At 36.9% G+C, this 144179-nt stretch overlaps 2 protein-coding genes across 2 annotated transcripts; one reads left to right on the top strand and one right to left on the bottom strand.

Moving 5' to 3' along the window:
* The first annotated feature begins 210 nt into the window (after positions 1-210).
* On the top strand, positions 211-1915 carry LOC121320266 (muscarinic acetylcholine receptor M2-like). Its single transcript, XM_041258519.1, has one exon. It carries the CDS (start codon positions 267-269, stop codon positions 1725-1727), a length of 1461 nt encoding a protein of 486 aa, XP_041114453.1. The 5' UTR covers positions 211-266; the 3' UTR covers positions 1728-1915.
* A 50277-nt stretch (positions 1916-52192) lies between these two features.
* On the bottom strand, positions 52193-111979 carry LOC121319554 (pleiotrophin-like). Its single transcript, XM_041257124.1, has 4 exons — positions 111743-111979; positions 66329-66420; positions 63264-63437; positions 52193-52422 (listed from the first exon to the last, which is right to left on the bottom strand). The coding sequence occupies exons 2-4, from the start codon at positions 66417-66419 to the stop codon at positions 52208-52210; spliced, it is 480 nt and encodes a 159-aa protein (XP_041113058.1). The 5' UTR covers position 66420; positions 111743-111979; the 3' UTR covers positions 52193-52207.
* Positions 111980-144179: the final 32200 nt, after the last annotated feature.

The raw sequence follows: 144179 nt of genomic DNA on the forward strand, positions 1-144179 counted from the left end.
AAGAAAGGCAAACACAAATGCCTCTTTCTTTGTGATTTACCGCAAAGATTCTTGTGCCTTCTACGGTTTTAGACTGAAAACATTTCAGATTCATACATCTGCAGTATACCAAGCTCCATCAATGTGTGCTTAATTTGAAAAGAATCACAGCAATACTATACTAAATCATTTGTGAAACTAATCTTTCTCTTTCACTCTCTTTAGGTGTAGGTGGTTCCCGATCTCTGTCACAACAGAATAATAACTGAAAGATAAAATAATCCCAAATGGAGAACTCAACATATTCCAATGCCTCCTATGGCAATGTGACAGACGCCAACCTCCTAGAGAGCCCCTACAAGACAGTGGAGATAGTTTTCATTGTCCTGGTAGCCGGGTCACTTAGTCTGGTCACTGTCATTGGCAACATCTTAGTGATGGTTTCCATCAAGGTCAGCAGGAACCTGCAGACTATCAACAACTATTTCCTGTTCAGTTTGGCATGTGCAGACCTTATCATTGGGATCTGCTCCATGAACCTGTACACAATCTACACTGTAATTGGCTACTGGCCACTGGGTCCTGTGGTCTGTGATCTGTGGCTGGCCCTGGACTATGTGGTCAGCAATGCATCAGTGATGAATCTGCTCATCATCAGTTTTGATCGCTACTTCTGTGTCACCAAGCCACTCAGCTACCCCGTGAAGAGGACCACCAAAATGGCAGGCATGATGATTGCTGCTGCCTGGGTCCTGTCTTTCATCCTCTGGGCCCCAGCCATCCTCTTCTGGCAGTTCATTGTTGGTGGACGAACTGTGCCTGAGAGAGAGTGCTACATCCAGTTTTTCTCCAATGCAGCAGTCACCTTTGGGACGGCCATTGCAGCTTTCTACCTGCCTGTCATGATCATGATGGTTCTCTACTGGCAGATCTCAAGGGCCAGCAAGAGCCGTATCAAGAAGGATCACAGGAAACCCTTGGCCAACCAGGAGACTGTCTCCCCTAGCCTGGTGCGAGGTCAAATCACCAAACCCAACAACAACAACGTAAGTGCAGAGGAAGCAGGCACGGTCTTAAATCAGAACCAGATCCAGCATCTCCTAAACCAGGACCAGGGCAAGCTGCAAAATGGCAAGTCTCCATCCTCTGCTGGGGAAGGTGAAGAAGGAGAGATGGAGAACTGTGGCCAAACAGAAGAGAAGGATAGCTCCAATGACTCCACTTCTGTTAGCGCTGTGGCTTCCAACCTGAAGGAAGAGGAGATGGTGAGTGCCAGCAAAGAAACACCAGCCATCCCCAGTCAACCTCAGGAAAAGGCTGAAGGCTCCAAACTCACTTGCATCGAAATCATCACAAATTCCTCCAAGGATGCCACCTCCAACACTACAGTTGGAATTGTCCCTGGCGCTGAGAATCAGAACACTGTAGCTCGTCAGATCATCAAGATGACTAAGCAGCCTCCCAAGAAAAAGAAGGCACCCCCATCTCGAGAAAAAAAGGTCACGAGGACCATCCTGGCCATCCTCTTGGCTTTTATTGTGACCTGGACGCCCTACAACGTCATGGTGCTCATCAATACCTTCTGCTCCAGCTGTATACCCAACACCGTTTGGACTATTGGCTACTGGCTGTGCTATATCAATAGCACCATAAACCCAGCCTGCTATGCGCTCTGCAATGCCACCTTTAAAAAGACTTTTAAGCACCTCCTCCTCTGCCAGTACAAGAATATTGGGGCTGCCAGATAGGAAGTGAACATGTTCTGAGGAGTGTTAATTTAATTTTTTTTTTTTTTTTGTTAAAAGAACCCTGTCATAGCACTTTATAGGAATACAAGGGCACCAAAGCCAGAAGAACTAAGTTGCAGAGAACTGGTGGACTTGTATTTGGCTTTGCCATTGGACACAAACACACATACACACACACACATACTCACAAACACACACACACACACACACACACACACACACACACACACACACACACACACACAGACAAAGAGGCACAAAAACAGACTCATCCACACACGGAGCACCAAATTGAAGAGTCAAACTCTAAGAAACTAGGCAAACAGTCAGATAAAATGACATTTTCAGTATCTTCATATTGTTCAAACAGTTGTGTAGTGTAATATTCTTATTCTTTTACCTCAAGATTTATGTTTAACGGTATATTTAAATTAAACTATTTTGTCACCAAAATCTAAGGAAGACCTTTAAAGAAACTTGACAATTTGCCTAAATACCTATTTCTTAAAAATAACCATAACCACAGATGGGAAAAATAAGGACATTTTGAGCATGTGTGTGCATGTGTTGTGTGCACTGGAAAACAAAAACAGATGTATACTTAGCAGATATGAAAATGTCTACACACAAGCAGACAAACACATGCAAACACACAAGGACACATTGACAATAGCCGAGTGGAGGTTAGTCACACTCTCACAGAGCACATTCTATTACTGGTGTGTGCCTTTCAAAAGAGAGTGAATAACTTCAATGTTACTTCTACTCAACAAAAAAAAAAAATCTAAAAGGGTCAATAGGGCTGATAAGTACTATGGACTATATAGTTTTAACTCAGTTACAAATATAAAATGTATACATATATAAATAAGTAAAAGTTTGGTACAGGAAGATATGTCTGAAAAGTGAAAATACCAAGTTTATGGGAGTATGCAGGAATCCTGTTTCTCAGTTCTGTTTTTACTTACATACGTAGAAATTAAGGATTTTATTGGTGTCGCTACAATTCCACTGCTCCCCTTCTCATTGTGAAGTACATTTTCTTAACACATCTGTAGGTACAACCTTATGAAACATAAGAAAATCTACCGACAAGACTAGACTGTTTAGCCTATCTATGCTTATCCACATCCTAGTAGCTGGTTGATCTCAGAACTGTGTCAAGTAAATGCTTACAGTGATTCAGCTTCAACAAAATGGTTACGAAACCCTTTCCCTATCCTCCCCATTCTTTGTGTAAAGAAGTGTATCCAACACTGTGCTCTAAGTCCCTACTTAATTTCTAATGGTGTCCTCTCATCGTGGTTTCTGAGTTGCACTTAAATTACTGGTTAGGTGCCCAACATAGAGAAGCTCTTCGTTATCTATTATAGTCCCCTAATTCTTTTTTCAGTTACAACTTTATTGAAACTAGGAGTTGGTGTTGTGGACCATCACAGAGGAGAGTATTATACATTCAGAGAGGATTCAAAGTTTGAAAAACTTCTTAAAAATGAAATATTGAACTAAACAATGACAATGGAGGCAGTGTGAAAGATATTAAAGCTAATTAAAGGTAGCAGTAAAAACCTTACTTGAATACTGTCATGTTGTGGGCACCATTCTCTGCAGCATCTCATCTCTGGTCTTTCTTAGCTTCTGAGATCTGACTTGGCTATAGTCTGACCACACCTAATGGCACTAAATTGAACCAGGGCTGTTAATCTGAGTCACTGGTCTCCTAATCCAGATAAAACACTTTCACACTCACCTACTCATTAATAAGTGGTTAATTGTTAAAATAAGTGCCTGAAAAATAGACAAGGGGGGATTTAAACTATTTCTGTTCACATACTGAAACAACTTGGAATAGTGGCTTTCGTAATATATCTATACATAAATGTATATGAAGAATAATATTCCAACACTATTATTTAATTGGGTTGCATACACCTGGGTTTTTTTAATTGAATGTTGAATGATCTACACACCCTTAAACAAAAATACATTTCAATTTGTTTACAGTTTGCGACATGTACAGTAAGCTGCATGTTAACTATACTGAAAATGCACAAACCACATATGAACTGGATTAACAAAATCTGTATCACATGGGACCCATCTAAGTTTTATTAAAGATTTCAAGAAAATATGAGAGGGTGGGTGTCGGACCAGAATAAAAAGAAAACATATTTATGATATTTCTTTTACCAAAAGGATTACGTCGACATTATTGACAAAATAATTAAAACCAGTAAAGCAGAAACAAACATGAATATCAAGCTGCTCACTCATATTCTAACAAGGAAGAATATGGAGTCTTGGTTCTAAATGTCAGCCTTAAACAAACCAGAAATCAAATTGTATTAATCTCTATTCAATCGTGCAGATTTGTTCCACTCAAGAGATGTACTGTAAGCCGCCTAGGTTTTACAGATACCATTAATCAAACATTGAACATTTTCTCAGATGTGCGAATTAAGGGGAGAGAGAAAGAGCGAGAGAAACTACTTTGACTACTACAGTTTCTGGGTATTCTAAATTACTTATGAGAAATCCACCAATCCCTGTTAAAGATTAATGTGTAAAGAGTCTCTTATTGTAAAAGACATAATTGTACAAACTTTGAACAGTTGCACAAGATGGCTTCACCGTAGGGGTCTAAGTAAATCATAGTAAATGTACGTATTTTTCACTGGTAGGTTATGGAATAAAATTAGGATTTCGCTGACCTGTTTAAACATTACATAAACCTAAGTAGACAATATTTCAGAGCATAATAAAAGCCTAAAAATAGTTGTACTTGCTTAGAGTGCTGTCATTTGTTAAAGGCAAGCATATAACCTCCCCCATCAGTTGCTGCCGACATTCTCTGTCTGGTGTGGACGTGTCCATACATTGAGACGGCACGCCTGCATCCACTGAATTGGTTGGAAGTGTAAGGCAAAGCTTTGCCAAGTTCTACAGATGTGAAAATAGATTAGAAACAGTCCCAAAACTCGTTGCCATGTTATTTGTCCCATCCAATAAATTATTAATAAAGTATGCCTATTAGGGTCTAAAATTCTAACTGTATTTACAAGCAGCAGGTTGTTTGAAGCGAGGTGGCTGTGCTAGATCATACCTGTAGTACTGATTTAACTTGGCTACAACCGACAGGAATACTTTTTGTCTGCACTGACTTTCCAGTTTGTTTTCTGAAAGCTATTTATTTTACGTTCTGTTCAGCAGCCTCTGTAGTAGCCTTTCATTTTAATGTGTGATTCTGAAGCTAAATATCGATGATTATATTTTCTCCAATGAGACATTACAAGATGTGCAAAGTAATTACCTCCATCTGCATGAACATTTGCTTTGGGAAATATCTTGACACGATCATCTGCAGATATACTTTGCTTTTTTTTGCTTTGTTGTCCATTTCTTGTATTTTACCTCCAATGCTAAAAACTAGATTTTAGCAAACTAAATCAAAACAATGCAGAACTGACTTTGTCCCACCCCCTACTGTACAGTACAGGTCACAGAAAAGCCAGTGCAACTTTGTTGTCATTTGAACAGTAAAGAAGAACTTTACCCGCTTTGGAGTATTTTTTTTGTAAATGTTGTTTGTCTAAGGACGGGTTTTTTTTGTTTGTTTTGTTTTGTTTTTGCCTAAGTGCAATACACACAGGACAGTGAAGGAATAAAAAAAAAAGCATATCTAAGGAAGATATGTAGTTTGCATCACTTGCATTGTGCAGTTGCTCATTTTAAAAAAAGGCTTTTTTTTTTCTCTCTGGTATTTGTACTTGTCCATATGCACTTGGCCCCTAAAAGAGGTCAGTTTCGCGGTGTCCCCTCAATTTCCTGATTTCCATGATTTAGATAGACCCCTACTTATACTCTATAACATAATATAATTTATTTATCTAATAGACCATGTTCAGAAAACAATACTACGCCAGTATATCCATTGGGATCAACATGCTCGGAAACAGTCAGGTTTTTAAAAACCTGTTTTCATTAACTATAAAAATGTGTGGTACTCTTGATTGCTTAAAAAGGAGTATATTATTATGTTTCAAAACATTTTCTAATCTTAAAGAACATTTGCGAACACTCTTTATGTTCGAAACAGCTAGCTAAACATTTTGTTAAAAAGGCCCACAGCAATCTGGTTGCACAATAGCCAGAGGTCCAGATTGTGTTATTTATTTATAATATAAAGTAGACCCTAATACAGCCATTTATTACCATCAGATGGAAATGATGTCACATTAGGGTTAGCTATACAGTTTAGTTGTTATTGTTTAATTATATAGTCTAAAAAAAACCCCAAAAAACTAAAAAAAAAACTCAAAACCATTAAATATGACTTTAAAATGTACCATTTAAAGTAAATATGCTTTTTAAAATATCTTAACCAGCCTGACATTGTTGACTCAAGGCACCATTGTTCTTTAGTGTTTCAGATTTTTCTATAGGCATTTCTAGAGCTTGATACGATAAGTCAGAACATGTAAGGACACAGAATTAGATGTAATGAAGACAATAATTGAAGAAATTAGGTTTGTAGATATTGATTGCATATCATTTTTTATAACGAGTAATGTTTTGTTGTTATAATTAAAGTTTAAAAAAATACACTCTTTGTACAGTATAACTTCCCTGAGATAGAAACTGCTTTTATTATGAATAATATTATTATTTTACAAACTCCCATTTTGGTGACTTTTCTCTTTCAGCACCTTGTTTCACAGAGAGCACCCCCCTGCTACGGATCCCCCCCCCCCCCATATATATATATATATATATATATATATATATATATATATATATATATTATATATATGCCCCCCCCATATATATTGCAGTTAAGAAATTAAGTATTTGGGATATTACAAAACTTTAACTGAACAGTTCATTAAAAAAAATTAAAACGGCTCCATCTTCATAATGTTCAACATATTAAAACAAGTCTAAATAACTTATTTGTTAAACCCAAAAGCTTTAATAAAAGCTATATCAAAAATATATTTTGTACAATGTGTGCTTGCAGTATATCAATCAATCAATCTTTATTTTATATAGCGCCTTTCATAGTGGAACACCATCACAAAGCACTTTACAAGATGCAGAAAATAAAAGAAAATCCATAATACTTCAAATACAGAGAAATGCATAATACATGATATACAGTAAAAAAAACAAAAAAACAAACAAAAAAACCAATGCATAATATATTAAATACAGTGAAAAGTGCATTCTACATGATAGTAGTATAATACATAAAATAGTATGTTAAATACAGTGGAAAGTGTATAATACATGATTGTAGGTTTGTGTTCGTATTCATGTTTAAATATTTTCTCTGTTAATTACATTTGCTTTCTTTACACTATACTGTATATACAGCCGTAAATCTTTAAAGGTAGTCTGCCAATTCTTACTCTGGGCAGAAGATATTTTCTGTTCTGCTTGCTATTATATAGCTGGAGTAAATTCTTCAGCTGATGAGCTCAGACTGGACAAAAACTCATCACTGAACCCAGACTCCTCTGCATCACAGACAATGCCCTGAGAACTGGAATGCCGTGCCATGGTATGTCAGTTCCTCTTTAATTCATTTAATTTAGCAAAACTACCTCAGATTATTTCACTAGATGTCAAAACTGCGGCAATTTAGTCCAGTCCCAATTGGGCATGTCGGTGTCCAGCGGACATTTGTAAAGTTTATTTATTTATTTATTATTTTTTTTTCCTGAGGTCAGATGCCATGAAAGCAAATGGAAAGAAAAACAGTTACTTTGTCAATAGTTTGTGGACCTGGGATTACCGTGGCTTGTAGATCAGTAGGTGAAGACATGTACTGGAATCCATATTTCAGAACACCATAATATTATAACTAATAATATTCATCAGATAAATCAAATCTGAATTTTCTGCTTGTGGCTTCAGTAAAATACATGGTTATTGTCCCAGAGTGAGCAGTTACAGGCAGTTGAATTGACAGGGAACTACTCAGCATGCTGGAAGGAGAAGAGAGTTCCCATTTGCAAAGCCTTGCCTTGGTCTGTTGCTTACCTCTCTGGGATTCCAGTTAAAAGGATTAGCTAAATAGGGGAAGAAAAGCAATCAAATTACAACTTACCATTATGACGCATTGAAGGTTGCAGGATCTGTTGGGAATTTGTTTGAATTACATGACAGGGTTTGTTTAAACATAAATGAATAACACACACACACACACACACACACACACACACACACACACACACACACACACACACACACACACACACACACACACACACACACCGTTTTAAACACATTATTATTATGATGGAAATGAAACACTGAGGATATTCAGACTTGACAAAAAATGTAATGCTACATATAAAATATACAAGACAAAACATAATGCAGGATTCTTGAGTGTTAATACATTATTTGAAGGTAAGCTGGACAGCTCAAACAGCTTTCTGCTGTAACTGGATGATGCGAATACCCTCATGTATCCTCTACCAATATTTACTGTTTAATATATCAGTTATCCAACTATAGAACACCATCACTAACTCTTATGTACACAAATAATAATAATAATAATAATAATAATAATAATAATAATAATAATAATAATAATAATAATAATAAAACACAATACTACTTCCAACCTATTTCCAAAATGAGTTACTCAGACATGGCTATTTAAAAAAAAAAAAAAACATTGTGTCCTAAAGGAAACAGGCCATTTATTTTCAACCAATGGCGAATCACTTTACTGATCAATTGGAATATCCCTGGAAACAAGCCTCTAGCAACTTTATCTTCACTTTTTTAAGTACAGTAAGCAGAACAATGTATATGTCTCACATTCCTTCAGTGGGGTGTTTCCTGTGTCATTTCTGAAGGATTTTTTTTTTTTTTATCATCTCTCAACATCGCTATCCCAACAATTTATTTTATACACCACCCACTCTATATATCGTGGGTGTCGGGGTCCAACAGAAATCTGTTATATATAGAGGACCGCGATATAGTGAGAGACCCATAGAAAAACAAATAGGCTAACAAATAAATACTGTACAACCACTCCCTCTTTTTATCAGGGGCGTCAGGGTCCAGTATAAATCCTCTGCGCAACCTGCTTTGTCTCATTGTTCTTATAAAAAGCAGTACACCATTTTAATTCATGCTGCAGAGGGTAATTGCTTCTCATCAACTTTAGTCTCCAATTAATTTCATGAATCTTCCTCTCCTTTCTCAAATACCCAAACCTCTGCATTGAAAGAATCCATTCCCAGCATAGAAGGCTTGTTGCTAGGGAGCTGATGTCACTGCCCTGTGACTTTTGCTAGTTCATTGCTTAAAAAACCGCATCAGCAAGTAGATGTTTAATTTGCTTTGTGTTATTGTGCAATGCATGTGTATATGATAACAGTACGATATTAATGCTTTGTTTTTAATTGTTCTGTATATTTTAGTTTGTGATGTGCAGTACAAAATAAAATGAACAGTAATTCTAAGTGAAATTGTCTGTGTATAGTGCAGCTAAGGCATGCGCAGTTAGACTGTAAAAAAACTACCAACTCCAGGACAGTGATAAATCCAAATCCACAGCATAGCGAGGTGCGATATAACAGGGGGTGGGTGTATAATGTGTTTTTGATTCAATTTGGTTTTGTGAAAGGTGATTCGTTGACAGCACTGAAGACCTAACCCAACACACACCGTTTTAAACACATTATTATTATGATGGAAATGAAACACTGAGGATATTCAGACTTGACAAAAAATGTAATGCTACATATAAAATATACAAGACAAAACATAATGCAGGATTCTTGAGTGTTAATACATTATTTGAAGGTAAGCTGGACAGCTCAAACAGCTTTCTGCTGTAACTGGATGATGCGAATACTGCCAACTCCAGGACAGCGATAAATCCAAATCCACAGCATAGCGAGGTGCGATATAACGAGGGGTGGGTGTATAATGTGTTTTTGATTCAATTTGGGTTTGTGAAAGGTGATTCGTTGACAGCACTGAAGACCTAACCCAACAAGGTGCTACGGTGCCAAGTTTCCCTACAGACACCAAACAACTCTCCCCTTCCCCCACTGTCAATATTTCCCAACTTTGGATGGACTATGAGACAAAGAGGGGGAGGGGGCATCTCCATGCCCACCTACCTTATTTTTTAGCTACAGCGAAAAGCATACTAGTTGATCTTAAATCGGACAGCCATTACAAAAAGAGTTGGTTGGAGAACTTTTTCATTAAAAAGAAATGTAAATAGTGCAGAAAAATAAAGTGAGCATCTCTTATCATGTACATAAGCATTGCTCTCTTAGATTTTCTTTTTGTATGAAATTTTATAAAGCTCTGCATCTATTTTAAATTGTTGGATAATCATGTGAATTGTAGGTATGTATGTATGTATGTATGTATGTATGTATGTATGTATGTTACTATTAACATGAGTGATTTTTGTCTTTGACATTGAAGTTGGTAAAATGATTGAAAAGGTACCTCTGATGCAGACCTTTGATGTGCAAATAATGGCAAAGTGTCCCATTTAGTTACTCTAATCCTGTGACCATCACTGGCACAAGGAACTACATGGCACAGTCTGTAAGAAAAGGTTTAACCTCTTGGGGAAAAAAAAAAAAAAAATCCCTGCTTTGAATTCTCAAGCCACACTGACATTAAAAAATAGTTAACAAGGGACAACATCAGGGACTGCGAGGCAATAAAGTCATGTGATTATAGCTGAGGGACTGGAGTCAGCGTGTAATAGAAGGTAGAGCTCTGGGTTGGAAGGAAGTGTGATCTAGTCGTAAGAGCACAGGACTGGGAGGCTGTGTGGTCTTCAGGGAAGAACAGTGCAACTATTACGCAATGTGTTACACTAGTGAGAACTGGAAGTGTAGCCAAATATAAAAGAGCATTGCTATTTAGTATTAGATTATTAAGTTGTTAGGGGTGTAAAACATAGCACAACCTGGTGGCTTGAGAGAAGCCTGTGGGAGACAGTCCTCACCCTAACTGGAGAATCAGGAAATACTGTCAACATCTTGTCAACAGAACTGAGAATTGGGAGATTGCAGTCTTGTAGAGATAAGGAGTGAGAAGAATTGTTTTGTTTCTGAAGAGGATTTTTCTAAAGATTTAGTGAATGTGTATTAGAGAGGAGGTCCATCAAACAGGAAAACTTGTTTTCCAGTCCCAGCTCATTTACTGGATTACCTGGGAAGTTGCCCTTTTGGTCCTTCTCTCAGTCATCTTGGAGCAAACAGAAATGATATATCTAAATGAGAGTGAGGGACCGCCTAAGCCGAATGTACAGGTTATCCCTCTGAGTTTCTCAAAGTCTGTAGGACAACATTGTGCCCTCATTGACTGTGGTTTGTGATTTTGCTCATATGGTAGACTCTGTCAACAGCACATGTTTAAAATGTACATATATTATATGTAATACTTATAGAGTTCAGTTAAAGTGTACATAAATGTATTTAATAACTATCTGAATGTCCCCCACTACGATATTCTAAATGTAAAGGTAATATTCCTATGACATCCCTTGCCTGCTAAGGTCTTGTACTAGAATATACTTTCAATGTCAATGTTGTGTCATATTCTTTGGAAAAGAGTTAATTCAATTAAAATTCAAATACAAGACTGAAGGCTGTGCATTTTTTTTTATATGTGCTGTTATATTTAAATTGTGCATTTAAAGAATGGATAAAATAATCCCCCTTGACGTCTTGAAAAATCAGTAACACTAATAGTAAAGCTTTGTCCAGCCAACCCACTTTGCTGCTGAATTACAATTCAATTTCAGAGACAGGGAACCTTTTTTTCAATAAAATGAATTATAGTTACATACTTATATACAATTGGTCATGAGCCTCACAGCACACACCTCAAGTTGCCACTGCCACAGGCACATGTATATCCCTGCCATCACTGTAATTACAAAAGTTGTAGACCTTCACAGTATTACAGAAAAGTATAGAATAAGAAATAGCAATGACACGCTTAATCTCAATTTGATAAGCGATTCTCCAGTTATATGCTATGTAAGTGTGACATACAGATGGATGGATGAACGGACAGACAGACACCTCCATATATCTCCAGATACTCTAATAGGGGGGTGTTACCTGTATGGGTCGTCACTAATGATGTTGAGTCAGACACAGAGCAGTGGGTGTTGACATGTGGCACAGGCGCGCAGATTTAATAAAAAACACAGGTGTCGACACTAGGCTACCAACAATAGTAACCCTAGCCCCAAATTTAATAAAGAACAAAACTAAACTAATGGCCCTGGCTGGGCAATGCCTTCATGAGTGCTGTCTTGGAATGCAAGGATTTTGTGCACTAGTCCTTTCCTTGGAATGCAACGGTTTTGTGTACTAGTCCTTTCCAGCGCCCATCTGTGTGGCCACGGGTTTGCAGTCACCTCAAACTGTGACACTGCTGCTTTCTTAAGCAGGCGTAGACTCCCCGGGCTTGCTTCCCAGCCAAGCGGGACCCACTGATCAGCTTAGCCCCAGGCAAGCCTTCCTGCTTACCAAGCTTTCAATAACTTCAACTAAATAATGCTAAAACCAAGTCTCATGAACACTCTGCTATGCAAGAAGAAAAACACAACCCAAGCACTTCAGCCCTGAACATGTAGGAACTAATTTCAACTGAGTGGAATTTTATACAATGTACATACCAATTTCACCATCATTATTCCCTTTTGCTGTTCCTTATATATAACTTTCAAGGAAGAGCAGTTAATACACGTCCCCACATTTCCTGCAAAAGAACTATATAACTTGTTCCATATAAGCTTAGCTTTTTCTTATATGTGTGCAAGGCCACCCTTATCTATGTTAACACGCTGTGCCTGCATGTCTGAATCACCAAGAACATTTAGAAACATCAGCTAACCACAATTTGTGTCAGCATTTAAATGATGTGGCAAAGTCTTAGATGGACGTTTGTGGCAGTGTGCCCCGCCCCTGTGCTTATTTTGTGTTATATGTTGCGTGGGGTCTGTTAATGTTGGTGTATAAGTATTGGTATGTGGGATACAATGGGACTATGTGGAGAATGAGTGATTTAAAATGTATATTTGTAATATGTATTTAGGCACAGGGATTGCACAATCCCTTCACGTGCAGATAAAATATGTAATAGTATGTGAGCACAGGGAATGCACAAATTAGTTCACGTGTTGGGATTCAAGTGAACAATTAATTAGTAATTGAATCCCGGCACAACTGTAAAGATAGGTGTAGGTGCACGTTTCACTCACTCTGGGTTGTGTGTTCAAGAGTGGAGAATGGGAGAGAGAGAAAGTAGGGAGTAAACTTTAAATTAAAAAAAAAAAAACAATTGCCATACATGCTGGCTTTCAACCAGTATGCTACTTGTTTGTCCAATCTGTTTTGCCTATGTTCGTTTGGCCATTGTGGCCTTTATTTTGAGTGTTTTGTTTGTTCAAACCTTTTATTTTATTTGTGTATTATTAAAAAGCACCTCAGCACCTTTGCATTCAACTCAGCTGTATCCTGCCTCGTTTCTGGTCTGATGTCACCCCTCCAGCAAGCCTGTCTACACCTCTATATAAATTATAGGAGGTTAAGGTGCAGAACCCCCAGTCTAGAATAATTTAGATAGTATTGTCTGCAGTATATGGGGATTTTAAGTTGTGTTGCTAATTTGGTCTACCCACCACTAGTAGCAGTTAGTCTTGGAAAGTGGGTTCTAGAAGCTTAACGCTAGTTTGGGGAACAGAAAATTCCACTTCCTAAAGAGTCAAAAGGAAGCTGTCATGACCTAGGAAGAGCGAAGTAACCTGGAAGGATCCTGTGTAGAGAGCATGTGCTGAGAGAGCTGGAGATCAAACAAAACTAAAAGTAATTAGTAACTCAGTTTGTTATTTTTGAAAAGTTTGTGTTTCTTAGCCTTAGATTATTAGTAAAACAACAAGTTTGTCAAGTTGTTTAGATTTTGTGTTTGCAGTTAGTGAGTCTGTCGAGCTAACTAAAAATAACAAAACATAATTAAAAGAAGAGAACCAAAGTGATGGACTACAGGGAACCTAACAAGGACTCCAGCGAGTGTGTCATGCTGGACTGTGTTGGAACCAAAGTACTGCAACGCGCTGCTGCCCAGAAGAGGAAGCACTAGTCTGGGTCATTACCAGGAACATGAATATTGTGAGTATCACTCTGAACCTCACTACTAAGATTGTCATTATTGGTAACCAGCTGTGGTTTGAAGTGTTTTAAGGGCAGAGCGTAAAATTACCTCTCAATACTGTTGAAGTTTTGGGCAAAGAAAGACAAAACACAAGGACAAGTCAGTGACTGTTTTATTCTCACTGGAACCAAGGGATGGTATCTGTGGAAAGAAACAAGAAGACAATTACCAGGGAAACCACAAGGGGCCACTGGACAACAAACATAATTAAATTACTTACCTTTGGTTGTTACTGGGAGCCTTCACTGCCACCTTGTGGCACTCTGGAAAAGCTTCACGAGACCTTCAGGACCCCACTGTTCCAGCACTCGCCTCTAGAGGTCGCTATAAAGTGAACTTTGATAACCAGTGAGACTGAAACAGATAAACATTGGGTGGAGGGATTGTGTGTGTGTGTGATGGAATTTGAACAAGACTCGCCTGTAAATATTAAACACACCTGGTGGCTAACAGTGAAACTGCATACAGTCTGGCTAATTACAGTTGACAAACAAGCATTTTGTCACAGAGTATACATAGAATTAATACAGTAGGTATTATTTCCAATAAAAATTATATCTTTTATATCATGTTTTACTGGCTGAATTGAAAGGCACTCATTGTGTTTGGTTAGTAGCATTCTTCCATCCACATCCCAGATATGATTTTAATCTGTCACCCGGACACATAATTACAGTTAGCCCCATATTACATCCCTCTAAGCTTTCAGCTTCCGTTTTTTGTGTCCCATTTAGTATTATCATGCCGTGTCCACTGTGAACTTCATATAGTATGGAATGTTTCAGAATCTTGAAGTAGCTCCCCCACGCCTCTCCCTGACGCCTGTCTGCAAACTGGCATGTAGACACTTAGGCTGCATCAACACTGGACAGTCCAATCAGAGTCGCTGAATGTCATTCCACACCAGTCGTGACTTGGAAACGATCCAAAAGACTGGAAATAAATACATGACCCCGCCCGTGCACATTTTTTATTTAAATACTGGATATGTAGACTGCATGAATGGTCCAGTTTATTTTTGCTTATTAATAAACCTATTTTTAACATAAGTTGCGTAATCGGAAAGAAAATGTCGTGGTGCTGCTTAAATACACCACCTGCAAGCCACCCAGGCATTGCCTTTCGTCTTGATGTCTTTGCAGTCGTTCAATTTGTAATCGTGTAATAACACTGTGTAACAATTTTATTTATTTTTTTTTGTTCCTGGGTAGTAAGTGTTATTTCCTAATTGCTTATGCCTCAAAAGTATAGAAAATGGCTATTATTCCCCACAAACTTTGCTTTTGTGACCAGGACAGTGATATTTCAAAATATCACTATTTTCAATGGGAAAACGGGCAAATGTGTGTCTTTTCGTTCACATAAAGTCAGTAAAAAACAAGTAAAAAACAAAAATGACCACAAAAGATTTAGAAGTGAGTAGTTTTTCGAGATTTACGATTATACTGTATTTACAGTATAATTGTAAATCTCGAAAAACTACTCACTTCTAAATCTTTTGTAGTAATTTTGTATTACTTTAGTATAAATACATGTTAATTTGGATTCATATGTTGTTTTTTACTGACTTTATGTGAACGAAAAGACACACATTTGCCCGTTTTCCCATTGAAAATAGTGATATTTTGAAATATCACTGTCCTGGTCACAAAAGCAAAGTTTGTGGGGAATAATAGCCATTTTCTATACTTTTGAGGCATAAGCAATTAGGAAATAACACTTACTACCCAGGAACAAAAATTGTTTTACATAGTGTAATGGATGCTGCTGCACCTCATAAATTAACTTTTTGTCATCCATGATTATCTTGTTTTGAGGCGTGACGTGCTTTGAGGAGTGTGTCAACCTTGCTTATCATTGGTCAGTTTCATTCCAGTCACACGGTGGTGTAGGTACTCTCATTTGACTGCAGTGACTTCGAAATATCACGTCAAGTGTGGATATGGCTTTAAACTTTATTGTTGAGTGAAAAAGCTACCAAGCCACTTTTGACCCACACAAGCCTTATGAAACAACAAAGCGAGTTCCACAGTAACAGAATTGATTTTTTTTTGCCAAAAAGATTAGCATATCAAAAAGTTTCTCAACCAGGATCCTACACAAAACCTGGACTCTGACTAAAAAGATACAACATTTAAGATACCTTGTTTAATGAAATGTAAAAAAAAAAAAATTATCAGTGTCAAAAAACATGTATGTAAGTGCATTGTTCAGTATGACATATGCGACCCACTGGGAAATATTCTGTGGAAATTCTGTTAAGTTGAACTGGAGTCAGATACATTTTTTAAATTGATTTATAAATAAGATCCTTGATATTGATGAAGAGGTCATTTTCTCACAGATGCTTGACCAAAGCTAATGAGGATTCTGTTCTATTTGACAGAATTGCATATACTTCTGCATTTTTTTTTTATCCAGTGAGGAAGCAGAGAACAGAAGTTTTTCAATTTCATCCATCTGGAAACAAAATGTGTTTTTCTGAATTAGTGACTTTATAAAGTATCGAATCTGAAGTCTTTATTAGGTATTCCAAATTCTCCATTGATTTCTAAAAAGAGCTTAAGAGTATTTTGATCCATCAAGGAAGAAGTTCTGACTGCCCTTCTCAAACCAACTTTGAAGACCAATATTAAGAATGGAAGATGTGAGATCTGGAATGAGAATGAGGGGAGAGAGAACAGGCACAGCAGGTGGTATTCCAATTAACTTTGTACAGTCATTCCCAGTCAGCAAAATGTTGTAATAGAAAAGCTAGCCCATCTTCTGCTGAATTTGAGCCGACCAATAATATAGCTGTATGTTAAAGGAAAGTATCATCTGCATAAAGTGATATCGGATGTACACAGCCACCTACAAGAATGCCCTCAATAGCATAATTGGATCTCATCGCTTCAACAAGAGGTTCAATTGTTAGGGTAAAGAGAAGTGGGGAAAGGGGACATGCTTGGTGCACTATTCACCATTTACACCATCCAGGGTTATTGCAGGCACATGTTTATATCGGACAAATAGTTAATACCGTGTAAGCACACCGTATATTTCGGGAAAACTCAGCTGTCTGGATCTCGTTGTGTACCATTCACATAGATTTAAATAAAAAAGGCAGCACTTTACTGTAGTAAAAGCTTAACAGATCGATCAATCGACTGTACGTTGTTACTGAGCGATAACCCCTGTACTGTACCTTGGCTATTTAATCTCTGTACGCAGTGTCAGGTTTACAGTTTGAAAAAACAGCACTGACTGCAACAGCTGAGAGAGAAAGAGGAAAGCGATGAGCATCAGCACAAAAATTCAGTGTGTAAATAAAATTTCTGTTGGATGCTGTGTGCTTGTTAAAGCATTCTTGGAACTCTGTCAGTCAGCAGACAATATAACGTTGCTTCAAAAAAGCTGGGTTTTCTGTAGTTGAGGAGACTGCTGATGAAAATACAACTGAAACTCTGACAACACCAGAGGGGATGTTAGAGGAAGAATTCTCAGCTGTGTCACCTTGGCGACCAAGATGCTCTGCCTGAAATGGACGCCGATGGCGTAAGCATGCATGCTACACTTTTAACAATGTGGCATGATATGGAGCAGCATCTGGATATAAAGCCGAATTGGGAGTTTTTAGAAAATGCTGACAGTTTGCCATCCATACTTGCAAAATCAGACCATCCAGATGCGTACCACAGAGTTCTTTGCTGGAAACAATTAGCAGTAATGTAGTCTACCTGTAATGTACATTTCTGCACTTCCATTACTTTTTTTCACTTAATTCTTATTACATTAATATGTTTTAATAAAAGAATTGACTAGTATAATACATGTCTTAATACATATTTTTATCCACAAACACGTGTTTGTTTTGTTTACCGTACTGGTGAATGCGTCTGTTCTAAGCTATAGCGACTGTACCCCTATTAACCCTTTGCGGTTCTAAAAAAAAAGGGCGTATCTGATAGCCCTATGCACCACAGAGATAACACGGACATAAAGGAGGTAGCTGCTTCAGTATCCAGCGCTCAAAGAATATCACAAATTACAGGTGGAACCCTAGTTAGACAAGCTGTTAAAGACGTGATACTGTATTATCGCTTATTTCATTTCATACATCATAAACTATGTTCATTGTTGGTTTGGGGGAAATATCCACACAAATGTAAGCGTAAAACTGTAAGACCAGCAGCACTGTGGAATACAGCCAGATGCTTTGAGAATAGTATTGAAACTTATTTTCAGTACTGTATTCAATTTATAGTTTTTCCTTTTTTAATGTTTAAAAAAAAGTGAAAGCAATGAACTGATATGTATGTGCATACAAATAAAAAAAAAACAGACAGTGTTTCACTTGTTTGAATCACTTTTACATTTAATATACTTGTATATAATTCTTCAGTACTGATGTCAGATGTGCTTTGCAGAATGCTGTTATAGACAGTTTAAAAACAGTGTAAAAATACTCATTTTTAAACTAGAACTGCCAGGCAGTTTAAGGCTCCCAAGCCCCAGTATCAGTACTCGTCTAAGTGTGTTTAGTTCTCAATGTGCCAAATTTAAAATCAGCAACTTTCATAGTTCCACAGAAGATTTTGTGGTTCTAAGGAGCTGGTCACTAGACATTGACCCCAGGCCTCCATAGATGAAAGCTAATGCATTAACACAGTTAACACTAAACTTTGAGCATGGCATTTTTTGTAAGGGTACCTTTGACATTATGCCGCTGTATACTGTTTATAGATCAAGCCACAAGTGTCTAAGCCGCTGTATTTGAGCAGACATTTGCAGCAGTTATGCAGCGAAACCATACATCAAAGTGGCGAGGGTCACAGGTCATTCTCTTTACAAAATGTAGCCTTGCTTTTTTCACAGAAGCATGTCATGTGTTCTGTCCAGAATTTGATTATTTTCTGAAAGTCTCTCCTGATTTTTCACTGTCCATTTAGCAATTCTCCTGCAAGCCAAGGTCCCTTATGATCAGCCTTCAACTTGACCCAAGGGAGTGCTCAGGTCACAGTGCTGCCTAATGTATCACTTTAAGTGCCAGAGTATACTAGTGCTGTTAATAATCTCTTAATCATCTTTCCCTTTTTTTTTGCTTTTTAAAATATTACAATACCTCTCAGTGATTTGCCATGTTTTTACTAAACTTTTCCTAAATGTCCTTGGTTGTAATTTTTTTTTATTTTTTACATTTCAGTAAACTGATAGCTAACAAAATAATTCCATAAATCTTGCCTGCTTTGTGCAAAGGTCGTTAGTATCTCATTATGTACCATGTTTTGCCCTCTTTGAGTCTTTATGTCTGTGCTACCGCCAGGTGTCAGACAAAAAATTGGGACGTGGTCTCAGGTTATTATCCTGAAGAAACCGTTACTAGCCTGAAGAAATCAGCAGAACAAATATTTAGCAGCAATGGCAGTACATTGGATTTGGAAAAAATATTTATCTGTGCTTACGTAAAATAAGAATTCCAAGAATATATAAACAATGGTGAATAGTACTTTAAAAGAAAATCTTACAGAAAAATTTTGCCTTGAAGAAACCCCAGAACTGTTAACAGGTTGTGGTATTATTACAGGCCCTGGTGACATTGCAACACTGACCCAGAGCTCAAAATGGTAGCAGTCCAATCTATATAATGTACTTGTGACAAACTATATTTTTCAATTAATTTTAAATAAAATATGAATTCCTGTCCATGTATTTATTTCTGCAAAAACTTAAATTGGAAGATATGAAAAAAATGTAATATACAGCCCATCATCATACCTTCAGCACTCTGTGTGAAGACCTCTCCTTCCCTCTGTTCTAAGTCTATCTTTACTTAATTTCCAACTGTGTCCTCTTGTCCTGGTTTCTTTACTGTTCTTTTATCAGACTTGAACGTTTGTTCTGATAGACAGTTAAGTTAGTGTGTGTGTGTGTGTGTGTGTGTGTGTGTGTGTGTGTGTAAGTGTGTAATAGCACTGAAAAACAAACTTGTGTTCTTAAATCATGGTACCAAACATTATTATTAAATAATCTGAGCAGTCAGAATATATAACCTTGTTATATCACACTGGATTTGGAACAAAGATTGTATTTAATAGAGTTGCACAATGGTATTGACATAGTACCATAATTCCTCCTGGCATTATCTGAAAATTAGTTTATGTATAAACTTGGTTTATGTATAAACTTACATGAATGAAAAGATGCACAGAGCTTTGCGTCCACTAATATATGCACGGTTCAACAGTGCGAGAGAAGCAACCCAAAGCACAGGCATAGGCTGACACACACCTAGTGCGTCATGCTTTTAAGTACAAGGCTCTCCTGGTATATATACTTTCACATGCATTACCCCACACCACAGGTGCCAGCTTTCTACCAAATACTCATACCCTGTTCTATGTGTACATGTATAATGTCACTCTTGTTCCAAGCCCCACCCTTATAAATCTTATATTTAATACAAGTGTAATGGAGGCGAAAGCAACAGAGCCCAACCCAGGAAAGGAGCATGGGCAGCTATCTCAAGGGCAACTATGCTCAGGCTAAGCCACCACCGTGCCATGCAATAATCCAACTATGCCAGCTCTGTAAAAGAAAGAGCAGCTCAAATTTAGCATTTTCCAATTTTACCCTAGTTTAACACAGGTTCTTTTATTGGGAAAGAGCAATGCATGAACCACAAAATAAGAAGAGAGCAAGCAAATGATGGAGTTAATGTTTTTATTAAGACAATATGCTTTTTGCATTTACAAAAATAGAATATGTCAAATGGATCTTTTTTTCAGAGCATCATAAAAACAGGCATATTAGTTATTAGCTACAGAAATTAAACACCATCATTCACAAATCAGCATCACAGTTTATAAAACACTGAAAGGCACCTAAACAGAATAACACAAGTCAGTTAGTTACATTGGTGAATTGGAGATTTGGTTGACGACTCAGTCAACAAAGTGTATTCAAGTCAAAATAACTTGGTGCTTCAACTAAACAAAACAAAAACTAGTGAGTCCTCAATCTCACCTCTTGTGGAGTTCAAATACCGAGCATGCGGCACTTATTCCGTTGACTAAATAATTTCATTCTCACAGCTATCAAAGAAAGGAAATGGATTTTCATTTTACAAGCTAAACAATCACATAGGATCCATTCTAGATCTCCCCCCTACCCCTCACTACAGGCATAGCCAGTGCCAGGCTAAGAATGTAGCAGAAGTGTCAACACATGAGCTACAATTGCTATATGCTGATACACACCACTGACCCAATATGCTACAGTTTGTAAATTTCACACACAAAGTAGCATTTTCTCGAAAACATCTACAGGCCCGGCATCCATATTCACACAGACTGCTAGTTTACTGAATGTCCTCCCAGCTCTCTACTCATTCTTCTTAATGAGGCTTTGTAAAGTATTCAGCTACAATCAATTACAGTGTGATTTCCTTACACAGATTCACACATGCTTTTAAAAATAAAACATTGATATAAAATCAAAGTGCATTAGAAAAATGACACATCTTAAATTATAAATACAAAATAATGTGCAAAGAAAGCTTAACCATCTTACATTAGTGTACTAAATAAGGCATAGTAAGGACCATTGTAAAGCCCAGAGAGGAATGGGAAAGCATATTAAAAATATAAATGTGTAGTATAACTAGGGGGAAACAAATATAGAGTGGTAAACTTTCATAAGGGCAACTATGACATATTTCCCTGTTTTGAGCCCTGTACAATCATATCACACTAAAATTGCTGAATAAACCTTCTTGCAAAGAGAGGACAATTACCAGAACAGCATGCTCCAGTAAGCGGCTTAGCCAGTGTAAAATTCTTGCCATCCCACTCCCCATCACCTCCTTCCTCGTAGCATTCACGACACGTCTCATTCGAACAAACAAGGCAGCTTGACAGCAGGAGCCTGTCACCTCCTGTCTTCCTATCAGCTCCCATGTAATACCCTGTCAGTCTTTCCAGCATGGTGAGGGATGAGAGTGTAAGAGGAAGGGGAGAGGAGGAACGCTATAGGGAGTATAGGAGAAGGTGAAGGTGAGGAGAGTTGGTGGGAAGAACAGCGAGACAAACAACTGCACTCCGAAAGAAACAACATTGGGAGTATAAAACAATACAGCGCACACACCTCACATTGTTTTCACTAAATCACATGCTGTAGAGACTCTGCAAGACACAAGAAAACAGACACTAGCACCAAATATGGAGCTGTTTTACTGCACCTAACATAAAACATGTTCTTTCTAGGTTGCGATTGTGGCAATAAATTATTAAGTTGTATAGTAAGAGAGAGAGGAGAGGAATATGGATAGATACATTCCAAGGTATTTAGGGGAGATCCCTAATAAAAGCCAACTGTCAAAACAATAACTGTGTGAATATAGTAATTGTTAATGTGGTGTATAATGGTATTTAAGACAGGATTCATTCTTCTGACTTTTTACATGTCCGCCCTTACTTTGGTCCCACCACAGTCATAGTAGCCTTCTTTGTCAGTGCAGCAAAAAGCAAGCACAGCAATGGCAAAGAGACACTTGCAACATTCTCTGGTTGAAAAGGCTCCTGCCAATTCTACAGTGCTAGTGCAGTGTAGATAAATTTAAAAAAAAAAAAAAAAAAAACACTGGCAGCGTCTCTGTAACTTTATTACAGGGAGACAGCCACGTGCGTGCCGGATTTCTGAAATTAAACAAACAAAAAAACAACAACATTATTTCTAATATGAAATTAGAGAAAAAATGAATCTATCAACTTAACTCCATAGTTATGACTTAAAGTCAGAGCTCACTCCTTCCTCAGGTGGAGACGACGTCTGACGCATACAGGCTCTCAAAGGAACAGCTTTAATATAGTTCAGGTAATTCAGGCTGTAAGATATATTTTCAATTCGGTAGTGGTTACATTTTGTATTTGAAAGGGAACACCTTACAATATTAAGGGGAATACAAAAAAGCAATTACTATGACATTTTTTATCTACTTTTTATTGTAAAGTTTGCGCAATGCATCTGTTGAATTTAAAAGGCGTAAAAGAAAAAAAAAGGAAGAGAAGTCACAAGCTTCTTCTTTTCAAGTCCAGATAAGTATAGTTTACTGAAGATAAGTTCTGAGTTGCAAAGTTACAACCAGACATCTTAAAGGTTACATGGTGACAACAGTTTGCAGGTATCCTCTTTCCTAGCACAGATCAGAGCAATACAAAAAACATTTCGGTATTCTCAGTTTAAATGCAGTCTCTCAATGACATCATGACTTTTCCTTAAACCAATCAGAAAGACACAAATCTCTTCTCACTTGGTTAATTGCCCATTTGTCCTAACCCTAGCTTCAAAGCATCTGGTTCAATCCAGTTTATCTTTGAAGTAGCCAGTTTTTATAACCCTCATAAAATCAACTGTAATGTCTTAAGAAAAAATGAAAAACTTCTAGTTTGTAAAGATGTTTAACATAAAAACAACAATCCACCCTAAATGGCAAATGCCTTTGATGTTAGAACAGGACATCAAAGGAGAGGCCAACACCTATTTCAAAATGCCTTGGAGGTCAGCCTTGTCTTAGCAAGGACAAAATGACCAGAAAGATCTTTATCAGATTATTGTCTAAGTAGGAATTTAACCAGAATCTAAATGAACCTTTAATTCTGTGAGTTGTATTCTTTGAAAAAATTCATTTATATCTAAATAAAATGTTCCAACAGCATCCTTTAGTACATCTGATGAATAGTTATCCTTATCCTTGCCCATATCAGATACATCCTTTCTCTTCAGCTCACAGCAGTGCCCATCAGTAATTTAAAAGGTAAATGAATAATTAGCATCCGATACATCTGGTGTTCTTTAAACTTAAATATTAATGCACAGCTAATTGCAGATATTTCCCAGCACAGCTTGGTTTATCTGCCTTCTATCAAATGAATGCCCTTCATTCTGGGTTCTTACTACAGGGAAATTAGAAAACTGAACAGAAGGAATTAAGGTCATCTGGGTTCAGTAAAGCTGAGAATCAACCTCTCAAACATAAAGGGCTTAATGGAATAAAACGTCAACCCTTTGTGCCATAGATTATCTTTGAGTAGAGAACTTTTTTTTCACTTCTGAAGTAAAAGTGCCGTCCACAAAGGCTCTTTAAACTGTGCAAAACACCACATCTTATTATAAATCACAAAAATGTACTGAGGAACATTTAATAAATAAACTTGTTTTAGAATGTTGCTGTATATTCCATGGTTGGGATGACTTTTATAGATCAGTTGAACTGGAATTTTGACAAATCCTGACATGATTAATTGATTTCTCATATGTGATTTTTAACATATCAGGACTACAAATAGTAAACCCATGGATAACAGATCTTGCGAACTTCTCGTATCTGTTACTAGTAATGCCCCTTCTATAAAAGTCTTGATCCCAATAAACAACAATCATCTCACCTTCATGAACAACTGACTCTGCAAAGTATTAATGCATGAATGTTTAGCATTATTTGTTTAAAGGTGGACTTGGTGTGCAAAGGGAAGGACATCTGACAATTGTGTCCAACAGGCATCAATTGTGTAATATATAATGACGGATTGCCCTCTGGTGACACGTTTTCCTTCTTCAAAAAAACACTTTAGACACAGGATGCCAGGAAGTGCCGTAGCGTGTGTTTATTAATTACAGTGAAAAGAAAATAAACAAAACAAAACCTAACCCGATCTCAGGCCCTATCTAAACAAATGATGTTCCTACCGAATATCGAAGCAGGCTAAATCTGTTACCTTGTCACCAAAACCCAAATTGTAATCCAAATACATTTTCCAATAGTTCGTTTTCCAGTTTCACAATAATCAATCCGAGTATAGTTTAGGTTTGTGGGCTAGGTTTTGATGAGTTGGTGCCCTACAATAAAAACCAGATCTCTTTCTCTTCAACCAAACACCTACCATCACCCACACAAAACACACATACTCACACACTTTTAAACATAACTAATGAATCCCCTAATTAGTCATTTGATTTAACCTGGAGTTGGTCCTGACTCCAGTAACCAGTACTGGGTCCTAATACCCCCCATGTATGGTCTCTGCCAAACATAAGTATTTATTCCAAACCAGGCTTAATTACTTTGTTTACCATCCATTCTCTTTTCACATTTTGTTCTTTTCCTAACCAATCCTTCATAATATACACACACATGCACATACATACAGCATAGTCACTTTAATAATAAGTAGCTTCACATGTCATTTGAATAGTTCCATATTATTTAATAAGTGGATCTTCCGTCTTTTGCACTTCAATTACCTACTTTAAATCATTGGAACTCTTTGCATGGCAGGTCTCAGTTGCTAGGGTGAGCAGTTCTTTAACCCTTTCCCGTCCAATGCCGGACCCTGTCCAACATCATCAAAAAGACGTAAAGCACAGGTCTCTAGTTGTTTTTCTCTGGAAAAAGATGAGAAAACCTTTCAATGGCCGAGTGAAACCAAAAAAAGGGTGTATATCATAGCCCCATGTACTATAGAGATAACATGGACATAACAAAGGAGGTAGCTGCTTCTGCATCTAGCTCTCAAAGAATATTACAGACATTTTCAGAGCTTTTTTGAGATGTTATACTAATAAAATAATGACCTGGATCGCATTATTGAGGAGTTTGGTGATAAAATTAATGATCAGGAGAGGATTTATCAGTATGCACGTCTATAAAGAGGTATGTGAAAAATACAGTGAACAAGGAGTGGGGTATAGATATAGATACAGTACTGAGTGTCCTTTTGCAATTCAATGCTTTTTAAACCTTTTCACAGTCAGCTGGCAGACAGGTACGCTCCTCCATACAGTACAATGCAGCCATCATTCTGGAAATAGTGTTATAAATTATTTTTATGTAGTATTAAAAACAATAATTTTGGTTTTAGAATTTTGTATCTACATATACCCGTTTACACCTGTACATGGGTATATGTACATAGCCGTTTCTTTTGAAATATGTATTTCATTATTTTATTTTATTTTTTTTACTGTTTGTAGTCATGTACTCATACTGAAAATAAAGCCTTTTATGTTTATTTTCCCATTTAAATACAATGTTCTGCGATGCAACTGTTAGATAAAACCTTTCAGTTCTATTCAATTGTATGTCTTTCATTTTCATAACGAAGGAGTTTAAAATTGTATGGGTCAAAGTGACCCATGTGACGACGGTTCTAGTGCTAAAATAATGAGTATTAGAAAATGCATATTAATCAACAGTAAAATTGACAAGAGGGTAGGTTGTCTTAAAACCTGCTTCAACTGGATTTTGTATGAACAGAGAAAGAGGTCAGACTTATTTCAGTTACTATAAGACTATTACATTGTAATATGTTAACAATAGCTTGAATTTAGATTAAAAAAATAACTGGACCTTCCACTGCAAGCTTAAATGACTTCATAATAAAGGCCTATGGCAAAACTCCCTACAATTCCTATTAAATATCTTGTTAACACACACCTGTATATGAAAGTAAATTAATCTGAAGAGGTGATATGATATGCTGCTCAGATGGAATATATTGTAGACCCAGGTAAAAATAATCATGCAAAAAGTTGATTTTATATATATAAACCACTGCCAATGAGTGGCATTTCACTTATTTCCTTTAATATATTTGGGGATGAAAATTCACATAATTGGTACGAAACCAGCTTTGAGTGAAGACAGCAGTCCATCTGAAAAAAAATAAAAAATTAAAATAAGTGCACCAGCAAGCACAGACACAACAATTGATGAGGAACATATAAATGAAATAGAAGAAAAAAAGCTTGAAAAAACACACACAAAAAAACACTACAGCATGGGCTGGTTAATGTACTTAAAGAAAACGACGAAAACACGCTGCTGTATTGCTTCATTAACATTGTTATTATTTATTATTATTTAAACATTAAATCACCATTGCCCCTGGATTATCGTTGTCTGTCTGATTTATTGATCACCTGGTCCTGCACACAGTTAACCACTTTGTCACATATACAAATAAGTACAACACAGGAGGCAGTAACATTTAGTTTTGTGGGGGGGGGGGGGTTTCATAATATTATAGCCTGTCTGGTAATTATTTACTGTAAAGTAAATTGCTGAACTCCTGATATCTTGCCACTACAACTGTTTTGTCAGTTATCCATCTTTCTTTTAGGACTTCTTTGTGTCCTGTGTCCTTAGTCCCGCCTCTTCTCACTCCCTATTGGCTTCTATCCTCCCCAGTTCTTCGTAAAGCCTTGTATGATTACGACATACAGTTATACAAATTTGCCAATTAGACATTCTATAATTGGTACATTTCTGTCATACTTTCCAACAATCAAGACTTTTATTGACAAGCGTTTTGTCAAGCTTCATTATCGTAACATTATTATGATTATACTATTTGAAAATGAAACTTGCAGAACCTCTGGAGTCTCCAGATAAAAAGAAACACAAATCTGGAAGTCAGAAACAGAAGGAAAAGAATACAAAAAAGAAAATCTAAAACAACTGCAAAATGTTGATTAAACATTTTTTGCAGCCATATAACAGTCAGACGGAGATGACTGAAGCACACCTACAGCAACTAAGGGTCAGATGTGTACATGAGACTTTCCATTGACTGAATACCCCGACGATTCTCTTCTGCTCACTACTATCAGAAAGTAGGCAACGGATCAAAAGTCAAAAGAAAGGCTAGTGTACGAAAAATCGTTGATTCTGTGCTCTGCTTCTACTGTTTGTTATTTGATCATGATGAGAAGTCGAGTTTTTCTAGTCAGACAGGATTTCATGACTGGAAACATCTGCTTGGCACAGGTGGGTCCCTTCATGTATATGAAATTGCCACTTGTCACATTGCCAATTACTGGAAGTGCAAATAAATTGAGTTAGCTGTTAAGTCAAATGTGACAGTTGACAAAGAAATGCTCAAAAAATTAGAATTAGATAAAAAAAAAAATGGCGTCAAGTGGCATAATGGCATATTTCTGCAGCTAATCACACCAATTTCCAAATACAACCCAGTATTGATGGAGCACTTGCAATGGGCTAGCGAGAAACAAATGTACATTACCTCAGCAAGGACGTGCACAATTTGTGTCTCAGTCTTTTGGCAGATGCCATGCTAGATAGATAGCACTATTGCAAAAGTCAAGAAAGCAAAATACTTCAGCTTGGTAGTGGACTGTACGTCTGACATTTCTAAAAAGGAACAACTATCGGTAGTGCTCTGCTATGTTGAAATCGATGAAACAAACAAAACAGCCAAAATGAGGGAGAGCTTTCTGGAATTTCAGCATGTCACAAACACAACTGGAAAAGGTCTTGCTGATGTTGTCTTAGATCACCTAACAAAATATGGATATGCAATCTTCTTCTTGGCCAGTGTTGAGACAGTGGTGCTAATATCAGGGGCCAGTACAAAGGTGTGCAATTCATCATTGCTGAAAAGAACCCTCTGGCTTTCTTTGTTCCCTATTCCCCCCACAATTGGAACCTTGTCACTACGCATTCTGCTGAAAATTCCAATGAGGCAAAGTCGTTTTTTTGGAATTTTGCTGATAATTTATACATTCTTTGACACATCCACAAAACGCAGGGAAGTTATTTTATACCATATGACTAATCTCACCATTAAAGGTCTGTCTGAGATACGTTGGAGTGCTCACCTGGATTCAGTTAGACCAATTATATTCCAATTTCCACAGCATATTAAACTTTGAGCAACTTTTGCATAGTAACACTCTCCATGCTCAATCTTTTTTCAGGAAGTCAGTCCCGGTAGACCAGGACACGAAAGAGACATGAGAGAGAAAGAGTACCCAGCATCTGAGACTTCTGGAAAGGGAGCATGTTAAACCACTATTTAGTTGAGACTTCATGATTCCTGGGACCTGAAATAAGGACAAAGCATGGAGGTTAGTATGGGTCTCGAGCACTGAGAGTGGCCTAGTCCTGAAAGAAAGGCAAAATAAAGAACAGAGCCTCGAGGGGAAGTAAGGTAAGTGCAAGAGCTGTGAAAGGACAGAGTGTGGCCAAGGATCCACTCTGACTCATACAGTGAGAACCCCCCTTAAGGTAAGGGCCTAGCCCTGAGGTCGGGGAAGTGAGACACTCTTGCCCCTCAAAGGATGGACCCCCATCTCCTCGCGAAATCACCCACACCATGCGACAAACAAAGACTGCAAATACCAATGCATAAGACACAAGATCAGAAAGACAAACAAGACAACAGAGGTATGGTTAGTGATTTAATAGTGATTTAAAGACTTTGTGTATACCTGTTGTCAGTGGAGAGGAAAAAACCCTTGAGGCTGATTAGGGTAAAACCTCTGGTGGCCCTGGCGAACAGGACACTCCCACTCTGGGCATACTAGCAATTTTAAAATGAGCAGAAACTATATCAGAGGAGAATGAATGAATGTAAGAATCCACTGAAGAAGAGGACCAGCTCCCCATATTCTTGATCAGGCTGTGATTGATGTTGGCCCTCATGAGTTGAGGAGGGAGACCTTTTCTGGAGGTGAGTGTGGAGAGGTGGGTTGGTTGAGAACAAGTGACAAGTGATGATAAGAGCGAGAGGAATCAATGAACAAAGGGTCTGTGGGGGGGATCTGATGTTGCTGCAGAACCTGAGAGGATGAAGAATGCGTTGCTCTGAGGCTGCTGCAAAACCTATTGATTTGGTCAGGAGCAGTCTAGGACACTGACTGAAATGTTGATAGACGTAGAACATGGTTTCCATATCTGACTGGTGGCTCACGTTGATGAAATGATGACTTTGAAAGTTGAATAGTGCCTTGATGAGGTTGGTCGGTTTGGAGGAGCGGAGGAGGAAGCATGAAGGAGTAAAATGAATGCGAGCATGAATGCGAGGAGTAAAAAGAGATTTAGAAAACAAAACTTTGTAGTAGATTTAAATAGAGCTAATGTCACATGTGATGAACCGTGGTGCTAGTGTTGGTTTATTTTTTTTGTTTCTGACTGTGTGCACTGTGGACTGTTTTGTTGAATCTGCTGCACTGAAACCTTTGCTTCTATTTTTGACTGCACTATCTGCACTTTCACCAGCACTGTTGAGTAGGTCCCGCCTTAAGTATACCGGTGACTGGGTGAGCAAGGAGAAGGGGTTTTATAAAGGGGTGGCTAGAGAACCAGGAAGGGGAAGTATCGAGGAGGCATGGAAGGACGGTTCTCGGATCTAAGACTTGCTGTGTGGAATACGAACAGGAGCTTTGTAAGCTTTGGATTATTTATTTTTGGATATCAGGACTTAATGTAATGTAATATAGCCATTTGTTTCGGGACTTTGTTTTCTTTATGGTTGGTTTGGGACTGTATTTTGTTTATTTTTTGCCACAATTGTTTCTATTTTTTGGTTTCTTTTTTGGCTGTATTACCTCTCTCCTAGTCTATATACTGCACCTTATTTGACTCTACCTGGTGCATAACTTATTATATAAAGAAGGAAGAGATGGACTTTTTTATGAAAAAGGGTTGTTTTTAACAGAACTTTTATTGATTGGATACAAATGTGGAAACTATTTGGAGGCCGCACCATGGGCTATATTGTGGTAGCCCTGGTATTTTCTTTTTGTGTTTGGCTCTGCTGTGATTATTAATTGTGTGTTTTTACCCACAGGAGGGTAACTCCAAGTAGTATTTTTAGACTTTGTATTTTATTTGTTTTAGTGGGAGCTTCATTATGTGTATTTTTAAGGTGAACCTAACCCTGTGGAGAATTAATAAAGTTTGTTTTATTAATTTTAACCTTGTTGCCGTTGTTGTGTGTGCAGAACCCCGGGATCGAAATAAACCTGTGTAGGGATAATTAAAAGATCTCAAACGAAACACTAGACAGAGAAGGTGCAAGTGATCAGGGCTTAAATAGAAAAGATGTACTAATTGACAGGAAATTAGAGGCCCCCAACTCAACGTACCCCGAACTGTGCCGGCTAACATTTCAGCACGGCCGAATTTACTACTGTGAGTAAACTGTCAAATTGTCTGTAAAGTTGAAAATATTTTTTTTCTGTAAAGTGTGTTTTCTGTTAATTGTGTACTAAGTAGGCTACAGTAAAAAGAAAATGCGCTAAAATAATTGTTTTAATTAAAAAAAATAGTCTTTTAGTATTTTGACACTGTACCATAATGTGTAAAATGCAACAGCATGATTTATTTTGTGTTACGCATAGGCTAAAGTAAAAAGAAAGTGCACTACAGGTATTCATTTAATTTTACTACTGTATAGGCCTACTCCACAGATTTATTATAATTTTTAATTTTTATTTTTAAATTTTTATGTTTTTGATCAGACAAGACATGTCCAGTTTAGCAAGGGCATACTGATTAGGAAAACCTTTTTGATAGAAAAATATTTTTGATTTGGGGGTAAAGGTGGTCCTTTACACAGGGTCCACAAAAACCTGGCACCAGCCCTGTAGCTCGTATTGTAGAAGGTGTGACGAGTCTGTTTGCTGCAGGTACATTATGCCAACCACTGCCTAAGGTCCAATACAGGCAACCTGTGTTGTGTAATAAAAATAACAGAAAAGCTGCACACTTGTGGATCTCTTTACTCGATTATAGTTGAGTTTTTTTAGTATTCCAAACGAAGATCACTTTAACTAATGTTCCTAAATGAAACTGTCATTCTTCAAAACATCTTTGAACCAAGTGCATGTCATTACTATACAATGATATGCTTTCCACCATATCAATAATGCATAGTTCTCCTGCAATTATTTATGTCCTTTGTTTTGCATAATGCCTTTGTAATTTCTACTTAATTTGTCTAACACAAGAGCCAAGGTACCAGAATAATAAAATAAATGTGAATGTATGTGTCTTGTTTTTACTTTCAAAATGTGTGTGTGTGTGTGTGTGTGTGTGTATGTGTGTGTGTGTGTGTTTTGTTTTTGAATTATTTTGATTGTCTCAGGATGTCTAATGAAGTCAGCACAAAAACATGAGCGTTCCCATAGTCACTTCCAAGCCATTGTTATACTCAGAACTTTCAGACAAATCCAGATTGATGTTAAACTGGATGAGCAGAAGCATAGTGATACAATAAATCACAATGAGCAAGTAAGAAAAAATCTTGAAGTTCTTAAATGCTTGATTGATTCTGTTGCTTACATTGGCAAGCAAGAACTAGCATTCAGAGGGCACGATGAAGGCACCAATTCCAAAAATAGAGGTAGTTATGTGGAATTACTTTCTCTGATTTTTGACTACGACAGCATGTTAAGCAATCACTTGTCAGTAGCCACAGTATTCTTGGGTACATCTAACAAGATTCTGAATGGCTTAATCAGTTCGGTGCCTCAGGTTCTACTAGATGCAGAAGTATAAGAAGGAAGCGAAGTACATAGTTATAATGGTAGATTAAACAACCAATATTGGAAATGCAGCTCAGTTGTCTTGTGTTTTCAGGTATGTGACTGACATTCCCAAATGAAATGCTTTTAAAAAGTCCAAATTCTCATTGGACTATTTATTTATTTATTTATTTATTTATTTATTTGATTTGATTTATTTTTAGTACTACTATGTCAGACAGCCGCTATAACATCGTTACCTTTATTAGCCAACTATCGCTTAATCAACTAATGCCCATAAATTAACCAATCGAACCTTTTAACCCTTTGCGGTCCATTTATTCAGTGCCTGTAAGGCACGTCAGGTCCAATTTATTTTCACATGCGCTGTTTATTTTACACACACTGTTTTTTTTTTTTTTTTTTTTTCCAAGTAAAACCGGTTTAAAAGGCATTGAACCGTAAAATGACATACAGTACTGCATTGCCAGCCAAGCTCCACCCCGTGTTCATTGTATTTTTCACATACCTCTTTATAGACATGCATTCGAATAAATCCTCTCTTGATCGTTTTATCATCAAAGTCCTCAATTATGTGATCCAAGTCATTTTTTTATTACTATAACATCTCAAAAAGCTCTGCAAATGTCTGTGATATTCTTTGAGCACTGGATGCAGAAGCAGCTATCTCCTTTGTTATGTCAGTGTTATCTCTGTGGTGCATGGGTCTATCAGATACACTCTTTTTTTTTTATTCATTCGGCTTCTATCAGTCTCACTTGGCCATTAAAAAGGTTTTCTCAGCATTTTCCGGACTGGAAAGGGAAAATTGTAATGTCGGACCTGGTCCGACATTACAACCGACCTGGAAATGCAAAGGGTTAAAGTGCTTTGTGAACCATAACTTCTTGTCCATCGTTATTGGAGCACCTACTTCACCTGTACACCTGAGCACTGCAAACCACTTGTTCACAAGCTGTCAATCTATTAACCCATTGCGGAGGAGTTTGGTGATAAAACGAGTGATCTGGAGAGGATTTATTAGTATGCATGTCTATAAAGAGGTATGTGAAAAATACAGTGAACAAGGGGTGGGGCTTGGCTGGAGATACAGTACTGAGTGTCCTTTTGCGATTCAATGCCTTTTAAACCTGTTTTACTCTGAAAAAAAAAATAATTAAACAGTGCGTGTAAAATAAACAGCGCGTGTGAAAATAAATTGGGCCTGATGCGCCTGACAAATGCTGAATAAATGGACTGCTAAGGGTTAATTCTGTACTTTCCTCAGTTTGAGAGTTTCAAATAATAAGGCTAGCTTTACCCAACAATGGGTGTTGCCAGCATATAACAAAATGGGTTGAAGTCACAAACACAAAAACACGTCTCCAGACTGTGTGTGCTCTTTGTGCAGGTGCAATACTCTCAGCAGTGGAGGTGTGTATTTACAGGTCTGGGCTTAGCGCTGGTTTCGTGTTGCAGCTCCCGGCTTATTATCCATCTGACAAAGACAAATACAGACAGTTCATCAATAGTTTAAACACTTCACTCACATTTCCACAGTCCTTGTTTCCTCCCATTAACCATAACAAAGGAACCGATTACGACATCACGTTCCCCTAAAGTACTTTAAGCCCTGCTCCCTCCGATAGCTAGTTCAGTCACGTCTCCTCCAATTCATGACTGGCACTTCGCTCACCATACTAGGGCGATGACTCCTGGTACCGTGACTATGCCTCTTTCCATGAATGGACGGCTTTCAACTGCCCCTGGAATGAACTGCCCAACTATTCAGTACGAGGTGCACAGTTCCTATTGTACAGCGCCCTCACATGTCGAGAGAAAGATTGTTGATTTTAGCATGTAGTGTGGTTTGACGATATTTTGAAGGCAATATTATGTAATAATCCCTGGTCCTTTGCATGTGTTTACATATGCTGTGCATTTAATAGGTTTCAGTAACAGTTTACTATACGTATGTATCCTTTTTTTTTGATTTACCATGCTTTTTGCTTGCACTGTACTTTTTAAATTGAATTATTTTACCCCATTTTTCTCCTCAATTTAGAATATCTAAGTATGTTTCTTCATTACAGTGATCCAGAAATCAAGAAGAAACAGAGAATGGTTTAAGACTCCCCCTTGAATATTCCAATTCTGTTACTTTCATGCACAGAATTATATGATGACCCCCCTTATGACGTTACCATGTCAATCGCATTTTTATACCTCGGAGCTCTACAGTGGATGTCAGTGAGCTACCAGTCCCTGGAGGACAAAGGCTAGCCCTGCAGATGTCTGGTTTTAACTATAAGGGCACATGGCCAGTAGGTTCTGCTGTAGGGAGGTAAATGAATCCCTGTCAGTTGTCTCCCTAACCAGCAGTATCTCCAGCGCCAATGTCACACTTCTTGTAGAATCACCAGAGAAGAACAGCAGTTTTGCACAGCCAGAACTCCCTGTGCATCATGCATACTTGCCTTTACGAGTTAAGCCGCTCATGGAATGCTTTACAACACATACCTTTATCATTTGTGGTGTGGATAGGGCACATTTCAAAGCTTATGACATTTATGTATCAAACCGGAATATAGCAGAATAGGCTTCTTAAATTATTACAAGTGGGAGAATCCTTTTACATAGTTTTACTTATTTTATGACACTGGCTGCTACACATCAGCTGAACTGTTCTCCAGGAAAATGTAATAGTATAGATTCAATTTTTTTTCTAACAGTAATTCAAAAACGACTGCCGACACATGACAGAGGTCTATAAGATGGCAATTTTTACCTTCAAATGACCACCAAATAATGAAATATTTTTCACCTATAATAAAACTGCCATAGGGCAAATTGAAATAAAAGCAATGGACTTGTATATTGCTCCATTCTTATTTATTTTTTTCCAATGTGAATCATGTAGGCCCACTTGGTCAACTTAATTTTAAGGTATTTTTGTTCCTATTTTGCATCCTTTTTTAATGTAAGCGCAATCTTTAAATAACTAGTTTTCTGTTTGTTGTTTAGCATTATGAGATGGGATAAATATAAAAAAAGTGGATGCAAAATGGGAAACTGACCTTACAATTAGAAATATTGCACATAAGTTGGCCTACATAGGATTTGATAGACAAGTTAATACCTGCAAATATATTCCATGTTGTTGCACTAAAGTGAAACAACTTCCATAGTAAATATTTCATTTTTGGCCGTCACTTTTAAAAAGAAATCACATCTTTAGACCATTGTCCTTTAATGTCTGGGTTGTTTATTTTTGTTTTGTGATAATTTAATTAGCCAAGTCAGTTGAAAAATGTGATGCTATTGACGATTTGGAGCATCCAGCCCACTCTCTCAATTTAATTTGCCAGCCCCTGGTGTGCTGCAGTTTATAACCAGTGGTTTGTATCTCTAAAGGCTGAGATTAAATTCCTGGTGGTTCAGCAGTCATTAAAATGTACAAGACTTGAGGTTGTCACTCAGAAATAAAGCAAAACTGGTACAAATTACCATCCACACATCAGGCAGCCAAGCAGTTACTGTTGTGCATGTATTCGTGCGTGGAGCCAATTTTCCAATATTGTATCTTTGAAACGCTTAAGAGAGGACATACAGAAATGCATTTACATTTTTAAAAAAAATTGGTTCCTAAAGCAACAGACCATTTCCAGTGCTCTCATCCTTTCATATGTATTAAATGGACTTGTGGACAGAGGAACAGACTTAAGTTATCTCAATATATTACCCAATATAGAGTTACCATAGTGTCAGTAAATCTAATAAACAGACATTTTCATCCAAACAGACTCAGTGCAATGCAAAATAATTACATAATATAGTTTAAAATTCAACCATACTCTGAATCAAAATACAGGATTTAGAGACAGTACATAATTTCTTGAGGGCAATTTCAGAAGCAACCAAACACTGGCTCATTGCCATTGACATTAGCGTGATAAAACCTACACCCTTCTATATATCTATATATATATTGCAGAATGCAATACATATTTAATCATACCAGGACCTTATATTTGCACAAAACAGTGTGCTATATTTTTTATTTATTTATTTTTATTTTTAATCCAACCCATGTTACTCAGAGCAACCTGCAGTCCTTTCATTTGCCATTTTAACTAAAAACTGACAAAAATGTCGATGTCTAACACGAAATACTATTATTAAGGCTTCCAGTGGACTTTTGTGATATGTGAAACCCTTTGGCTAAGTCTTGTCAGCAAGTGAGACACCAATGGACAATGTACAGGTATGGTATAAACACAACAATTTGTGGAGTTCAAAATATTGTTTTATATGTTAGATTTCCATAGACACAGAGGTCAAAGTAGTTAGTAGCTTGTTTTACAGTATGGAGTTTAGTATTTTATTCCTAAAATTTATGCCAGCCACAGTCTATTTTTGATTGTTTGTACAGACAGTTCAAAATGCATGATCACATAATGATAATTACAGAACATACATAATAAATATGTACTCAGATTCTTGCAAAACCAGTACAAATCTAATGTGGTTTAAAGATGTGATTAAGCCAGTAAATAACCTTTCTGAGCAACCTACCCCCCTCAATATTAATTTCTTCAATATCTGGTTCATTACCAGACCACTGTGAATCGTTCCTAGACTGGTCTTGGCTTTGAGTCTATTGTAAGATTTGCTAACAATACTGAACCTCTAGCATACATATATAAAGAACCTAATAAAATGATCTTTAATGGCAATGCAGATGTGACAATACAACTGAATGGGTCTGTAGGGCAGATTCAGTGGTATGAAGCATCGGTAGAATGATACCATAGTGTGCTATTGTAAAAGAAACACTGCACTAGTTGTGACAGACCCGTTGTGTTACTGATTTCACAGTGGTATTTTTCAAACTGTAATGGAAGCCCCCAGTAGGAAATATATCTTCAATGTGGTCAGACACAGTAAATGCAGCATATACAGTATATGATGAGAAATCCTCCCAAAAGATCCATGACTTCAGGTGTATTGGTACACAAACTACTAAGCATCTACAGGGCTTCAACTCATAAACTGATCATGTCCTGTCAGATGGAACATTTTTACCAGACACATTAATGACTTGGAAACACCACACTAGAAATATACATATTTTAAAAGAAACTAATTTTGCATTACATTTTCCACATACGTTGTTTCTTCCTCTAGCCTGTATCGCTTGTTTATGCTGATGGAGCAAACACAACATGGGTTGCTTCAATCATATACTTAGGTGCGCCTGACTTTGTGTAGGTAAATGGAAATAGGGGAGGTGATGCATGTGCACTTGTGTGTTTTGGTGTGTCAGTGCTTAATACTGCTACATAACTTCAAAATATAAAATCCATTAGGGGTGAGCCCGAGCAATACATCACAACACCAGTGGTTTGTGGGGCACACCATTTCAACCACCCTTGGTGTAAAATCAGTGTATTTCAATGAAACAACCAATGTCAGTCAGTAACAGAACATCTTGCAAAATTTACGTGAACCGATATGTTCCCTTTGCTGTGTGTTGTGTTTCCGTATAGCACGTTCTATTTTTAAATATAGGGCTGGCTCTTTTTTAATCACACATTGTGGGCAATACATTTCTCAGCATTTACTCAGGAGTGTTCACCAGGAGAAAGGATCATCTTTCTAAGGATCACAGTGTATCCAAACACTCCCAAATAAAAGTTGAAAAAAGTAATTCCCTTGTTTACTTGCCAATGTTGTATGAAAATAAAAAATAATTGTAGATATGTTGAATAACTTATTGCTGTGATATGGACAAGACAGGATACAGCAATGGTAATGTGTTTCTTATACACATTTATTATATGTGTAGGGTTACTTTTATTGTAAAAGAAATGTCATCTCAAGCAGGAGGGCCACTAAGAGAATCTGAATGGACCAGGCTATGCAAACTATTAAATGATGCCTCTTATAATAGGACCCTACACACATATTAACTTATTATAAATCACAGGCAAAGATTGTACTCAAGAATTACTATTTAATCTTACAAAAGGTGTTTATTATCTTTAGAATTTTGCTAGATGAGATGACATTTGTACATACAATTATTGTTTGACTTTCCATACATAATTCTGTACAGAGTAGTGGGAAATCATACCCTTATTGTATATAGTATGTGTTTATGGTACAAAGATGTGTCACTCACCTTAGTACATCAATTAGTACTTTAAATTAAAGTAAAAAAGCAGCTACCAAGTACAGTAATGTTTCTGACCAGCAACCCATAAAAGTGTTTTTGTAATGTCTGTCCATCTTAAAGAAGGTTTAACATTTAAATCTGCAGAACTGTTTAGTTGCTCTCCAGTACTTCAGCCCCTTCTCCTGTTCACATTGTACAGGGTTTATCTCAGCTGATACTTAGTTTGCTCCAAGCTCTAAAATCTTACTTCATTTTGTAATGTGTTAAAAGAAAATACACATAGTATGAATGAAAATGAACGCCAGATCATGTCCAGACTGTGTGACCACATTAATTCACAAAAAACTAAAGCCCATCAGAAATGACAATAAATGGACTACAGGAGAAACAACTGTAAGTATGTAATTTATTGTAAAAAAAACTAAACATATTTAGTAACACTTCTGAACTTGAGTATTTTCAGAACAGTAAATAGATTTACAAAAAAAGTGACTTTTTTGGCATTTAGTTTCATATCATCTACTACTGTGCTCTCTAATGACTGGGTAAAGAGGATGCATTTTATTAAACATTTCTGGGACAATGTGGCCTGCAACAAAAATGACTGCTCATTCTAGTACTGTACAGATATCCCAAGATTGAGAATTCAGCACCTTAGAATAAAACCACAGTGAAATATCACAGTGGGTCAGACTACAGAAGAACTGGATGTGCTGGTTCCATAAGAAATTTAGCAAGATAGGGGGTGAAGTTGAGTGTGATAATTCAGAAAAGAAACAGCACAATTAACAGATGATAATAATTAAAAAAAAAAATCTTCCACCAGCTATTTAAGATACTGCCCATGGTGAAAGCTAGAAAAATATTAATATTTAGAATTATTAATTTTTACAAGCACCCATTTCAAGCATGTAGGCAAGTCCTTTTCTTTTTTTTTACCTGGTCTTGTTTCCCTAATTTATTTATTTATTCCCTAATATACTGTGTGTGTGTGTGTGTGTGTGTGTGTGTGTGTGTGTGTGTGTGTGTGTGTGTGTGTATGTATATATATATATATATATATATATATATATATATATATATATATATATATATTTTTTTTTTAGAAAAAAAAATTCTGAAAGACTGTCACATGTATGTCATAGTGGGGAAATAGTTTATCAAACTGTTTGTCCCTGAGTGAGTTGTTCAAATGTCATCCAAAGGCTTCCCGAAGGAGGTGTAGTAGCTCCAATGTAACAATTGGTATTCCACAGGGCGAGGAAGAAGAAAGGGAGAACAAAACCGTTTTGGACATTCTTAGAATCTGTATAGATGAGAAGAAATGAAAGTAAGCTTTGTTTTTATATATATATATATATATATATATCTATATATATCCTATATTATAATATATATATATTATTATATATTTATATATATATATATTTGTACTATGAAAGACTGCTATGAAAACCTGTTAGTTAAAAAATACAATAATACCAACGTAATCACTTTTATAATGTATTTTCTAGTTATTTCTAGCCCGGTTTTTCTCCTCAAACTAGAATGTTCCCTCATACTCCACAACAGTAAAAGTTGCTACTTAGAAAACCTCAGTTGCAATCTATGCTGTTGAACTGGCTTGCTTCCTTTCAGCTAAAGTAATACCAGATATAATGTTTTAAAATGAAAATGCCTATTTACCGAACAGAAGTTAGCTACAATCATTTTACAGAGAACTGGAGTTCAGTGGGTGTCCTCCGATCCTCTATGCTAGCCAATTATCATTTTACACTCAGGTACTCGAGCGCAGAAAGCCTCTTGCCAGCCCTGCTGGTGTCCACAGGGCTGGCCAGTAGGGGTTAATGTAGAATAGTAAGGTAATGCAGTCTCTGACGATTACACACAGTTCAACTATTAGCAGAGCATCCCCAGCAATGGATTTATAAAAATAACAAACTGTAGCACTCTGGTACTGGTATAATACCCTAATCCTGCAATGGATTTCCAGTGTATATGGGTTCACACAACTGAGATACTATTGGTTAAAATATAAACATTTGGCCATGTCGTACCATTCTTCAAATGACTACTGAATCTTGTGCTACCTTTACCTGTGTCATTGAATATCATTTGGAATCACTGTTGAATGTATCTGATAGATAATGACAATCTGATGACAATCTGATATTGTCTAGGCTCAGACATTTAAAAGTGTCGCAACACACCCAGTGTGCTTTTCTGAATGACGAATGCAAAAGGGGATACTTTTAAATAGAATAGTTTAACACATTTAAATAAGAGAACAAGCTATTGACAGTAAATCACATGATGACTAAATGATGACAATATATTTTTCAACATAATCCTGACTGTTTTTATCTTTTTATTCATGGGTCATAAATCAGTTTTGGAATGGGTCCCCAGTGGCTTACCTAGTTAAAGAACTCATACAGACTGTGCCTCCACTCCAGGGATCAGTAGCTGGGTAACATCCAAGCTATCAAGTTGTCAGCATGGGCAGTTTTGAAGTTTGTATAGTGATAGGTAACAGTGATAAATATTGGATCACAGAGTCTAGTGTAGGAGTTATCACTGGTAACCTGTAAGGGCATCATGACGAGCCATGACCTTCCTAGGTTGTTGAGTTGTTGTTGTTGTTGTTGTTGTTGTTGTAGTTCCCATGCCTTACTCTCAGGAAATCTGTTGCATTGTTAGGTCATTTCATCTCAGCACTGCCTTCTGGGTAAATGCATATTACTGGCTGAAAGCATCAGTCAGTAGGGGAAGCAACTGGTTGGTTCTTAATAAAAGGAAGCTGCTGAAGGAGTAGGGGGAATTTCATCTTCCATGTGAAAAGACAAAAAAAGTTCTATGTGAAAGCATGGTTTGCAAACAGATGAGTGGAAGTGGACTGCAGGTTAGATTTATAGAATTGTGTCATTAGCCACAGTTACTTTAAGCTGAACTTCAGCAGTTTTCTATATACTAATATAATAATATTACTGTTCAAAATGTAACCAAGAGACTAAAACAATGAATCTGAGTAAAAAGGAAACATGCTCAAAACAAAGCTAAATAATGCTTTGTTGAATTTGCAGACCATCACTAAATACTACCACTCACTGAGTGCAAAAGAAGTGCTTTGTAAAAGCCTTACACCTCCCTTGAGTTATCTAACCTAGTTACATAGCTCTTTGGTAATTCGATAATTTACTTACCTTAAACCATACAGTATATACCGTATGTTACAGTAAAAGTCAGAATATTGGCAAATCTTGAAATTTACTGGTACATGTTGACATTTACCAAGCAAAATGATAAATATCCAAAATAAACATGACAACACTTTACTTCGGACATTTACCGGTAGTTCTGAAGAATAACCAAGTGCCTTTGGCTGATCACCGAATGTCTCTCTTTCATGCATGGCAAGGCTTCAGGAATCCTGTGCAACTCCAAGTGCCACACAAAGCTACAGTAAGTAAGTAAATGTATCTATTTATTCTCTGTCTTTGTGGAGTTTTATATCATAACCAAAGTGTGATTTTCTGTTGAAAAAACAAAGGTCCAAAGCGATTTAATTTGCATTTAACAGAATGTTATTTTATATCAAACTAGTACGTATTTGGAGTACAATATCCTTCAACACCATTGTGAATGGTTTTATTCGTACATTTACTAGAATGCTGGTTGTTCTACATAAGTATTACAATATTGTTAAGTGCCATGTTGAACTAGTTTAAATTGCTCAATTGTGCCTTACTGTAAGCTTATTAAAGATTATTTTGTTAATGAAAAATGTGTATGCAGAAAGAAATATATAGTTCGACATTAATATTTTGTGTTAATGGAACATTTGTATGCAGAAATACATATATTGTTCGACATCAATGTTTTTTATTAATGAAAAATGTGTATGCAGAAAATTATATATATATAGCATGATATAGAGTATAATAAATGTATTGTCTGACATTAATGATTATTTTGTCTCGTTTACAATATATATATATATATATATATATATATATATATATATATATATATATATATATATATATATATATATCCATATGCAGGAATACCTTCTTCAATGACATACCTGTATTTACCAATGAGCTTTGGTAAATCATAAGATTAACCAGTAAATGTCTGAAAAGCAATCTATTTCTTCATAATTTCTGACTTCTACCAATAAGCTTAAGATTGACCAGATTCAGACTTTTACCATAAGATATACATACTTATGGTATTCTCTTGGGCAGGGCTGGATTAAACTCTATGCAGATTACACTATAGCATACAGCAGAATTGGGGCCCCTGCATGGTCGCCATTTGTTTGGGACGGGCCAACACAGAGGAAGAAGCTTGCTTTTCGTTCATTTTGTTCTTTTATGACGGCTAGTTATAATTTTAGTATAAAGGCAAGTAAAGGTAAACATGTACAATGCGAGAGGCTGAAGGAAATTCTAATATAGATGCCTGCAGTTGGCAAGAATGATTTAAGTCTATAGTGTTTGTTCTCTCGCTATAATTGAAAATACAAAAAGAAGTAAAGGACAGAAAAGTTATTCACTTTTCTTGTTAAACTATATGGTTTTGTGCTATTGAAGACAATGGTACTACTGGTCTGATAAGGAATCTATGAACAGGTTTTGAAAAAAAAAAAAAAAGTTTTACTTTTACAATATATATAATTCTGCTGCTATTGTATATACTATCTGCTGGACTTTCTGGTAAACTAACAAAATCAGTGACCCATAACCTCAGTGGATGTTATATTATGCACTTGATAATGCTTTTGTACTTTACTGCCTGTGACTGAGGCTTTTTCATGTATGTGATCCATGTTGTATTATTTTGTGTTCTATGTACCCACCGTTGTTTGAATGTTAATGATCATTAACAACAGTGAGATTTAATTATTATCACTCGCATATGATTTCTGTCATATGGTACAAGGCAATAAAGGCAAACACAATTTAACATTGCCCAGCTATGATATGCAAAGAAAAAAAGCCTACATAAAGTGTTCAGATAAATGATCTAATTCAATTCAAAGACACTTCTTCATTATTATTGATTGGTACTGAAAAAATGCCAAAATTGAAAATAAAGTAAAAGTTAGGAAATCTTATCTTGTTCCTACAATGTCGTGTACGGTGTACTCACCTATTTCAAACTTTACATATGATTTGTATCAAATTAGCATTATACTGGGCTTGTTTGTATGTCAATATATCATAGGGAGCTCAAAGCAACCCATGAACACATATGAGTGAGTCTAACAACAAACAGGGCTGACAGACAACCCTGTAGTTTATGAACTATCCTTAAGAGTGCAGAAAATATAAACCGTGTTCACAGCGCTGTATTGGGGCATAGCTGTAGAATTGTATAAGAACAATACGGGCTATGTAATAATCACAGACAGAAGGACACACTGATGACGTTTCTCACATCTTTATATGACAGCTCTAAATGCAGCTCCACAATATATATATATATATATATATATATATATATATATATATATATATATATATATATATATTTAATATATAATATTATAAAGTGAACGTAAAACAGTGCAACGTTGCGAACATAGTGTATATAATATATATATATATATATATATATATATATATATATATATATATATATATATATATTTATAAATGCAATTGATTCTCAAGTTTGCAAAACGTAGAAGTGATTAGTTTTGGTTTGAAAATTAATGGCTACCATACACAGGCATGATGGAAAATACTGTACAGTGCTGTTAGCGACTTTTTAGGGAATGCTTTGCGGCAGCAGTTTTTCTTTGTGGTTCAACCTTAGATGAATATGTAATTATGGGTGTTCCTGCATAAATTAGCAAAAAGGAGGTGTGGATTGTTCAAATAAGGGTTCACAAATATTTTAATGAGATGTACTAAAGCTGCTGACAATTGCATCACATTTGTTCAGAACTTTTGAAAGCACGCATTTTTGAGTACCTAATTTTCACTAAAGTCAGGGTGTACTTACAAGCTTTGAAAACACATTTCTATGACATTTCTGGTTTCTCCAGCATGTTGGGAGCAATAGAATGCACACTAAACCCTCCAGCTCTTTATAAGCATCTGTATAGGACCATAATCTATTATGTTTTAATTGTCTAGGCTACTAAGCAGGGAAAGTTAAAAATAATAATAATTAAAATTAAATTAAAAAAACCTAAAATGATTTAGTCTGAATTTACATTAGTAAATATTGTTTTAAATTGAGAGCATGCATGCATGATTTATTTTGTGTTACCAGTAGGCTAAAGTAAAATGAAAGCGCTCTAGGTATTCATGATTTTACTACTGTACTGTATAGGCCTACTGTACAGATTTATATTTTTACGTAATGTAATGTGTAACCTACCCAAAACACATTAGTGTTATTTCAGCGCGATGATTTATATTTAAAATACATCGAGAACTATAAATGTATGTTTGTGCTATTTTATTGTATTGTTTTTAAACCCAACACCTCCTTATGTTGGACAAACATATTTGGTTTAGCGAGGGGCTACTGTATGGTTGTGAAAACCTTTTTTTTGGGGGGGGGGAAATGTTGAGGCCTCACTATAGAATCTGATGGGATTAAACTGCTTTTCATTTTTTATATATCTAACAGCATTAAAATGGATAAAAATAAATATGAAACAGAATGCATTGTCTAGATGATGTTTACATTTAACAAAAACTATGTTATTTTGATTCTTGCAGCCTTGCATGTATAGACGTTATCCTTCGGGCAGCCTATGCTGCATCAAACCACAACTCAACTCCTGCTATTTACTTGAACACTGTCGTACGACTCTCGCAATGTACGCTAGAGATCTCGCTAAGAAGATGCAACAAATATTTAAATAAGTATATTACGGCTCTTTTCATTAACATATTTTATCTTAGGTATATTTGTGCTGCGACTTGCCCATCTTAGTACATCTACCCCTAAATAGTGCTGAAATCTTTTGAAGACACTGTAAAACACTTTTGGTCAATTTTAGTTTTATTGCAGTTATTGTTTTATTGTATCACCTGTATTTTTGGATTAGTTAGATTGATTGGTTACGCGTTATATAGTGGTTAAAAAAACCTGAAAAATTAACCCTTTGAATGATGTTTCATTCACTATCGGCAGTTTAAGATTCAAGGTGAGAAATTTTACACTAAATTCATTCATTTTAATTGAATGTTGAAACTGTGAAAGGTTGTGGTTGTTTTTTACGCCCCCTATATGCCCATTAAAATGAGGTAGAGATCTCCTTTGACAGAAGCTACTCACTTTCACACTTGACCTTTAAAGATGTCTCAGCATACACTACGGTCCAGCTTAGATAAACACAGAAGGGTGGAAAATAGGCTAGAGAACTGCCATCCTTTGAAAGTCAAAACACTATAGATAGAAGAAACAAGTCACTTCTCCCTTCCTGCTGTAATCATCTTGGCTTGTATCCCCCCTGGTAAGATTTCCAGAGGGGTGTCAGTTTGGATGCATTCTTGACACAGAGCAGTTCTCTCTTATCGGCAGTCATTTCACAGCAGCTATTTATACAAAAAACACCTTGTCCAAGCATGTTTGCAGTCTGAAAATTGTGAGATGAGAGCTTTTAATTTATAATAACAGCTTTTCTTTAGTTTTTTTTTTTTTTATCTTATACATTTCTTGAAAAAGATTCTCTCTCTGGGTTTGATCCTGGGAGACAGAGACGCAGATTAAGGAAATGTTATTTGCGTGTTGATCTGCTGGCCTAACCAAATAATTTTATTATCCCCTGCTCAGAAGTGCGCCAGGCAGCTGACTGGGTTTCTATTGCTGTCCTGCATTCCGGCGCCTGAGCTGAATCAAAGATGATTCAGGCTTCTCAGAGCCTGACATACAGATGAGCTGAATCAGAGATGACTCTGATGTGACAAAGTGGTTAAAAGTGTGTATTGCTTATTTGTAATCTGCGGGTTGGCCCCAAAATAATGTCAATCCCATTTTAATTCACCCACACGTAACACATAAACAAACACAAACACCAGTCCACAGTGCATGCTGTAGTGGTCGTAGTGAATACAGTTCTTTAGTGCAAACAAAGTGCCATGATGTTGATCCAGGTTTAGTGCTGGCCTTTGGCCACAGCTTCGGATCATGTTAGCTGTCTCAATAACAAAAAACAATATTATTAATAACAACAGACAAACAAACAAAACACTCACAGTTCTCAATGCAGGTTCTCCTTTTGGTCATGCAATTTAACCATTCACAAAGGAACAGATCTTTATGTCCCGTCAACCATGACCCCTTGTTTAACGAGCGCACCCTCTCCTCCAATCCGCGGATGCCACACTTAACCTTTTGGGTCAATGATTTAGTGTACCGTTGCTCCGCCCCCTTTCTAGATGGTTGACTTTTGCCTAACCAGATGGTTGACTTTTGCCTAACCCTGGGAATGAACTGCCGGCCCATCCAGTCCAGGGTACTCTGTTCCCTTTACTCAGATCGGAGGAGAGATCTAACATCAAGAATCATTCGATCTCTGTCACAGCCTGACATAGAGATGAGCTGAATCATAGATGTATTTATTTTTATTTATTGCATTTATATAGTGCTTAAACAAAAGCATCACAAAGCACTGTACAGTTGTGAAAGAAAGACAATGATTCTTAGTGGTAAATCTCCCTCCCAACTAAATATCGGGAACAGAATACTCATCGATTTGAGAGTTAAAAGGCATTCAGTCATGTAGAAAAGAGACAGAGCTGTGGTACACTAACTCATTGACCTAGATGCAATCATTTACCAAGGGGTCATGTGTGACGGTATAAATAGGGGTCAAAGCAATGTTATCTGTTCCTTCGTTTTGGTTGTGTCATTGACCAGGAAGGACCTGTACTGTTGGTGAAGTATATCGTAAGTGTTTGTTTGTACTGTCTTTTGTTGAGTGTATTCACTAGACGGCTAACACACTCTGGAGCTTTTGCCAGAGGCCAGCAGAAACCCAGATCACTTCACTTGTACCACTGTAAAACTGTATTGCACCATAATCACTAATTCAGGCACTAACTGGACTTGTGTGTGTGTTTTGTGTTTAATGTGGGGATACAAGAATGTGACTATTATTTCAGAACCAGCGTGAGGGATTATAAATGTAAGTAATACACGCTGCTGTATTACTTACCATCATTATTATTTCCTGTTTGTTTCGCCGTCTGACACTGGTCAAAAACAACTAATAAAAACAAGCTTTTTCACCTGGATTTCAATTGTCTATCTGCTCTTTAATCCCCTGCACCTGTACACTATTAACCACTATGCCACAACAGTACATAGCAGAAAAAAAAATACACCATAGTACATTTGTATAGCATGTCACACATACGACTGCCACGGTCAGACCATTTAAATAACAGTATACACATAATATTACAAAAGCAGCAATTTTAAAGTTACATTAAAACCCACTAAGATAAGAAAGTGCGTTTTATAAAAGTAAATTTTTAGTCTTGACTTGAAAACTGTAATGGTCCAAGCTGCCATGACAAATGAAGGTAGAGCATTTCATAATTTAGGCGCTCTACAGAAAAAGCCCTAGCTCCCGTGTTGTTTTTGTTGACCCTAGAAATAAGCAGCAGCCCCACATCCTGTGATCCTAGAGTGCAGTTTGGAAGATACGGGGTCAGTTACTGCTGACAATCCATTCAGGGCCTTGTAAGTTAACAGCAACATCAATTCTATAGTGCACAGGGAGCCAGAGTAAAGAGGCCAAAACAGGGGTAATATGTTCACTTTTCTTGGTTTTAGTCAGAATTCTAGCGGTGGTATTGTGACAAGCTGCAAGCGGGATACCCCACGTTTTGGGACACCAGAAAAAGAAGTGCATTACAATAATCAATTTGAGATGAAACGAAGGCATGCATTGGTCTCTCTGCATTAGACATGGAAATAATTAGAATAATCCTTGGGGTATGCAGCACAGAAAAGACTACGGCAAACTGCTTTGTGCGCAAAAGAAGAGTAATTATGGAGGGCATGGTAGCACACTGTAGTTGTTATTGTTGTCATTGATAGTAGTGTAATAGTTGGCAATCCTTTGTTGATTCAACATACTGTAATGCCCGAAATGGCTAGTTTGCTTAAGATGGTTGGGAATTGAAAACACATTTATTTATTTGATGCTTATCTACATGGTTTATATACTAAAATAGCAGAACTGGTCTATTAATTGAAATAGTAATGTGAGTTGCTTGTAAACCAGCACTGTAATCATTTGAATGGATATCCCCCATCTCAAAATGGGAATTCAGAAATGAAAATTTTCATGGTGAACTTAATACAACACGGCAAGGAGTACATGAAATCATGAAATCTGTGATAACCGTGAAAAAAATGCAGACTTAGTCATGGATGATCATAGTTATGTTTATAGCCACCGAAGGCATGAAAAGCTGAGCTCAGCAGTAGCATTAGACATCTGGATAGAAAGGTAGATACTTATATGATATGACCGTGATGTGACAAAGTATAACCGTAACTAAACATTGTGTGCTGTATAAAGCACCTTTTTCCCCCGTGTGCACATGTTTCTTTTGTCAAAAAGTAAGGGGCATGCCCCCTTGGCCCCCTCAGCTCCTGGGCCCCTGATAAGAGTGCTTGGTTTACTAGCCTCATCCACTTCCTGTGTTACAGCTAATTTGACCCCACCTGGTTCAACATGTATTCCTATGTGAAAAAATGACCTTAGTATGGTGGCCTTATTAGGGCAGGGGCCAAGGTTACCAATAAATTTAGCGTGCAGTATTTATAGAACCCTGCAAATATAAAAATCAGTACCTCAGCAGCCATCATTATAGATTCAAAGCCTGTGCTATAAAGGGTTCATTTTTCCTTTTACTATACATATGTACAAACTTGACCTAGAGAAACACAGAATATTGATGTGTACCTATTATGAAACCAATATCTTAAAGAGTTAGTTCTTTATCATAAAAAAATCAAAAACCTCACATGTCCACAATATAGAAGCCATCTTAAGTCATAGGTGTGGGTGCCATTAGATTGTGACCGTGGAGTTTCTATTGGCTGCACGCTGAAATGGTTTGTGGGCAGTGTTGCCAGATTGGGCGGGTTCACAGCCAATTGAGCTTGTATATTTTTTTTTTTTTTTTTTTTATTGTATGTGAAAATATGGCTTTGGGAGGGTGTTTAGTGTTTTAGCTGTTTTGGGAGTTTGTACCGGTATTACATTTAGATATATTTTGAATAGTTTTAAAGTATTAATTATATTTTTTGGCAAAATACTAAGCTATATGATACACAACCCTTAGTGATTAAAGCACTGTTGATAAACAGTGCAACAACAACATGCATCAATACCTGTGGATATGACGTGCATTCTAATATGGGGAGGGTATTACTTTGGGCTACAAACGCAGCACTTTCTAAAGAGCACAGTCTGGTAAAATGTGTTATATGGCAATGGTTTTACTTTACTAAAGAAAAAGAATGATTGATTGATTCATATTTTAGGTGAATGTTTATTAATTAACAGGGATCCTAGTTTTTTTAAAACTCAGAAATTCTAAGATTAAAAAATAAAAAAAAAATCAGGTTACTCTGTAATTAAAATGAAAGGATAACATTGAGCCCACACTGTTACATTATAAGATACACAAATAGTACTACTGAATAACAGTTGACATGGAAAGTATTTACTGGTACACATTTAAATTTTAAGGCAGTAGCAAGCTCACCAGTGCCATCAATCAATAATATAAACAAACATACCATTTTACTTTAAACATTACAAATACATCTGTGTAGTAATAGTAAAAAACACAAAACCATATTCATATTAGTTTATCTCAAGTTAGTCTTTGTCACCCAGATGGGTATTGCTAAACTCATTGACCCCATCTTTAGAGATGATTTTTATCTTTTTCGCCATCTTTAAACAGCTTATTGAGTAGTAAAAACGCACTGGATATTGAAGTAAACTGAAGCTACGTTTCAGCATGAATGTAACACTGACAGTGTGCCTTGTTCAACAGAAACAGTTTTATTGAACATGTATGTGTACTAAATTTAAAGCGAAAATCATGATTATGTATGATTAGTATATTGATTTTGTTATCAAACAACTAAAAAAAGCTGTGCATGTTTTTTGCAAGTGAAAAACCATAGAAAATCTGTGTTTTTCCATGTTATTCCACAGCAATCAGATTCCTAGGATCTCTGGTAATTAAGCACATAAACACAAAAAAGTTACAATTGCAAATAGTGTAGTCAGAAGTGATTTAGATATTATAACTTATGCGCCTGATTGGGTGGGTTTTGAGGAAGTGGGTGGGTTTTGAAAAAAATAGTTGGCACCCCTGTTTGTGTGATATTAGCTGCTCAAGATAAATTCAGTTGGAAAAGACTGTATTATTGTATCCCATTTTTTTTAGAATGGTTAATAAAGTGTTTGTGGGAATGTTGAAATCTGTAGCAAAGATAGGGCAGGTTTTTGCATCACAGGATATGTAGTCCCCAAACAGCACTAAAATACACTACAGATGCACTAATGTGGATGCAAATTAATACATTTCCCAATATCCTTTACACTCTGCTGTTCAAGCATTTAGTTTTATTAACATTTTTCTTCCCTGGGAGGGTTCCAAAATAATTGCCTCATTACAACACATTGGAGTACAGGATCCATAATCTCTTAAAAGAATGAAATAAATACTTTGAAAATATACTCCAAAATATTTTAACACTCATTTGCATAAACTTGTTTGTGTAATAAAAACAGTTTGACAATTGTAACGGTTGTCTGATTCCCTGCCGTTATCTATTCTGCCCCTTGTTGTTGAGATGGGATGAGGTTACTGTTAGCCATACCATTAATATTATTTCTTCTGCTATTTTTATATTCCTAACTTTTCCCTGTCTTCTAACCTTTTCATAAAGAGGCATATATAACATATATTCTATCAGTCAGCTACATTTAAAATGTATTCTAAAAGAGATGGGCCTTAATACCCTTCCTAATACAAAACAGCTGAACTCTGACAAAGGCATAAGCAAAGTGTTTGTGTTACTTTGACCTCATTCGTCAAGCAGCCTGGCTACTGCTGGAGTATATCATTATTTTGCTGCAGGGTTTTCGATTTGAAGATTGATTCTGATGTTGATTTTTCTATTAATGGTTTCATTTGATGAGGCTGTCCTGGGTCATTTGGTCAGATTTGTGTCGTGAGAAAGCAAGTTTGCCTGAGATCATACAGCAAATGACCTGCATTCTGTTGTTCACTTCAATCTACTGTTCATTAGGTGGTGTGCAGATACTTTTCACTTTGCTTGTTTCCCTAGAAATGCATTGAATTGTGAAAATGTAGTCTGGTCAATACATATCCCAGTATGCACAGCAGTAGCTCTGTGGAAAGATCACGTGTATGTGATGAATCAGTTTCATTTGCTAATTTAGAAACATATTTTCATTTACGGTCTGGTATGGCAGTAAGAATGGATATGCCACGGGTGAAATGCCAAGGTTTACAAGCTGTATTTGCATCACTCATTTAAACCACAGATATTGCTTATAGATAGTGTGTTGACAGCATTGTGACAATTAAGTTAAAGGAACAGCTTGAGACACCTTCCAGCACCTTGTGGAGTCTATGCCAGTGATCAGTTCAAATGATGGCCCAATCTGATATTAGTTAGTCCTAATAAAGTAGCCAGACACTTGTGTTGTCTGCAGGCAGGATTCACAGCTGGGTTACTTCAGTCCAGCATGACCTATTGAGATACCTTGCTGGAGTTTAGGCTCACCTTGTGGTTTCGTCTTGACAGTTTTTCCACAGGGCTTGGTCACACTGACAGGGTCAGAGCAGGTAGCGTCCAGCAGGGCTCTTTTCAGGGTTCCAGTGCGGGTCTTTTTGCCAGTGGACAGGTCACACTCCCCCCAAGCCTGGAAGTCATACTTGCAATCACCTGCAGGGAGGAAGTGTTTGAAACTCATTTACATTGACAGCCAGTCCTCAGCAGCCACTGGGCTGTTACGATGTATTTACTGTAACACGGTGTTACTTTAATGTGTTTTCATTTGCACATTCACAATATCATTAGTCATTTAGTACCACTTAGATTATTATCATGACTTATTATGTATTATGATTGTTTATTTTGTTGATTCACTATTAAATTATTGTTTGATCACAACATAAAGTGTGTGAATATTTGATTTGTTTTGTGTTCCTACCCCTGCATCTGTTCCTCGAGTGAATGATCCTGCTAAGTGTGTAGTTGATGTCTAGCGATTGACAGCTGTCCTTTATAAAGTGACACATGTTATCTAATGAATAATGTACATGAATTTATAATAATACCGGGGGGGGGGGGGCGAGCGTGCCGGTGTGATGCGGAAATGTTTCCCCCAGATTCAATTTCATACATTAAAATATATAATTAGCTTTGCAGGACGAATTACATTTTAAGCATGCATTGTTAAAAAAAAAAAAAAAAAAAAAAAAAAAAAGTAAATGATATTTGTGTTTAAAACATAAAAAAAAGGTCTGAAACAGAACGATGGTTTAACTGGTGTTGATATATCAAAGTAAAATGTAAAATGCTATGTGATGCATTTTGGAATACAGAATTATCACACTCTGTAACTGCAAAAACAAAACTTTAAAATAAAACAACTGGACACAATATTTCCAGCTAAAAATGTCTTTATTTAAAAAAAAAAAATCCCGACAGCAGAAACACAGATAAGTTAATGCAATATCTCAACTATTATATTGAAGCATATATTGAAGCATAATTTTAACATGAGGACAACAACAATATTTTTTGCCTTTTTAAAGAAGTCATTCCATGTCTCTCATGTACAAAAAAGCTAACAAAAATATAAACGGCAGCCAGATATTTACAGAAAATAAAACAATAACGGAAGCACTGTCTACATTGCAAGATTTCACAAATTATGTATAGGGTGTACAGCTAAAGCAAAGGTTAACCGCTCAGCTTCAGTTGGTTTGAAACGTTGAGGTCAGGGGTGTCCAATCCTGGAGGGCTGGTGTCCCTGCTGGTTTTTGTTCCAACTGTACCCTAAATTAATCGGACCAATTAAGCTCCTAATAAGCCCTTAATTGGTATAGTTGGAACAAAAAACAAAAGGGACACCAGCCATCCAGGACAGGGATTGGACACCCCTACCAGGTGAATATCAAATGAATATCGAACTTCAAACCAACTTTCCCACCGGTGACACCATGTTGCTGGTTTGTTAAAATCAGGTTCGTGGTTGTTAAGCTCATTGTTAAGCAAATAACATATTAGCTTCCTTGTGATTTAATTTTAATTGCCCTGACAATGATATTAAAAGGACATTGCTAATATAGTATAATCAAAATGTTTTGGAGATTTTATTCTGTATCTCTGAAATTCTCCCATGACTGTCCTAGAAATCGCTAGATTTGTAGCTAGTTGTTTTTGACAAAAAAATTGGTGCCAAGTCAGCCCTTAAAGTCACTAGATTTAGCAACAAATTCACTAAGTTGGCAACACTCATTCCTGGTGTCCTAAGGTGTGTACTTAGTGCTGCTACATGTAGGGGAACTTGAATTTTTCAATGTACCATCCTCTGTACAGGTACGCAAAAAGCTTAGTCAATGAAATGGTGACATTCTGGTAAAGGGAAACTAGTAGTGCTGTGCTTGGCTGCCTAGGGCCATGCCGGCTGTATGTGCTTGTGTGTCACCTCAGGATATCCAGACCCTAGCCATTGGGATGGGTAGTGATTGGTATTTTTTAAATGTACTAATTTACAAGAGACTGCGACTATTTATTGCTAGTGATTTGTTGCTACCTATTTGAAATACTATGTGGTTTTGCTGATGATTATTGATATCTATTGAAATACTATCTGTTAATTGTTGATACCTACTGAAGTATTATTAAATGCTGTTAATAATCACCTGTTCATATATCAGCCTTTCTGTGTAATTGCTGAGAAATACTGGCCATTAGAACTTGCTTACTTTTTAGATATGGTGGTACTGTGCCAGCTACAAATACTGTGTCTCCATCTGCTCTTCCAAATAAAATGTGTGAGTGGAACTACCTTTATTCTGGTTTACCTTTATAGCCGGAGTCGGAATTAATTACACATTCTAGAGGATCTCGCGCCTCTATATAAAAGCTAAAGAGTGTGCTGTAGTCGGGAGAACAATTATTACCTGCCGTTAACCGTAATTGTAATGATGACACATTTAAAAGTCTTTTCATTATACAAATAGTATGTATATTTCTCTTTTGGCAACAGGACGGTTTCCAATAACATCGGCCCATATTGACTACATGCACTAACAGCTTTCTTAGCGTTGTCTGGTGTTTGCAAACATTCTTCTGCTGGGTAGAAGGTAAGTAGATCAGGCTCATCTGAGGTAAATAATCAATGTCAATGCCCTTCTTTGCATACTAATTCTCCATTCTCTTTTTTGTAAAGATTTAGATTTAATGTGGTCTAATTGCCATCCATATTTAATCAGTTCACTTGTTTTTAATCAGGTTTACTAATTTAGCTAGTTTTCTATACTTAACACGATTCACAAAAATTCAATTAAATGCAAATCCTTAAGATGAACATAAAACAAACATGCAATTACAGCAGTGCTTTCAATATTTTTAGTTCCTCACGCAATGTCTTGTAGTGTAGCACCAAAGTATCACTAAAGACCTTTTCTTCACTCACAGCTTCAAATAAATTACCATAAAAAAATCGAATTTACCTATACCACAAATTGTGCATTTTTTTAATATCTGAGACCTATGAAATAAGGCAATATATATCAGGTGACATTTACTGAAATGATTATGTTAGGACGATGTACACTTTACTGCATACACGAAGCTTGAAAAAACTCAGAATCTGCAAAAAACATTTTTTTTTTTTTTTAACTTGCCAACAAACTGAACTCTACAGAAGAACAAATAAAAGTTCAGTTAGGCAGAGCTATGAGCTTTTATATATCTGTGCTTTGTCTCTCTGGCTCAACCTGCTCTGTCTGAAAGCAAACTTCTGTAAGTAACAATACTTCATACTGGTATATTTATCAAATGCACAGCTAAAATGGATAACTTCAAAGTAAGTCGGCTTCTGAAGGCAGAACACACTTTTCACAGTATTGAGAAAACTGATAATTTTATGTAGAATCAATACTAAGACATTTGATTTTGAAGGTAATAATGTATTACAGAATACTCTGCAAAGTCTATAAGAAACACACTGTTACCTTTGCTGTATCCCATATTTCCATATATTTCCATTCCATTCCGTATTTTTAAACATATTGCCGACTACTTTTTTTTATATTATTTTTTATTTTCCATTTTGCAGATCAAAGGAACAGAACTATACAAAGAAATTGCTGTATACAATAAAAAAAACAATAAAAAAATAAATATATAACAAAAAATAAATGTAAAAATTGAGAGATTAAAATTGATAAATAGAACTGAGAGTTCAACTTACTTGTTTTATAATCTTTTAATGGTTGTAACTTCTGCAAGATTCCTTCCCCTTAACTATAATATATTACGGTCAACATGTCTCAAAGGAAGTCTTTTCATGTAATCCATATAAGGTTGCCATATTTTATAAAATATGTTTATCTTATTCCTTGTTGCATAAGTTATTTTTTCCAAAGGTAGACAACTGTTAATTTCAACATAAACAGTGAAACCAGGAGAGGGCAGTCAAGCTTCCACTTCAGAGCTATGCATTTTTTCGCTATAGCCAGTGCCAGGTCAATACATTTTATTGAATGTCTATTTGTGATCTGAACACCAGAAAAGTTTCCTAGCAAACAGATCTAAGGGTTCATTGGAACAGGAACACCAAGAATCAGTGACAAAGTGTCACAAACCTTCTGCAAGAACCGCTGGAGTTTAGAACATTGTCAAGTGGCATGTATAAATGTGCCCTCCTCTACCCCTCATCAAAACACACTAGCAGTATATCAGGGTTAAATGTATGTAACTTTGAAGGGCTTAAATAAAGCTGGTGCAAGAAGTTGTTTTGAATTAGTCTGTATCTAGAGTAAGTGTGGATGTTACTGCTTCCTTACACAGCCCTGATCACATCCCCTCCTCAATAGAGATTTCCATATCTGTCTCCCACCTAGTCTGTGAGCAGTGCAGGCTTGGTTTTGGATGTTCTTGCATGAGTATAGATATAGATCTACAAGATGACTGGTCCTGATGAAAAAGGGATTCTAGCTCTGACATATCGGGCATCCTCAACTGGCCTTTTAAGCAAAAAAAAAAAAGTTTGTTCAATAGTTAAACTTTTCCTCTCAATTGTTCAAAGGACATAAACTTACCATCCTGATAGCAATGTTCTAAGCAGTTAATAACTTTCTCATGCGAACATCTAAAAATGTTGTTTTTAAAAATCACTGGCAATAAACTGTTATCCCATATAGGGGTCTTAGATAACCCTTATATTTAAAAACAAATTACGCATACTCATACCCATAGCTGTATTAAATTAATTATTAATCGATTATTAGTTTTTCACTGAATAGTTTTTGGGTCCCATTTATATTATTGTTGGATAAACATTATGTACACTAGACAAACTGTACAGTTTAAAAATGAACTAGATTTCATAGACTAAGCTAATTTGAAAGTTTAATATTAAAGTGAAGCAGCCAGATGACAGGGAAGTTTTTAGTGTACCCTTTTTATGATAACTTGAAAGGTGATTCCACTCTGTGCTTTTAGGGAATTTATACCTTTGGCCAAACATACTTTCCCACAGTTTTAACTTCAAAGGAAATAAGGAAGGCTTATTTCATCTTTCTTATATATACCTCCCTTTCAACTATAGTTTTATTACCTTGTGAGTAAAACATCTTAGGATGTTTTGAAGTTGATAGTGTGGGCCCCACATGATCAATAATATTATTGGTTGTTAAGAGGCTTGTAAAACTTGCATCAGTATGTAACTGTCTTTTCTGATAAATTAAGGAATAAGGGGTGATGTCATAAAATAAGCTGTATTAATTAAATTGTATTGTTTTGTTGATTCTATTATAACTGCTGTACTGTATCGAATCAAATATGTTTGTTGAAATCTACAACGGAGTTCGGAATCACAATTATTTCTACTCATGGATGCACAGAGGAAAAAAGAACATTAAAGAAAGTGTTGTTTTAATGCCTTGTTAATTTCTACAATTATGTCATCTAGCTCAAATTTCTCAGTCTGAAGCCAAGAAGGCAATGAGTCAGTCTGGAACAATATTGATTTAGATCTAGTTTGAGCTACCCAAAAATACACCAGGGAAGGCATAAGCCACCAAAACTGCAAGGGTTAATTTACCCATACTTACTGTAGGATATTTACAGTGCAAAATAAATTGCAGTATTGATTTATTGAATTCTGTAAAAAAAAAAAAAAAAAAGTTAAGGGGAAGAGAACCAGTTAATGACCGGAACAGGTACAGGAAGCGAGGCAGCGCATTCATTTTTAATGACATTAATTCGTCCCAATAATGTAAAAGATAAGTCCTTATCCACCTTTTGCATCAAGTGTAATTTAACTTATATAAATGCTTCAAATTACTGTCTACATGCATTCCCAAATACCTGATTCCTATCAGGGACCAAATAAAAGGAATATTCCTTATATTATCTTTTTATCTAAGTTTTCTATAGCATTAATTGTTCGTCCACTTTCCTCTGCTTTAAGTTGCCATGACAAAACTTTGTGTGCTTTCTCACCTAATTCATAATACTTCTGCCTGGATGTGGAAATGACTTTTTCAGCCTTGTAGGTTTGAAGAAGTCTATATACTTCTTTAGACCCTGTAGCATGATAATCCTTCTCCAGTGATAATATTTCTCCCTCTAAATCTTCAAGTTCAGCATTGTGTAAGAAATAATTTGGTCCCTCAGGTAGAGATGCACCAAATCCAAGTTTTTGGGATTCAGCTGAATACCCAATCCATCTCAAAAGATTTGGCCGAATATCGAATCTTACAAAAATTGTCAAGAAAACTGAAGGAAACTGTTAAATGAAAAACAGACTGGCAGCTACTAACAAGGGACACGCACAATCTCTAGTTTTGAGCCTTTTAGTTAATAGTACTTTTATTACCAAATGGAAATATGTCCCTCAATAAGACTTTAGTTTGAAAGAACAGCTGCATCTTTGCCATAACCCACTATTTTTTTTAATGATGTTTCAACCCGGGTCAACTGTTTTGAGAGCTATGAGGAACAAGTTACCGTGAGTGACCTGAGTCTACCTGTGAAATAAAATCCATGTTGATTTAAATGCACTGTGTGTGTAACACCTATCAAATAGGCTATAAAATAGTTTTAAAATTATTTTAATAAAACACAGCAGTTCCCAAACGGTTCAACTTGTATTGGCACATTACAATAACGTAAAATGTTACTTACTAAAGCATATTGTTCAATAATGTCTTGAACATCTGACAGTTGTAAAGTTACAAAAAATATATATTTCTGTGCACCGAGTGTGTTTTTTTTTTTTTTTTAATCTCAGCATGATCCCTAGAACGTATTTCACAGGCAAAGCAACAAAGCCCAAAAGTCCACAACAGTTTGCCGTTACTGTATATTAAAGGTTTACTGCATAACTTTACTCAATGAAAAGTGTGACGTGACTGTGCTGTGTTGCATACATGGGGGGGGGGGGGGGGGGGGATATTTTTATATTCAGCAGCTACTTGACAATGTATGCGCCACCAGAGATTTAGGGAGTTGAGAGCTCCGACAGAGTTCATCACAAGTGTTCTTTATCTTGAATACAACAGATACATTCAAAACTGGATTTGTGTCTTTTATTTAAAGAAGAACTGCAAACACTGGAGGGCTGTATTAATTCTTCACAGCGCTTTATTCAGCGCTTGTCAGGCACGTCAGGTCCAGTTTATACTCACACGTGTTGTTTATTTTACATGCACTGTTTACACTTTTCACTTTTCACTTTTTTTTTTAGAGTAACACAGGTTTAAAAGTCATTGAACCGCAAAATGACACTCAGTACTGTATCTACAGCCAAGCCCCACCCCTTGTTCGCTGTGTTTTTCACATACCTCTTTATAGACATGCATACTGATAAATCCTCTCCTGATCACTCGTTTTATCACCAAACTCCTCAGTAATGTGATCCAAGTCATTATTTTATTACTATAACATCTCAAAAAGCTCTGCAAATGTCTGTGTTATTCTTTGAGAGCTAGATGCGGAAGCAGCTATCTCCTTTGTTATGTCAGTGTTATCTCTGTAATGCATGGGGCCCTTTTTATTAATTTTGCTTTTTTTGGTTTCATTCGGCTCCTATCGGTCTCACTCAGCCATTGAAAGGTTTTCTTGGCTTTTTCCGGAGAAAAAAATGACTAGAGACGTGTGCTTTTTGATGATGTCGGACAGGGTCCGACAACAGACTGGAAAGGGAAAATTGTAAGACCGTAAAGACTTAAAAAAATTTGAAGGACCGCAAAGGGTTAAAATCGGTGTGTTTTTGGGCGGATGTAGAATCTGGATTCGGTTCACCATGTCTCAAGTTTTCATCTGAATCCGAACCCTGCTCTAAAAGTCACTACCCTCAGGTAGGCTTTAAGTGCATCTCAGAGGATAAAACTATTTGGGGAAGAAGGGTAATTAGTTTCTATGAAATAATTAATTTGATCCTTGATAAATGTACAGAAATCAGTCTGTTTCAGGAGTGATGGGTTAAGTCTCCATCTGTATGCCCCTCTCACTCTATCAGAGGTTGTTTTTGATAAAGTTAAAGGGGAATGGTCTAATGTTAGATGGTCCTAGAAAGATACTGTGTATTCATTACTGTATGAATTAATTGTATTGATCGGAAATCTATATGAGTATGAGTGCCATGAGGGCTAGAATAGAAAGAATAGTCTCTGCCCTGGGGAAGAACATGTCTCCAAATCTCTTTTAAATTCAGATCTTTTAAAAAGGACAATGTCATTTTGGCAGATTGTCAATGGGGAAGCAAAAGTGGATGATCTATCTAGAATTGGATCTAAACACAAATTAAAATATCCTCCCACCATTAACATGCCTCCGCAATTCAAAACTTTCAGAAACAGGTCTTGAACAAATATATGAACATCAAAATTGGGGGCATATACATTAAGCAGTGTCCAGGTTTCTGAATACAGTGTACCCTGAATTAAAATGTATCTACCCGAGGGGTCAACAAATGATTTAGTAACGCAAAAAGTATATTTTTGTCAATTAATATTGCTACCCCTCTGGCTTTTGTATTAAAAGAGGAAGCATATACCTGTCCCATCCATTCTCTACAAAGCATCTCATGTTTTCTACTGGTAAGGTGTGAGGTAAAGCATATCGGATATTTCTCGATCTAAGACCTTTTCACCCCTCTGACGTCTCGTCAAGTCAACACTCATGTCAGGAATAAACATCACAGTCTTATTTTTATATAGAACTTTCCCCTTTTCTCTCACTAAGAGGATCTTTTCCCTGTCCTGATATTTCAAGAGTTTCACGATGACAATTCTGGACTTTTGATCTGGCGCTGGTCGGGTATTAGGGCACGACGAGAGCAGCCAATTATCAGTGGCTTCCCTGAATGTTCACTACCCAGTACTACCGGTATCATTTCAGTAAAGAACTTAATCGGGTCTATGCCCTCAGAGCCTTCTGGCAAGATCACAATAAGAATATTGCAATGTCTGCTTCAATTTTCCAGATTGCCTGTTTTATTTCTTAGCATTTAGTTTTCTTTTATTAAAGCATTTACCTTTTTTTTCCAACTGCGCCAGTAGTGTTTGTCTGGTGGTGTAGATTTTTTTTATTTCTATTTCTCCCCAACATGCTGCAGACATGCAGTCAACAAGGAACTGTACTATATGTGTTTATGTGGTAAAAAGAAGGTAAAAACCCAGGGATGGTAGCAGAGAGCTCCTTACAAACACATCCGCTCAGCACGGCAGCATCACGTGACCTATTGCTGACTCCTTTGAAATTTTTAATCACACATCATGTCATAAATCAACTGGGCAATACATTCTCATCATTTATTTACCAGGGGAATGCACTGATCCTGTTCTTGCGTTATTGCAGGAGGGAGCCTGAACTGGATACACCGCGATGTTTAAAAGAAAAAACAAAACATTTTTCTTCTACCATATGTTCCTGCGTAAAAGTTGAAAAAAAAGTAATTCCCTAGTTCATTTACCTATGATGTGTGAATAAAAAAATACCAAAACAACATCGAGAATATGTCCAAATTGACAAAATGCTTCAATACAGACAACACGGGATACAGCAAAGGTAAACACTGCAGAGTCATGAACATGGGATACAGCAAAGGTGAACCCTTGTAAGCATAAGAGGGTTCATGCTTTCAGAGGCACTGACCAATGCTGCTGATGGACATGCATTCAGAACAGTGTTCGTTTATGGGTCAAATTCTGATTGTAGAGCAAGGCACAATGCAACACTAGTACCATGTACAGCACACTATACAGGATCCTATAGAAAGTGCTATGTTCCAAGTTTGTGTTTGCCTGTCTAAAACTGTTTTTAAAAGGGCCAGTACACATTATTTTGTAGACTGTACTAAGTTTTTGATTTTAAAGATTTATTACCTTGGAAAATGGATCATTTTTCTTTTTTCTAGACAAACTTCAGTGTGCTATTTAGAGTGCTGTATAATACATACATAACATATATTATATACATGTATAATGGTCTTAGCATTTGTGTTGTCAAATAATGGCACTACCTGTTTTATGTACAATATGTAAAGAATAATACATGATGTTTATTTTAATTTCTATTATGTTCCCCGTAAGTGTTACCGCTAACACAAGATGCAACCCACTCTATGATTTCCAAATTCATTTGGGGATGACTACCGCCCAAAATGCAAAACTCTCAAAACTAAGGAGCAGACTTTCTATTCAAAATCTAAAGAACTCCTGTTGGGCATATCAGTTAGAACTTGAGCGTTTGAAGGGACCGAGCATCACTAGTCCCATGGCATCAACTGTCCCTCGTTTAAGTCTCTAAAGCAAGTCTATCCTCGTGAAGATAGTCCTAATCATTCATTCTGCTAACATCAAGGACCATGGCCCTCTGGTTTTGTGATTTATCACCAATATAAACCTCACATTTTTGTTAACAGGGGACCGTCCTTTTATCTTTGTTGGTAAAAAAGAGAATTGCTCTATTTTATACATGTTAACATTCTCTCCCACTCTTTTTGTGCAGATGACATTCTGTGGAATGCAGTGCTGTTGTGATCTTGTGTTGCTGAGTTTAGCCAGTATTTATTTATTTAATTTTTTCATTGTTTTTGTATATAGTCATTTGTTGTTTTGTTCATTTAAAAAAAAAATACAGAAATAAACAAAAAAAAAAACATAAATATGAACGTTATGTTTTGTTTTGTTTGAAACACATTCCAGACACTCATTTGGATATAACAGGGGCAATATTACAATTAAATGTTATTATTATAATGTCATATTCTTAGAGGAACAGTGCTTAGGTATTATTACAAATTGATTACAATTTTATGGGTTCTCAAGTTTTTACACCACATCATTTTCCAGAATTTTATGTTTTTATGGGAGGCCTACTATTAGCAAAATAGGATGAAACTGAAATTGTGGGATATTAATCCATACACTTCTTAATTGCAATGCCCTGTTACTAAAACATTGTAATGACAAAAAAAGATGTGCCGTGAACATTAATATGAAACCTCAGTCCTCAAATCAAAAACAACCTCCACTCACCTCCAAACTGCTTCTTCCAGTTGCAGGGGATCTTGCACCTCTGAGTCTTGATGGTTTGCTTGCACTCATTCCCTGTGCGGGTTCCCTCTCTTGTTCCCAGGCCACAGTCCCCAACATTTGCCACACAGACACTCCACTGCCACTCCCCACAGTCCGACTTGCGCTCCTTCTTGCCTACATGAGGAAAATGATCCCCTGTTGATTTTGTACATATGCAATCCTTTGAACTGCTTGATTTCAAACTGTACATTAGTTCAGTCAGAAAATGTATGCAATAGATAATTTATTAACCCTTTGAGTAGTACGAATGTACCGGTAAGTTTGCTCCTCTCTAGTCCCCAGGGAGTACGAACGTACCAGTAAGTTCCGCAACTTTAAACTTGAATTACTGAGCCTACAAAACCCGTGATCACATGATATTGTAACACAAGGTTTCTGTAACACCTTTTATTGGTCCCTTACACCCTCTGCCAGATATTGACTGAATTACATATAATTATCCCTGTCACAAAAATGTCAACAGTGTTTGTAAACCAGCGCTTCCACTGAATTGGATGTCAGCGAGTGTGTCAGTGAAGACATAAACAAAGAATATTTACTATCAACATCAAGTGACAGCAAAGAGGCAGCGCCAAGCTTTGAGTTGCACCATGCTTCAAGGAGAATCATACGCTGAAGCATTAGACACTCTCACTCCGTCCGCCCCCACAACTTGTTTACCCGGATATGATATCAAAACCTTTCCTTATGACTAAGTCAAAAAAATATATTTATTGTTTTTATTTATTTATGGTAAACATGATTTGTCTGTATTTTGTCAGTATTCATTAAATACATACAAACATATAGCTTTCAGCTGCTTTGTACGCTGTACTCGTAATAATCAAGCGCATGTAGTAAACAGAAAATAAAAAACTCCCCCCCTTTAGGACTAGCAGTGCATTTTAAAAGTCACTACTCAAAGGGTTAAAACAGAATAGGCAACACTAATACTATATACATATACATATTTTACACTACATTCTTTGGCCTTTGGCCTTGCCTTTTGAGATACTCTTGCCCATAAATTAGTTTGCAGATAAGCAGACAGGCTGGTCGTAAGGAAGCCATGGGCAGGGGGCAGGAAAGCTGCCCTCCACTGTTTTGACGTAGCCAAAAAAAAAAAACAGGTGGAGGCTGGGGAGGAGGAAGTGAGCTCTGGCACATAGCGCTGACATAGTGAATTGAGGTAAGACATAAATCATTTTTTTGCTGATCATTGGACGTGTTGTTTATTGAAGGATGAATAAGAAACTAGTTATTTGTTGATGATTTAGTCTGGTATTGAAGCTCCTAAAAACATTATTGATGTTTACATGATTTGATCTAAGGTTAAAGTTCCCGGCCAGAACAATCCCTTTGCTTAATGGAATAGGAATGGTCAAAGATAATTCTGAAATGCTGTCAAATGGAGCATGTCTTAGTGAAAAGAATACTTTATATCTGGGGGCAAAATTCTGGTCCTTGAGGTGTGGAACACATGTTATTTGATCATTATTTGACATGCTTACTAAGCTGAAAAAAATGTCTTTCAAAATAATTCTCAAGACTGAAACCTGTACAATGCCAATATACTTCCCATTCATACTTCCCCACAACATCCCTTGAAGAGTCTTTTCTGAGCAAATGTATGCAGGAATAGTGATAATGAACTGAGAAGAAATAAAAAGATATGTGCAGATATTAATGGACAAATGGAAAAAAAACATTTCTGTGGTTGTTCATGTCTGAGGGGAAATATTATTTGAGGTAAGCCAATAATTAAATTTATTATAATCAGGAAAGTTCAAAGGTACAGAAAATAAGAAGTTAAGAAAATTGAACACTGTGGACAATGTTAGAAAAGATCTACTCCTGAATGAACGCCAGAAAACTAGTGGCTGACGCTATTTATGAGTCAATTGGATCAAGCTATATACCACCCAAATAAGCCAAAGATATATTGTCTTAAATGATTTTACAGCATTAGTTTACCCCATAGTCCAGAAAGTTAAAGAAGCTTAAAGTCCAGAGTTAAATAAGTTGAAATGTTGCAAAATAAGAAGTGGAGTGGTCTCTATTAGAATTTGAATTTAAACGAGGTCATTCAATTAGATCATGACTATTCAAAATGTAGTACTGTATATCTGTTGACAATATTTGGATAAAGCATGTTTATATTTTTATACATTTCTGTTGTATGAGTCGTGTTGTATTACATAGTTTCTTTAATAAAGAAAAATTGGGGTATTGTAGATGGTAAAAATCCAGGGTATTTCTAAAATTCGCTTTGTCCTACACAGCAAACAATACCAGTTTAAAAAAAATCGCCATCCCTCCAAGTACTGACCAAGACTAACCTAGGGGTCATGCCTTAGTTATCCATTAAAAACAACTCAAACACACAATGAGGTGTTATTTGAGAGATTAGGTCCAGAGGATCCCTAAACAGTGGAATACAGTAGATGTATATATTCAGGTTTTCTCACAACACATTCTGCCTTGAGCAGACAGGGAGCCACATAATTCTAGGAAGGTCATAGAAATTACATAAACAGAATTTACGAACGAGAGAAGGCCATTCATCTCTTTTTTGTCCAGTTCCTAGTGGCTGATCGATCTCAAAACTTTGTCAAGTTGGGTTTAAAGGACCCCAATGATTCAGCATCAACATGACGAGGTAACCCCATCCATGCCCTCACCACTATGCCTGAGGAAGTGTCTCCTAAGTCTATTTCCACTTACTTCTCAACGGTGTCCTCTGGTTTCTGTGCTGGTTACAATAAACTTGGTCAGCTCCCTTTTACATTTTTTTAGATTTCAATCAAGTTCACCCTAATGCTTCTTTGTTCTAGGCTAAATAGATGATTTCATATTTTTGACATAGATTATTCCTTTAAACCCTGGTGTTAATCAAGGTGGTCTTTGTGGGATTCTCACCAGGTCCACAAAGTGCTTTTGGTACAGTGGTGACCAGAATTGGACACAATAATCTAAGTGCATTATACAACCTCATAACCTCCTTTTTCCTGTGATATACACCTTACCTGATTTCTCTGCCTTTCCAGCATCCACTGCCATTGCTGAGAGAACTAGTAGGACCAACACGAGTCCTCCCATCTTCCACTGCCGCGCCATTCTGTAAAGATAAGTGTCAGTCATCAGATAATCACCTTTGTACAGAGAAATATAACACAATATTACATGGTAAGACTCTGTAACCAGCTCAGTCCATTAAAAAAGTTGTAGCTTACACTCCCAGCTTGTATTTCCTGTTATTTACAACAGATTAACAGCAGTGGATTATAAGAACATAAGAAAGTTTACAAACAAGAAGAGGCCATTCGGTCCATCTTGCTCGTTTGGTTGTTAGTATCTTTATGACAAAACACCCCTTCACTTGCTGTATTTGAAAATCAGTTTACTATTTATGTTTAGTAATTGCTGCATTATCCATCAAGTTTTTAAAGCTGCAGTGTATGTTAAAATATTATTCTTAAGGTAAAAAACTTGTCATTGGTTCTCAAACGTTTTTCCTCAAACAAGAGACACAAAGATTTAACAAGTTAATAACTTAATGAAATTGAAGAAAACAAAAATGCTTGGGCAGCTAGTGTTTTTATTGATTTGATGACACATAAAGAAATGGTAATCAACTTAAAAATAGTTTGTCTTAAAGATCTCGTGGTCTGCCACGATGATTATATGCTTCCTGGCATAAGAGTTATATGCTTCAGTGGTCAAGAGTATATGCTTCAGTGGTCAAGAGTTTTGTTGTTAGCCTCAATGCTGGTCTCAATCACACTGTAAACAGTGCTGACATAAACCGTAATGATAGCTTGAGTGTTAGTGACCAAGCATTTAAAAATGCCAATAATGTATTTTTCTATTAGCTTCTCCAGGTCAGTGGTAGTAATGCGTGGATAACGAACTTTGTCTTTGCTTCATTTTCTGTATCTTTTCATTCAGCTCTGTTTATGAAGTGATGAGACCAGCACAGAGGCTTCATTCTTTTTAATTAATTACAATAAATAAAAATATTGAAAACCTCCAGTTTAATGTTTACAACAAATACACTGCTTTGATTTGTGCATCCAACCCAACTAGAGCCGTTGTTAATGCAACACAACATGCAACCTGTCGTGTGTTACTGTACAAGCTGCACGTAAGCACAATACACGAAAACTCCCTAATAACAAATAATTTTAGATACTCCAAAACTCCTTTTTAACTTGGAGATATTCTCCATGTATGTATTGCATTCCTGCATCTGTAGCTGTTTTTAAGGTCTCTATAAAAATCTATAAACTATGCTGCTGTATCCTTTCCGTAATTATGTAACCTTTCCACAGACCACTTGAAAGGATACGGCGGACCACAGATAATGTTTCATCATCACTGGATATATGGAAATATGCATTTCATAAAGTAGAAAATCATTTTTAAAATAACATATGGAGAGCCTTTAAGGTGTGTATTTTCTTTATTTAGTAAATCCCATATTAATGAGGCATTACCATACTTAAACACAATATTTTGTAACCCATGAGGTGATGAGGCAGCACAGGAAATGTCTGTACCTTCCTCTATTTTCACACCTTGGAATAAGAGGAGCTACATTTAATGAAAAGGAATCGCCATGATATTTAAGCATTATCAACAATTATGTTTCTTAATCACTTCGCTGTGCTCAAATTGCTGGAAAGGTACAGAACACCAGGGAGCTCAATACTGTCATTCAATTAATTATGAGCTACATTTTTTCCACAGACTTACTGTTCATTTGAGGTTGCAGCATCTCTTTACATGTAATAGCCACAACTGCTAAATATCTTTTTAATAGTCTCACTTGACGAGACAAGCACTGAAGTGCATTTTGTATGAATATTTTATCTGAATATATGTATTGAATCTTGATGAAAATTACCAGCTGACAGAATACACTTCATTTCTGATCTCTGGTTTAATGTGATTAGAAAATTGTTGTGAGGGAAATGGTAATTGTTATTTTATTTTCTTCTGAGCCACTTTTTATTTTTCTTCTTGTTTAGTAAGTAGTTTTTGAGAGTGGTTGGGAAATAAATGTTCTCAACTTATTCTGAGTTTTTTCAGTCAATGTGAAGGTATTTCAAAAGTACTTTACCAAACAAGTATGTCAGTAACACATCGCATTCCTTCGAATGTAAAACACACTTTTTAAATAATTTTTTTCTTCTCTAAATTCAAGTGCAATAGTGATGTGTGTATTAAAATCGCCAACAAAAGATGTGACTACCTGTGACAGAAAGACAATGATTCTTGGTGGTAAATCTCCCTCCTGACTTGTGAGGGTACTAAGTAAAGGGAACAGAATACTCTGGACTATTTGACCTGACACTTCATTCAGAGGGTTAAAAGGAATTCGGTCATGTAGAAAAGAGACCGAGCTTTGGTACACTAACTCAATGATCCGAAGGGCAAATGATGGGGCAGCTGCAGATCATAAAAAGCAGCTGCAATCATTTACCAAGGGGTCACGAGTGACAGTATAAATAGCAGTAGAAGCAATGTTATCTGTTTCTTCGCTTGGTTTAAAAACTATTGAACCATAAGGACTGTGTGAGAGACCACATGAGAAATAATAAAGAGACATTCGGAAGTGTTTTGTTTTGTTTGTCTGTAATTGTTTTGTTGTGTATTACTAGACAGCTAAACATGATTCCGGAGCTGTTGCCAAGGGCCTGCACTAACCCGGAACAGCACTGCACGTTTGTCACTAAATAAACTGTATCACCCACCATGAGCACTACTGCACGCACCCAGGACTGGTGACCGTGTTAGTACTATTGTGGGGCGGATATCTGTATTTATTATTTGTGACTGCACCCGTTATTATTTACGCTGCACAGTATACATTGTTGTGTATCACCGGGGTCTTATTATTTGGTCGCCAGACCTGGATACAATAAAATACCTTTCCAACTGGATTATAACTCTCCTTGTTTGTTTATTAAGGAATATGGTACATCCCTCAACATGGCTGTAAGTTCAAAGTTAGAGCCATCAGTATGATAAAAATGTTGATGGTCATGAGGTATACCAACAGTGTGTACAATAGTATAGAATAAGAAATTGCAATTAAATATTTAATCATAGTTTGATAAGCAGTTCTCTAGATATATCCACAAATTGAACTGTGATGTGCATTGCATAATAATGTAAAACTTCATGACAATTAGATAAGTGGTTCTCCAAATATGGAAAATATGACTTTTGACATAATGTACCATACTTGCATTCAACCACCTCCACTATATTCCCTTCGCAGGGGATTTCATTACGAACAGCAGTGAAATGGGTCTGTACTAAGGGTAATGATACAACAAGCAATTGCAGCTATGACACATTCATTGGTAGAACAGTACCAGGATTTGTCCTCTTTCCCCCAAGGGAGTTCAGATCGCTTGGCCACATCCCCTTTTGTACCATCAGCCACACCCCTTTGGTTAGCGAATGCAACCGTTTTTTCCTCCAATCCGCGATTCACACATCTCTACCCATCAGGGTAGATGACTTGGTGTACCATAGCTCTGCCCCCTTTCTAGATGGCCAACTTCCACCTTTTCCTGGAATTAATTGTCAGATCATCCAGCCCGGGGCACTCTGTTCCCTTTACACAGTGCCCTCACAGGGCAGGAGGGAGATTTATAACAGTCATTCTTTCTCTGTCACAATGGCTTATGGAATTTTGTTCTTTTTAACCAAAAAAAGATTGCTGCATGCACATTAAAAGAGTTGTATATAGTAAGATATGGTAAAATATTTCCCCAAATGAGGGTAAATGACTGATGGGGTTTCATTATTTTATTTTTATTTTTTTTATCTGTGCTGTCCGATCTTTACCTACATGCCAGATAAGCGTAAATTAGCATTTTATATGTAAAGTGTTTGAAATAAATGTACATTCTGCATGATAAAATGCACAATTTTAAATGAAGTTTACAAATTATACTAAAAATAAATTTCTTTTTTCCATGTCGCTGCTTCTCGCTGGTGAGAGCAGCCTGCCTGCACACTGGTAGTTTCCATAACAACATATTATACTTCCATTCATTTTTCTTGATCTTGTTAACATGCATTTTCATTAATGAGTTCCCCTTATCTAGTGGTTGAGACAGGAAGTGATGTATGTGACCTGCGACAATTAAGCTTTTAAACAAGAAATGCATTCACAACTTTAGAATTTTAAGATTGGGACATAATAATAATAATAATAATAATAATAATAATAATAATAATAATAATAATAATAATAATAATAATAATAAAAAGATATATAGAAAATAATGTAGATCTTTTATTTAACATCATGCAATCAAAGAAATAAAAAAAATTACATTGCAAAGCTCTACCAGAACCCATAACAGCAGTGCAGTATTTTGCGTTATGTTTGAAAGTCACATTTTTTAATTTGTCAGTTTTTCGTTAAGTATATAGAAAACTACAAAGCGGTATGTAATGCAATATGTTAACGTAACATTATTCAGCAGGTGTCATTCAACCCTAAGAAGTACAACGAGTTAAGTCTGTAGGGTGATACAAAACCTTTAGTCATTGATGTAGGTGAAATGAATTACCGGTATATGACTGTATGTAACACGTTTTTGAAATGTACCCACATACATTGTGAAGCCAGCATTCAACCGGATTACAATACTGCACTGAGCACTATTTATTGTGTGTTCACCACTGGCACTGGAGCACCATGAAAAGGACGCAGAGCTGTGCATGTACATTGCTTGTATTTTCTTATTATTTCAGGACTGAAACCCAGTATTGTTAAGCTGTGCAAATACGTATTGGTGTGTATTTGCCAGCACCATTATTTAACGGGCAGAAGAGCCAAATAAAACTCTATTTAACTGTGAACTTTGTTTGCACTGTCTCTGTTGTTCACTGCATCACCTCTACACCAGCACCCTACAGACCACTTTGCCATAGCCTTCCAGAGCACTCAAGGGATCCAGGGTTTACCAGGAGAACATGAGTCACACCATGACTCCTCTAGCATAAGTATGGACAGTTGGAACCATACAAGAGGGGTTGAGTGTAGCCTTCTCCATATTTGGGGTGAATCACTACTCATCAGAACAAAATCAAACCAGTCTCTGCTGTTTATGCCACTGCAGCATACTTTCTTGTTGGTACACAAGGTGAGTTTTTTTTTTTCACAATTGTCTCCGACCCTAGGTATTTTGTATGCAATGAAAAAAAAAAAAACACTACCTTGCATTAAACATTTGCCATTTAACACTAGAACTACCTGGAACTTTGAACTTTCTTTTTTTACATTATATTAAATTGCATATAAAACTACTACAGCGTTGCATGCTACGAAACTGTTCTGAGTTAAATTTAGTCAAAACAGCGTGTTCATTTTAACATACCAAACATAGTGCTTACCTTTAATTCTGATTTCCTCACTTGTATTTTCCCATAATTTCTTTGTCAATCAGATGTTTTGATGTTATTGTTCGTTTTCTTTCAGGATATTGTCTGTGACGTGTAAATTGCTTGTTACACGTGAGGGAAACCTGTTACAACATGAACAGTTACACAAGACTTGGTGGTGTTGGAAGGGGACTTATGATTGCAAATGCTAGGCTATAAAACAGAGTGGTTTTACCAGCTCAGAGGCGACTTTTGACACGCAGTGGGAGCTTACTAGACTCTGTGAAACAATAGAGAATAGTGACCAAGATTTGTTTGTTTGACTGTTTTATGCAAGTGTTTTCTTTTTTTACCCTTTTATTTTTTGCCTGAGTTTGACTCTGTTAGCTATCCAATGGTAATTTCCGTCTCCATTATTGCAATAGCTTGTTTGGAACACTATTATTCAGTAACTTTTTTTTTTATTCTTCAATATAATCATGCCTAAAACTTGCTGTGCAGTCCTGTGGTGAATTGGTCTATTCATTTTAATTAGAAAATGTGTATTTTTAAATAGAAAATAAATATTTTTAAACAGCTGTTGATAGATAAATCACTTCTGAAAATGTCTCCTGTAGCTATTCAAAACAAACACGAAACTCTCAAGTTCAGCAGCACTAAACCAAACCCACTGTTTTTACTATGACAGTCAAAATGACAGCTGCAGTAGTTCTAGGTATAACGTATTCTATCTCCATAAGTTTCTGCAATCCTGGGTCTACTGATAGTTTGAGATGTATACTATTTATATTTAGGAAAAATCAAAAAAGCACTAGCGCCTAGCTGCCAAATCAGTGGAGAAAAATGCATTTGAAAAACGTGATGCGCCAAAAAGACCTCTATGGTAGTTCTAGAGTTAAAATACAGTTTTACCGCAGCCATACTTGACAAGCCTATCTAACCATCTTTTACCTCTACTCACTGCAAACTGTTTGCAGCCACAGCGACCATTTTCCTTTCTTTTTTCACTGCTTAAAGACTGTCCTTGCTATTGTGGCACCTGCTCAGCATGCACCCACTGTTATACCTCTTTCAACTGATGTTGTATATTTGCCCTTCCTCATTTCCTGTAGACTGATTTCAATTGTGCTGCTCCCACAGCTTTAAGGTGCTGCTGACAGACTATGTCACATCACAGGGTCAACCTAAACACCACTGGGGTTCTGAAAAATATAACATTAAATGACCCATGTTTAAATAACTGTGGGAAAGTGGTTTGTAGTGCACAAATGATGCAGCACTTAGTAACAACAGTCCAACAACAATACAATAGTGAAAATGAAGCTTTATCAATTGGTTCAATAACACTATGTAACACAATTTTTGTTCCTGGGTAGTAAGTGTTATTTCCTAATTGCTTATGCCTCAAAAATATAGAAAATTGTTACACGGTGTAATAATAATGGAAGTACATGTGTAAAGCCAGTCAAAACAAGTGGTGTTGTGAATACATGAAACAGTGATAACAGTGGTACAGTGCAGTCTGGGTTTGATGCTGGCTTAACAGCGTCAGCTTCCGGATAATTAGCCCTCTACACTGATAAATAACAACAGTTATACACAGAAAAGACAACACTGAACATTAATGATTTATGTTTATTTCTCCTGGGCATGTCCTAACCATAACAGAGGAACAGATTGCCACATCCCTTGATATACCCTGTCATGCCCACTTCAATAGCAAGTGCAATCATGTATGCTCCAATCCATGACTGACACATCGCCTGCCGCATTAAGGCGATGACTTCTGGCATTATGACTCTGCACCCTTTCTGGATGGCCAATTTTCAACTGACCCTGGAATTAACTGCCAAACCATCCAGTCCAGGGCACACTGTTTCTGTTATGTCGTGCCCTCACAGGTTGGGAGGGAGATTGTTGACTAGGATTTGTTCGCTCTGTCACAATAACGTACCTGTAATTTTTATTTTCATTGTTTCATTCTTCCTGACAACGATTTACACTTCTAACTTTTAGTCTGTTTCAAATCTCTTTTCAAAATGTACGCTCTAGTGCACTGATATTGTAGTGATTATTGCCCACATTGTCAAACAGGTAACAAAGCAATAACAAAGCACTTGTTATGTTTTCTTTTTCTTTTCCTGTGATTTAGAGGAAATATCTCAAACCCTAATGCACTAGAGTGGATATTTTACAAAAGAACTTTGAAACAGACTTTTAAGTTAAAAGTGTATAAAGTTGTCGGGATGTTAACAATAAAAGAAAAATGACAGGTACCTTATTTAAATAGTTGTAGCAACACATGGGGTTGTATCACGCTAGATGTAATAACTCCGTCATTTACTCTTTAACACAGACATATCCAAATTATATATATATATATATATATATATATATATATATATATATATATATATATATATATATGGGTATTGTCATCATTTTGTAGTATAATCCATAACCTGTTTACTCAGATTAAAACAAACCAGCAAAGCACAGATCACTCCTGTGTGCATTTACGTTAATTAAAAACTGACGTAACTTTAGCAATTAATTTTTTGTACTTGATGAGTATAAACAATCCGTTGTACTCATACTTCAGGAACACAGTCCTGCTTGTAATCAGGACGGTCCAATGGAGGTTTCCTTGGACTCCAAAATTATTGGCACCCTTGATAAAGATGAGCACAAAAGGCTGTATAAAATAAACAACACAGGTAATGAGCTATATTGTAATTTTCCAACATGTGGATATATTGTACTTTATTAATGATTCACGGGAATCAATCAAAATTACACATTTCTCAAATTATAAATTTATTTTGAAAAAAAAATAGGTGTTACAATTATTGGCACTCTTGTTTTCAGTACTTTGGGCACCCTCCCCTTGCAAGGATAATGGCACTGAGATTGGAGAACACATTGGAAGGGATCTCAGACCATTCCTCCATACAGAATCTTTCCAGATCCTTGATATCATTCGGTCTGCGCTTATGTACTGCCCTCTTCAATTCAAACCACAGATTTTCAAGGGATTTAAGTCCTGGTACTTGGTTCATGATCCTGTTGACCTTAACAAGCCCCCAGGACCAGTGGAAGCAAAACAGCCCCATAACATCAAAGATCCACCACCACATTTTACAGTGGGTATGAGGTTCTTTTCTGCATATGCATCCTTCTTTCAACACCAAATCCACCACTAGTGGGTGTGGCCAAACAGCTCTATCTCATCTGACCATAGCACCTGGTTGTTTTCCAAGTGCTAGTGCCATTTAGCAAACTCCAGGCGCTTACATTTGTTGGTTGCTCTCAATAAAGGCTTTTTTTTCTGGCAACCCTTCCAAATAAGCTTTTGGCATGGAGGTGGTGTCTAATTGTAGATTTGGAGACCTGCTGACCCCAAGATGTAACCAAGTTCTGTAATTCTCCAACTGTGGCCCTTGGATTCTTTTTTGCCTCCCGAGCCATCTTCCTCACTGTGGCTGGGGACAAGATGCACTTGTGTCCTCTACCAGGCAGATTTACCACTACTAAACTAGTTTTGATCTTCTTAATTATTGCCCTAATAGTGGTAAGTGGTATATTTAGGTTTTAAGCTATTTCTTTGTACCCATTGCCTGATTTATGAAGGTCAATGACCATTTGTCTCTTTTCATTTTGTGAGTTTGTTGCCTTTCCCCATGGTGATGGATGACAAACGGACTTTATATGCGTATTACCTCATTTTTATACCCCAGTGAAACAAGAAGCCATGGAAGGCCACAATACAGTTCCTTAAGACGGACATGTATTTAATAAAGTAGAATGTTAGTGCAGATTTAATTTTGTTTGATTTTATTTATGAGAATCTTTAGGGGTGCCAATAATTTTGACACCTATCTTTTTGAGAAAAAAATTATTACTTGTTAAAAATAAATGTTTTCTCTGAGCAATTGTATGAGTATAAAATAATATAGTTTTCCCATATTTTTTAGCATAAAATATAGCTCATTACCTGAGTTGTTTATTTTATACAGCCTTTTTAGCTTATCTTTAACATGGGTGCCAATTTGGAGGTACCTATATATATACCAGTTAATTCTTTGGAATTATCATAACACACTCCAAAAAGATAACTCTAATAGCATTACAATACTATAAGATACATTATTATATTTTACATTTACCAAGAAACTAAGTGTCTCGAAGCTCTCTAGATCCAAAAAGATTTACTCTGTTGCAGTGTGAACAAATCATGGCATGACCCTGGGTAATTTGTTAAAATATTTGTAATTAAATTGTCCACATCACAAATAATTTGCATATTAATAGAATTAAACTTTTTCCCATTTCAGTACATAATTTAAACTTTAGTTATGTCAAAAGGCCACAAGAGTGCAGTCAATTAATTGCACCAAGGGTTTTTGGCATGCCAGCGACTTGGAAATAAGTGTACCTTCAGTGGATGGGAAAGATATGAAATCTGAAGCTCGTCTGAAAAAAGTTTCAGTAATGCAAGTTATTATTTCGTAAACTGATGACTGATGAACCTTGTTAATCAATGTTGAATACCTGTGTCAAACCGGGGGCATAGAAATGCTTAATACTTAAAAACAGCATTGCATGACTTCTGGCAGTGCGAGAATCAAGATCAGGTTTAAGAAGCTCCCAAAAAAAATCTGTAGTGTTATAGGAAACACTTAATTTGAAGCCTCTATAAAGTCAATTCTAACCTAATAATTTGGATTTGGGGGGTAAGGATGATGCCATCTTCTTTGTTCTCTTCTTCGGTACAGCTGCAGTAGTAAAGCTGTGTTTTATTTAGACAAAGAAATCACATTTTTAATAACTGAAAATCATCTTTATCTGTAATTCTGTCATTATTCATGTCTTCATTGGAGATGGTGTAAATTTGCACAAGTCAATTATGTATTAATAGTCTTTAAGAAGTTTTGAAAATAATTGTGCATTTACTTGTTAAGAGTAAAGTTACTTGAGAAATGTACATGAAAGTAATAATACTTTAAACAATCACTTCTACCAGATTATATATTTACAGAAAATAATCACGTACACTTACAACTTTCTCTCTTTTGAAAATAGAAAGATTGTGTAAAATTACTCAAAAAAGTACTTCATTATTGTAGGCACCATTACGGTCGTTTGAAAATAATCCCTTTGCTATACCTTTATTTTGGTAAACTGTTGTGATTTACAAAACATTTTGTGAAGCTACACCAAATAATCTTAAAAACAAATTGTCACAAATACAATCAGAGAGAGCTGGGAGAGGAGGGTGGATGTGAGTGAGAAGGGAGGTGGGAGAAGAGAAAGGCAGGAGACATGGAGAGGAGTGGAAGTTTTTATAAATGAAGCTGAGAGTGCTGGTTTAAAGTAAGCAGAAATTAAACCAATCTGACAGCTTCTTTCTCTATTGATTGGTAACAATGGCAACCCTACAGAAAGGCGGTTGAGCTGACAAGAGGACCTGTGCCAATCAATGATTTCTCAGTGCTCTCACATGCTCCAACAGGCCAGGACAAAAGAGCTTGCCATGAAGGCCAGACCAGCTGCCAACAAGCAGATACAGCCTTGTTTATATTGATTCTGATATTGACTCCTTTTATTCTCCACCAATTTGTTGTAACATTATTTTCTTTTCAGAAAACTTCTTGTTGATTTTTTCCTTCTATTTAATCTGCAAATTATTTTTATTTTGGCTGGCTTCAGCCACTTTGTCTTCAATGCCATTAACAGGCCATGTCACAGTGAGCTCGATTGGTCTTAATTTTTTTCTTGACTGCCACTATTATCTCCCCCATTTACTTTCCCACCTTCCACATTCTCCCCTTCTTTGTCTTCTATTCATCTTCTGTCCCCCTGCCTCTATGAAAAACTGCAGTGATATCTGCTCAGGCAAGGCAATATGTATCTGGTCTTGGATCTAAGCTGGGACAGATGCCAGTATGCCCCCGCCTCTCTTACTCCTAGGTATTGCTCCTACCCCAGGTTGGCTTCATTTTGAGCCTCTGCTTTCGAGTTTCTCTCAGATTTTACAGCCTGTTTATCACCCCATTGGTTTCACTTGTTGATGTAGTACCCAGGGAAGTCACATGGCCCTAACTGCCACCTATACTGTCTCCTGATCAGTTTAAAGATGTAATCTACAAGATGTGAATTTGTGAGTGATGGCCAAAAATGCTATATTTTCTAAGGAAGCTGTTTCATCTTCAATGGAAATAACAATGGGTATATTTGCAGAAATGTATTTGTCTATTGCCAAATTCTTATTTTTCTATCCATTTTTTTTTTTATTATCATGTATTTTCATTTCAAAAGATGATATCTGGTATTACATTACGTTAAAGAAAACCCTGTTTGAAAGCCTTGCTTTTTGGCTGTCTTCCTGGGTCATTTTACCTGGAGAGTTCATTTTCCCCACCCATTCACTGGTTTATTTTCTGTCAAAAACCACTCTGCTGCTTCCCCTATTGACTGACATGCTTGTAGCCGGTAACATGCTTTGAGGTGAAATGACCCAGTGAATACAAGTGCAAACAAATAACCCAAGAAACCTAAAGTTTCCTTGAACCTAAAGTAGAACCACATATCATGTTTTAAAATTAAAATACATGTGTGTTATAACAGTGCAAAATGACTTAAATTTATAACCTGATTTTATTAGATACAAATAATTTCCATAGTAAATATTTCATTTTTCTATCACTTGGAACAAAAACCTGGAGAACAGCACATCCTGTCCTTGTGCTGTATCCAATATCAACTAACATTAAACAGCTTATTTGCCAAGTATTATCAAACTGAGTCTATACCATAAGCACCATCGTAAATTATCTTTTAACTTGTATCTTCATGATTTTTTTGGAATAATGAATTCATTATTTGTGAAGATTTAAAAGCACATTGATAAAAAAAAAAAAAAAAAAAAACCTTAATCTGTAGACTTGAGTATCTCCGAGGGCGTCACCCTTAATCAGACTTAGCCAAACACTGAACAAATGTTGCATTTGAAATAAAACACACTTCAAGTTCCCACTGTGGAGCGGAACATTGGCACATTTAATGATAAAATCAAATGATAAACAGCAGCTCACAAGTGCACTGGAGCCGGCACTTAAAAAATTAAAGACATCAAAGTATGTGTAAAAGCCTTAATTTGTTCCAACATATTAGACATCCTTGCCACCCACCCTTCTGCCTGTTGCTGTCCTCCCCTTAGCTTGGAGCTCGACTTGAGATAGACACACGCCGAGTTTAAATGAAATCCACTAACTTCCAACAGAGTGCACTCTTTCTTTATGAGTCATACTTCTGACTGCCTGAGGCATATAGAAATTGACTTTTTTAATTGAAAAAGTATGTTTCTTTGGATTCACTTTGAGCCTATTCACACCAGCTAAAATAATGAATGAAGTGAATGGCAAACATGTGATTTCAATGTGTGTTGATCAGGCAATATTTAGGTATTGTTTATTGGGTATTATAATAAGGTACCATACTAAGGGACAATGGTAGTACAAGAGAAGGTACAGTGCCGAGAATAAGTTTGTGAACCCCAATGATAATTATGGAAATTCCATAGTTTTACCATGATAGCCTTCTTAAATCAAAACTGTTCTTAAATATCCAATATGGTTTATATTAACCAATTCCATGTCTTTTGAAACAAAATGATGCATGAATTAGACAAACAATGAGTAATTAAGATTTAGGGTATGTGAAAGTAAGTGAACTCCTAGTTTTATTAGCCTAATTAAGGGGATAGTTAGAATCAAGTGTTTAAATAATTAGATAGAACTTCAGGGGTGAGTATGGGAGGCCCCACCCTATATAAAGATCAGAAACTTAGTGTGTTTGGTCTTCACCATACAGGTGTGTGGAAACACATCATGCCATGATCGAAAGAAATCTCTGAGGACCTCAGAAAAACAGTTACTGATTTCTCAGGATCTGGGGCTCCACCAATCCACTATCAGAGAGATAGTCTACAAATGGAGAAAGTTCAAGACCACAGTCGCTCTACACAGGAGTGGTCATCCTACCGAAATCTCTCCAAGAACAAACCGGAAAATCATCAAGAAAGTCACAAAGAACCCCAGAGTAACATCCAAGGATCTGAAGGCCACTTTGGCTTTGGCTAATGTGAGTGTTCATGACTCAACTATCAGAAAAAGACTGAACAAGAATGGTGTTCTTGGAAGGATAGCCAGGAAACCACTGCTCTCCAAAAAGAACATTGCTGCCCGTCTGAAGTTCGCCAAAGAACACATAGATGATCCACAAGACTTCTGGAACAATGTTCTTTGGACAGACCAGTCAAAGGTAAAACTTCTTGGCCTCAATGAGAAATGTTATGTTTGGCAAAAACCAAACACTGCATTTGAACAGAAGAACCTCATCCCAACCGTCAAGCACGGTGGTGGGAGTGTGATGGTTTGGGGCAGCTTTGCTGCCTCAGGACCTGCATGGCTTGCCATCATTGACACAACCATGAATTCTGCATTGTAGAATTGTAGAAGATTCTGGAGGAGAATCTCAGGCCATCTGTCCATGAGCTGAAGCTGGACCGAAAGTGGGTCATGAAGCAAGACAATGATCCTAAACGTACAGTGGCGCTCAAAAGTATTCACCTCCCCTTGGACTGTTCCACATTTTATTGTGTTACAACATGGAATCAAAATGGATTTAATTAGGATTTTTTGTCACTGATCAACACAAAAAATGTCCATAATGTCAAAGTGAAAAATAAAGTCTACAAATTGTTCAAAATTAATTAAAAAAACAAAACAGAACATAATTGATTGCATAAGTATTCACCCCCTTGAATCAATATTTGGTAAAGGCACTTTTGGCAGCAATTACATCCGTGAGTCTATTTGGATAAGTATCTACCAGCTTTGCACATCTGGACACTACAATTTTTGTCCATTCTTCTTTGCAAAATTGCTCAAGCTCCATCAAGTTGGATGGGGACCTTTGGTGAACAGCAATTTTCAACTCTTTTCACATATTCTCAATTGAATTGAGGTCCGGGCTTTGACTGGGCCACTCCAGGACATTGGCCTTTTTGTTTTTAAGCCACTCCAATGTGGCTTTGGCTGTATGTTTGGGGTCATTGTCCTGCTGGAAGATAAATCTTCTCCTAAGTCCCAGGTCTCTTGCAGACTTCAACAGGTTTTCCTCCAGGATTTCTCTGTACTTTGCTGCATCTATTTTGACCTCTATCTTCACAAGCTTTCCAGGCCCTGACGGAGAGAAGCATCCCCATAACATGATGCTACCACCACCATGCTTCACAGTAGGGATGGTGTTCTCAGGATGATGTGCAGTGTTAGGCTTGCGCCAAACATAGCGCTTAGCATTGAGGCCAAAAAGCTCTATTTTTGTCTCATCAAACCATAGAATCTTCTTCCACTTAGTCTCAGAGTCTCCCACATGCCTTCTGGCAAACTCTAGCTGAGATTTGATGTGAGTTTTTTCAACAATGGCTTTCTTTTTGCCACTCTGCCATAAAGGCTAGTTTTGTGAAGCACCCGAGTTATTGTTGCCGTATGCACAGTGTCTCCCAGCTCAGCTGTGGAAGACTGTAACTCCTTTACAGTTGCCATAGGCCTCTTGATGGCCTCCCTGATTAGTGCTCTTTTCATCCAGATACTTAGTTTTTGAGGACAACAGATTCACAGTTGTGCCATATTCTCTCCATTTCTTAATAATGGGCTTTACTGTGCTCCAGGGGATATTCAATGCCTTGGAAATGTTTATATCCTACGCCTGATTGGTGCTTTTGAAGAACCTTATTCCAGATTTGCTTTAAATGTTCCTTCGTCTTCATGATGTAGTTTTTGTTAGGAAATGTACTAACCAACTGTGGGATCTTCCAGAGACAGGCTTGTTCAACCTGAAATCATGTGAAACACCTTAATTGCACACAGGTGGAATTCATTCAACTAATTATGAGACTTCTAAAGACACTTGGTTGCACAAGAGCTTATGTAGGTGTGTCATAGCAAAGGGGGTGAATACTTATGCAATCAACTATTTTTTGTTTTATTTTTGTAATTAATTTAGAGCAATTTGTAGATTTTATTTTTCACTTCGACATTATGGACTTTTTTGTGTTGATCAGTGGCAAAAACTCCTAATTAAATCAATTTTGATTACAATAAAATGTGGAAAAGTCCAAGGGGGGTGAATACTTTTGAGAGCTACTGTAAAATTTTAGGTTTGAAACATGTGAAATATGTGAAAACCTTAAGGGTTCACAATTTTTTTCTCGACACTGTATAACAGTATGAACAAATGTGCAATATTTTTTCCATTGCTATAGTACACTGGTACTATTATGGCCCCTCAGTATTTTTTGTTGAACTTTTCTGTGGTTGTGTTTCTGATATTTTTTAAAGGTGTTTAGCTGCTAAGGGTATCTATCTGTTTATTACTTTCTCATAAAATCTAGGCAAAACATGCACAAAATATGCACAAGTAATGTTACAACATTATGTACCTCATAATGCCTTTTATTGCAAAAAATAATAATGATATAGATATGTGACTTGAGTGGTGCGTATGGGTGGTGATTTCAGGTTCAGAAATCAACACACAGACAGTACTGAGGTTGAAACTGAGTCTTTGCGGTGCTCAGTGCGTTTATTAACCCTTTGAGTGGTACGAACGTACCGGTTCTTCATTGAATTAATGGTCCCCAGGGAGTACAAACATACCGGTACGTTCTGCAAATTTTGAGCTTTGAACTTGAACTTTGAACTTGAATTACTGAGTCTACAAAACTGCCGATAATTTGATATTGCAACACTAGGTGTCTGTAATACCTTGAATTGGTCTCTTGCGCCATCTGCTAGATATTTACGGAATTACACACAACAAACCCAGTCAGAAAATGTCAACAATGTCTGGAAAACAGTGAGAAATGCTCTGTGGGAAAAAATTACTAGAAATGATATTGAATTCCAATTCCAAGTTAAATTATTTTACTGAATCAGGTGACAGTGAAAATATCAGTGAAGAATATTTACCTTTAACATCGAGTGGCCCAAACTCAGACAACGTGACAAAGATCACTGACCTATGTTTTCCTCACTGCCTTCACCCTCATCAAGTGTTCACCCGGATGTGATGTATACCCCCCCCCCTCTCTATCTCGCTATCTCTCTCTCTCTCTCTCTCTCTCTCTCTCTCTCTCTCTCTCTCTCTCTCTCTTTTTTTGGGACGTGTTGTTGATCCTGATCGTTGTTTATTGATGACCTGTTATTTTTGCCAAAACCTTTCGCTATGACAAAATAACGATGTGAGGAGTGTAAATATGAAAAATTATGAAAGATTAAAAAAAAAACTCACTCCAGTGGGCCCATCAAAACATTCTAAAACTCACTACTCGAAGGATTAAACAAACTAAGGAGTTAAACAAAAAAAACAGCACACAGCACTTGAAGCCAAAATAAATAGAAAAATAAAACAGACAGTGAACGAACACTAAACAAGTACCATGCTAGTGCTTCCAGCACGTTGTATCAATTGTTACTCTTTCTTTTTATTTTCTCCTATTCACACCTGATCTCCACTCACCAAACACACAACTTTAACAAACCATACGCAACACGTAACACAGAATCCACAAATGGGTGGGGCACACTGCCACAATAAATAAGATTCTATTGATTCTGATAATAATTATTTAAAAAATGTAGTAGTGTATATCTGGCAAGTGCTAATATGTTATGTGTGTGTATGTGTTTACTTTCACACATCAATTTTGAAAATGTCGGTACATTTTATTTCACGTAATTTTTTCCAAACATAAGCACGCCTGAACAAAAACCACCCATGCATGAATATGAAGCTGTGTTCAGTCTTTGCATTTTAGACGGAAATAACAAATACTTAAGTGAAGATGTAAAAATGTCTTGTCAGCGGAACTCCTTTCAAAAGAAAAAGCCTATATCCCTAATTTGCATTGACTTTACTTCGGTTGGGCATCCAATGAGGTGGTATAAATGTACTGGAAATGAGTACAAAAACAAAGCATATCCAGGGGCATAATAACAGGGAAAGGATAGCTTGGTATTTGCATTTCATTATACGTAGGTTTGCAATGTCGTACGTCAAGGCTTCCGACAAAGTTAAATGAGCTCAGTATACTAACCAGAAAAATTTAATATTAACTGGTGAGCTTTTTTTAATAACTAAATCATGTTATACTTTTAAACTGTGCCACAGCTTTGCCTGTGCCAACAAAACATAGAAGAATAAAATTAATAGCAATTGTCTTTCCTGCCTGACGTCACAAATACCGTCATGTCATTTACTACTATCACGGATGTACCTTATTTGTGGAACATTAAAACTATGTATTAAGGCCAGGCAAATAGCAGCAGCACTAATGCAGTTATTCTCAAGGGTAGGCATACCACAGGCAATATTAACTGATCAGGGTACCAATTTTTTATCAAACACACTAGGCTAGGTTTATCAGTTGCAGAGTATAAAGACCACCCCTTACCATCCCCAGACAGACGGCCTTGTAGAATGTTTTAATCAAACGTTAAAGAATATGTTGCGCAGATATGTGGCTGAGAACGGGAAGGATTGGGACCGGTGGCTACCCTATGTACTCTTTGCATACCAGGAGATGCCAAAAGTGTCCACCGGCTTCTCACTTTTTGAACTTTTATATGGAAGGCAGGTGAGAGGACCGCTTGATATTCTCAAAGGTGGGAATCAAATCAAACTGAGAACATGAGTGTGGTATCCTATGTGCTTTGTATGTTGAGTTGGAGGAGATGTCTGCACTGTCACATGACAACATGGAGAAGGCCTATCAAGCCCAAAAAGCATGATATGACCGCAAGGCCAAGATTTGAACTTTCCAGCCAGGGCAGCAGGTATTGTTGTTACTATCTACCAAAAAAAGTAAGCTGCTTGCAAAATGGCAGGGGCCTTTTTGGGTCCTTAGGAAAATGGGTCCCTTCACTTATGAGAAAAACATGCTGGAGCGCCGGAAGCCCAAGCAGACCTTCCACATTAATCTGCTTAAGGAGTGGAAAGCTAGAGAGGAAACCAGCGGGCAACAACTTTATGTGTGAGCCATAGAGGAAGAGGATGAGACTCCGGAGCAGTACTTTCGCTGCATCTATGCTACTGGAAGCTTGGACCTTAGTCATTTATCTACCAAAAGACAATAAGAACTTAATGCCATCTTGCCACCGGGTTTGTTCCAAGAAAAGCCGGGTCAAACTCATCTAGTACAGCATACAATTCCAGTAAAGGATGCTAAGCCAATGAGGCAGAGACTATCGAATCCCACACAGCCTTTAGCCAGGGCTGCGGGAGTAGGTGGAGCTGATACGATCACAAGGCATCATTGAGACATCTGCTAGTGAGTGGTGCAACCTAGTAATTTTAGTTCCCAAAAAAGGATGGGAGTAATGAGTTCTACATAGACTTTTGTGTGGTTAATGGACTGTCCAGCTTTTGATCCATATCCCATGCCACAATTGGAAGATCTCATAGAACGGCCGGGAGATGCTCAATATATAACCACACTTGATTTATGCAAGGGATATTGTCAGGTTCCTTTGACCAAGGATACCGCGTTCCGGACTCCTTTTGGTCTGTTTCAGTTAACGGTTATGCCGTTTGGACTCCATGGGGCACCCTCAATCTTTCAGAGGCTAATGGATGAAGTTCTACAGGGAACTGAGGACTTTGCAGCAGCCTATCTTGATGACATAGTAATCTACAGTAAATCCTGGGAACAACATTTGCAACATGTCAACAGGCGATTTGAAACCGGTTGCCTATATTAGCTGAAAACTATTTCCATGAGAGACTCGATATTCAACTGTCAAAAAAGAGTATTTAGCACTGGACTCCTTTCATTTCTATTTGCTGGGAAAATATTTTTTTCCTGGAGACCAACCACTATGCACTTCAGTGGCTGGGGAAAATGCTTGACTCAATTGCGAGGATTACTCACCGGGTTTTGGCCTTGCAGCCGTACCAGTTTATCATACGGTACAGAGCCGGCAGTCAGAACAACGTGGCAGACTTTCTCGTATCCCTGAGAGCAAGAAACCAGAGGGTGAGGGAAATGTGATGGAGCAGATTCCCTTGTCCATAACTATCGTGGAACACTGACTGTTTTAAACCTGCCATGCATTCTACTATGTATACTGTCCGTTTAAAATGCGTATTGAAAACATCCACTGTATTTGAAAAGGTTTGCTGCTGATTGTCAATGTTACCATTCTTTATACATGTTAAAAGTAATGTGAATAATAATACCCGCTGTTTATTTACCTGGGTGTCCGAAGAGTCAGGATGTAGGATGACCGGTAAAAAGAAATGCAGACAATATAAGTAACACGTGCTGGAAACTATTTTGCATAATAGGTACACATATTGTGTGAGATAATGCCCAGTAATGTTTACATTGAAATGCTGTTTTAACATAATTTTATTTTAAAATACTTACCATTTGGTTTGCATCCAGCAAGGGTGTGCGAGGGCATGTTGATGGTAGGATCGGCCATTAGGGAGGTGCACGGACTGACGGCTGTGCTCAAATACACGGGCACGCGCACAATGTTAGTGAATGAGGGGAGCTGAATATAGCCGTAAATGGATAACTAATTGTGTAGAGTGAGACTAATTGTGTATGCAATTGTGGAAAAGCTTAACTGTTGTAGTATTAATGCTGCTAGAGAACTGTAGGAAGTTTAAGCATTATGAAAGCACTTTGTATAAGATGATAAGGTTTTGCTTGTATTTTATAATGGACCAGTCCAAGGGTGTGGTTATAATGCCAGCCTCTCAATATAGGAGAGGGTGGCTCATTTCTGGGGGATCTCTAGAAGGAAACAGCAGGTAGCAGTGTTCCTCTAAATGCTTTAATAGTGAAAGTATAGGATAGTTGAGTATCCTGGTCTTGTGTTTTATACCTAGTGCTTGTTTGGTTTACTGTATTTACTTTTGTATTTATTTATTAACTTGAAAGCTGTTCTGGATGAAAAGCAATGGTCGTGTGCCACTCAGCACTTTAATAAACTTCTCAAGTTTGCACTTTAAGCTTATCTCCTGATGCCTTTCTGCTCCAAACACCAGCCATCCGATCACACAACCTTACATCACCCTAGAGATGTCACACATAATGAACGTGCTGAGACGACTCAATTAAATGTCACAGACTGCAAAAATATAACTAAGGACGAATTTAATAATATTTTTTTATCATGGATTTTTTTTTGCAGAAAAGTACTGAAAATGCGTGTGTATGTGTGTGTGTGTGGGGGGGGGGGGGGGTTGAAATGCATATCTAAACAAAGGAAGAAAAGACAAGCAACCATATTAAACGTACTATATACATAATTTAATTATGTCCTTATAAAATGAAATGACATGTGGTTTATATATATATATATATATATATATATATATATATATATATATATATATATATATATATATATATATCACTACTTTTTTAATATTGCCAGCCCTAATATCTATATAGTGCTCCCGCACTATAAGTCTCTCGGTTATAATGCGCTTCGGATATAACGTTCCTGCAGCATGTCCCCCAATTCCCTATAAAAGTGATTCATGCAATATTTCTACAGTAAACACAGTACCAGTGTTGTCTCCTTCTCGCACTTGGTTTGCTTGTCTGTCACTTCGAACTGAACTCCCGACCACTGTTAAGCCAAGCTATTTATAGTTTAAAAACTGCTAATTAAAATGATCCAGGAGTGGGAATGTTACCTTTTTTGTAAAAAAAAAAAAAAATACTGTTGATTCAAAGAATGATCCTAATTGTGTAAAACTGAAGATGTGTTTAAAGCTTGCTGTACAGCCTGTAACAAAGATTTCTCAATTTTGCATGGAGGGAAGTGTAATGTGAAACAGCATGCAGCTGGTGAAATGCATATTCCAAATATTAAAAAACACTTTGCAGTCACTTAAGACATTTTTGATTGCTGAAGGTTCAATTGAATGATATAAGATAGGTCCAGACAACATTTAATCTTTTTTTTCTAAACTTATGCATGTATCTAAGTGCAGTATAGTACAGTTTTGAATTCAGTTGTGGTAAACTAATGTGTACATGTACATTATTTTATCGTCAAAAACTATTGAGCTTTTCATCTACTGGTAAAAATGAATTGTATACAAACTGTAATATGATAAATTCATATTATATAATGAGATACAATACAAACAGGATAGATGTGCTAGTAGTGATTGTACTAGAAATGAGTTAATGCCAAAAAATAGTTTAAAGAATTTCTCAATTATGATATTGCTTATCTGGATAAGTACTTCAACTTTTCAGAGGAAAACTGGTTATTCTATCTTCAGCCACTGTCATTGCACACTGCTAGTCAAATATCTTACACAGATATGGAAAATGTTGCTAAATGGCTAAATCTCATTAAAATGCTTCAGTTAGATATGGGTAAAATTCATGACACATTTTTAAGATTAAAAAAAAATTCTACATGAGCTTGACAGAGCAGATGATTGGAAAGCGAAGAATGCTCCTCTGTGGTATCATTCGTATTGAACTCATCTGCAGCTACTGGATATGTTGAGCACATATTTTCCCACGTGCTAAACAAGTGGAATGATAATCACAACAAGTGGTCTATAGAACTGAGAAAGAGTGAGCTGCTTGTGAGTGAATTTGGATCTGGGCTGTGCTGACTTCCACACAATGGCTCTAAAGGGCAGGGCTCTTCTTACTGCTGTACCAGGAAACCACAATTATTGTGGAAATCTGCTCACCATAACTCATCAAAAAACTTTATTATACCAGGCAAGCCAATTGAGAAGAGATTATAATTTATTGTGAATTACAGTCAATTCACAAAAATCACTAATGTTTTGGACTTACTAAAGGGAAGTACTCAGTTTTGGGAATATGTTTGTGCCAACTTCTGTCTTTATTTCTTTATTTAAAAACAGTACATTATGTAATGTGAAGTTGTTATTAAACAAACTTTCAGTACTTTTCTAGGGATTTCAATAACATTTGGAAAGCAAGTTATAGACAGTAGAAAAGCCTTAAAGACACACTGTGGGTGTCCTTTGTAACTGAATAAAGGTTGTTTCGTTCTGTACAGTCCCCTTAAAAGGTGTGGCAAATGTAGTTACTCACTGGAGTAGTGCAAATTCCTTATAGGTAATAGTTAAATCCAAATTAAATGGCGTATTTTCTTCGCCCCCACACCCTTTACCTCGATGACCCTCGGCTACCAATACCCCAACCCCCCAGACCACACAGGGGTTCCTTATTTTGCAGCTGATAAGGTTGCTTATTATTTAGAGTACATGAAAAAAACTCAGTGGTGTAGCTCAACAGTAGTCTGTGTTAAATAACCTTTTTATTTGTTTATTTTATATTTCCAGATGCTTTATTTTAATTAACTAAAAACAACAAGAGTCACATACGAACAAAGTAATAGTGACAGCTACACCAGTGACAGGGAAACTCAAGAAAACAGATGCAAATCGACCCGGCAAGTCAGAAGAAAATGACAATACATCAGGGGTAAGTAAGATATATATTATAATGAGATTTGTATATTACAGTGCCTATAGAAAGTCTACACCTCCATGAACTTTTTTCACATTTTGTTGTGTCAGTGCCTCAGAGTTTCATGTATTTAAATAAGGATTTTTTTTTCCAGTTATCTACACACTATACTCCACACTGTTAAGGGGAAAAAAGTTTTTATTGAGAAACTGTAATATGAAATACAAAACTGAAAGATCATAATTGGATAAGTCTCCACCCCCCTGAGTTAATACTTGGCGGAAGCACCTTTGGCAGCAATTACAGTTGTGAGTCTGTTGGGACAGGTCTCTATCAACTTTGCACACCTAGATTGGGCAATATTTGACCATTCTTCTTTACAAAACCGTTCAAGCTCTGTCAAGTTCCTTGGGGAGTGTTGATGGACAGCAATCTTCAAGTCATGCTTCAAATTTTCAATTGGATTTAGGCAGGGCTCTGGCTGGGCCACTCAAGGATATTTACCTTTGTGTTCCTTAGCCACTCCAGTGTAGCTTTGGCTATGTGCTTTCGGTCATTGTCAAGCTGAAAGGTGAACTTCCATCCCATTTTCAGCTTTCTTGCAGAGGGCAGCAGGTTTTCCTCAAGGACTTCTCTGTACTTTGCTCCATTCATTTTCCCTTCTATCCTGATAAGTGCCCCAGTCCCTGCCGATAAGAAACATCCCCATAGCATGATGCTGCCACCACCATGCCACAGTATAGATGGTGTTCTTTGGATGATACGCTGTGGTGGGTTTGCACCAAACATAAAACTTTGCATTTAGGCCAAAAAGTTCCATTTTAGTTTCGTCAGACCACAAAACTTTTTGCTACATAGCTACAGAATCTCCTGAGTGTTTTTTTGCATACGTTCAATGGGATTCAAGGTGAGATTTCTTGAGTAATGGCTTCCTTCTTGTCACCCTACCATACAGGTCAGATTTGTGAAGTGCTTGGGATATTGTTGTTACATGCACACTTTGACGAGTCTTGGCCATAAAAGCCTGTTGCTCTTGCAAAGTTGCCATTGGCCTCTTGGTAGCCTCTTTGATCAGTCTCCTTCTTGCTCGGTCATCCAGTTTGGAGGGAAGGCTTGACCTAGGCAGGGTCTTGGTGTTGCCATACACCTTCCACTTCTTAATTAATCATCTTGACTGTGCTCCAAGGGATATTCAAGGCCTTTGATATTTTTATACCCATCCTCTGATCTGTGCCTTTCAACAACTTTGTCCTGGAGTTCTTTTGAAAGTGCCTCAGTGCTCATGGTTGTCTTTGCTTTGAAAAGCACTGCCCAGCACAGAGAACCTACAGAAACTGCTGAATTTATCCTGAAATCATGTGACTCACTACAACTGAACACAGATGGATGCCACGCCACTGGGTGTGTGATTTGATTTTGAAGGTGATTGGTTACATCTGATCTATTTTAGGATTGCTATTACAAGGGGGCTGGACTCTTATCCAACTAAGCTATTTCAGTTTTTATTTTTAATTCATTTTCTACAAATTTCTAGAATATTTTTTTCACTTGGAAGTTGTGGGGTAGGATGTTTAGATAAATTAATATATATATATATATATATATGAATACATTTTAATTCCAGGCTATAAGGCAAGAAAATGTGAAAATTTTAAGGGGGTGTAGACTGTCTATAGGCACTGTATAATGAGATTTAAGGCCTGTGATCTGAAGTGTCTTTTTTTATTGACTAACTGGGACACTGTACTTTGCCTTACAAGTTGGAAATGCATATCATTGGCTTGGGGAGGAATTACATTTCACTCCCGTCACTGAGACAGGCATTTCATTTTTAAATGATGTGTACAGATTACAACAGCACGGAGAAACAAAAGATCACATGAACTTGTTTAGATATAAGAAAGAAACGTGAAAACACAGTAAATCTGATGTATTTGACTTATAATTATATTATAACATTTATTCTGTCATGTTTTAATATATGTTTTAATAACATCTATAAATATCAAGAAATTACTGGATAGAAGCAGGTAATGTTTCAAGAACACAATTGATATCTGTTACATTTGTTTCCCTCATTTCTAATAATAATGGAATGAAGAATTAGTATTTTATTTATAAATATTTAGGAAGTCAGATAGAGCCAAAAAACACCTGGTCCTGGGGTAGCATCCCACTGAAAATGCTTGGTTCTTAAAGTGTTAAGATAGTCACTAGTAGCGCTTGAAGGCCTTATGTTAAAAACATAATTAAATAGTTCTTTATAGCCATCAATCTCTTCACCAAGCTGTTGCAAAGAGTGGTTTCTACATTATTGCAAATTCTCTTTCTCTCTCTTTCTCTCTCCACCCTTTACTACCCTCCCTCTAAACCAGGTCACCCCCTGTTCCCAGGATGCCTTCCAGCCCTCCCTTTTTTTGATGAATGAGGTTCATTCATTCTCTTCCAGATGCTAGAGAAAAGAACGGAGATGGGTTGCCCCCATTTTTTAAGCATTGGTTTTCATTTCCATGGCAACCTTGGTAGTGGGGCTGGAGGCGGGATCTAAAGGGTCAGTGAGGGGATTTAGGACTCTTTCAGGTCAGAGGAAAAGTGTTTCCTCTATCCTTGTTTCCTTTACCCCAAAAGATGAGTCAAATTCTGGGGAAGTATCTGGGGCCAAAATGCCTTGAAGCTAGACATTTCGTTTTCCACCATGTGTTTATCCATGCAAGTGAAAACATTGGGGGGCTGTTTTGTCTCCCTTCCCAAGAGATTATCCCAAGCAAGTGATGGGCCTGTTATGACTAAATAAATACCACATTTATAATCATAGGCGACTTCTTTTTAAAATAAACATAACATAATGTCAGATTTTACCCTATTTCAGGAAAATGCATTTCATCATAATTATCTTTAGAAATAACCTGAATTTGTAAGCCTGTGCCATTTTTCCATAGGGAAAAGTTGGCTAATGAATCTGGTGTATCTCTGGATTGCTTTTATAATGATGCTAGCTTAATAGTCACTGAAATGCATCATAATCAAGGCTCTTTATTCTCCGTATTTAATGTTTTGTTCTGTAAAATTCCCATGTTTTACAAAATCTACAAGTTATTTACACAAGGTATTCACCCATTTTCATGCAAAATGTGGTCCGCTCAAGCTGTATCAAAATACTTTACACCAAGAGAAACAGGGCTTCACATTCAAGACACATTTATGTAAATGAAAAACAGTTTCAGTGTAATGTGGGCTTGTTTGTTTAACATACTGAACTAAAGGAACTAAAGCACTGGTGCAACTTCACGGATTACTCGGTTTGTATTCTCCAGAAAAAAATGAAACATTAAAGGGCTATTCATACTATAGCGTTTATTCACTGTTTTTTCTGGGACAAAAAATAAATAAATCAAACCTATGAAATTGGATACAATCTTTCACTCAAAAGCTCAAAAACAGGTTTGATTTTTGGAGGAAAAACACAGTGATCACCATCCTGTTCTATATATATATATCTATATATATATAGATATATATATATTATATATATATATATATATATATAATCTATCACCGGGGGGGAGGGGAGGAGGAGAAACAAATGCAATCTAGTCCAGGAGGGATTAAAGGAATACATCCCCCAGAATGACCTGAAAGGAGCCAGGATGCGATTCACCTGGCTCTAATAATTAACAAGGGATACCAGTGTGTGATTAGAAGGCAGGTATTTGACAGGGCAGAAATGTCTGATCTGGGCAGTCTGCCTGAGTGTGAAGGCAAGAGCCTGTCAGTAACAGAAGGTACTGAGTGAAAGCTTAGCCATCTGATTATAGTTAGAAATTGGAACAAAATTATACTGTAGGTTTTGCTAAAGTGCTAAAGTGAGATTCTGGTGTCTGAGTCTTTAATTTAAAGGGGAAAAATGAACCTCAGGACAAGAGGCTGTGACAAGAGGCTGTATATATATATATATATATATATATAATATATTCTATATAATATATATTATATAATATATAGTATATATATATATATATATATATATTTATATATATAATTAAGTAGTTAATTATCATAACAGCGTGTGTCCAACAAAGGTGTTTTTGTATCTTCAACAAAAACATTCTTCAGAAAGTTTATATCATTATCTTCAATTAGGTGCTGCCAAGCGGAATAAACATACATCCAATTTCTTGCATGTGCAGAGAACAAATTCATGGCACGCACAAAATATTAATATTTGACATGAAGGCACATGTAGTGCCGAAACCGATAGATCGCAGTGTCTTTTTAGAAAAAATACAATTAAAAAACTATTTTGTAGTGTGTGTATATATATATATATATATATAGGTTATATATAATAGGTTGGGTGTGTGAATGGGCATTCTGATCCCGTGGTGTCAATCAAAAGGGAGTATATGGCATGCGTCAGATCGACCACTGTATTGGTAAGAAGTAATCTAAAACAATGTTATTGTTAACAGAAACATTGTTTAAACAAAATTTGATGTGCAGACAGGACTACCAACAGCAATCACTTCAATGCATTCTGATATTTTTTATTTTTTATTTTTAATTCTCAGCAATACCCTCATAGCCATAGCATACAGATATATTCTTTATCGAGATGTTTCCTGTGCTGCTTATCAAAAAGAACAAGATATTCTGCACTGCTATAATCAGACATTCCCCCATCTTGTCTGTGATATTTGATGCGCAAGTCTGAATACAAAAATAGCAGCCAAATGTCGTGAGTAAAAAACACAGTGAATAAACACTATAGTATGAATAGCCCTTAACTGTTTTTCACCAGTTTCAATTTTTCATTATTATTATTTTTTTTATATATATAAATCCCTAGGTAATTATATATAAAATAAAAACAGAAATAAAGGGCTTTGTTCATAATTATTAGTTGCCACTAACCGAAAGTCACATTGAAGTAATAATACCTGACACAGGGGCAATAATTACAAAGGGAAGTACTCTGATTACATATCAATGAAGATATGTACATTTTATTTGTGTTTGTTTTTTATAATTTCTGCAGTGTATGTTTTGAATGTTCCCACAAGGAAAGTTTGTCCCTTAATGTTATTTTCCCTTTGTTCTCCTTGTGGGAGGGATACTAGCTCCAAATTATCTATTATAAGTCTAAAGAACTGTTTTTATCCAATCAGCTACTAAGTTATTTTATTTAGTATTTTAAACATAAAATCACTAATATAAACCAGGGACACAGAAAGTCAGATTATTCTTTAGTAATGTGTGCCACGCTGGCAACATGAGGCTATACTTGTTTTCTGGATATGCTGCCCATGATAAAAGTTTGGTTGTACACCTTTGGTTTAAACTGCAATTTTTATTTAAAGAAAGGTCTGTTGTCAAAAGGTAACTTTAGGCCTGAGTTACTTTTCTATTGTACCTCGGCTATTGTTAACAATATACAGCATGTCCAGGGTTATCGTCATTTGGAAGATATTACAAAATGCTCATTGGCACTGAACAGTTGAGAATTCCTGAATCCCTGATCTCTTTGCTATTTAAACAGCACACAATCCATTGCTTTACTGAACCAGCATAAACCAAACATTGTACTGCGATATACGTCTTACTATCTGTGTGTATATTCAGTGCACCCTGCATTCATAACCCCAGAAACAGATATCTCATTCTATCAAAAGCAGTTTTGCTAAGCAGAACCCCACAATGAAAGCAGTCCATTAAGACAGGGCACTGAATGAGACTAAAACACAAAGTTAAGCTGCCAACAGAATTGTATTCACTCAGCTATATAAATATTTAACATAATTGCTTGTTTTTTGTCATATACACGGTTTCTTCAAGAAATAAACATCGGTATATATATATATATATATATATATATATATATATATACAGACATGCTCAAATTTGTTGGTACCCCTCCACAAAAAACGAAGAATGCACAATTTTCTCTGAAATAACTTGAAACTGACAAAAGTAATTAGCATCCACCATTGTTTATTCCATATTTAATTGAAATCAGACTTTGCTTTTGATTTTTTATTCAACATAATATTGTAAACATTAAAACAAATGAAAATGGCATGGACAAAAATGACAATGTTTTCTGTAGCTCTCAACAAGACTTCTGCACCTGTTAACAGGTAGTTTGGCCTATTCTTCCTAAGCAAACTGCTCTAGCTGTCTCAGGTTTGATGGGTGCCTTCTCCAGATTGCATGTTTCAGCTCTTTCCATAGATGTTCGATAGGATTCAGATCAGGACTCATAGAAGGCCACTTCAGAATAGTCCAATGTTTTGTTCTTATCCATTATTGGGTGCTTTTAGCTGTGTGTTTTGGGTCATTATCCTGTTGGAGGACCCATGACCTGCGACTGAGACAGAGCTTTCTGACACTGGGCAGTACATTTTGCTCCAGAATGCCTTGTTAGTCCTGAGATTTCATTGTGCCCTGCACAGATTCAAGGCACCCTGTGCCAGGAGCAGCAAAGCAGCCCCAAAACATAACCAAGCCTCCTCCATGTTTCACTGTAGGTATGGTGTTCTTTTCTTTGAAAGATTCATTTTTTCATCTATGAACATAGAGCTGATGTGACTTGCTAACCATCTCCAGTTTTGACTCATGTCCAAAGGACATACTCCCAGAAGGATTGTGGCTTGTCAATATGCATTTTAGCAAATTTCAGTCTGCCTTTTTTATGCTTTTCTTTCAAAAGTGGAGTCCTCCTGGGTCGTCTTCCATGGAGCCCACTTTCGCTCAAAAAGCGACGGATGGTGCGATCAGAAACTGACATACCTTCACCTTGGTGTTCAGCTTGTATCTCTTTGGCATTTATCCTTTTTCTACCATTCGCACTATCCTTCTGTTCAATCTGGGGTTGATTTTCCTCTTGCGGCCGCACCCAGGGAGGTTGCCTACAGTTCCATGGACCATAAACTTCTTAATAATATTTGCAACTATTGTCACAGGAACATCAAGCTGCTCGGAGATGGTCTTGTAGCCTTTACCTTTACCATGATTGTCTATTATTTTCTTTCTGATCTCCTCAGACAACTCTCTCCTTCAATTTCTCTGGTCCATGTTCAGTGTGGTGCACACAATGATACCAAACAGCACAGTGACTACTTTTCTTCATTTAAATAGGTTGAATGACTGATTACAAGATTGGAGACACGTGTGATACTAATTAAAGAAACTAATTAGTTTGAATCATCACTATAATCCAATTATTTATTGTCTTTTCTAAGGGGTACCAACAAATGTGTCCAGGCCATTTTAGAATATCTTTGTAGAAAAAGCAATAATGCATCTCTTTTCACAGATTCTTTTCATTATTCTATGACATACCAAAGGCATGCAAGTATACATGATAAAAAAGCTTTTAATTTCATCACTCTTCAGGAGGAATGAAGCATTATTTCAACGAGCTGTAAGGGTACCAACAAATTTGAGCATGTTTGTGTGTGTGTGTATATATATATATATATATATATATATATATATATATATATATATATATATATATATATATATATATAATCTGTTAGTAGTTCATTTCAAAAAACACAGATAAAGTCTAAAGATTTTGAGTGAATCTAAGCAGGAAGAAAAAACAATCCTTGTGGTATTGACTAGTCTCCCATTACTCAAACAATGTAGAGGCATACTTTGAAGGATGTTACTTCAAAAGTGTTGTTTCAGGCAGGCTACACTCAATGATCCTGTCAGCTAACGTAACCTGCCAATCCATCACAGCATGCAACCCCAACAGGCTGTTTCCAAGCTAGACTACCAGCAGATTGGTCTCCTTCAGTGACAATAACATTGTGGAAAATGTAAACCTTAAAGGTTTTTCACACCAAGCATGTCACAGAGTAAGAGTCCTGTGTATTTTGATATTTGCCTTCATACCAAATTAATCAAGCTCCCAGCAATTGAACTAATTGCTGCCAGCACAGTGCAGAATTATATATTCAAAGTAAGATAAATACTATCAAATGATAGTATTTATAACTACAGTGCTTCCTCATTATTTTACTATTTTGACTTAACTGAAATATTGAAAACAGTGAATTTATGAAGGACCCCTTGACTATATTGTGAACTTATTATCAACATGGCCTAACAGCGAAATAATCAAATTAGTTACTGTTACATAAGTGTGCCAAAAAAATAAATAAATAAACATGGCCTCTTTTTGGTTGTGTGGGTTCAGTTTTTGATCTTCTTGAAGTTACTCTGATGCAGGTTTAAAATACAGATGCAGAAATTAAAGCAGTCTTACAAATGAACGTGTGTTTGATTGGTATATCACCTACAGATTCATACATATTTTTGACTGTATTATTTGTTATATGATTATTTGTAAGATGTCTGAATTGAAAAGCACTATTTCTGAAACAGAAGATAAAAGTTATGAAAAAGCAGCTACTGTTTCTGAAATCCCATACAGAAATATGTTTTCACTGCAACAATGATGTCTTTGATTATGTCAATAATGCCCTGTTCACACTTGTATTGGTACAATACTAGTACAGTTGGTTTCAGTATTGAATATACCAGTAAGAAACCACTTTCTGTCCTAACTCACTTTTCAATACCGGTACAGTCCCGATATGGTTGCGATATACCTGTCCACATTCATGTTTGTTTAACTCAACAGTGTTCGGGTTCTGAACTAATTTCCATGACGACCGCTGTCATATCTGTTAGAAATGGATCAGCTGTTATGTAATACAGCATGTTTTGTCATCCTCTCCATGTACAGTATTTTGTTTTGGTGTTCAATCATTCAGAGACGAGCAGAACGTGAAAGGATGAGACGAACCAAAAGGTGAAAACAATTAGCTGTCTTTAAAAGCATGGGAATGCATGTCTTTGTTTTTGTTTTCATATTCCCTCACAAGGGATTTTATTTTAGAGCAGCACTGCTCTGCAGTACGCTTTACTTCATAGTCATCATCTCTTATTTTGTGGAGATTATTTTGTCACTTGCTTTGGCATTTTTGATGTAGTCATGATAAAGGTACTGCTCACCGTAAATGTAAAGCTGTTTAAAGTATTTAAACTGTAAAGCAAGACATGTGTGTACTTCAGAATATTAACTTAACTGTATCAATACCATGTCGGTTTACCTAGCCACACTTAAGCTGTTCCGAGCTGTACCGGTGCGAAACCTACAACTTTATTGGTACGACACTGATAAGAACTCCAGTCTGGACAGATGTTTTGGTACTGTTTTGGTATGGTTTCGCAACGATACTGGTATAAAAATGCTAGTGTGAACAGGGCATAATTTAATACTGTGTGTTTGTCAAACACAAATGGTCTATTTGCCCAGTAGTAAAAAGGTTAAAGGGGAAAATACATGCAAGGGCGAGACTGAAATCAAACTCTATACAAAGGCTGTATTATAATGTAATTTCACATTTCATTGCCTATTGTATCCAGCAAGTTGTTCATTCATAAGACTGAACTGCTATGCCATGCTGAAGTGGCCAACCCATCAGAATCACCATTTATTATAATTAGAGCAAGGCACTGGTACCCCAAAACCCTCCCAAATCTCTGTAGACTCTGCTACCTCTACCCTCTTCTCCCTCGACTCCCTCTGTCCCCTCACCTCCTGTCCTGCCCACCCCTCCCCTTCTCAACCCTGGATCTCTGTGCTCCACTTGGCAAGAATTAAATGGTACTCTGCTGAAAAGAAATGGAAGAGAACCAAACTCCTTGCTGCCCTAGACCTCTACCGTTGCCTACTCTCCTCCTTCTCCTCTACTCTATCCGCTGCTAAACACTCTTATTTCCAATCTATTATCCAATCTTCAACTAACAACCCCTGGAAATTATTCTCTACCTTCTCCTCCCACCTCTATCTCCTCTGACGACTTTGCCTCTTTCTTCTCTAAAATCTCTGATATCTGCAAACTCTTTAATACTTCTCCCTCCCACTCCAACCCAACATCCTCTGTCCCCTACTAACTCACCTTCCTTCTCCTCCTTCTCTTCTCTCCCAGACTTTGACCTCTCCTCCCTCCTCCAGGGCCAGAAACCCACCACATGCTCCTGAACCCCCTCCCCACTCACCTCTTTCAAACTTCTGCTCCTGCTTTATTCCCCTTCATCCCCTCCCTTCTCAACACTTCTCTTCTCTCTGGCCTCTTTCCATCTGCCTTCAAAGAAGCCTCTATCACCCTCCTCCTCAAAAAACCCCACCTCCCTCCAAAACTACCATCCTGTCTCCCTCTTACCCTTCCTCTCTAAAACCCTTGAGTGGTCAGTACATCACCAGCTCTCTGCTTTCCTGTCTAACCACCCTTAGCTCGACCCTCTACAATCTGGTTTCCGCTCTGCTCACTCTGCTGAAATTGCTCTCCTGTCTGTCATTAACTCACTAAACTCTGCCCATGCTGCCTCTCTCTCCTCTGTCCTAATTCTCCTCAATCTCTCTGCTGCCTTTGATACTGTCAATCACTATTCTCCTATGCTCTCTAGCTGACCTGAGAAACACTGGCTCTGCTCTGGCCTGGTTCTGCTCCTACCTCTCCAACCGAACCTACTAGTAACCTGGCGCTGTTTAACCTCTATATCTCACCCTCTCTCAACAGGAGTCCCCCAAGGATTAGTCATGGGTCCTCTCCTCTCTCTACACTCGCTCCCTCGGCCCCCTCATTGCATGACATGGTTTCTCATACCTTTTCTATGCTGATGATACTCAGATCTTCCTCTTCTTCCCCACATCTGACCCCACTAACCCCTCCCATATCTCTACCTGTCTGTCTGCTATCTCCTCCTGGATGCACTCACATCACCTCAAACTCAACCTCTAAATCTGACTTCCTTTTCTTCCCCACCCTCATCTTCCCTCTCCTCTGATCTCTCTATCTCCGCTGCTCACCTGGTGTTCTCTCTGTCTCACTTCTCCCATGCTACTCCGCTCAATCCACTTGCTCCCGATCACCACTCGTATCCAGTTCAAGACTTTTGTACTCGTTTTTTTGTTTTGTAGCGTATGAGCAGGACTGAGAGCTGTCGCCATGGAGCCAGAACATACATCCAGAAGCAGCACTCCCTCTGCACAGCACAGCACACACACAGTACAACCCCCCGGGGCCATTTTCCATGTGGAATTATTGGATTGGGATATTTTTGTGTAATCCTTGATAACAAGCCTTAAATCTCATCACCAGAAGCTGGAAGTAATATGTTACCCACCAGAAGCAGAACAAACAAAATCGCACCAGCCAGCCCGCATCCCAGCAGAAAAACACAACTTAAAAACAGAAATAAAATACACATTACTAATCTTCATTGACCTATAATTGCAAAGTTACCATCTGCATTGGGAATTACCAGAGATATTGTAACAAACAAGTTTGGACAATAATGGCCACATTTCCATCTGCACCGTGAAACCAGTCAGTTAAACTCAATCTCATCTTATTCTATTATCAAACTAGGACTGCCACTTGTTACCTCTGCAGTCTAAAATCTACAATCCAATCTGCAACCAGACATTACACAAAAATTAAAAACATCTGTAAATATCATGTTTTTGTATAATTTATATTTATAAATTAATTCACAGACCTCAAACATTTAATCAACAGTATAATATAAGTTATAGCCTTCATGTTCAGACTTTTTAATGCAGTCTAGGATTTAAAACCAGCCTCTCACATCCTTCACATTGGACACCCACCATCAATCAGCACGAGATGGAGAGATATAATTCTGCTACCCTGCAATCATAACTGGGGCTGACAATCCTACATTTCATCTCAATCTGCTAATGTTGAAAATGAACAAAACTGTATTCAAATTGCTTTCAAGTCAACCCCAGAGGCCCAGTACTGGAAAACAATGTAAACCACCTCTGTAGGGTATTACTGCATTAAGGCTGTGTCATTTATAATCACCTCACACTACTGTTCTCAGGTGTATATTCAGAGTACAAGCACCACTGGGGAGTTCTTTTCAGCACAGAAAATAGCCTCAAGCCAGCCATGGAACTGTTTGCAATATAGTTTGCCCACTAGGAGTTGCATTGAGACTGCACCTTCACTCATAGTTTTTTTTTTTTTTTTTTTTAAATAGTCCTAATTTTATGTAAGTTAACATTAAATTACCCTACTGATGAATAATGCATTCCTATAGACTCTCCATGTATTCCCTACTTCCTGTCAGTATATTGCCATTTTTGTGAATTATTGTACTTTTCCATTTCTCTTTATATATTAAGTGTCCAGATTATCAATTAAGAAGAGGACATTGAATAAGAAGTGACTATTCACTTGTTTGAAGAGATAAATGGTTAGGAAGGGTACCTGTGTAATGGACATGTTGTGTCATGCACTGCCATTACAAATACTACCTGTCGGGTCAGATAAAGTTAAAAGCTCTGTAACCATGCATTCAGACGAGCTTGGCCATCACAGTGCCATGGTACTATATCAGTAGCAGTGTGCTGAGTATGAGGTCTACTGCACAATATTGTAGTCTGTCCTCCAGCGGCATCCACAGTGTCAACTGCAGTGAACAAATTGAATATGGAAGGGGTACAGGGAGGTCATTCCACACCATGATTAAGGCTGTCCCAGAAAAAAAAAAAAAAACAGTGGTGACAGTGTGGGACCACCACTTTCTCCACATTACCCAACAATGGCTGGTTGTCAGATGACCCACTACTGCAGTTCAGAGTAGGCATAGCAGCTCCTCACCCTCCAATGATGTTTACAATCCTAGACAATATTGATTGCAAGATTGATTAAAGTTTGAAAACTATAATCAGTTACATTATTTTTCACAGCAATTTTTCAGCTCTCTTTTGTAAAACATAATGAAATTAACTGTATTTTAATCTGAACATATTAAATACTGAATATAAATAACTCAATATACTGTATACTCAAAGTATTATATTTTATTAATTACTGCCACAACATTTCTGTGTTGATACGTAAGGTTCATAAATAATACCCTCTTTAGAAATGATCTAGTACTTTAATCAAAATCAGTCTTAGTTATTTGTATTTGTTATTTTAATGCAAGCTAAAATATTGTTCAGATTTATGGGAAGCACCATATCCCAGCTTCTTCATTACAAAAAACAAGCTCCCCTGCTATATTATTTACTGTATATGCACTGTCTTAGCAACTTGAACCACTGAACTTCTGGGAACAGGTACACTGTATATGTGAGGTTCTTATTGAAAATAAGGAAAAGCAACCACAGTTCAGCAACAGCACTGGTCCTTTGAGAGAGTCAATTTGAACACCAAAATATGCTGTGGTTTCCAAACAGTAGCTTCAGACAATAGTCCTAGCTGCTGCAAGCAATTAGTCCCGATTTGTCAGTAAACTGCCAACTAACTGTCTGTAACCGGCTAGTTTCTTGGGAGCTATTGCCTAATTGCAGGCTGCAGAGTAGAACACTTGCTGTCTAGAGGAAAACCTACTGTACTGTACTGAACTTACATATCATAGTGAAGATGACTTTCTTTGAGTGCTCGGACTATTAGAAAGGATCTTATTAAGATAAATAAATCTCTGAAGGGCCCCCTCAAATAACCTTATAAACAAAGGGGAAAACACACCTCTGTGCAGCTGACTGTATGTTATTTATTTTAGAAGTCATGCATACATGTATGCATTGGTTTCCTTTGCATAGTAGACTTTTGATAGTATGAATTCTGATACAGGAACAAACACTGCCATTCCCGTTTGGAAATTCCAATATTAGTGCCACTGCTAGCTGCTTTGGTAATTACTGGTACACCATTTCATTATATGGAATATGGACCACAGCGCCTAGCAATGTTTACCATCACATGTTGCCCGATGAGGGGCTTAGGTCAGATTTAAAATTATTTACAGTGTAAAGATCCAAATGTAACTTTGGCTTGAGAGGTAATTACAACAATGAGCTTATCAAAGCATAAGTACAGTGCCACAGATCAACCCAAAGGTGGTGAATTATCAAGTTAATTACCAGTCAGGTTGCAGTTGAGGTCAGTATGTATAAGAAACAAGCTGTCTCTTCTCAGCTGTCCGTGGAAAAAGAGACCCACGAGGCAGAACACAAGATGCTAGTCGGCTAAGCCAATCAACAAAGACTAACCTGCTAATTTGAGCTCTGATCTTAGTTTTTCGGCTAGTGGAATTACAGTTTGTCTCAGAGGTGTCACACTAAATGCAAACAGGTTTTATATCAGGGGAAGTACTTCTGAAATATGAAAGTCATGAGCCATTCAGTTAATTTAATTGAGTTTTGTGTAGTAAGGTTATGAAAACCTTCTCTTATCCAGATCAAAATTGTTATTAATGGTGAATATGCATAGTGATTGTTAAAGAATTATAGAATATAGTTGTCATCATCATTATCACCATCATCTGTATTATTTTCAGTATTATATACAGTTCTTAAATTAAATAATGTACAGTATACTTATTTTAGTACACAGTACTGTACTGTATATATTACTTCTACTTTCTTCACTGAATGCAAAAAAAAACGTAGTACTTTTATGTTTTAAACTTCACAGACACTGGCTCCTCAATATCTCTCTGAATTTTTTAATACGTGCCACTCGTGCCCTTTGCTCAGCTGGTGTTGAACTTCTGATTTTCCCTCATTTGAAAGCTATAAGTGGCAGGGCCTTTACCATCAAGCAATCAATCACATATAGTTATATAGCACCATTAATGCTAAATGCATTCTAAAGCACACTCCCTAAGTACACCAGGGACTCAGAATCTGTGCTGATCTTTAAATCAAGACTATTAGGATTTCTTAGCTTGGCTCCATAAAAATCACTTTTTAAATCCATAATGTATTGTATTGTACATTAGGTGAAAGAACGAGACATCAGCTGAGACATAATGATCCACTTAAAATACTGGGTTACACAACCATGTTAAGAAGCCTCGAATGCACTCTCCTCAGCTGTGAGAGACTGGAGCGCTCATATTAATTAGAAAAACACCACAAAACAATAAACCCCTCTGTCCCTTGTGAAGTGTTAAGTGCATTCAGGAGACAAACAAACAGAGCAGGGAGTGTACAAACAAGCCTTATAGGGGGATGGGAGGCCAGCTGGAGTGGTAGAACTGTTGCTAGCCCTGTCAGCTTTGCTATATTCACAACCCAAAACATCTCTACAAGGAGAAACCATCTGCAATGATGCCACCACATACCCAAGGGTGCCCCGAGAGACAATGAATGTAAGCAACATTTCACAAACATCACTTTAATACTTTTTTTTTTTAATGTTTGATGAGCAGCAATAGTAGAGAATATTAGTACAGTTAAAACAGGTACAGGTGTTTGATTCGACATATTGTTTTTGGTTTTCCTAACACTGATGGTCACCAATGACAACACCAATATAAACAAGAACCACCTAATTTCAACACTGAAGTTCATTGGGGAAAATACAGGCAATAGATTCATGGTACTGTCCCTAGATCTTTTTGTTTTGTTTGTTCTTTCTGTTTTGCTGTAGACCACATGGTTAAAGTCATGGTAAATGCTACAATTTGAGTAAAGCTGACCTACACCATAGGAAATAATTAGCTTCCTGGAAACACCCAAATCTTTTCCCTTAAGAATCACCATTATAATTTTTTTTTTCCTTAGAAAATGTTAGTGTTTACAATTTCTATTGTTCTCTTTTATTCATTATGAGCTAGCCTTGAATGCCTGGGAGACCTTCCTTTTATTCCACTTCAGGATACTAGTGAAATGTTTGGTGGCCTCAGATTCTCCTCATCACAAAACCAGCACACGAATCTGCACTATTGGCAGTGCTAAAGTGGGGTTCAGGTCTGAATGGTAGGGGTTGTTTAGGTCAGGAATATGTTGCACTGCAGAGCTGTGAAGGAAGATCTAATGGAACCTGCTAGTACTGTGCCCTCCTGAGCATTAAATTAAAAAAATATTGTAAAGCAGATTTTTAAATCCTGCCCCTCACTATTGCTGAGGTCTCTAAGCACAAATCAAGCCTAATGCTGTCAATTTCCTCACTGTCCCGTTTGTTTGACTGGTCTGTTATATTACCGCACAGTACTGTGTGAGTGTAGCACTTATCTGGAGATCAGCTGTAACCAAACCTTTTTATTATGTTTCTGATGTACAGCACCTGGAGATGTGCTTTAGAAATGGAAAGCGTATGGTAATGAAAGTTCATAACTGGCACAGCAGAGAGATTACTTGAGTGGAAGTTCCAGTCGCAAGAATACCCTCCATTCTTGATCCATTCATTTATTCCACACCCTCAAGCCATGTTTATTTTCACTGAATTATTAAAACCTGCAGATCTCTTTATTGCAGGAGACAAACAAACAGAGCAAAGAGTGTACAGACAAGCCTTATAGGGGGATGGGAGGCCAGCTGGAGCGGTAGAACTGTCACTAACCCTGTGAGCTTTGCTATATTCGCAACCCAAAACATCTCTACAAGGAGAAACCATCAGCAATGATGCCACCACATACCCAAGGGTGCCCCGAGAGACAATGAATGCAAGCAACATTTCACAAACATTACTTTAATACTTATTTTTTAAAAAATATTTGATGAGCAGCAATAGTAGAGAATATTAGTACAGTTAAAACAGGTACAGGTGTTTGATTCGACATGTATTTTTTGGTTTTCCTAACACTGATGGTCACCAATGACAACACCAATATAAACAAGAACCACCTAATTTCAGCACTGAAGTTCATTGGGGAAAATACAGGCAATAGAGTCCTGGTACTGTCCCTAGATCTTTTTTGTTTTGTTTTGTTTGTTTTTCTGTTTTGCTGTAGACCAAATGGTTGAAGTCATGGTAAATGCTGCAATTTGTGTAAAGCTGACCTACACCATAGGAAAAAATTAGCTGCCAGATAACACCCAAATGTTTTCACTGAGCTCCTCAAAACCACTGCCTTCGACACTGCAGCCCTGAGCACCCCAGCCACTGAGCTCTTCAAAACCACTGCCTTTGACATTGCAGCCTTGATACCCCAGCCACCGAGCTCTTCAAAACCACTGCCTCCGACACTGCAGCCCTTAGCACCCCAGCATCCGAGCTCTTCAAAACCACTGCCTTCGACACTGCAGCCCTGAGCACCCCAGCATCTGAGCTCTTCAAAACCACTGCCTTCGACACTGCAGCCCTGAGCAACCCAGCCACTGAGCTCTTCAAAACCACTGCCTTCGACACAGCAACCCAGCACTCTAATCACTGAGCTACTGAAACCCACAGCAGCCCTGATCACCCCACCCACTGAGCTACTCAAAACCAGTCTTCCACACTATAGCCCAGCACTTTAACCACTGAATAAGGTAATTGCCTTGGCCTTGGGCAAATGTGAAATCTACTTCAAAAGTCTGATGCATTTTTTTAACATGGTGATAACCAGCAAAATTTCTTACGCCTCAATTGACTCACCATAGAATTTTTTTTTGCCAAGCATTGTTGAGTTGAGAGTTGAGTCCTTAGAGCTCATTCAGGCATTATCTGATGCCCCAGCTTTATGGCCAAAAAGCATAAGTGACGACCAAAGATGTGAAATAATCAAAACATGTCCTAAACAAATACTGGATATCGAATTTTCCCAAAATAATGATGATACTGTTCTCCTTTACAAAGGAGAGCTATTATCTTAAAAATGGCAACAAAGTTCTCAGATCGTGGCTTATGTCTTCCAAGTTGGTAGATAAAATATTTTGCTTTTGTTGTGCTCTTTTAAAAGAATGAGATATTGTTTTTTTCCTAAGGGTGGCTTCATTGCATGGAAGTGCCTTCATTCAAGCCTCAAAGAACATAAGCATTCACCTGCACATCTGCGCTGCATGGAGGCGTAGTGCAGGCTAAATAAATATTAGAACTGTGAACAGTATCAACATGGAAACTGTGATTAACTCCATGTTGATACTTTCCAGTATCAACATGGAAAGTAATTATTGGTGATCTGTTCTAACGAGAATTGTTGACATAGTTTGTCATTTGGCAGAGTGGAATCTGGCCTTTAGTGGAACTACATATAAATTACACGATCTTACCAAAATTTCCTTGGTCAAGTTGAACTTCTGGCAAAATTTGATCCTGTAATGAATGAACAGGCAAATTGAGAAATGATAAATTGCAGATCATTACCTCAGCAAAGACATCCAAAACACACTGATTGCTAGAATGGGAGAGCACATCCTTCATTCCATTGATGAAGGTGTTCATCGTACAAAATAATTTGGTGTGATAATGGACAGCACACCTGGCACTAGACACACTGAGCAACTGTCACTTAGACTGCGCAGTGTCAACTGTGAGCTATCTGTGGGTGCTTCAGTTACATAACATTTTACTGGATTTCTTGTGGGTGAGGCCATTACTGGCGTGGCGCTATGTGATACTTTTTAGGACACCTTGAAAACCTGGGAATTAATGTTACTGACTGCAGAGGACAGCGCTATGCAATGGAAGCCATATGAAAGGCAAAAAGCAGGGTGTTCAAAAAATAATGCTAACATTAACAAAAATGCTCTGTTCATGCCTTGTAGCAGCCACACCCTGAATCTAGTCATATTGTGTGCTGCAAAATCATCAGTGCTGTCTGTGACTTTTTTTTGTTATCTTCAGTTCTTCTACTCAATGCTGGTCCATAATTGAAAAGCATGTTACCAAGCTTACAGTCAAATCGTTGTCAGAAACTCTCTGGGAGTCCCGCATTGACAGTGTTAAGGTGCTTTGATATTATTTATAAAAAGTGCATAATGCCCTGGAAACACAAGAAAAAAAACAAGTAGTTCAAAAAAAGATGGTGTGACAGCCGCTGAGGCTTGAAGCCTTGCACGAGAGATATCTTCAGGACACTTCATAGCGTGCATTGTTGTATGTATGGCACAATGTTTTGTTTCATATCAATAGCGCAAGCAAACTCTTTCAGAGTCCCACTGTAGGGAAGCCCTTAAAAACTAAATTCAGGCAGTGCTAACATTTCTGCAAGATTTTAGAGAAAATGAGTTTGCATCAGCTCACGCCTCTGAACAGAAAATCAAAGAACAGATTGGGATTGAACTAACATTTCTCAAACAGAGAAGATGAAAGAAGAAATCAATGTTCGATTATGAATGTCCACACAAGGTCGGCAACATTCCAAAGCAAAGCTTAAAGCGAGATTTCTTTAGTCCTCTAATTGATGCCGCTGTAACAAACCTGAAGAAGAGGTTTTCTCAAGTGGATTTTTCTTTGTTTGTTTGTTTGGTTTTCTTTTTAACACCAGGGAGATGGGGAAGGCTATAGAGTCAAACACCTTTATTAAAAGTTGCCAACATTTGTCACATGAAATGTGTGACATCGATGCTGATGACTTGAATCTGCTCCGCTGTAAAAGGCTTGTCAACTGGTGTGTCTAATTCACCCCAAAATATTTCACAGGATACATAAACCTGAACCACGCCGACATCCCTGATAACAACTGTATCACCATGCTGTAAAGTGTGTCAGCCAATCAGAATACTGCACTGTTCTTTCCTGAGCTTCACAGCACCTTATAGCTTTATACCTCCCCACGTGCTACAACTGTTTAAATAACGTACCTGTCATTTTTCTTTTCATTGTTGAACATCCTGACAAATTTTTACACTTTTAACTTTAAAGTCTGTTTTAAATCTCTTTTCAAAATGTCGGTGCTAATGCACTGGGGTTTCAATCCAGTTCTCCGGCACAATACTCTGTACTTCAAATAATGCAGAACATTTAATGCCACCAATGTATTTTCAGCGCTTAAAACTCCACTGCCGTTAGTGCCAGAAACAGAGGGTTCGGTGCTTTCATTGATTTTTTCAGCATGATCAAATTCATCATCCCTCTGACATTGGATCTTATCTGCTTCCATTTGTTTATTACTGTAACTTAACAAACAGTGCAATTCAATAAGCTTAAGAAGAAGAAGAAGAAGAAGAAGAAGAAGAAGAAGAAGAAGAAGAAGAAGAAGAAGAAGAAGAAGAAGAAGAAGAAGAAGAAGAAGGTCTGTCTGGTTTCAACCAATCACGCAAGATCACATATAAGTCCACTCTTTATGATGCCAAAACTTTACAACCAGGGACCAATAACCAAGGCATAGAAATCGATTTTCTTTCGTCATTAAAATTGGCAAGGTCCCCTTATCGCTGTGCTTAAAATATGTTTGTTGTATGCTTATTTACTAAAATTAATACATTTGTGATACTAACCTCAAACACAATTTAACATAAAATAAATCTAATACAAAATGCTGTTTGCAAACACTTGTCTTTCTGCTTCTGCCAATTGTGTAAAATATGTTTTGTGAAAAGACTCAGATTCTGTTTGCTTTCACGGTGTTACAGAACACCTCAATGAAATTACTATGGCTTAGGCCTCTATTATTCTACCTATCCAAGCAATACTCCCATCTAAAGTGCCATTTACCAGTAAGAAGTATGTCGCTGTGAATGGCCCTCAACTTTCTCTTGTGCCATTTCTGGTACATAATATACATTAAAATAAATAATGTTGACATATACTTGTAAATTAAAAATCATTAAAAAATAAATAAAGATGCTCACATCTTTAAATCAGACATTTTTATGTTTTTTTTTTTTTTTTTAATCTACGTGTATGGGTTTCAAAATATTACATTTTGAGATGGCTGAAGTAGTTGTTTTTCCCCTCCTTGGATCAAATCCAGATTAGATCACAAAATCTCGCTTCTCAATGAACATTATTGTACAACTTGAACCACACAGTTCAGGACAATGAGAATATCAGCAGACTGTTCTCGCACCTCCTTAAAGCATGGTCCTTCTAGAGTAGTCTTGATAACCACTTGCAGGGAAATGTGGGGAAACTCACTCTATGAATTTACATTGCAACACATACTTACTCAAACACCAAGTAAAATGCTTGAGTGATTACTTTCTGTGTTAAGAGCTGATATAATTTCCTTATCCTGTTTTAAAGTAACTTTAAGTATTTTGAAACATTGCAAAATCTTCCTTTAAACCAGTAAGTTGGAATTTAGATGAGGAACTCCAACTCAAAGGGGAGCTTGATACAGATTTATTTAATTAATTAATGGGCATATTAATTTGATCAAACCAAACTGTTAACTTTGAATTTCTCAGAACAATGATGTGTAAGTTATGGTCTTGCATGTTAACAGCTTCATAAACACTTGACAAGAAAAAAAAAAAAAAAAAAAAAAAAAAAAATCCACTAAAACATTTCCAAATGCTAATTCCTCAGTATTACAGAACCAAAAAGAAATCCTTTAACATTGCCCTTATCAAGTGGTTATCTAATTATACTTTCTTAGTTCCATGTTGTATTACTGAAGATCTTAAAGTTACAGATGAAATGCATCTTGAAGTTAAAAGTATACACACAGGTGCAAGATCTGAATATGCTTGTTATCTAACTGCATTTTTCATGAAGCACCATTTTCTTACGTCATTAAAAAAAACATACAGATTTTTAACCCAATTTGAGCTGCATACACTTTTTTGTAAATTCTTAACGAGTATTACTTCAATAATCTGCAGTGTAATGCAGTATTTTGTATACCACAACTTTGTAATGCAGTACAACCTATAGTACTAGGTTGCATAATAATAGATCTCAAAATCCACTGGGCTGGTGCCCAAGACTGAATGGCAAAAGTGTGCTCTTACACAATAGAGAAAACTCAAATGTGTCTGACTGTAGCCAAAACCACTTTTAAACTAACACTAAATTATAAAAACAAAAGTTTACCATGCCCAGCTTTTCTGCAGTTTTTCAGTTTCCTGTGCTTATGCTACACAACAGGAATGCCTGACAATGATTAGTTGTGTGTTTTACTTTTTTTTTTTTTACTATCATAATCTATACCTATTTGCTATAAACATTAATGGAGTATCAGAAAAACAGTTGTAGGCACAGCTATCTTGTCAATACTAGAGTTGGCCAGGTCCTGCTTTCTGAAGAGTTCAATATTCAGAAGTGACACTCATATTAATAGAGCCTATAGCACCACAGTCATACCCAGTAAAAGGAAGATTAATCTGTACCAGTAATATTTTCAAACTAATGTGTTGACTATCCTTTATAGAACATTCCCACAAAAAAGGAGCGGTAAGTTCAAGAAACTAACTAGTCATGTACCAGGACCAACTCATGACATCCCTTAGGACTGAAGTCATTGTATTTTGTATCTTTATCATAATTGTACTGTAATACTTGTATTTTTTATATACAACTGTAAGTCGCCCTGGGTAAGGGTGTGTGCTAAATTAAATAATAATAATAATAATAATAATAATAATAATAATAATAATAATAATAAAAACTTCAATAGAGCAAAAGCAATAAAGAAAAATCTATCAACTACTAAGCAACTCTGGGAGCCAAGAGAATCTTTCCCTCCCTTCTTTCTATTTGTTTTTATTCCACTCTTCCCCATTTAAGAAAATGTCTTCCTCTCCATCCCTCCAATCCTGGACACTTACTTTAAGTTTGGAAGGTAGAAGTAGATGATCGTTGCCTTGTTTTTCTTTCCTCTTTCTCTCCTCACTCTCTGGCTCTGCCCGGGGACTTGCAATGTGATGCTTATTTTGTTCTGAAGAGTAAACTGAAAGCTTCTTTACTAACTCGTGATCTGAGGCTCATTAAGAAAAGGTCACTCGAGGGACTGAGTTCTCTGCAGGGGAAGAGCTACAACAAGAGAGAAAGGAAAACAGAGGCTGGGACGGAAGGCAAAGGGACCAGCATGGAGAGAATCAGAAGAAATTGAAGTTGAGCGAGATGGAAGCAAAATAAAACAGTATTGAGAGAAGGGGAGTGGGGAAAGCCAAGAGACTTGGGGAGTTAAATAAGGAATATTGAGAGCTGTGGACTTAACAAGAGGTACAATGAGATACAGAGTTAGGAGGCAGTTTGATACTACATCACAGCTAGAAGGGTGTACATGGATGCTTATAGGGAGATTTGGGGTGCTGTTCCAGTAAATGAAAGAGAGTTACATTTCAGAAAGTGATGGGGGCTGTTACAGTGAGATTTAGAGGGGTACAGATTGAGGGAGAGTTGGGTACTCTGTTACAGGTATTGAAGTGTAGAGATTGAGGGAGAGTTGGGGGCTCTGTTAGTGAGGTATAGAGGGCTACAGACTGAGGGGGAGTTTAGGGCTCCATTACAGTAAGGTATTGAAAGTTACAAATTTAGGGGGATCTGGGGGCTCTGTTACAATGAGGTATAGAGAAGTGAAGATTGCTGGAGAGTTGATTTTTGAATGCAGCAGCATATCAAAAATATTTTGAGTGAGACATATTTTTCAAGGGTGCCACAAAGTTAACAATGCTAATTTTTTTTATAGTGGTCTCCAATATTGTGATGTAAATGAATGCTCGGGTGGCATATATGGGTGGTAGTATAAAGATGAATGACTGAATGGACAAAATAAACACGTGTAACAATATTCCTCCTCAGCAACATACACAAACTTTGCCCCTTCCTCACAAGCTACTCCACACAGCTTCCTCCTGCTCCTTCAACACCGGGCACCCATACAAAGCATGGGGGGCAGCTACCCCAACGCCCTGACCCAGGCAGTAGCAGCATTACATGGAGAACCCAGTACCATGTGCAGCACAGTTGCTTAGTGTTTAGGGTTTTCTGATCAACTGCTTGTCTGTGTAATGTTACGATATTGATGATATTCGCATCAACTGTGATGCAATGTTTAATGTACAATAGTACAGAACCCCAACTACCTCCACTCACCCCGTCATCTGCACACACCGGATGGGTGGATCAGTTATGTGTTTTATCACTGTATTGATATGATGGACAGTGGTAGTGTGTTTACATATACAGTTATATGTTTTCTTCACTGCTCCACAGGCATATCGGCATCCAACGTGTACCATCAAAGTATGGAAATGAAGATTGAGAGAAGGATGAAGAGGGGAGGGGGGTCCTGCCTGTTATCTTTGCTATGTGTTGTTACACATCTCTAAATTAGTTGTATAAATACATCATACACCCATCTTGTGGCCCATTGCTTTACTTTGCTATTCCATAGGTTGCTGCGTATTACAGGTGTAGGGGTGGGCAGCTGCACTTTGGCGAGCCAATCACCGTCTGGGCACTCTTGCTGTGAAAGGCATGTTAACGTTTTCCTAAAGCCAGACCGATGATATGATCAAACAATCAAAGACCTGTATTTTCTGTGCAGCAGCCCAATCATAAGTTAGCTGAGGCGGGACAAACAGTTCTGTTAACTGTAATTTCTGGCCGTTTATGCAGCTGTCCAGTCTGCTGAATGTCGATGTTGCTAATTGAGAAATCATAGTAGGCTACAATTAACATTTAGAATTAATTATTATTATTACAAAAAAAAAAGTCATAATGAAAAAAATCCACTCCGGCGACACTCAAAACCTTACAAACTGGGCTTAATCATGATGTTCAACTGGGTGAGAAGAATGAATAACATAACGCATTTCTGTGTCTTGTGTATATAGAAATGCTTGATTGATGTTTACTTTGCAGGTGAATGAACTTGTTACATTTACAAATCAAAGAGTGTGCTACCACAGTAGACTTTGTCATGGCACGACTTACATAAAAAAAAAAAAAATAAAAAAAAAAAACATTTTGAAAAACAAAAAAACAGTCTTTTTTTTTAATTATTATTTTACTTCCAAAACATATGCTATGTTGGATCAGCTGGTGTTTAAAGAAACCTATATAGTATTTTCTCATGATACAATACTGTCCGTATTCAATAAAACAGTGGCGTTATCAGTACATTAATTTGAAAACTCAGCGCCTAGCTATGGAGCCAATTGTGTATTTGAAGTATGTATGTGTGCAGGATATATTGTGTGGTCTCATCTGCTGTCATATTGGTACATACTGTGGCGACACCAATGATAGCAGCTTGTCGGGGTAATGCCATTACTAATGGTGACTGTCCATCATTCTGCATTCCCATTTGGCTGTTGTGTGCAGTTGCTATATAGGTAGTAGGCACAAACAGATTTGCAAATTGCTGAAAAAACTGCTATATTCCAATGTCTCACATCTGCTTTGTGCCGTTTTGGAATATATCTCATGTACTATTTTTTTGCGAGGCACAAATTTAGCGAGGGGATTGCGCGAAGAACGAAGTTTGGGCCCGTTGTGTATCAGGTCGAAATTACACTAGTATCAGCGATTACCTTCGCAAAACAATAAGCTACATTTCATCAACACATTTTTCCCTATCTCAATTTTGTTTTCACTTTGCGTTTTTTCACCTGTCCCCAAAACTAAACATATTTATATCAAAGCTTTTTCGATAAATAACAGAAGATGCATTAAGTTTCCCGAAATCATTTGTGTATAAGATTAGCCCTTATATTTTATATACCGTGTATTTAAAAATAAAAATAAAAAAATAAAAAAGTCCTATCTCACTAACTTCTGTCCGTTTTTCACTGCTACCGTCAAGTTGTTGCACTCTATTGTTATGTTTGTTTGTTTTAGGTAGCTTCCTAAAACAAAACCGGATTTCCATTTCTAAATAAAAAACATTATTGTACACATCAACTTCATCATTGGCACATGTGCAAGCAATGAGGCGTGTCAGGTTCACAGGCTTGGACTAGTTCATTGTGTAAAATAAGGAGGGGTGGAGAATGTGGTACGTTACAGTCCCAACAAAACAAGTTAACAATTCTGAATCATAAAACCTTTTTAAAAAAGTGTGTGTGCGAGTGGGGGGGACAAATACACGTACTGCCCCCCCAACTACGAAGAGTGGGTGGGACTTGACCCCCTCGTCCTCACCAGGATCTGCGCCTATGTGCTCCGTTCCCTCCACTAGCTCCTTATTGCTGCTCCTATTCAATTCAAAACTCTTGCACTTGCCTATCCCTGTCTCAACCTTTCTGCTCCCTCCTATCACCAGACTATTATTTCTCCCTTCACCCCCTCTTTCACCCCTCTCCGCTCTTCCACCACCGGCAGATTAGCTGTTCTGCTCCCCCGCTTCCAGAGCCCGCTCCTTCTCCTCCCTTGCCCCTCAATGGTGGAATGACCTACCCAAGGTTATCAGTCCCTGACCACCTTTCGGCACCTCCTCAAGACACACCTGATCAAATCTCACAGCTCTCGACTATACTGGATTACATGGTACCCAATTGTACCAGTACTTGCATCAGCTTGTACTTGATTTCACTGTTATAAGGATTCATATTCACATTTTTTGTAATTGCTCTTATTTGAAATCGTTCTTATTCATCTATCATACTTACTATGTGCTCTTAATGGACTTTACTTGTATAGGTAAATACTTTTACTATAAGTTTAACTGCTTTTAGTCAAATTTGTTCTTAAATGTAATTATTTACTGTATTCTTTATTGTGCTCTTATTTGAAATTGATAATATTTTCTACTGATTTTACTGTACTTTATAACTTCCCTCATCTGTAATGTGATATTCTATAATGTGATATTTTGTAATGTGATGCTTTGTACTGTGATATTTTGTAACAACTGTAAGTCGCCCTGGATAACAGCGTCTGCTAAGAAATAAATAATAATAATATAAATATTGACTGGAGTTACAGCTTATACTGGAAAACTTGCCCTAAGGGTTGAAAAAGGGTCAGACAGTGGGTAATAATGTCCAAAGCCTCAGGCTTTCCACTATACATTTCTATTTAACTTATTACAAATCATTCATCCAGAGAAATCTGTGATGCTGTGGTTGGTCCACCATTTTGTTTATTGGGGGGTGGTGTCAGAGAGTTGCTATTGACTACTTGACTTGGCAAGAGCGCAAACAATTTTTGGTCTTGTGACCCTGCAGTAGCTAATTGGGACGCATGTTTCAACGTAATAGTTTTAATAATGTGTGCTGCTTCTATTACTGTTTTTTTATGCACGTTCATTCTTACTATATTCATGGCAAATGATCTACATATATTTGTTCAACCTCAAACATGTTTCAGCTCACTATTAATTAGTAAACAATTTACTTTGGAGCAAATGCCATTTAATGCAACTGTTTGCTAATTCTGGTTCCACACCTAGAGCGTCTGTCAAGGTCAACATCAAACTGACATACCATGTTCACACAAGGGATATAAAAAGGGTGTTTTTTAATCATTAAACCTGTTTCATTTGCAGGTCTGCTTGTTACAGTGAAAAAGGCCCTCCTTCACTAGTACATCTCCCTGGCAGTGGGTGGCTAAAGATATCGGGGTGAAGTTTCAGACTTTGTGAGTTCCATTGTAAAAAGATATTGTTGGCTTCTAGTGTAAAAACTACAACTTTACATTGTTTATTTAAAATCTTTGTTTAAGAATTTAACATCCAACTCTGGAGAGTTTTTAGTACACTTTCTTTTGTTGCTATCTTTTTAGTATTATATAAAAAAGTGAGTGTTTTTGCATGGAATTTATATTTGTAAGCACTTTTTATAGAGCCTGCTATATTGATTTTAGTTCAATAACTAAAACTTTCCTGTTTGAATGAGCGTGAACAATCAATTGATGTACAGTAGAACTCCAAACCATGTGCCTTTTAGCAACGTTCTGACAAAATGCTCGATTGGCCTCAGCACTTCCTGCTGGTTTGTTTAATGCATTTTCTGTTCCCTTTTTCAGCTTGGTTGCAGAACTAATGAAGTGCAGCTGATTTACTGTAGTTAGTAAAAACAGGATTGCAAAGCTATGACATTTTGTGTTGTCGCATTGCGACAGTATTGCAACAGTTAAATAGCTGGTGTGGTTACTACTGTATATTTGATAAAGCTCCATCCTTTCCTGATGCTTTCATTAATAAACATAGCAAACTAATGTAGCAATGGCTTATTTAATACAGACATCCACCACTATACCCCTGAACTTTGTCTGTCCACCATCCACAAAATGTTGTGTGTGGAGGAGGGGCATGGAAAACCTACATGAATTGTTGTTGAGACTCAGACTAGAACATTTGCTTGGCTTTTTTGGAGGGTGGAGTTCCTTGTCACTCAAGAGCCTCTGCTTTCTCAGGGCCAACAATCTATGCAGCTTAATATCGATGGAAGGCATGTGGTTGAGGTCATTTCTTACAAAATGTATGTCGCTTATTGTTTTTTATAATACTTGCTCTATTCTTCCACAAATTTCTCCCTGTATTCTGTTGCTATAATTCAAAATCTGCAGGCCATTGCAATTTGTTTTGGTATTGATTGTGTTTTGTACTCATGGTAGTTTGTTTTTAAAAACCGAGGTTAGTAGTGTCATAATCAACATTATAACACACGTGTGATGGAGGGAAGACTTGTAAATAGCATGTATTTTTGTGATTTATTGTTTTCCATATAAAATGTACCTGTACTTGTTTCCACACATTGTCATATTCTACAGTATAAATGTGTATTATTCCACTAGCTACATCAAAAACAGTGTTATCTTTATTTTCATATTTAAATATGTTGCCTTTATTACTTTATAAATGTTTAAAAGTGTTAAATGTATGGGTGGTCTCTGAATCCAGGAAAGGGTTAATTTTAGCCTTGTTTTCCATGTGAGAATGTGGAGTCAAATGGGGGCCTTGATTGGTGGGCCAATAATGAATGAATTATTCCATTTGTTTTCAATGATGCCGGTGTGTGTGTGTGTATAAAAGGCTGCACTTGGCCTGTACGATCTGTCCTGTAGAGACTGGGGCTGAGGAAGGAGCCAAAAGCAGGACTGTGTGCTGTTATTATATGTAGGCTTGCTACTTTTAGATATTAATCAGTAATACTCGTTGAACGTTGAATTCTCCAAAAATATGAGTTTAACTGAAATAAATCTATATAGGATAAACGCCTGTAAAACCACTCGCTATTTTTTATTTTCTTACCAAAAATAATTATTTAGAAATAAACTCTAGTTTGTGTTGTTTTTATGCTTACTGTCTGTCTCATCTCTGTTCAACTCTGAATGGCGATCCGTCAGTCATCTCAGCGGTCCGTTAGTACTGTAGTTTCATTGTCACTGTCATTTCACCCTGTTCTGACAGATCTTGTTGACTGAAGCAACCCTACAATGCTCTAATTTGCATAAATGAGTGTCAATCATCATAACCTGCACCGACTGTGCACTTTCATTTGCCAGCTACAGTGCCTGTCATTCAAAGTGACTACTTTGAAATGAGCAGGTTAAGGTGTAGGTAGGCTTTTGCTATAAGTATAAGGTGACAGTTACTAGTTTGATTTGAAAATGTGGCGCAAGAGGAAAACACTTAAACAGGTGAGGGGGGGAGCTCAGACTGTGAATAATAAGTGCAAGTTAGTTCTGTCAACTATCTAACGTTATGTTCTGTGCATATTATTTTTACTCGTAAATTTAGGTTATAAAAGTCTGTGTAATACACTATATGCTGCATTTTCTACGGTTTATTTGAGACCATTTTTAAATTTGTGTAAGATCCAGTATAGCTCTGCTGTGACCAAATATTATTTCATTAAGAATGTTGGTGGTTTTGTTGCACGTTGAATATTGTAGCGTCGAGTCTCGCAGTATCACTGAATGGGACTTTCAGTGCGCTATTTTTCCTGTAATTTGTTTTATTTCTATGTATTGTTGTACAGTGTGTGTGTGTGTGTGCTGTCCTGTCGTCCCCACTATGCGTGTGTGTCACCCTGCATAAGTCTGTGAGTGGAAGCGCGTTTCGTGTCCAGGCAGTGCTAGCGTGCTGCCTAGGGTGTCACGTGCATAGTGTAACTCTATGAAAGAGGAGTGTGTGTTGGCTGCACTGTGATTTGAGTTCGGTTCTGCCAGTCATCTGTTTGCGCGGGACCGAGGGTCTGAGCGATTGGTCTGTGTATATGTAAATGTGCCTTTGTGTGTGTGTGAGCCAATAGGGCTCAAGGGGAATCCTTATTTAGGAGCTGCCTGCACACAGCTTGCATGTGATGTGTGTTGTGTTGTTGGCACTGCCTAACTGGGCTACTTATCTTTTTGCTAAAAAGTGTGTCCTTTTGTCTGCCTTTCCATTTTCAATAAAAATAGCAGTTTTAACTGCATTGAACTGCAACCTCTGCTGTCTTCATTACAACTGTAGCAGATATTTATTGTAGCAGATACAACTCTGCTACAATATGATAAAGGGGTTTCAATAAATAAGACATTTCTCAACTGCATTAAAAGTCTATGTTCTTTTTTAAACCATAACGGTCAATTTCACCCATTCTCTGCTTGAACAGAAAAATAAAGATAAAAAAATGGTAAATTCTTCCTAAAATAAACATCAATATTAATTGTTGATTTGGCAAAAAAAAAAAAAAAATCTAACAGTAGCAAGCCTAATTATATGTGACCCAGGAAAGCAAAATTGGTAGTCGATAGTCGCATATGTAGATTTTATACAGCGGCCCAATTAGTGAGTAAAGTAATTAATTATCGATTTTGAGTTGTACACATTTTTGTGTACTTATCAGTCTGAACTATTGTTGTATATTAAATAAGTTTATTTAAAATAATGTCTCTACTATACTGTAAATTGACAGTTTGGTAAAAATAGTGACCAGTAGATTGGCAGAATTAGTTGAAACAAAGACTAAAATCTGTACAATTCACGGCCTCACAAGAGCCGGGTATCATTTGAAAGCTGTGGCTTCCCTCTTCCCGGATATGTAAGTCATTAATAGACTGATATTATATTTAGCCAACAGTTTTAAGAAGTGGTTGCAGTGTAAACAGTTCTACTTGTTGCTATGTGTGATGCCATTTGTTTATGCGTGGTGTCCACTGATGCTGCGCCCATGTTGGAGAGAATACAAGATTGCTATGGAGGCGACAGGTAAGCAGTTATTTCATGTATGATATTTACTTGTAACCCTTAAACTAGAACCGCCATGAGAATTAAGTGGGATTTTTATTACTCTGCGTTTGTGAATGCAATGCGGTTGTCCATTTAAAAAAAAAAAAAGAAAAAAGTATAACCGCATTGCATTCACAAATGCAGTCGTTAAATTTTAAATCCTAAAACGTCAAATTATATAAATAAAAATACTGTATTTATTAAAAATGACTTTTAAATAAAAAAATTAAAAAACTGCAAATCAGAGGAAATAATACAGCCCAAAATTTGTCTTGCAGGTAAGCGAGCTGTAAAGGTTGACTCATTCCATAGGCTATGGCAAAATCTATTGGCATACATTCATAAGACTTGTCCCATGCCAGACCTCTGCTGGACCTGCCAAAAGAACAATTCTGTAATTTACAGAAGTGCCAGCATTCATGATTAGCAAAAATCAGAATGCTTGTAAAATCAGCAGACTCCCATAAACAAAGTCACACTAGAACGTTCATTGTACCAGGAAATGGTCAGGGCAACTAAAGTTGTGATTAAAAACTGTGGTGACAGACTTGGTGTGAATGTTCTAGCATCAAAAGAGATAACTGTGCATTACAGCTTCAATTATGCACAGCAGACCCCATGCAACCTGGACCCATGTACCTTTTGACTCCCAGAAAGTGTGGCCTGTTTGGTATTGCCTGTGAAGGGTTACCACAACAGGTCAGTCATGTAATTGATGAAGGCATGTCCATTTCCGAGGGTTCAAACTCAGTCATAAACTTCCTGGACCATTTCTTTATGATGTATGGACCATGGTGTCATGTTTGGATGATATTGCCACTGTTGTGCAATCCAGTACCAGAAGGTTGGAACTGAGGATAGTGAAGTTCTGGTCCCACAGTCAGACTGGCAGTCATTCTTAAACCATTCTTCAGGGTGACTTCGGGCATAAAACAATACAAAAGCACTGTTTTATAGCATATAATACAACACAATTCCAATCTTATAAAGACAAATTAAAAGCTCAATTGTTTTAAAATGTTGTAGTTGACACTTATGATACCAATTCAAACTGTTATGTTTTTCAAGTTTGATGCTTCACACCCTGGAATGGTATTCAGAACAGAGAGATGACACTTGTCTACCAGCAGCAGACTGACCACAGCACATCAGACCACCTGGTTTAGACTGCAAGAGGAAGCAGTGCCTCTATAACAAAATGTATGAGTTTTGAACACCTGCTACCATAGATATAACCTGTCCACAACCTCCAGATGTGCCAGTTATTGATGAGGAGGATACTGTTCATCCTCCAGTCTATCGAACACATTCCACGTGGCCAGAGCTGATGTCCAGAATCAGAGGGCACCAAACCGTGGACATAGGGTGCGCCACTAGAAACTGTTGATGGAGAGTGCATTGTGCCCCATGGCCATAAACACAACTGTGGGGCTTGAAAAATGTTTTGTTCACTGTTCACTGCCAGTTACGTGAAGGAAAAATAACACTATAGATTTTTAGTTTTTAAAAAAAAGAAAAAATCTAGATTTTCTGCATGTTTTCTATTAATTGTGAAATTATGATTCTTTTTTTTTTAAGTTTCAATAAATTGATAATAACTATATATCATACCTTGCATAAAAGTATGGGGAGTTACTGGTGAAAATGTGTTGTATGTGTGAGTACTATAACATAATGGTTGCTAAGGAAATAGTTGAAAAGTAGGTGTCCCTTCTTTCAACTTAATTTTCTCAAAATGGCTGCTTCTGACTTTGGTGATTTCAAACTGTCACATCTCTGCCCCTGTTTGAGATATATCAGTTAATTTGGTATCATTCTAAAGCTTAGCATATCCCTACTCCATTGCCGTAATAAAGCAGTGTTGACTAAGTGACTGATTTTGCTTTCCTGGGTCACATATGTTTAAGAATAATTTATTTTGTTTTACTGTTGTTAAATAAAAGTGCTTAAGAGAATTACTATTTCAACAGCTACATGATTTCCTGTTGTTTTGCCTGATCACAAGCCGAACCTTCCAACACAGACAATCTTATTATATCTTATCTTATTATACACAGGTCTCGCTACAACACTTTAAAGAATGCTATACGTATTTTCCCAAATTTTAGTTCAAATCAGTGAGTCAGGTCCATTAACTAAACAAACAAAAAACGTGTGTGCATTTGTAAGTGTTAGTGTAACTGTCTTGTTGTACATTGGTAGCATGCTTGTCTCCACAAGTGCCAGTCAGCAAATGGTGGGAAAGAGGGGCCTTAAGTGCAGTTTATTCCTTAGCTGCCAGAGATTTCTGGCAGGGATGGCTTCCCGCTGACAATATCAAACAAAACCCACATTCACATCTCTTGCCTCCTGTTGCAATGAACCCTGATTTTCCATCACATATGATCTCCAGTTCCCTGGGACCCAGTGTGAAGCCTTCTAAGGGTTACAATGCAGGCCAGATTCAGAACTCAACCGCAGCAGGCTTTCATTTGGAGAGGACCCTACGTAATTCCCTCCTGCCTCCAGCTCTGCTGTGTGTTTGCTCTCAGCTTTTCTTCTCTCCCTGTTTGAATCACCCCGGCTCAGAAGTTCTGTGAGACTAACAAAATAATACAGTGCTGTCCCACTGTGGCCTTGTGTATTCCGGCACAAAGATAAATAAGAAGTAAAGCACTATAGTCACAATCCTTTGTAACTAAAACAACCTTTATATACAGCACCGCACATTGCCTCCACACATATTTTCCCAGAAGAGGTATTAAAGTTTTAAATTAAAAGTACATTTCACAGAGATCTGCATAACTCCTGCTTATCAAACAAGCTTCAGCTATGTTTTTTCAGAGGACATGTTACTTTTCTTTATTGATTTAATTTATTTTTGCCTAACACTGTTAATAAAATGGAAATATACACTGTATTGGTAGTCAATGGCACTACGAATCCATACAGTTAAATACTGATATGTTCTAATAAAACATGGAAGAGAAAACTACTACAATAAATTTGCCAAACTTGTTGCATTTTCCCTACAGCTGATTTAAGTAGGATAAGTAAGCAGTCCAGTACTGTAAATAAATTATTTCTGTTCTGTGTTTAAGCTGATTTTCTTGTTTGAATGTGTGTGTTTTATTGAAGCTGAGGAGACTTTTAACATCTGAATACCTTGTTTCTATACAGCTTTATATTGCAGCGATTTGTCCATTTTTGTTTTTGTGCTGTATTTCTACTGTATTTGTGTGCTGTAATTCCTGCTGTAATTGTATTCCCTTCCTCCTCTGTATTTCCTGCTGATGGTTTTGTGTGCCTCTATCTGTTTTCAAGGCAAGTCATAGTTAAATTCATTTTAATATAAGCATTTCCCAGATATTTAATTCAGACTGTTGTCTGTGTGGCATGTTGTGTGATTGGGTTGTTAACACCAGTTCCAGAACATTCTTAACCAGATCAACTTCAAAGCTTGTTGATTAGACCAAGGCACAGGCCAAAAACTGTTAACTCTTTGATGCTCGCCTTCCTGATTGTTTAGTCTCCTCAGGTGTCATTAAACTTACCAAGCCAAGCTACAGTGACTATGCAGTTGTACCATTATTGTTTAGTAGTTATTTTAATAGTTATGTGAAGTGTTTACTGTGTTTTAAATGAATATTATAACCTAACTGTTTTTGAATATTACGATGTGTTTTATATGCTTGTAATCGTAATTTTGTATAGAGAATGAAACTGAAATGTATATGATTTTCTAATGAATGTAACTAAAGTTATATTGAATAGGATGTTTAAATGATAAATCCTTTGATAATGAAATAGGTGGATACATTCCATTTCTAACACATTCTTTTTGTGTGACACGCAACTGTCCATCAAATACTGTGAACCAATGGAAGGACCGACAAGGACTTGTTTACAGTACAAGGGAACGCCTATACATCATGTTATTTACTCAAAATAAGGATGGTTGTTCTCTCTGGATTTGCTCTTGCTCATCTCATCGCTCTCAACTCATCAAACTCTGAAGTTCTTCAGCAAAGATGCAATGATGTAATCTTCAAAGCTGTCCCAGAGAAGATGAGCTCCCTCTGGAATGACGAAAGCTTTTGCCTACAGACTTCATGGAGATACTGCACTGCTGCACAAGTAACTTCTACAGAGAGGATGACCGTGTTAAGAAGTTAAAATGTGACATTTGACAAGTGTATTGCAGACATTATTTTTCTGTTTAAAAAAGTAACATTTGTCATCTTATTTATCGAAGTGTAAATATACGTTTAAGTTTTTAAACTACATTTTATTTAAAGTAAGTAAACTCGTTGTGTTTGGATGTGCAGTGTGGTTTTTAGCAAAAAATAAATATTTAAAAAACATTATTTTGTCAGTATAATTTATGTTTATGCAGAGTTAAAATCATTACTTGCCAAATGTTTATTTCTTTTCAAAAATGCTGTCATATCATACTGTGGCGTAAGCAAAAGCATTTATATAGGCTCAAGTTTAACTAAGTTATTATTTTCATTGTAAAATGCTCGGTTGTTTTTTTTTTTTTTTTTAATAAATGTTATGGGGAAGTGGGTACAACACTTTTATTGATATAGAGAATACTGTTTTTGATGTTTTAATCAAGCTTACGTGTGGGAATATCTAAACCTGTTTTAATATATACAGAAAACGTATACGTTTTTAGTGAAAGATGGTGTTTTAAGAGATATATAGATAGATTATTTGAGAATCACACAAAACGATTGGCTTCCTGTACATACTTTCATACGATCATACAAAAAAACACAAGCAGACTTCATATATATGAACGTGCATATATACACACAACTGTATTATGAATGTTAAATTAGAGTGCAGTACTTACAGATCGATGCTTGTGATGTGGACTAGTTTTGTTTTTTGTATATTTCATTTTAAAAAATAATTGTTTTTTTGCGCCTTTTTTGGAGTGGGCCTGGGCAGTATACATTATAGAGGGGAGGGGTTTGTGACTTGACAGCTGTAATAATCTAATTGCATATAAAAATAAATCTTAATGCTTAATTGTTTCTGATATGTCATAACCTATATACAGAATATTGTATTTATTTCTCTTTTGGTAATATTTGTACAAAGAAAACCTATAATGTAAATACCGGGAGATTACAAACTTAAAATGACAACTATGATGATGGTTTATACTGGGAATGTTAAATAATAGATATTGTCATATTATTTAAAGTGTTATTATAACGATTTAACACAAATAAAATGCACATAAAAATAAATTCACACAACCATGTCTTTGTAGTAGCTTAAAGTTAACCGATATTATTAAATAAAATACAACATGATACAATAAAACATGTTATTAATATGTGTTTTCAATTTTAACCACATATAACATAGCTTTAATAAAGATCCTGACAATTTTCTGAATTAAAGTTGACAGACAGAAAATGGAGACAGCTTAACCTTACCTTTAAATTCTAACATTCGCGTGTGCGCAGAAAGGCTCAAAAAGGCAAATGCTAACTTATTTCACGGCTAACTTATTTCCTGTAACACCGGGGATATAGGAAAGAGCACAGCAAGGTCTAATACATCTTACAGGCAGGGGTTAATTTGTAAACATTATGGTGTCGGATCTTATAATTAAGGAAGAGAAGCAGCATTTTTATTTGTAGACCTAATGTATGCATCTTGATTTATATATATATTGATATATATATATATATTATATATGCTTATATATATATATATATATATATATATATATATATATATATATATTCTCAACTGCTTGTAGGTTTGGGGCCTTATTGTTGGAGTCACCAGCTGGATGCTTTCCATGTTTTAACATAATCTTGAAGTCTGAACAGTACCAGTGGCGGGCCAACTAATCAACAGGAGCAACGACACTGGTGTTGTTAAGAATGCCAGTTTTTTGGTGTTGCAACTAAAATATATGTTACTATATACTTTTGAATTAAATTCATGGAACAGGAAAGTGTGTGTTTTTCTTGCACCTGTTATGTATATAGAATTATGTTTTGAAACAATAAATACTGACATAATTAAAGTATAGTTAGAGCTGATTTTTTTTTAGCATAATCTGATAATGTAAGCACCTACTTAGATAAGGTGAAATATACAGAATTTTAAAAGCAAGGGGCGCACTACAGCTTTGTTACTGTATTGCAGTATGTGGATCAATGAAAAATGTAATTAAGAAGACTACAACAAGAAATACCATTAATGTTATTCCACATTATGTTATTGTTTATAATTTACTATGGATTTTTTTTTAAATGGTTACATATTGTTGGAATGTAAGCTGCAGCATTGGATTGTATTCTAAATAAATTCAAAATTAAATTCACATTAATTAACTCTGCTGTTGACACAAGGATAACTGACCGTGTAACATTTACAAAAAAATCATTATTTACCTTATCTGGTTCCTGCACTGTACCTATTTCCACTATGTCATTTAAAATAATAATGATTACTTTGATGTTACTTATTCATATACCATGGGTCATTAATCAACTGTGAAATTAAACTGAACCGAGTATGTTTGTAATTAGCTCAAACCAGAAAGCTGTTTAACAGAATGTCATATCCATCTGATGTATTAATACAGTATATCTGCTTGGCCTTTCAAACATGCTGAGCATCTTTAGACAGTTCAAACCAGAAAACCAGCAGCAAGTTATTTGAAAAATATATTGCAAGGATACATGCTGTTCAGAAAAGGAGTAACAACAAAATTATTGCATTCAATTTTACCTGCTATGTATTGCCATAATCCTTACACCTACTGCATTTGCATATGCTAAAGGTGAATTTGATTTTTGAATGGTCATTTATTTGAATCTGTTAGCAAAGAAAATGTGCTGTACTTCCAATCAATTTCGAGAGGTCCCGTGAAGGACTACAATGAAAATACATGTCATAGTGATTGCTGCTCAAAGCGATCAATTTCAAGAGGTTGCCTGAAGACTACATTGAAAACACATCTGAGGGACTCCCAAGTGGCGCATCCGGTAAAGGTGCTCCGCCTGGACTGCAGGATGCGCCCTATAGCCTGGAGGTCTTCGCCGCTCCCGAGTGCAGGAGTGGTGGTAGTGGTGAGGTGAGCTTAATAATACAATTGGATATGTCAAATTGGGAGAAAAAGCAGGGTAAAATTAATTGGCGACTACTAAATTAACAGTAGAAACAACAACAGACAAATCAGGCAAGATCCTGTTACTGCAATCCAGCAACAATACATAAATAGAGAAGGAAAATAATAAGTGCACTCCCTAAAGAGGGTCCTCATAATCATGTAATAATCACACAGTACACAACAAATATTTGTATCAAATCAAGAGTTTATTGAACTATTTCCCACTGCAATCCGTAACATCTATAAAGGCTATGAGTGTATAATAAAAGTGTGGTGGAGATTGATTAAAATCAAGGGCGCTATTGTATTCCTCATGGAGTGTGACTACTCAAAGCGGTCAATTTCGAGAGGACACATGAAGGGTTACATTGAAAACACATCTGGCATATTGATGCTATGACAAATTAGATTTTTTTTCATAAAGCAGAAAGGTAAAATACATGAATATGTATTACCTATTTTCTGGAAGACTGATTTGAAACAGAGATCAAACATTGTTTGAACGATAACACTGTTAACACTAGAACCGCCGTGGTTTTACCGGACCTAAAACCGCTGCCTGCAGTGATTAAGACGGTTACATTTTAAACAACATCAATATTAAAATGAAAGACAAACTATCGGATACAACGCAATAGATTGAAACATTTCTATCAGAAAACTACAAAGCAGCAGGCTGCAGCAGCTCAACATAGATTCAGTGCTACGGTGACATTCAATATATTTGTTTTTACACTTTTGAACAAACTGTTTACACACTAGTTTATTTTTAAATGCTTATTTTATTATAGATTTCATTTTTTTAAGTAGTGCTTTATAGTGGTACATTAGAAAATAAACCATTTTATGTTTAATTGTTAATTTAAGTACAGTGTTTCTGCTGTGCAGATGTTTGATAGGACATGTTGAATAAAACTGGAGCTGTATCCGATAGTTTGTCTTTCATTTTAATATAATGTTGTTTAAAATGTAACAGTCACAATGACTTCCAGTGGCGGTTTTTATAAAGGGACACCTGATCCGGCTGCACGCATATTCTTTCCAGTTGTTAAAAACTCAACTCTATTTTTTTTAGAAGTGTTTTAATTTGAATGCAAGTTGTACCTTTTTGTTTAACTATTATGCCCAACAGTGTTTTTAGTTATTGGATCTTCTAGTAAAACTTCTGTGCATTGATCATTGATAAACGCTATAAGATCATCAAAAATGAAATTAGGGGGCTGATTGCACTACTATAGATTACATTTTAAATATTATAATTTTTTTTTTATTACCTTTATGCACATTCACTTACAAAAACAGCACGTCCTCCCTATATTATTAATTAGAACGTCCTACTTTCTTTTCCTTTCTTCATATATGTGAGTCCCGCCCATATCTTTATGTAAAGTTACTTAGTTACAGATATACCACAGTTTTTGGAGGTTTCGGGCTAAACTGTGAATGGTGAACTGAGTCTCTTTACAATTTAGTTAATTACATGGTCCTTTCTTTGGCATTTCTCACCGATTATTCTGGTAGCTGAAAAAGAAGAGTCAATTAATGAAGCAAAGAAGAGTTCATTACAAGTAAAAACATAATAAACTAAGGTCTCGTACACACACACTGACAACCATATTAACAAACTGCATTCACATCCAGGCGATGGCGAACTGGCACCCCCAGGCTGTGCAGGCTTTGCAGCCACAGGCGGTGCAGGCCAGGGCAGGAGATGTCCATCGACGGCAGGTGTGGACACTCAAGAGGTAGATCAAGCTCCTCTGGTGGTGGAGGCGGAAACAGCAGGTAGTCCCCCTCATGTGGTGGTGGCCGGATCAGCAGGTAGTTTCCCCCTGTCTCTGGAGACTGGTGCAGCTCTCCCTCGGTCAATGGAGACTGGTGTGGTTCTCCTTCAGTCACTGGAGACTTGGGATTCACTTTTTTGGGCTCTGGACACGTGGGCTTTCCCTTTTTGGGCTATAGATGCAAGGCCTGCTCTCTTGGGTGCTGGATGCTTGGCTTCCACCCTCTTGGGCGATGTACGCTCGGGCTCCCCCCTCTAAGGCGATGGACCCTCTGGCTCCCCACTCTTGGGCGATGGATGCTCACGCTCCTCCCCCTTGAGTGATGGAAGCATGGGATCCTCCCACTTGGGTGATGGACACTCAGGCCCCTCCCACTTGGGCGTTGGACACTTGTGCTCCTCCTACTCCAGGTCCATGTTTGGGTCCCAGTCGGCCTCTGGGCAGCTGTCCTCTTCATGTCCATAGCGCAAGCAGTTTGTGCATTACTCCTTGTCCTCTCACTCAGGCGTTGCGGATAGCAGTGGTTCCCTCTCTCGCGCTTCGTAAACCAAGTCCACAATCTGGGTCATTCTCTCCACTGCTTCCATGAGCCCTGAATACCCTCTGCTGATCCCGTCAGCTGGATTTCAGGTTTCAGGCTGATGAAATCCAGGAAGATATCCAAATGGCTGTCCCCCAGCAGATGTCTCCCCTCCGACTGGAAGAAAATGGATGGCAAAGAAAGCTATGGAAGATGCTAAGGCTGCCCTTCGAATCAGAGATATTATGGGTCAAGTTCAGCATGGAAAAGGAGTTTTTGGTCTCAGTTCAGCTCCTCCTACATGGCACAAGGCAACTCCAGCTCAACGGAGGAAGCTGGTAGTCAATGAGGTGCTAAAGCAGGAGGAAAGGATCAGGTGTGTAAAGGCCATTTCCCAGGCCAAGCATGGAGAATGGATGAGGTTGGAGAGTGTGGAACAACGCAAGATTGGCTGGCAAGACCTGTGGACAATGGAACAGAGCAGGATCAGTTCTCCCTTCACCACAGAACCTAAACCTCTGGGTGGGTGAGGATCCCTCATGTCCTTTGTGTTCATCATCTGCAACATTAAGGCACATTTTGACAGGATGTAAGGTGGGTCTTAGCTAAGAATGGTTTACTTGGCGCCATGACCAGGTGCTGTGATTTTTTGCCTTAGCATTGGAAGACAAGCGTAACCTGACCAATAAGTTGCCACCAGTTCCATCAAAGCATTACACACAAAAGACAATATTCCTCCATCCAAGAGAGCAACCACCAAGAAAAGATGTTAAAACCAAGCCTTGCCTAGGACAACTGAAAGCTGCTAGAGACTGGAAGATGCTGGCAGATGTTGGTCAACGGCTTATTTTTCCACCTGAGATTGCTACCACTTACCTTCGACCAGACATTGTCTTGTGGTCTGGAACAGCACACCTTGTTCATCTGGTAGAGTTAACAGTGGCATAAGAAAAGATGCTGTGGATGAGGCGTATGAGAGGAAGAAAGGAAGAGGTATGCTCAACTAGCTGCTGAAGTGGAACAGCGAGAATGGAGAGTCTGAGTTTACCCAGTGGAGGTGGGTTGTCAAGGATTTATGGAACACTCTACAACCAGGTTTCTCAGAGACGGGTTCAGTGGCCAAGAGTTGCGTCGCACAATGAAGAACTTATCTGAAGCAGCAGAAAGGAGCAGCAACTGGCTGTGGTTGAGACGGAAAGATTCTGGATGGGGATCTCAAGCACAATAGAAAGAAAGCAACGCTGATGTACAGGTAAGTAATCTGGACTGAGCTGAGTGGGGGATGGAGGGGGATGATGCTGGGACACCAGAATCACTGTTGAACCCTCTTGAGGTGTCATGGGCTAGTCAAAGAAACACAGAGGATAGAAGATGCCCACTTGAAAACCCGAGAGATGTACCCTACTTAGCAGACGGTTGTCATGCTGATGCGCTGGGGAGACCGCACTGGGTTGATCCCCGGAGCCAGCATCACAGCCGTTGTGTGTGCTGATGCACTGGGGAGGCAAAATTAGCTGATCCCTGGAGTCAGCATTACACTTCAGCAGTCAAAACCAGACAGAAGGATATCTACATCATCAGATGGAAAACAATGCAAATGGATGGAGATGCAGATGGATCATTAGTGTACTGCAAAGCTACATCTTAGCTGGTGCTTATCTTGGAAGAGCCGAGTTCAAATCAGCTTGAAGTTCAACATCTACTCTCATGTAATGGAAATCATTTATCGTTTTTTTTGCTGTTACGCTTTACATAATATATATGTATATAAATCCATGTTTATCCCATGTTCTGTTCAAATGTTCATTTATTTACAAAGTTTTGGTTGTGCAGATGTTTTACATGATGGGCCTGTATAAAGCTATGACTTACATCTCATTGTTTGATCTTTCATTATAATATTTATGTTTAAATATCAAACTAATTAAAACAAATAAACACAACGTACAGATATCTATGCAACAATAGAAAAGATGATTACAAAAGAAAACAAGACATTTAAGGATGGGAACACATAAGTCTGGATACTCAAAGCACTTTAATCTAAATGATCATTTGAACAGTTTTTTCAGAAAAGAAAAGAAAAAACACCCAATAAAGTTACCAAACCAGAAGCAAACAGCTCAGGTATTCCATTAAGGGGATTGTGAGTCTTTAGTAGTTTTTTATTTGCTTTATATTGGTGTTTATTTTTCTTAGTGAAAGAAAAAAGGCTCCTGATAATTTGGAGTAAATAGCTTTGAGCATTTGGCCTTTAATCTTCCCCTGTGCGGAATGTCTGAGGGCATCTTTTTCCTGGTAGATATTTTCAGCCCACATTTATTCTGAACACTGTTTGTAGTTTGAGGTTCTTGTTAGGCCCTTTGTGAAGCAGGCTATCCGGGTTATTTTCAAAACCTGCCCTTCACACATCCACCAAAACAGCTGCTTGACAGAACAATAGTCCTGACAATAGGATGACTTGTTTGAATGACTGAATGAGAGGAGGAATCAATAAATCTGAAGAGTGGTCTGGTAAGTAATGTCTGTAACAGTCTCAAGGGGGTGATTTCAAAGTAGTCCAAGTGATTTCAGAGTGTTGCAGAAGTGATTTAAGAGGGCTTTGGGAATAAGAAACGACGTGCTGGAATACTCACCATGTTCCTGGTTTAATGTGAGTCTCTGAGACAATGCTGAGTAGTGTAGCCATTTGAGCTGAAAAAGGGTAAATACTACTCATAAATAAATTAAGTTCAATATAGTGTCCTCCAAAATTCATAAAACCAAAACATGCCAGTTTTTGTTGTAGAAATACTAAAATAAACTTTCAAATTTCAATAACAAACATTTCAACAACAAGTTTTTTCTCAATGTTTTTATTATAATTTGAAAATCTGAAATAACAAATAGCATTTAAACAATTCTTTTTGAGTAGTACTCTTCATTGCATTGTGTGCACAAAGGAGAATAGTCCAAAAAAAGAAGATATTCCAGCACTTGACGTTCACTTTTATTAATGGATGCTGGCCCTTTAAATAAAGAAAGTCATTAAGCAAAGAAAAGCAGTAAATAGGGTAACATCACAGGTTACTAACAAATAGATTTTTCCAAAGCAAAACTTGAATGATATTGAACAAATTGGGAATGCAATGAATGTTATTACTCCTGTGAAACATATAGATTTGTAATTAAGAAGTATCAAACATACTTCATAGTTATTAGAAGTCATAAATTAAGCTTTTTAATTTTGTTTATGCTGTTATTAATTAAATGTCCTGTTTTTATGCCCGTGGCCACGCATATTAAACCCAACATGAATTATATATGTGCTTATAGATTAATCAGTTTGGAAGGAATTAATTCAAACAACACGTGTGAAGTTTGAGCTTTATATCATTTAAAAAACAGTTTTTGTTATATTGAAAATGACCATTTCAAGAGCAGATACGTGTATCTAGCTGCATTGTTATGGAAGGCCGCCCACGTCAAAAACACGTTATTTATTACATGTTTTAAATATTTAGTACACTGATATTGATTCGGACCAATCAGAATACATAAAATAGGAACGTATAAACCACGATAGGCCGTGCGGTTCCCATGTTATATAACACGTCTGGGGTGGTGATAAGGCCTGAGGCCTCAGCCGAAGGCCTTTAACCACCCCAGAAGTGGTATATATCATCGAAACCGCAAGGCCTGAAGTGGTTTATACGGCTTATAACATGATCACTTGTCATTTGTAGGAAGAAAAAAAAAAATTAATTAAAACACATTTAAATAAAGACAAAAATTAAACTTTTATTGTGTATACATCCACAGTGCAATATAATCCCACATTTAATTTAACTTAATTAATTGTTCACATATTCAAAATAAATTTAATAAGAATTAATAAGAATTTCTGCATCAAAAGTGCCATCTCACTAGTAACTGAAGTAAGGAGAGCAGCTGCGATGGAGACTGAAGCCGGATCTTGAACTGAATTTGTGAACTCACACATATTCTAAGCACACATATTCTAGTACTTTTTTATCCTTTTGGATCTCAAAATATGTTTTTGTTAGTTGACAGACACCCTCGCGTCCAAGTCGAGCAAGATTAAGTTGACGATTGGACCAGACTTTACGTACCAATCCGACCGCGGTGTCAGGGGACAGTGCCTCCATTTCCCGCAAACACTTAAAATCCAGGCCGGTAATTCGGAGGGTGGTGTCTGGCCTTGTCTTTACCTGCTTTTCTAAGAGTTTTCCTGACTGACAGGAATGCATTATTGCTGGTTTTAAACTCGCTGTCAGCAGAGATGTTAAAACTTATACTGTTAAAATATGTATTTAGTCCAGCTCAGCATTATAAAACTGGAGACTGAATACTGGCCCCCAGTTGAACTTCTTGCACTGGCATAAAATTCCCTTAATGTTGTTGAGATTTGTTGGACTTATTTCCATAAAATGAATGTCCATATTTTTTTCTTTAAGTACGTTAATCAGTCCATGCTGTAGTTTCTTTTGTGTGTTTTTTAAAATGGCAGTTTGTCATGGAATTTAGAATGTAGTGGTGTGTAATGATTTATTCAGTGTGAAGCTGCTCATTAGGATTTCAGACATGAAAGAAGCTTAAAAAAAATGAAGAAGGAAAATGTTCTTTTCCAGTGCATATATAGATTTGCTGAGTGCTGCCAGCTTCTTAAGACAGACAACGTTGTCCGTGATATGGTTCAGTTTTTTTATTTTTCTAATTATATTTATTTCAGTTTTACATTAAAATATTGAGTGACTATAGCTAAAATTAAAATCAATGTCAGATCTTTCAATATTTGATTACAATTACTATTAGTTACGGTAGGGTTACTACTGAATTAACCCTTAGCAGTCCATTTATTCAGCGCCTGTCAGATGCGTCAGGTCCAATTTATTTTCACACACGCTGTTTATTTTACACACACTGTTTAAAATTATTTTTATTTCACAGTAAAACAGGTTTAAAAGGCACTGCATATCAATATCTCTATGTACTCTTCAGATCCCCCCCCCCCTTTATTTTTGGCTTATCTCAGCTCCTGTTGGTCTATCAGTAAAGTTTTTCTTTGTTTTTCTGTAGAAAAAACGACTAGAAACCTGAGCTTGCAGTCTTTTTGACCAGAAAGGGAAAAATTGTAATGTCAGACCTGGTCTGACATAGGACCTCAAAGGGTTAAAGCAATTTCTAAGATTCTGAAACCGCCGGTTGAAACTCGCCTCGGACGGTCCGAATCTAGCCATTTTTCACTAGTCTTTACCCAATGCTAAGGCCATACACACCATTTCGGAGGACCTGTGTGTCTGTCTTCATCTCTCCGGAGTCAGTGCGAGGGTGGCAGCAGTGAGCCGGGTTGAAATAAAAAAAAAAAAAAAAAAAAAATTTTTTTTCCCCCCCCTCTTTTTACTTTTGGACTAACCTTGTTAAAGTTTAATTTTTTATTATTAATTAAACTAATTTAATTATAAATTAATTGGTTCGCATTTCATTTTCAGTGATCTGATTGGCCAGATTAATAAGTGTAATAATTAGAATTACAACTTGTACTAAATATTTCAAACGTGTACTAAATGATTTGTTTTTGACCAGGATGGCCTTCCATACATGGTCACAAATATCCTTGTACGCACTTACAAGACTATTACCTGGAGATGCAGAGCAGAGACATATCAGAAGCTGTGTTGGAGACATGCCTGTGAACATGCAAGGTAAACACCAGGTTATTTTGGTAGCTTTTTGTGTTGCTTGTTTTGTTAATGTTATATTTTTAATATGTCCTTGTATATATTAATATATTAAACCAACAGTTTCTCAAGTAGTCATTGGTATAGGACTGAGCCCCTGTCAAACAGTAGCTACTTGTTTTCCCCTGTAATATTATTTTACAACAAGCATATACTACACAATAAAGGGTTTATATAAAAACCCATAAGAGTGGAGGATCTTTGCATCAATGTCTGCCTTTTCTTATTCTTGTGCGTCAGGGGTGAGTGCATTTTTGACAATGTCTATTCTGAGCTTACTGTCAGGGGCATGGGATAAGCAGAGACAGAATTCCACAGAATCTCACAGTAACCCATAACACTGGTGAAAACATATCATGCAAGGACAAAAACTGGAGTCATGCCATCCTGTCTTATGGTATATTATCTGCTTCTCATCTGCATATTATCTGCTTAATGATAACATATTTCTGTAGAAATTATTTTAACTACTTATTAACAGGATGACTCAACCCAGCGACCGAAGCTCAGGTGTACATCCTACTGAGACTAGCTGCTCTGTTTGTATTCTATTACTACAATAAACTATACCTTATTATTACTACCTTTACACATTAGTGGTGTGTGCTTTTCTTACACACCACAAGCCTGTTGGTTTTCACAAGACTAATAACACCTTCCCAATAAAACATGTTTTCTTTTCTCAGTTGCACTGCTAATCAGTCAAACTAAACTTTCTTATGCTTAATTTGTTTGTTTACTTACTTGAATAACCCCACACAACCCACAACCACACAATCCACTGTGGCAGGCATAATTTATGCTACAAATTGAAAAGATGCATTCATTTTCATATCTCACTTTTATTCATTTTCCTGATGATTTGGGATATTTCAAGGTACATAAAACCAAGGTACATATAACAACAATATATTTTTTTAGTTTCAAATAAATACAAAAATAAAACAATACACTGTAATGTGTTTTTATTTTTTTATGTAAGTAGGATGACCGTCAAAGTAATTATTTTGATAGCACTATGTACATTAAGGGTGAACATGTATTTTTTAGAGCAATATGGTAACAGGACTAGATTACTTGTCTTAGTTAAACCCTATACATTTGTTAAGTGCCAGATAGGGCAATTCTATCCCCATGTCCCCAAACTTGGACAGAGTCTTTTCTATCCCTTTTTACTTTCTTACTAATGAAAGTCCCCACATGAAGCTTCTCATCTATCTGAATGGATGTTATGATTGACAGAGAACAGGAAGCAGAGGTCTGCTTAAAAAGAGGCATCTTGTTTTTTTTTTTTTTTTTTTTTTTCGCACACAGATCAAGCTGTCAGATAATTACTCAATGCTGGAGCCACACAACCCATGGTGACAGAGTTACGATTTAATATCAACCGTAGTTTATTCAGAGTCCTTTCTTCTGCTAATTTACTGCATATATTGGTACGCATTCACTAGCACAAGTAATGCACAGGATACAGAATACCATGTTTTTCAGTATATAAGCTTTTCATTAAATATCTTGGTTCCCGGTGCTATATGGATTTCATGTTAGGTCACACATGACTGAATGAAGTGTCAATCAATGTCTATGTGGATACTCAAGACCATTGAGAAATTCTCATATTGGCAATAAAATAGTCTTCTTTGAGCCGAGTGAAACATGATGAATGGATTCCCTTACAAAAATGAAAAGTTTGCTGGAAATCTGCAGTAAATTTGCGGTAAACTTGCAGCAAAACAAATAATTAATTTTTAATTCCCTACGTGTTTAGTTTTTTTTTTTTCTCAGCAGTACACTTCCAAATTATAGTCCCAATTATTTCTATGCATTCTGCTTTCACCTTGAAATTGTCAGTTTGAGAAATAAACATTGTTTTCTCTGCAACAGCTAACCCTGCTAGCTTCTTAAGGCCATGATACTTTGACAACTTTTGGGGCAACAGTTGCCAGCAACTGGATTTGTATGAGCAACTAGGGCAACCAGGTAAAGCAACAGTCAACTGAAAAAGAATGTTCATTAGCCAGTAACAATAAAGATTATAACTACATGCTTCTTGAACAATTATTTAACCAATTAGAAGAAATGTTACAGAAATCAAGGAGAAGGTGAAAAAATGGATGAAGTCACATATGCTGCTGTTACTCTTTTGTCTGCTGCTGTTTTGCTGTAGACTGTTGTAATTAATGTTACAAGATCTAATTATTTATTTTATTTTATTTGTTGTTTTATTTCAATGATATGTGTGAATACGACTTATCTTCTACCACGCCATGTACGAGATCAATTCTTTTTCTTTTAACACTGGGAACTTTTTCAGGGGGTAAGCTATTTATATATTCTTCCAAATACTTTTGGAAACCTTTATGTTCTTGGTGAGGTTTTCTCGATGGCTTAAATAATTTAAAGCTACTTCCATTGCTTGTTCTGCTTTACTGGCTGTATTGCCCTTGTTGTTTTGTTTGTTTTTTTTTTGGCCTATCTTGTATCTGGTCTTCTGAAGGTGATGGGGAAGGTGCTGGGGATGAGTGCTCCAGTGATGACGTGTTATCACTGGAAAAGCAGAGAAAGGCATCAGATGGCAGGTTGTCTATGCTGCAGCAGGGTTCTCCACAATCACAGAGAATTAAGAGTTTCTCATAAAACCTCCATTTAGATGTATATGCACCATCAAATCCAGCTCCAGATTTTTTCCCAGCAACAACTTGTTTGTGCTCTCGCTGGAAAGTTGTACGCAGGTTCTTCCAGCGTGTCTTTAAATCATTTTCTGTGTAAAAAAAAAAAAAAAAAGAGCAGTAATATTATTTTAAAAAATAGGGAAAAAATGGATAGTTTCTTTTCATTTTCTTTATATAGGTCTTGCATAATTATCTAAGAATGGTGTAATTACATACGTGTAAACTTAACGCCAGGCTGCTCAGAAATATCACAGTTTTTTTCACTGTTTGTCTCTTCTTTTATAATCCACATGGATTGGGTCCCATAAAAATTGTTTTTCTCTTTAACAAGAGAATTAAATAAAAGAAAAAGAAAATAGAAGGAATAGTAGTAGAAATAATAAATATTAAAACTAATAATGTCAATATACAAAGATATAATTTACCATCATATTACTGCTTTACTTTATTAATGACATAGTGTGTGTGTGTGTGTGTGTGTGTGTGTGTGTGTGTGTGTGTGTGTGTGTGTGTGTGTGTGTGTGTGTCATAAATAAAGCAGTCATTTTAAGCAGCACACAGACAGGTCAGTAACAGTTACTTTCTTAAAGTAACGGTGTTGTGTTCAGTCTTGTGCTCATAATTTGCAGTTGTAATCTACCTTGGTAGACTTACATAATTAATTTTATTTTTAAATTCCTATCCCATATTTTTAATTTAACCTAACACAGTGCATAATTTGTGCCGGGGCTTGACGGGACTCAGCCCCGGCACAAATTATAGTAGTCATATTGTCAATACCTCTAGTTAAAAAAATCTCATAAAATGCAAGTTATTGCTCGCGCTAAAGAGAGACAGTTAGCTGCCATGTTTGTAGCCTACTTTAAATTACTTTATGATTTCAGCTTGAGTGCCTTTAAGTAAGATGACACTGGTGGCAACTCTATTATCGTTTTTTTATACACAAATAAGCTTACCTGATTTGAAAAACGTCATGAACGATACAAGCAACTTCTTGCACTACTTGGTTTGATTAAATGAGTATTACACAGCAAAATATGAAAGCCGAACATTAATTTCAACAAAGAACAACGACAAATTTTTTATGAAAAAAAAATATTGTAGCCTACTTCAATAGGAATATTAGCCTGCTATATTATGTTAAACCAAAACAATAAAAATAATAACAATCTGGTAGAGAATAAAAACATACTAAGAGAACAACTATCTAGTTTAATTAATTGTTTTTGTAATTTTGTAATCGTTTTTGACTTCTATTATATATAAACTTATGGAAACTATAATAAGATCCAAAATAGAAAATTACCAATACGGTAACAGTATCATGGGAGACAGTCAACATGGGAGATCATGTCTAACTAACCTGCCTGATTTTTTTGAGGATAGAGCAAGGTCCCGCACAAAAGATTAATTCTCAAACTGAACACAGTAGGGATTCAAGGAAATGCATGTGCATGGATTAGGGAGTGGTTAACATGTAGAAAACAGAAGGTACTGATTAGAGGAGAAACCTCAAAATGGAGTGAGGTAATCAGTTGAGTACCACAGGGATCAGTATTAGGTCCTCTGCTATTCCTAATCTACATTAATGATTTGGATTCTGGTACAGAATGCAAACAGACGACACCAAAACAAGAGGAGTGGCAAACACTGTTGCAGCAGCAAAGGTCATTCAAAATGATCTAGAAAAGATTCAGAACTGGGCAGACACATGGCAAATTACATCTAATAGAGAAAAGTGAATGGTACTGCATGCAGGAAATAAAAATGTGCATTATAAATATCATATGGGAGATACTGAAATTGAATAAGTAATCTATGAAAAAGACCTAGGAGTTTTTGTTGACTCAGATATGTCTTCATCTAGACAATGTCGGGAAGCTATAAAAAAAAAAGCCAACAAGATGCTTGGATATATTGTGGTGTTGAATTTAAATTGAGGGAAGTAATGTTAAAACTGTACAATGCATTAGTAAGACCTCATCTTGAATACTGTGTTTAGTTCTGGTCACCTCGCTACAAAAAGGATATTGCTGCTCTAGAAAGAGTGCAAAGAAGAGCAACCAGAATTATTCCAGGTTTAAAAGGCATGTCAAATGCAGACAGGCTAAAATAATTGAATCTATTCAGTCTTGAACAAAGAAGACTAGGCGACGACCTGACTCAGGCATTCAAAATTCTAAAAATTATTGACAAACTTGACCCAGGGGACTTTTTTGACCTGAAAAAGAAACAAGGACCAGTGGTCACAAATGAAGATCAGACAAAGGAGCATTCAAAACAGAAAATAGGAGGCACTTTTTTACACTGAGAATTGTGAGGGTCTGGAACCAACTCCCCAGTATTGTTGTTGAAGCTGACACCCTGGGATCCTTCAAGAAGCTGCTTGATGAGATTCTGGGATCAATAAGCTACTAACAACCAAATGAGCAAGATGGGCCAAATGGCCTCCCCTCGTTTGTAAACTTTCTTATGTTCTTAAGTGATCTGCCAGTGGCTTCTGTTGTATACACATCACTCGTGTTGGGGTGCATTTTTTTTCCTCTTTTTAATCAATGTCGTCCTTCTGGAGTCCTCTGAATGACTTTTAATTTGTTTGTTTTTTAAACCATTTAAATGCAAAACCATAACAAAACATAGGCTTTTTTAATGTATTTATTATTTGTCCTGTGGTTGTCTTTAATTTTTCTGCATGTACAATATCTTTGTATATGATGTAGAATACTGAATGTAAACATCTATACACTAGTACTTACAATACTCTTTCAAATAAACGTGTTATTATTTTGAATGTGCGGTTCTTAAGAACGTTATTATTGGCATTGCTTGCGCCCTGGCACCTCTTTCTTTACAAATTAAGCTCTGACCTTACGACATAGTGGCAAAAATCAACCAATATGAATGGGCCAGTAGTTACCCACTAGCCTACTAACCCCTTAACCCCACTACACCTAAACCTAATTTATACAACTAACCTAATCTCTACCTCTAACACAAATCTCAACCCCTAAATTAAAGTAATTTTTACTATTATTTCAACACTGGTACAAAATGCGAGATATTCCAAAATGGCACAAAGCAATTGCGAGACATTGGAAAACAGCAGTTTTTTGAGCAATTCGCAAATCTTGTTTGTGCCTCGCAAAACCATCTGCGCATTCACTACCACTATAACAACTGCACACAACAGCCAAGTGAAATGCAAAATGATGGACAGTCACCACTAGTAATGGCATTACCCCGACAAGCTGCTATCATTGGTGTCGCCACAGTATGTACCGATATGACAGCAGACAAGACCACACAATATATTCTGCACACATACATACTTCAAATACACAATTGGCTCCATAGCTAGGCGTTGAGTTTTCAAATTAATGTACTGATAACGCCACTGTTTTATTGAATACAGACAGTATTGTATCACAAGAAAATACTATATAGGTTTCTTTAAAGGCCAGCTGATCTGACATAGCTGTATGTTTTTGAAGTAAAATAATAAAAAAAAAAGGCTTTGGATACTGTCTGTTTTTTTTTTTCTAAATTACTTCTTTTAATATAAGTCGTGCCTTGACAAAGTTTACTGTAGCGCACTCTCTGATTTGTAAATGTAACGAGTTCATTCACCTGTAAATTTACAGTATAATCATAAATCTTGAAAAACTACTCACTTCTAAATCTTTTGTAGTCATTTTTGTATTACTTTAGTATAAATACATGTTAATTTGGATTCATATGTTGTTTTTTTCTGACTTTATGTGAACAAAAAGACACAAATTTGCCTGTTTTCTCATTGGAAATAGTGATATTTTGAAATTTACCTGTCCTGGTCACAAAAGCAAAGTTTGTGGGGAATAATAGCCATTTTTTATACTTTTGAGGCATAAGCAATTAGGAAATAACACTTACTACCCAGGAACAAAAAAAAAAAATTGTTACACTGTGTCATTATTTGTATTTTGTATTTTAAAACCTTGAGAGGACACGTGACTGATCATTTAACTACCTGAGAGTCACCCATCCTTATTAATCTTGTGCAGACTATGGTCGAGGGGTAATAAGATCATTAATAAATAGCTATTTAACCCCTCAGCCAGAATATAAAAGCCTGCAGCTGTCTCTGCTGGGGGGAGAGTGTCAGTGGAGAGAGTAAGTCTAAAGTAAAGAATAAGGAATATAACAATTGCTAAGGGTACGCCTGTTTGTTTGTGTTGTTTTTGTTTAAGTATTTTATTTTCCATTATTATTTAATAAAACACTGAGTGCCCCTGTGCCTCAGTTTCACCCCCCATTCATTGTTTTGAGTGTGTTTCTGGTCTGACGTCACTCCTGCAAAGCCATCCTTTCACAGTACTATAATCCAACAGTTATATCATGTGCATGTATAATACTACCAGCAAATTGAGAACTGCTGTTGTACATGGAAAGATGACCTTCAGTCTCATCCCGAAATCAACCAACCTAGTTACATTGTTTTCAAAGTAATAACTTACTTGAACTAGTAACACACTTGTAACAGACTACTTTTTAAAGGCACTGTAACTTCCCGAGCACTGTTGATGCCAACTGGCCTCTTGTTAACATTTATTTTCATTATTTTTTTAAAAAGATATAAGTTAAAAAAAATCAGAAGTTAAAAATAAACTCTTGGAAATTGAAGATCAACAGCAAAACAATAAAGAACTTAAGAGGATGTTAACTGCAAATGGAAGGTGAAAAAGGTTTTAAAATATTGGTTATTATGGTTTTAATGAAAAGAGTATTCCAGTATACTGGGTGTGCTGCTCATTGAGTGCTCAATATGACCAACACTGAAGAGCTTTGTTACACAGTAAGCTGAATTGGGCCTGGAGAAAGCGAGTTTGGGGGAAGGTGATGTAGTTCTCTGGAGCAACGGCAGGGTAATTATGTTTTTAAAAAAGTTCATTGAAAAATAAATACAATGAATTGCTGAATGAATTCTAATGAAGAAGGATGCAGTGTGTCTAAGAAGGGATCTGTGGCGACACTGTAGGATGTGTTCATTTGCTTGAAGCAAATTTTTTGTACTGTTCAGCTAGGTTCAGGTTAACATGCACTAATTTATAGTGCAGGTCAAGCAAGCAGGTAGGAAATGGATTCACACCACAAGAGGAACTGTGTTTAATGGCACACGTTTATTTTCCAAAACACTAAATTAACAAACACAAAACTAGTCTTTTACACAAGCTCCTAGCTACAAAGCAATTCCGTCAATCTTTTTACAGTTCTTGTACAAGCAATTAAGTACAGTCGTGCCCCTGTAGCCATTCTTAATACACTCTTCATACATGGCTGGGTGCTACAGCTTATCACTGACAAGAGAGGGTTTTTGTAGTGTAGCAGGTTCCCAGAGCGGGACGTCCCTATTCGTGAGACTAGCGATCGCCTTGTGTGCCAAAGTTTTATTATTAGCTTTGTTTTGTTTTGTTTATTAAATCTGACACCAGGGCTAGTGGCAGCACATGTGTGTTTAAGAAATCTGCGTGCCTGTGCGTCGTGGCAACACCCAATGTTCTGCGTTTCACTCATTATTGTTCAGTGAGGACTCACATGTAACAAATCCCTGTTACATTGACATTCAGATGAATACTTAAACTGACAAACACTCCCTATATCCCTAGAATCTAATACTCTCTAACTTAAACTAAATAATGTTAATACAAAGTTTCATGACAATTGGATAAGCGGTTGTTTAGATAATTGCAAAGTTGTAAGAGTGATATACACGTGGACTGATGTACGGACAGACACCCCACTATATCCCAAGAATATGATAGTCTCAATAACTCATGCTAATTAATGTTAATACCAAGTTTCATACTCTGCAGATTTATGGAGAAATCTGTTAAGTGTAACATACGTATGTATCTATGACTGCCCCACTATATCCCCTTTGCAGGGAATTTACTCTCCAGCGAGGGATAATAAAGGAAATGTAAAAAAGTAAATAATTGATCTCATCTGAAGCTAATTACTCTTTACTTATATAAGTCTAACTTTGATCAGATAGCCAACACCAGGTTCATTATTCCTGTGCCCGCTCCTTCTCTTCCCTGGCCCCTCTGTGGTGGAACCAGCTACCAGAGAACTTCAGGACTGCTCTGTCTGTCACCGCCTTCCGCTGCCTCCTCAATACACACCTGTTTAAACTTCTTGATCTACCCCTCTTGTAATGCACTGGGCCCTGCCCAGCAAACACGCACACAAACAAGCATGCAAACAAGCACGCACATA

This window comes from Polyodon spathula, chromosome 8 (assembly GCF_017654505.1).
Source record: "Polyodon spathula isolate WHYD16114869_AA chromosome 8, ASM1765450v1, whole genome shotgun sequence".
In the NCBI taxonomy this organism is placed as follows: Eukaryota; Metazoa; Chordata; class Actinopteri; order Acipenseriformes; family Polyodontidae; genus Polyodon; species Polyodon spathula.

Coding starts and splice junctions, on each gene's coding strand:
- LOC121319554 (XM_041257124.1), bottom strand. CDS start 66,419: ATGGCGCGGCAGTGGAAGATGGGAGGACTCGTGTTGGTCCTACTAGTT. Junction 63,438..66,328: donor TGGAAAGGCAGAGAAATCAG/GTAAGGTGTATA, acceptor TTCCTCATGTAG/GCAAGAAGGAGCGCAAGTCG. Junction 52,423..63,263: donor CTGGAAGAAGCAGTTTGGAG/GTGAGTGGAGGT, acceptor TCCTCCCTGCAG/GTGATTGCAAGTATGACTTC.
- LOC121320266 (XM_041258519.1), top strand. CDS start 267: ATGGAGAACTCAACATATTCCAATGCCTCCTATGGCAATGTGACAGAC.